Source organism: Mustelus asterias, unplaced genomic scaffold, assembly GCF_964213995.1.
Source record: "Mustelus asterias unplaced genomic scaffold, sMusAst1.hap1.1 HAP1_SCAFFOLD_244, whole genome shotgun sequence".
NCBI classification, from domain to species: Eukaryota; Metazoa; Chordata; class Chondrichthyes; order Carcharhiniformes; family Triakidae; genus Mustelus; species Mustelus asterias.
In genome coordinates this window covers 321734-464473 of record NW_027590215.1, presented here as the reverse complement: position 1 = coordinate 464473, position 142740 = coordinate 321734, and the positions used below count along the sequence as shown (strand labels likewise).

At 47.5% G+C, this 142740-nt stretch overlaps 8 protein-coding genes across 9 annotated transcripts; 4 read left to right on the top strand and 4 right to left on the bottom strand.

Moving 5' to 3' along the window:
• Positions 1-24276: 24276 nt before the first annotated feature.
• LOC144485915 (uncharacterized) lies at positions 24277-36275 on the bottom strand. The gene is made up of 3 exons (XM_078203983.1): positions 35026-36275; positions 25400-25531; positions 24277-24359 (listed from the first exon to the last, which is right to left on the bottom strand). Exons 1-3 carry the CDS (start codon positions 36113-36115, stop codon positions 24277-24279), a joined length of 1305 nt encoding a protein of 434 aa, XP_078060109.1. The 5' UTR covers positions 36116-36275.
• A 17332-nt stretch (positions 36276-53607) lies between these two features.
• LOC144485914 (uncharacterized) lies at positions 53608-54409 on the top strand. Its single transcript, XM_078203982.1, has one exon. The coding sequence runs from the start codon at positions 53708-53710 to the stop codon at positions 54407-54409; it is 702 nt and encodes a 233-aa protein (XP_078060108.1). The 5' UTR covers positions 53608-53707.
• A 2775-nt stretch (positions 54410-57184) lies between these two features.
• Positions 57185-57886, bottom strand: LOC144485913 (uncharacterized). Its single transcript, XM_078203981.1, has one exon. It carries the CDS (start codon positions 57884-57886, stop codon positions 57185-57187), a length of 702 nt encoding a protein of 233 aa, XP_078060107.1.
• Positions 57887-69178: 11292 nt separating this feature from the next.
• LOC144485912 (uncharacterized) lies at positions 69179-73132 on the bottom strand. The gene is made up of 2 exons (XM_078203980.1): positions 72900-73132; positions 69179-71087 (listed from the first exon to the last, which is right to left on the bottom strand). Exons 1-2 carry the CDS (start codon positions 73130-73132, stop codon positions 69776-69778), a joined length of 1545 nt encoding a protein of 514 aa, XP_078060106.1. The 3' UTR covers positions 69179-69775.
• Positions 73133-73420: 288 nt separating this feature from the next.
• LOC144485911 (uncharacterized) lies at positions 73421-121637 on the top strand. Its single transcript, XM_078203979.1, has 3 exons — positions 73421-73482; positions 75000-75224; positions 120977-121637. The coding sequence occupies exons 1-3, from the start codon at positions 73421-73423 to the stop codon at positions 121635-121637; spliced, it is 948 nt and encodes a 315-aa protein (XP_078060105.1).
• LOC144485900 (uncharacterized) lies at positions 81202-90140 on the bottom strand. The gene is made up of 2 exons (XM_078203966.1): positions 89226-90140; positions 81202-83266 (listed from the first exon to the last, which is right to left on the bottom strand). Exons 1-2 carry the CDS (start codon positions 89718-89720, stop codon positions 82448-82450), a joined length of 1314 nt encoding a protein of 437 aa, XP_078060092.1. The 5' UTR covers positions 89721-90140; the 3' UTR covers positions 81202-82447.
• Positions 91121-117750, top strand: LOC144485901 (dehydrogenase/reductase SDR family member 1-like). Of its 2 annotated transcripts, none has more exons than XM_078203969.1 (9): positions 91121-91179; positions 97404-97557; positions 101003-101146; positions 101805-101884; positions 104481-104613; positions 105596-105739; positions 107488-107557; positions 110548-110628; positions 112322-117750. In XM_078203969.1, the coding sequence occupies exons 2-9, from the start codon at positions 97408-97410 to the stop codon at positions 112456-112458; spliced, it is 939 nt and encodes a 312-aa protein (XP_078060095.1). In that variant the 5' UTR covers positions 91121-91179; positions 97404-97407; the 3' UTR covers positions 112459-117750. The 2 variants fall into 2 exon arrangements, with proteins under 2 accessions (XP_078060095.1, XP_078060093.1); XM_078203967.1 differs by having other exon boundaries at positions 91123-91278.
• A 4274-nt stretch (positions 121638-125911) lies between the features above and the next one.
• On the top strand, positions 125912-141905 carry LOC144485910 (uncharacterized; the record flags this gene model as incomplete). Its single annotated transcript, XM_078203978.1, has 2 exons — positions 125912-126372; positions 140305-141905. Coding segments are annotated over 2 exons (1125 nt in total), but the record flags the coding sequence as incomplete, so codon positions are not given.
• Positions 141906-142740: the final 835 nt, after the last annotated feature.

The window sequence follows — 142740 nt, the reverse complement described above, 5'->3', positions numbered from 1 at the left end:
TCGCTGCCTCTCTGCACGCACAGTGGGATAGAGGGGTTGTCGCTGCCTCTCTGCATGCACAGTAGTGTAGGGAGAGGGTCTTGCTGCTTCTCTGCATGCACAGTGGGTTAGGGAGGGGGTCTCACTGCCTCTCTGCATGCACAGTGGGATAGGGAGTGGGTCTCGCTGCCTCTCTGCATGTAATTGATGTGGGGGAAGGGGGGTGATTGGTCCAGATGGTGAGTTTGGGGCTATAAACGGTCGGCGGCTGCTCACAAATAGCTGGGCCCCCCCGGACTATCTGGGAGCAGCTGCTGTGTTGAAGCTCGCTGCAGCAGCAGAGAGCTGACAGATGTCTCTCTCAGACCAGGCGGGTCACTGCTGGCTGCAATTGCACATTTGCAGCCACATAGGTTTGGTACATGGTCGGTCTCCGAGCCAGCACTGTGAGAGCTGCAAGTGATGGGGCCACTGCTGAGGGTGGTCTAACAGCCATCGCGTTTTAACAGCACAAAATGAGGCCCTTCGGCCCATTATTTCTGAACTGGTCATCAAACACCTATCCAATCGAATTCCATTTTCCAGCCCTCGATCCACAGCCTTGAATGCTCTGGCGTTTGAATTGCTGATCTAAATGCCTCTTGTGGTTGTTCCCGCTTCTAACGTCCTTTCAGGCCGTGAGCTGCAGATCCCAGCACCCTGTGGATGGGAACATTTTTCCTCAAATCCACACAGAAATCTGCCCTTTGCCTTAAATCCACGCCCCTCTGGTTATTGACACCTCCACTGAAGGGAAAAAAGTTTCTTCCTATCTATGTGCAGCATAATTTTGTACATATCACTCAGTCCCCGCCTCCCACCTGAAAGCACTCCCGACCACCACCCACTACACCCACTCCCCCTCCAGCCGTCTCTGCTCTAAGGTAAAATAAACCCAGCCTCACCAGCCTCTCCTCATAGCTGAAACTCTCCAGCCCAGGCAGCATCCTGGTGAATCTCCTCTCCACCATCTCCAGCGTAATTACATCCTTCCTGTAGTGTGATGACCAGAGCTGTAAACAGTTCTCTTGCTCTGGTCTAACCAGCATTTTATACACTTCCATCATCACCTCCCAGCTCTTATATTCTATGCTGCGGCTGCTAAAGGCAAGTATCCTACATGTTGTCTTAACCACCTCATCTACCTGTCTTGCTGCTGTTAGGGATCCGCATATCTGCACCCCAAATTCATTCTGGTCCTCTCCACTTCCTCAGACTCGACCGGACATGGTGCATTTCCTTGCCCGGATAGTCGTCCCAAATGCATCGCCTCACATTCTTCAGGTGTAAATTACATTTGCCCATTTGACCAGCCTTTCAGTTTCCTCAGCACGGTGGCACAGTGGTTAGCACTGCTGCCCCACAGCGCCAGGGACGTGTGTTCGATTTCTGGCTTGGACCACATCTTTGTGGAGATTTCACATTCTCCCCGTGTCTGCATGGGTTTCCTCCGGGTGTTCCAGTTTCCTCCTACAGTCCAAAGACTTGTGGGTTAGATGGATGGGCGAGGACAGACTGGACTTAGTATCAGGGAGAATCACGAGGGTAAATGCATGGGGTTATTGGATATCGTCTGGGTTGGATTGTGCTCAGTGCAGACTCGATGGGCTGAATGGCCTCCTTCTGCACTGTAGGATTCTATGATTCCTGTTATCTAAGGCTTTCCTCCTCAATATTTACCATACTATCAATTTTTGTATCATCTGAGAACTTACTGATCATACCTCACACATACATGTCTAGACCGTCAATGTACACTACAAACAGCAACGGACCCAGCATCGATCCCTGTGGAACCCCACTGAATACAGGCTTGCTGTTACAAAAGCAACCTTCGACCGTCACACTCTGCCTCCTGCCACTCAGGCAATTTTGAATGTAATATACCAAATTGCCCTGGATCCCATCGGCTATTACTTTCTTGTTCAGTCTCCCACACGGGAATTTGTCAAAAGATTTTCTGAAGTCCATGTAGACTACATCGACTGCACTTCCCTCATCTCCTCATCCAGTCAACTCCTCGATATATTCCAGCGAATTGTTAGAAGTGATCTCCCCCTGTCAAAGCCATGCTGACTATTGTTCAGAAATCCTTACCTCTCGAAGTGGAGATTAATTCTGTCCCTCAGGTTGTTTTCCAATAATTTCCCCACCACGGATATGGTGATGATGGTGTCCTTGGGGTGCTCCTGGATGTCTCCAGGGCACCTTGCAGGATGGCAGTATGGCACAGTTGTTAGCACTGCTGCCTCACAGCATCAGGGACCCCGGTTCAATCCCCGGGATTCCATCATCACCAGTGAAGCTTTATTTTACTTTGAAAACCCTTTCTGCACTGCAGTGTTTCTATGATTCTGAGTCGATTGGTCCATGTCCTCACACATTTTTTATATTTTTCTCTGATGGAACAAGGGGGAAGAGTTTATGTCCATGGTGCGCTATTCCTTGTTTAGGCAGGTTGATTTTGCAAGGCAACGGGAAGTTTAGACAGTTTAGACAGAGTCTAAAACTTCACCAAGCTTTGAAGTTTTTGCAGTCTTGGACAGGGCAGGAGCCATACCAAGCTAGAATGTTGTTTATGGTGCATCTGTAAAAGTTGGTGCGAGTCGCAGCTAACATGCCAAATGTCCGTAAACCTCTGAGAAAATAGAGGCGTTCGTAGGCATTTTTAATTATAGGGTCGTCATGGAGGAGCCAGGAAAGAGTTTTCGTGATCTGGACCCTAAAATGTGAAGCTCCCGACCATTTCAACTTCATCCCATTGATGTAGATAGGGGCATGTACTCCACTATGCTTCCAAAAGTCGATTTGCTTTGTTGACATTGAGGAAGAGATTATTGTTGTCGCCCCAGATCACCAGATTGTCTGTCACTTCCTTGTTCTCGGTCTCATCGTTGTTTGTGATCCGACTCACTACAAGTGTCATCAGCAAACTTGGAAATCGAGTTGGAGGGGAATTTGGCCACACAGTCACCAGCGTATAAGGAGTATAGTAAGGGGCTGAGGACGCAGCCTTACAGGGCACCGCTGTTGAGGATGATTGTGAAGGAGATGTTGTTGATTGTCCTTAATTTTGCTGTCTATGGATTAGGAAGTTCAGGATCCAATTGCAGAGGCAAGAGCCAAGCCCAGGGCCACGGACTTTGGACATGAGTTTCGTCGGACTAATGGTGTTGCAGGCTGAGCTGTAGTCGATAAACACGAGTCTGTGTTCCAGGGTTCACTGTCGGGCCAGGGAGATGGCATTGTGGACCTGTTGTGTATGTCGGTGAACTGTCGTGGATCCAACCAATCTGGGAAGCCGGAAATGATTCATGTCATGACTAACCTTTTGATGGATTTCATAATATTGGATATCAGAGTCACCGGACGATAGTCATTAAGGCAGCCTGCTTGGCCTTTTCTTTGTTACTGGCCTTTGTTTGAGATTTTACCTGGTGCATAGAATGGCAACCTTCCTGCCCAGAGAGGACTCATGGAGCTGCACTGGTCCAGTAGACGATAGTGGGGCAGCAGCGATTGCACTGAGTATTATGGATGATAGTTATTCGCTGAAACCTGAAGCATTCTCCCACTGTTGAAAGCAAACCCTGGTACTTGCGTTCTGTGCCAATCGAGTTTGAGATTACTATTTATTCCTGTGTTGTGCTAACAGTGGCCACAATGCTGTAATCTCCTCTCCAGGGTACAGTTCTGTGAAAATATAATAGAGATTCCGTGCTGTCAAGACATCATGGTATCCCTCTGCCAACTGTTACTATTGTCCAGAGGCAAGGGTCAAACCAACACTATTTGGTACCAGCTCTGTTGCAGGGGTTGTCAGTAAGCTGTCTGAGAGACGACAGATTACCACCGACAGGACTCCAGTCTGGATTTTCTGTCAGGGTTTACTCACTCATCCTTCTTCCCCTCCAAATCACCCACAAGGGAGGGGGGCTATTTACTTGTAGCTGAGTGAGGGCCAATGTTGTGGACTCTCCGGAAATCTCGCTCCCAGATATATACCATTTTGTTGCTACCATGGAGCAGCACAGTTGGACAGTAGTTAGCACTGCTGACTCACAGCGTCCGGGACCTGGGTTCAATTCCAGGCTTGCGTCACTGTCTGTGTGGGGTTTGGACCTTCTCCCCGTGTCTGTGTGGGTTTCCTCCGGATGCTCCACTTTCCTCTCACACTGTAAAAGTCATGCTGGTTTTTAAAAAAAAGTGATTTTATGTGTGTGCATTCTTTTTTATTTCAACCCATCCTCAGTCTAAATGGTAACTTCTTCCCCTGAATCGTGTCTAATTTTATTCTTTATTTCCCTTCCTGACAGTGAACATAATCACAATTGTGACACTGACGAGCAGAAACTGTGGTCTGTCCAAATGTGTCACTCGTTACCTGGTGGCCATGTCAGTGGGGGATCTGCTGGTCATTATCCTCGACCTGATATTGAGACACATTCCCGTTGTTTATTGGGAACAGTTTGAATTTCTGCTGTCGGTCCCCCTGTGTAACATCCACGCCATCCTGCTTTATGCAGCCACTGACTGTTCTGTCTGGTTCACCGTCACTTTCACCTTTGATCGATTTGTGGCCATTTGCTGCCCCAAGCTGAAAAGTAAATATTGCAGTGAGAAATCGGCAGCTGTGGTTCTGGGAACAGTGACGGTGCTGAGCTGTTTAAAGAACATTTTCTGGTATTTTATGTTTTTAAATGTATATCAGCTGGTGAACGTCCCCTGGTTTTGTGATGTCACAGAGGATGTTACGAATTCTCCGGACTGGGTAACAATCGAGTTCCTCCACAACATTCTAACCCCGGCTGTCCCATTCGTCCTGATTCTGCTGCTCAATGCTTTCACCGTCAGACACATTTTCGTGAGCAGCAGAGCCCGCAGGAGACTTCGGGCTCAAAGCAGTGGGGAGAATCCCAGAGACCCAGAGATGGAGAGTCGCAGGAAATCCATCATTTTACTGTTTGTTATCTCAGCCAATTTCATCCTGTTATGGTCAACATTAATGGTTTATTCTATATGGCGTCGGATGCATGATTTGGGCTATCAGTTGGTACGGTTAGATGAATTTGTTCTGGAATTGGGCTTCATGCTGCAACTCACAAGCTGTTGTACAAACACTGCCATGTATGCTGTGACACAGACTCACTTCAGGCAGCAGCTAATAAATCTGCTGAAATATCCCCTTACTTCAATTCTTCAACTCATTAAACCCTGAGAGGAAACTAACGCTTCCTATTGGACATTCAAACTATAAATAACAAACAGCCTCACAGAGACAGAAAGAGTGACCGATAGAGAGAGAGAGAGAGGACAGTGAGAGCAACAGTGAGAGTGACAGAGAGACGGAGATTGAGGGAGAGGGGGAAGGGCATAAATACATGGAGCGTGACAGATTTTGAAAGAGTTTCTAACAGATACAGGGAAAGAAACAGAGAGAGAGAGAGAAAAAGAGCGAAAGGACAGAGGCAGATAGGGACTCTCACAGAGCGAGAAAAACAGGGATAGAGATTGGGGGAAATGGGGAGGGAGATAGACAGGGAATGAGAAAGGGAGACAGAGGGAGACAGATGGGAGGATGTAATGAGAGTGGGAGACTAAGACGGAAAGGGAGACAGAAAGGGAGGCAGAGAGAAACAGATACAGAGACAGAGAACGTCAGCGAATTTGAAACAGTGAGAAAGAATGAGTACAGCAAGAGCAAAAGACAGAGCGAGGCAGAGAGAGAGAAAGACAGAGAAATAAGAAAAGGGGGACAGAGAAGGAGAGGGAGAAGGAGAGTGAGACTGAGAGGGGGGAGGATACATAGTGGAAGAGTGTAGAGAGAAGGTGAAAGAGGGAGATGCAGAGAGACAGTAAGAGACACAGAAAAACAGGCACAGAGAGAGACACAGAGAGAGAGAGATACAGAGAGTGGGATGCACAGAAAGACAGAAAGAGACAGAGAGAGATATACTTAGTGACTTTAACGATACCCATCAGGTGGAGTTATTAGAATATGAGCTCCCTGATTGAGGCAGTTAATGCTGTCCAATCCGGGAGCCCTGCAGACGTATATAATATGGTGTGTCCAGGTTACTGGAACTCAGGGTGTGTACACTCAGGCTGTGGATGTGATGGACTGGTGGTTTTATCACGAGACTATTAATCCAGAAACTCAGCTAAAGTTCTGTGCACCCGGGTTCGAATCCCGTCACAGCAGATGGTGGAATTTAAATAAATATATCTGGAATTCAGAATCAGCTGGTGACCATAAAAACATTGTCGATTTTCGGAAAAACACATCTGGTTCACCAATGTCCCAGGGAAGGAAATCTGTCGTCCTTATGTGGTCAGGACTCAATGTGACTCAAAGTGGTTGACACTTAATTGTCCTCTGAACATGGGCAACAAGGGATGGGCGATAAATGCTGGCCGATCAGTGACACCCAAGTCCCAAGAGTGAATAAAAATACTTTGTACTGGGAAATTTGAAACAAACGGTAAACTGTTTCTCACAGCTGGATAAATACCCAATCCCTCTGATTGAGGACTTAAACTCAAAGCTGGCAGGATGATTCTTGTTTCCAATTATGAACTTATTCACGTGCACTTATATAGGATTCCCAGCGATATTCAACACTTCATACTCAGAGGAAGTTTAACATTTAGAAAGTGTCAAATATAGGCTTACATTAACACTGCAATGAAGTTACTGTGAAAATCGCTTAGTCCTCGCACTCTGGTGCCTGTTCGGGTAACACTGAGGGAGCATTTAACATGGCCAATGCACCACACCAGCATGTCTTTCAGACTGTGGGAGGAAACCGGAGAAACTAGAGGAAACCCACGCAGATACGGAGAGAATGTGCAGACTCGGCACAGTGACCCAATCCAGGAATTGAACCCAGGTCTCTGGCGTTATGAGGCAGCAGTGCTAACAAAGAACAAAGAACAATACAGCACAGGAACAGGCCCTTCGGCCCTCCAAGCCTCTGCCGCTCCCTGGTCCAAACTAGACCATTCTTTTGTATCCCTCCATTCCCACTCCGTTCACATGGCTGTCTAGATAAGTCTTAAATGCTCCCAGTGTGTCCGCCTCCACCACCTTGCCTGGCAGCGCATTACAGGCCCCCACCACCCTCTGTGTAAAATATGTCCTTCTGATATCTGTGTTAAACCTCCCCCCCTTCAGCTTGAACCTATGGCCCCTCGTGAACGTCACCACCGACCTGGGGAGAAGCTTCCCACCGTTCACCCTATCTATGCCTTTCATAATTTTATACGCCTCTATTAAGTCTCCCCTCATCCTCCGTCTTTCCAGGGAGAACAACCCCAGTTTACCCAATCTCTCCTCATAACTAAGCCCCTCCATACCAGGCAACATCCTGGTAAACCTCCTCTGTACTCTCTCCAAAGCCTCCACGTCCTTCTGGTAGTGTGGTGACCAGAACTGGACGCAGTATTCCAAATGCCAATATTCCAATAACAACTGTGACACCTCGTCGACGGTGATAGTTTGGGCAAAGAGGTTCCAGAAGTGCCTGCATGGCGGTGCAGCGCATAACATCGGCCCATATCCAGCTGTGGGCTTTATTACTGTCTGCCTAACATTATCGATTGGAACATCCTCCAGAAAGCCGAGTCGCTAAGGCAGATGCCTTGAGTTGGCTACGATTAAGCGACAGTTGTCGTACCCCCAATGGAAGAGACGGTAATCAGGAACTTTTTCAAAACTCTCCCAGTAGCTGACAATAATATTCGGCTGTGGAGGCAAAATTATCCAGTCCTGAATGAATTGAAGCAGCTAGTGCTGATGGGGGAATCCAAAAGGCCGTTACAGCCTGAATTACACCCATATTGGAGTGGCAGAAAGCAGCTGACTGTGGAAGAGGGCACACACCTATGGGGTTCAAGAGTGTCATCCTGAGCCAGATTCGCCATCCCATGGTGAACTTTACCATGGCCACCCAGGAATGGCAAACTGAAGATCCTCCAGGTTGCCCTGTCTGGTGGCAAGGTATGGATGCAGATATTTGTTCGTGGGTCAGTGTTGGCAATATCAACAAGGGCAGAACTATCACCAGCCACTACTCTTCACACTTAGGAATGGCCAGGACGGCCGTAGACGTGGCTGCACATGGACAGTGCCGGACCGTTCATGGGGTCTATATTCCTGATAATGGTAGATGCTGATTCAAAATGGATGGCCGTACACAGGGTGAGTTAATCAAACACAAGGACAAGAGTGGAGAAACTTCGCACCTCTTTCTTGACACCCGGAATCCCAGAAATGTTCGTGTCTGAAAATGGACCACCCTTCATCAGTCAGGAATTTGTGCATTAGATGAAGTTGAACAGAATTTGACACATTAGGACAGTGCGAAATTCCCCATCATCCAACGGCCTGGCAGAAAGAGCGGCCCAAACAGTAAAAGCAGGTTCAAAAAACCAGCCCACAGCCTCCTTGGACACCAAACCATCCAGATTCATCTTCAATTACAGGACGACAGCACCAACCCCCCTCCCACCTGCAATGACTGGAATAGCCGCAGCAGGGTTCAGGGGAAGTTGACTCCACTCAAGGTTGAGTCTAATTTTCCCGAGGGCGGGAGGTTGGCAAGGCATCAAGACACCCCGTGCCGATCCCACCAGCCGAGAGAGGCACTTAAAGGCACTTGATAGGTTATTAGTAAACAATCATGGCAATGGATCCGCGTGGTTATGAGGCATGAGGAACAGGGCCAGTTTCTTATCAAGTCCGCTTGGGAGATACCATCCTATGGGAATGCTTCAATCATCTACAAGCCATGAAGCCCCAAACCGTGCCTGAAAAGTCTATTTCCAGCACACCGGGAACTTTGGAAAGAACTCCAGGCACTCCGGCTCCTGTTCTCCATCTCCGCCAGTGGGAACCTCGGAGTCTGAAATGGACACAGTGGGTTTAGCCTCTCGATCACATTGTCACCTGATAAAGGGAACTCGGGCCACAAGGCTCATGGTGGAAGAGGCGAGCTCCGGTCTGCTGAACCCCAGTCACTTCCGAAGCTGAGCAGCAGGAACCGGACCCAGCATTGAAACTCCAAAAAAGGCTTCTAAGGCGGTCAGCCCTCGGCGGTTACACAGACCTGGAGGGGGAGGGGGTGCAGTGACTTCAATCAGGTTCATGAGTTGGACACGGGCAAATATAAACTACCGGACTGAGGCCTGTGAAATGTGCCCACTCAGGGAGCTCCACAGAGTGCAAGCTGCAGAGAGTGAAGCACTGAGAGTTGGGGTAAGTGTGGGAGTTTAGGGAACTGGATGGAGATGTATTGCTGTGTCTTGTGTCCCTTACTGCCCGGTCCCTTACGACCAGGTGTCACCCAGACATTACAGTTCAGAAAGTTCCATGGGACCAACGGAAGCAGCAGTAAGGTGAGTAAGGCCTTGGAAGGAACACTCAGGGAATTTTCTGAGCAGCTCCTGCTGACGTGATAGCTTCAGGAAGGGCTCCCAATATTGTTAGTGTTCTGGGGACCCGTGTTCGAATCCGGTCACAGCAGCTGGTCGAATTTGAATTCACAAAAAAATATCTGGAGTCAAAAATCTACTGATGACTATAAAACCATTCTCCATTGTCGGAAAACGCCATCTGGTTCACGAACGTCGTTTAGGAAAGGAAACCTGCCGTCCGTATCAGGTCTGGCCTACACGTGGCTCCAGAGCCACAGCAATGTGTTTAACTCTCAACTGCTCTCCAAGGTCAACTAGGGACAGGCAGTAAATGCTGGTCAGCCAGGGACGCCCATGTCCTTCGAATGATTAAACAAACAGGTTTGTGACACTGGCTCCCTGTGCGAACGTGGGCGGGAGCTACAAGGAGGCTGAGCAACTGAACAATAGCATGGGGGATCAGGGAGCCATTCAAGAGGGAGGAGAAAAGGGAAATGTAGTTGTAAATGGGGATAGTTCGTCAGGGGAATAGACACTTTTCTCTGTGGCCAGGATTGAGAGTCTCGAAGGCTGTGTTGCCTGACTGGTGCTCCGGTTCAGGACATCTCGTCTGGGCTGCTGGGAAACATGGAGCTGGAGGGGATAGATTCAGTTGCTGTGATTCACGTTTTTGAATTTACTGCAGATTTAATCTGAAATTGGAGTCACAATTATAGGACCTGAATGGATTCAGTGTATTTCCAGAGTTAAAGAGGGTAACTATATCCCAGGAGAGAGTGGAACAGCCCGGAGAGACACTCTAACATTTGGAATTGAATCATTGAAAGGTCACAGACAGGTGAAGGATAACGCTGATGCAACATGGGATCTGAGAGTTGTGTTTTAGATGGGAATACCTTTGGTGGGTAACATCGCCTCAAATGTTACAAATTAATTAATGTGATCAGCATTGTCCATTCTTTGATTGGCAGCAAATCAATCTCAGAAATAAATATATTTCACAACCTCAATCAATGTCGTCACGTGTTTGTTAATTTGAAGAATCTCAAAGATGAGCGATTTTGCAATGTCAGTATCCCACAGGGGATACCACAGGGTACATATGAATGTCTTTGGGAATGTATCATCACGGAGTTAACACAGAGATTACCTGCAGAGCGAAGGGACACATTACTTCACGCTGAAAATGTATCAGGAATTTCAAAAAGAACATAGAACAGTACAGCACAGAACAGGCCCTTCGGCCCACGATGTTGTGCCGAGCTTTATCTGAAACCAAGTTCAAGCTATTCCACTCCCTAGCATCCTGGTGTGCTCCATGTGCCTATCCAAAAACCGTTTAAATGTTCCTAAAGTTTCTGACGCGACTATCATTGCAGGCAGTCCATTCCACACCCCAATCACTCTCTGAGTAAAGAACCTACCTCGGACATCCTTCCTATATCTCCCACCATGAACCCTATAGTTATGCCCCCTTGTAATAGCTCCATCCATCCGAGGAAATAGTCTTTGAACGTTCACTCTATCTATCCCCTTCATCATTTTATAATCCTCTATTAAGTCTCCCCTCAACCTCCTCTGCTCCAGAGAGAACAGCCCGAGCTCCCTCAACCTTTCCTCATAAGACCGACCCTCCAAACCAGGCAGCTTCCTGGTAAATCTCCTTTGCACTCTTTCCGGCGCTTCCACATCCTTCTTATAGTGAGGTGACCAGAACTACACACAATATTCCAAATGTGGTCTCACCAAGGTCCTGTACAGTTGTAGCATAACCCCACGGCTCTTAAACTCCAACCCCCTGTTAATAAAAGCTAACACACTATAGGCGTTCTTCACAGCTCTATCCACTTGAGTGGCAACATTCAGCGATCTGTGGATATGGACCCCAAGATCTCTGTCCCTCCACAGTCTTCGGAACCCGACCTTTGACCCTGTAATCCACATTTAAATTTGTCCTACCAAAATGAATCACCTCACATTTATCAGGGTTAAACTCCATCTGCCATTTTTCAGCCCAGCTCTGCATCTCATCTATGTCTCTTTGCAGTCTACAACAGCCCTCCACCTCATCCACTACTCCACCAATCTTGGTGTCATCAGCAAATTTACTGATCCACCCTTCAGCCCCCTCCTCCAAGTCATTGATAAAAATCACAAATAGCAGAGGACCAAGCACTGATCCCTGTAGCACGCCGCTAGCAACCTGCCTCCAGTCCGAAATTTTCCATCCACCACCACCCTCTGTCTTCGATCAGATGGCCAGTTACCTATCCAATCGGCCAACTTTCCCTCTATCCCACACTTCCTTACTTTCATCATAAGCCGACCATGGGGGACCTTATCAACGCCTTACTAAAATCCATGTATATGACATCAACTGCCCTACCTTCATCAACACACTTAGTTACCTCCTCAAAAAATTCTATCAAGTTTGTGTGTCACGACTTGCCCTTCACGAATCCCTGCTGACTACCCCGGATTAATCCGCATCTTTCTAAATGGTTGTAAATCCCATCTCTAAGGACCTTTTCCATCAACGTACCATCCACCGAAGTAAGACTAACCGGCCTATAATTACCAGGGTCATTTCTGTTCCCTTTCTTAAACAGAGGAACAGCATTCGCCACTCTCCAGTCCTCTGGCACCATCCCTGTGGACAGTGAGGACCCAAAGATAAAAGCCAAAGGCTCTGCAATCTCAACCCTTGCCTCCCAAAGAAACCTAGGATATATTTCATCAGGCCCAGTGGACTTATCGACCTTCAGTTTATTCAAAACTGCTAGTACATCCTCCCTCCGAATATCTACTCCCTCCTGCCTATTAGCCTGTAACACCTTCTCTTCCTCAGAAATATGGTGAAGAAAATATCCCACCTGATCCATGGAGCTATTGATGTTCCTGGTAAGTGACTATTACTCTTGTAGTTGTTTAAATGTGTGTGTGAGCTGCTCTATGCTGTTACTCTGTGACTGATCTATATGTCAGCATTTTACAGACACATGATCAGTGATAAGCTATACTGATCCCAGTGAACCTATCGTCAGCACAGGGGAAGTTGGAGCTGGAGGATTTATCAATGATTTCATAACTCAGCACTTGGAAGGCAGTGGGAAAATCAGACAAAGTCAGCATGGATTTACAGAAGGGAAATCTTGTTTGAAGAATCTATTGGCATTTTTTGAGGATGCAATCAGTACAGTTCACTGAGCAGAACCAGTGCATGTGGTTTATTTAATCTTTCAGAAGGCTTTCGACAAGGTCTCACGTAACAGACTACCAAGTGAAGTGAAAGCACATGGGATTGCAGGCAATGTTTTGAGATGGATAGAAAGCTGGTTCACAGATAGAAAGCAAAGAGTTGGCAATAAATGGGCCTTTTTCTGATTCGCAGTCAGTGTCTAGTGGGGTACTGCACGAATCTGTGCACGGACCCCAACTGTTCACATTATATATTAATTATTCTGAAAATGGAACTAAATGTATCATCTCCAAATTTACAGATGATAAAAGTTGGGTGAGGGTGAGCTATGAGAAGCATGCAGACGTGCTTCAGTGTGATTTGAACAGGCTCAATGTGTGGGCATGTGCAAAGCAGTTGCAGTAAAATGTGGGTAAATGTGAGGTTATCCACTTTAGCAGCAATAATAGGAAGACAGATTATTATTTGAATGGGTGTAAATTGAGAGAGGTGGATGCTCAGCGAGACCTTGGTGTCCGTATGCATCAGTAACTGAAAGTAAGCGTGCATGTACAACAGGCAGTAAAGAAGACAACGTAATGCTGCCCTTCATAGGGATAAGATTTGCGTACAGGAATAGAGATGTGTTACTGCAGTTGTACAGGGCATTGCTGAGGCCACACTTCAAGTATTGTGTGCAGTTTTGGTGTCCTTATCTGAGGAAGGGTATCCTCGCTATAGAGGGAGTACAGCGAATGTTTACCAGGCTGATTCCTGGGATGGCAAGTCTGTGATATGAAGTGAGACTAAGTCGGTTAGGGCTTTATTCATTGGAGTTCATTAGAGTGAAACATAGAATATTGGAAGAGGTTTAGACAGGGTAGATTCAGAAAGAATGTTCCTGATGCTCCGGGAGTTGAGAACTGGGGTTCATGGTTTGAGGATAAGCATCAACCTTTTCGAACAGAGGTGAGGAGCAATTTCTCCACTCAGATGATCTATGGACTTCATGACCACAGAAAGTAGCTGAGGCCAAAACCTTGTGATTTCAGGAAGAAATTACATATCGCTCTTGGGGCTAAAGTGATCACGGGATATGGGAGCAAGGGATGATCAAGATATTGAAGTTGATGATGATCCATAATCAAACTGAATGTCGGAGCTGGCTCCAAGGGCCGAATAGCCTGCTCCTGCTGTTCCTATATTTCAATGTTTCTATGATTGTGAAACTGGGGTGAGTCTGAACCTGGCGTGGGCCTGAACCTCTCGAAGTGTTTGGACATGTTGATTGAGCGATGTTGGTGCGGATATGAACCTGATGTTCTGAACCAGATGAGGCTGCACACCTAATGATACCTTGAAGACAGGTATGGTGCAAACCCGTGTGATATGGTACAAACTAATAATGGCATGATGGGGAAAGTGGCTACTTGCTCGAGGTGATACTAACAAAAAACCACAGAACAAAGCAGCTGCTAAACCATTTGACCCTTGCCCAAACTAGTAAGGTCAAACTAAGGCTGACTCTGCTTATCTTAGGGAAGTGAAGTAATAAAACAATATAAGGCCAACTGGCCTGACCTCAGGGTGTTTTGACAAGTGCCCTAGAACTACGTACATAAACAAGGCCAACTGGCCTGATCTCAGGGTGTTTTGAGAAATACTTTAGAACTACGTACATAAACAAGATAAGGTCGGAGGTGAGGGAGTCACCGAACCATTTTGTTCCTTCAATGGACAAGATAATGTTATTATTGATAAGACCGAGGGGCCTCGGAAGTCACGGTGAGATGCCACTTGTATTGACGTTGTTACTAATTGTTTTATTGCTCATTTTCCCACGTAAGCCTTCATCACAATACCTGATACTGATTTTGTATAAATTGTGGACTGTTTCTGGGGCAAGGCGCGGACTTGGTGGAGGAATTAGCAGCTGTACCAACTGCTCTCTAACCTCAAATCTTAGCCATCTTCTGCATGCAGAGCTTCGTTATTAAATGCTTGTTATTTTGACTAGAACGAATTTGTAGAGTCTGTCTTTTAGAAGTAATTAGCAGGAAAAAAGTTACACTTCAACACCCGGGGTGGATTTGAAACAGGGGAGATTGCTCCCCCCCTCCCTCACACAAACAGCCTCAACCCCATTCCTCACCACCCCAACCCGCCCTCAAAACACCACCCCAAATCCTTACATTCGGAACATATTCCAAATGCTCCTTGTGTCCACCTGTATCCCTCATTCCCCATACCATAAGAGACCTTAAGACACAAGCAGAACTAGGCCACTCGGCCCATCGAATCTGCTCTGTCATTCAATCATGGCTGATATTTTTCTCATCCCCATTATTTTTCTTTTCCTCATAACCCCTGATCCCCTTATTAACCAAGAACCTATCTATCTCTCTCTTAAAGACATTGAATGACCTGGCCTCCACAGCCTTCTGCAGCAAAGAGTTCCACACATTCACCACTCTCTGGCTGCAGAAATTCCTCCTGATCTCTGTTTTAAAAGATCGTCCCTCTAGTCTGAGCTCTTTGCCCACTCTTCTAACCTGTCCAAGTCCTTCTGCAGCCAACCCCCCTCCTCCCCCACTTCCCTTCCTCAATACTCCCTGTCCATCTACATATCTTTGTATCATTTGCAAACTTAGCAACAGTGCCTTCAGTTCGTTCTTCCAAACCATCAATGTATATTGTGAAAAGTTGTGGTCCCAGCACCGACCCGAGGCACATGACTGGTCACTGGCTGCCGTCCTGAAAAAAGACACTTCATGCCCACTCTCTGACTTCTGCCAGTCAGCCAACCCTCTATCCATGCCAGGATCTTACCCTTAACACCATTGGCACTTAACTGATTTGTGCCCTCTGGTTCAAGTTTTTCCTGCTCGTGGAAACATCCTCTCCTTGTCCACTCTATCCAGTCCTCGCAGTATCCTGTAAGTTTCAATAAGATCCCACCCTCCCCCCCCCCCCCCCCCCGCGCCCCCTCATCTTTCTAAACTTGGGCCCAAAACTGTTCACAATACTCCAAATGGGGTCTGACCAGAGGCTTATGTAGCCTCAGAAGTCCATCCCTGCTCTTATATTCTAGCCCTCTCGACATGAATGCCAGCATTCCATTTGCCTTCTGAACTGCCGACTGAACCTGCACGTTAACCTTTAGAGAATCTTGAACAAGGAATCCCAAATTCCTTTGTGCATCTGATTTTCTAAGCATTTCCCCATTTAGAAAAACGTCCATGCCTCCATTCCTCCTTCCAAAGTGCTTAACTCACACTTTTCCTCATTGCATTCCATCTGCCACCTCTTTGCCCACTCTCCTAACCCGTCCAAGTCCTTTTGCAGCATTCCCCCCGCCCCGCTCCCCCTCCCTCAATACTACCTGTCCGTCTACATATCTTTGTATCAGCTGCCGTCCCAGCACCAACCCCTAGTCACTGGCTGCCATCCTGAAAAAAGACCTCTTCATCCCCGCTCTCTGCCTTCTGCCAGTCAGCCAATCATCTATCCATGCCAGGACTTTACCCTCAACACCATTGGCACCTTACTTATTTAACATTCTCCTATGTGGCATCTTGTCAAAGGCTTTCTGGAAATCTAAATAAATCAGGTTCTCCTTTATCTAACTTCCTTGTTACCTCCTCAAAGAACTGGAACAGATTTGTCAGATATGACCTCCCCTTGACAAAGCCGTGCTGACTCAGTCCTATTTTATCATGCACTTCCAAGTACTCTGAGATCTCATCTTTAATAGTGGACTCTAAAATCTTGCCAATTACCAAAGTCAGGCTAACCGAGCTAGAATTCCCCATCTGCTGCCTCCCTCCCTTCTTAAACAGTGATGTTACATTAGCTACTTTCCAGTCCTCTGGTACCGTCCCTGTCTCCAGTGATTCAGTAGAGGGGGCGGGGTTGCCTTGTTAATTAGAAATGAAATTAAATCAATAGCACTAAACGACATAGGGTCAGACGATGTGGAGTCTGTGTGGGTAGAGTTGAGGAACCACAAAGGCAAAAAAACCATAATGGGAGTTATGTACAGGCCTCCTGACAGTGGTCAGGACCAGGGGCACAAAATGTACCACGAAATAGAAAGGGCATGTCAGAAAGGCAAGGTCACAGTGATCATGGGGGATTTCAATATGCAGGTGGACTGGGTAAATAATGTTGCCAGTGGACCCAAAGAAAGGGAATTCATTGAATGTTTACAGGACGGCTTTTTGGAACAGCTTGTGATGGAGCCCACGAGGGAACAGGCTATTCTGGACTGAGTGTGATGTAATGAGCCAGACGTGATAAAAGATCTTAAAGTAAGGGAACACTTAGGAAGCAGTGATCATAATATGGTAGAATTCAGTCTGCAATTTGAAAGAAGGAAGGCAGAATCAGATGTGAAGGTTCTACAGTTAAATAAAGGTAATTACAGGCGCATGAGGGAGGAACTGACAAAAATCGACTGGAAGCAGAGCCTAGTGGGAAAGACAGTAGAACAGCAATGGCAGGAGTTTCTGGGAGTAATTGAGGACACAGTGCAGAGGTTCATCCCAAACAAAAGAAAGGTTATCAGAGGGGGGATTAGGCAGCCATGGCTGACAAAGGAAGTCAGGGAATGCATCAAGGCAAAAGAGAGAGCCTATAATGTGGCAAAGAGTAGTGGGAAGTCAGAAGATTGGGAAGGCTATAAAAACAAACAGAGGATAACAAAGAGAGAAATAAGGAAGGAGAGGATCAAATATGAAGGTAGGCTAGCCAGTAACATTAGGAATGATAGTAAAAGTTTCTTTAAATACATTAAAAACAAACGGGAGGCAAAAGTAGACATTGGGCCGCTCCAAAATGACGCTGGTAATCTAGTGATGGGAGACAAGGAAATAGCTGAGGAACTTAATAAGTACTTTGCGTCAGTCTTCACAGTAGAAGACATGAGTAATATCCCAACAATTCAGGAAAGTCAGGGGGCAGAGTTGAATATGGTTGCCATCACAAAGGAGAAAGTGCTAGAGAAACTAAAAGGTCTGAAAATTGATAAATCTCCGGGCCCAGATGGGCTACATCCTAGAGTTCTAAAGGAGATAGCTGAAGAAATAGTGGAGGCGTTAGTTATGATCTTTCAAAAGTCACTGGAGTCAGGGAAAGTCCCAGAGGATTGGAAAATCGCTGTTGTAACCCCACTGTTCAAGAAGGGAACAAGAAAAAAGATGGAAAATTATAGGCCAATTAGCCTAACCTCAGTTGTTGGCAAAATTCTAGAATCCATCGTTAAGGATGAGATTTCTAAATTCTTGGAAGTGCAGGGTCGGATTAAGACAAGTCAGCATGGATTTAGTAAGGGGAGGTCGTGCCTGACAAACCTGTTAGAGTTCTTTGAAGAGATAACAAATAGGTTAGACCAAGGAGAGCCAATGGATGTTATCTATCTTGACTTCCAAAAGGCCTTTGACAAGGTGCCTCACGGGAGACTGCTGAGTAAAATAAGGGCCCATGGTATTCGAGGCAAGGTACTAACATGGATTGACGATTGGCTGTCAGACAGAAGGCAGAGAGTTGGGATAAAAGGTTCTTTCTCAGAATGGCAACCGGTGACAAGTGGTGTCCCGCAGGGTTCAGTGTTGGGGCCACAGCTGTTCTCTTTATATATTAACGATCTAGATGACGGGACTGGGAGCATTCTGGCCAAGTTTGCCGATGATACAAAGATAGGTGGAGGGGCAGGTAGTATTGAGGAGGTGGGGAGGCTGCAGAAAGATTTAGACAGTTTAGGAGAGTGGTCCAAGAAGTGGCTGATGAAATTCAACGTGGGCAAGTGCGAGGTCGTACACTTTGGAAAAAAGAATAGAGGCATGGACTATTTTCTAAACGGTGACAAAATTCATAATGCTAAAGTGCAAAGGGACTTGGGAGTCCTAGTCCAGGATTCTCTAAAGGTAAACTTGCAGGTTGAGTCCGTAATTAGGAAAGCAAATGTAATGTTGTCATTTATCTCAAGAGGCTTGGAATACAAAAGCAGGGATGTACTTCTGAGGCTTTATAAAGCACTGGTTAGGCCCCATTTGGAGTACTGTGAGCAATTTTGGGCCCCACACCTCAGGAAGGACATACTGGCACTGGAGCGGGTCCAGCGGAGATTCACACGGATGATCCCAGGAATGGTAGGCCTGACATACGATGAACGTCTGAGGATCGTGGGATTATATTCATTGGAGTTTAGGAGGTTGAGGGGAGATCTGATAGAAACTTACAAGATAATGAACGGCTTAGATAGGATGGACGTAGGGAAGTTGTTTCCATTAACAGGGGAGACTAGGACGCGGGGGCACAGCCTTAGAATAAAAGGGAGTCACTTTAGAACAGAGATGAGGAGAAATTTCTTCAGCCAGAGAGTGGTGGGTCTGTGGAATTCATTGCCACAGAGGGCTGTGGAGGCCGAGACGTTGAGCGTCTTCAAGACAGAAATTGATAAATTCTTGATTTCTCGAGGAATTAAGGGCTATGGGGAGAGAGCGGGTAAATGGAGTTGAAATCAACCATGATTGAATGGTGGAGTGGACTCGATGGGCCGAATGGCCTTACTTCCGCTCCTATGTCTTATGGTCTTATGGTCTTATGGATTCCTGAAAGATCACCACCAATGTCTCCACAATTTCCTCAGCTATCTCTTTTAGAACCCTGGGGTGTAGTCCATCCGGTCCAGGTGATTTATCCACCTTCAGACCTTTCAGTTTCCCCAGAACCTTCTCCTTAGTAATGGCCAGTACACTCAGCTGTGCCCCCGGACACTCCTGGAGCTCTGGTATCCCACCGGTGTCTTCCAATGTGAAGACTGATGCAAAGTAACGATTCAGTTCCTCTGCCATTTCTTAGTTTCTTATTATTCACTTTGCAGCCTCATTATCCAGTGGTCCAATGGCTATTTTTGCCGCTTACCTTTTATATATTGGAAAAACTCTTCCGATCTTCCTTTATATTACTAGCTGGCTTACACTGATATTTCGTCTCCCCCTCCCCTTATTGCTTTTTTAGTTGTCCTCTGCTCGCTCTTAAAGGCTTCCCAATCCTCTGCCTTCCCACGAATCCTTGCCACTTTGTAGGTTTTTTATTTTGCGTTTATGCTGTCCTTGGCTTCCCCGTCAGACATGGATGCCTCGTCCTCCCTGTGGCATGTTTCCCCCTCCTTGGGATGGATTTCTGTTGTGCCTCCCAAATAACTCTCAAGAACTCCTGTCATTGCCGTTCCCCTGTCTCCCCTGCTCAGCTCCTTTTCCAATCAACTCCGGCCAGCTCCTCCCTCATGTCTTTGTAATTACCTTTATATTATGAGGGGCGTGGACAGAGTGGATAATCAGAAGCTTTTTCCCAGGGTGGAAGAGTCAATTACTCGGGGCATAGGTTCAAGGTGCGAGGGGCAAGGTTTAAAGGTGATGTACAAGGCAGGTGTTTTACACAGTGTGTGCCTGGAACTTGTTGCCGGGGAAGGTAGCGGAAGCAGATACGACAGTGACTTTTAAGATGTGTCTTGACAAATATATGAATAGCATTGGAATAGAGGGATATGGTCCCCGGAAAGGTAGGGGGTTTTAGTTCAGACGGGCAGCATGGTTGCTACGGCTTGGAGGGCCAAAGGGCTTGTTTCTGTGCTGTAATTTTCTTTGTTCTTCGTTCTGTTTGGAACATCCCAAATGCCCATCCAATTTCCTTTGTAATTGTTTATTGTCTCCACTTCTTCCACCCTTGTAGGCAGCGAGTTTCAGGTCATTATCATTCACTGCATCAGAATATTGTTCCTCACATCTCCCGCCCCCCCCCCCTCCCCCCCCCCCCCCCCCCCCGCGCCTTGCATCTCTGTCCCAAAACCATAAATCTGTGTTCCCCCTCGTCCTTGTTTCATCAGCTAATGGGAACAGCGTTTCTTTGCCCCCCTTATCTAAACCTGTCAGAATCTTGTCCACCTCTATCAAATCTCCCCTCAACCTCCTTTGCTCCAAGGAGAACAACCCCAGCCTGACATCGACAATAAAGGACAAACTAACAGAATATGTTACTGTGTGAAATCAAATGGGATTGTTGAATTTCTGTTTTAAAGATATTGTGAATATATTGTCCTGGACAATAAAGGAATTGGAATAACTCACCTTGGGTGTGGTTGAATTGAATATATCAATCTGGTATCCACCTACATACAGTCGAGTGAAAGTCTGGAATATGTAGCTGGAAGTCCCTTCCTAACAGCACTGTGGATGTACGTACACCTCAGGTATTGCAGCAGTTCAAGAAGGCACCCTTGGGCTTGGGGTTGACCATGGCCAAGGCAGCTACCTGCACTTGTTTGAGGTCATTAGGTTACGCTGCGGCTTCATATGTTTCAATTTTTAAAAGCGGCATCTCGGCCTTTTGGCTAAGATGCAAATGAGCTCAAGTCTTGGAGGAGGATCCTCCCCCTTCTCCAATCAGCTTGACTCATGTAGATCAAGCCCAGGACAGGGTGGTTTTGGTCTCCTGTCTTGTCAGCCTGGATCTGAAATGTCTCAACTTGTTGAGACTCTGAATTGGATTTGATTTGATTGAATTGGAAAAGTATTTTTTTTAAAAAAGGCAGCTACATACAGCCACATATTCTGTTATAATTGAAGGACTGCAGATTGAATGTGAGGCATTGTGGGACTGGACTATCTTGACCATATTCCTGTGACTGCCCAGAAACTCATGTCTATTTTAGTTTATAATTGAGGATTTCTGGGAATAAGTTAAATGCGGAAATATTAAGCATAGCCTGGTGGAATTTGGAATAACTGAGAATTTTATCCCCAGATAAAGAACAAAGATTTTGCCGGTGTTTGGGTGTAACGTGTTAGGGATTTTAAATCAACAAAGACAAGATGTTGCCTCTAAAATCAGTCCTTGGAAGTTGGCTTAAAAAAGGTTAAGTTATAATGAAGGATCTTGTATCTTATTTTAATCAAGGAGTTGTGAGCTTGTAGTGCTATGTCGCTTTAAGAAGCTATAGCTGCGAGAGAGAATGCTGAGAATTCATTGTTTGAAATTTACAAGCTGTGAGAATCTGTGTGTTTTGTTTGTTTTCTGTGGATGTTTGTAGATGTGTTTTATCATTGTTTTGGGCTACATTTGTTAAGGTTTATCTTTCTGGGGAATTAACCTTATCTTGAGTCTTTAATTAAATGCATTTTTGGAAGTTTAAAAACAGAACCACAAGAATGCTTAAGTAATGAATTTTGGTTATTGTTGTTGTAAAGCACATGTTAAGTTTCTCAGTTTGTGTATGGATGATATTTGTGGGTTGAACGCTTCAAGCTTTGAGGTTTTCTGTCTGATTTAAATCAAACAGATTTTTAAAGAAGGAAGTGTGATTCATAAAACTTTGTTTGTTCAGAAGTTATGAACCTGGAGCCATATTTACTGGCCAGAGACAGGATTCCAGGATATTTTACTAAACATGTGGGAATTTTAATCCGGATACAATTCACCCGTGTGAGAATGAGAGTTTTAATTTGTAATGGTTATTTAAAATTTGACACATGTGAAATGATTCTGACTAATCCTGTGTTGGATTAATCTTGGGTTAAACTTTCTGTCAGGTCCAAAGATTTGTTCCTGACGCAAGTAACACAAAGAAAAGGAAAATTCCGGAATTGGATACTGAACAAAAGAGTTTATAAAGAGAGAGTATTAAATAGAAATGTTCCCAGACCATGTGGTCGTTAGATTAAAACAAAGAAAGGGCGCTGACATCCATAGTGGCACAGTGACAGTGACGGCACGGTGGCACAGTTTTTAGCACTGCTGCCTCACAGCGCCAGGGACCCGGGTTCGATTCCTGGCTTGTCTGTGTGGAGTTTGCATATTCTCCCCGTGTCTGTTTGGGTTTCCTTCGGGTGCTCTGGTTTCCTCTGTCTGAAAGACGTGCTGGTTCCGTGCATTGACCTGACCAGGCACCGGAGTGTGGCAACTGGGGGAATTTCACAGTAACTTCATTGCAAAGTTAATGCAAGTCTTACTTGTGACAAATAAATAAACTTTTAAAAAACACTAATTTTGAGAACTTTTAATCCACCCCTTTTCAAACGAAGTGAATCTCAGTACAAAGAAAGCCCAAGGGTGGTAGATAAGGAGTTTTGGAAAGCATCATGATGGGGGCAACTATCTGTTCATGTGATGACCACAAAGCCCCAAATGCCCAGATACTAATTTCATTGGACCTATATATGTGTAATCTATCACCATTCTGATTGGATTGTGTCCAGCCGGGATGGGCTGAGTAACTGGATAAGAATTGATGATATTCTTTGTTGGGTGGAGTTGCACATGGTCAGCCCCTGTGGCTTCTCCCCACTGGCGTAACTCAATAAACTGTTTGTTGATTGAATCAGGTTTGAGTGTTGAATGATTCTTCTGAGTTCATTCCCCCCCAACACACTGGGTACATTACCGCTGGAGACCAGGTATCGCCAAAATCTTCAGACAATACAAAGACTCATGAAAGCCGGTGCCCCAGTTTAAAGACATATCTTTTATTTGACCAACGATTGAAAGGAGAAATTATTGGACGGTGTTAATCCCTCTCTAGAAGAGAAGCATCCTGATCTCTCCAATAACAGACATACAATGCTTAGGATAGATCAATAATACATTCTTCATATCAATTCTCCTGCCTTTCATCAAGTGTAAACCAATCATTTTCAACACGTCATATACTTCAGCCAATTCCATTTTACCATCTGACTCAATGGGATTTCATTGGTCCATAGAATCCGGACGCTTCCTCCCCCTATTGTTGACTCTGCTTCCCCTATTTCTGAGCCACCCTCGAAGCTTAGCTACAATAGTCAAAGTTAATGTTCCCATTGGATCTTATTCCATCACTGGCCAAACCAGACAAATGCATGTTCTCACGTCTGAGAAGACACTGTCTTATCTGGCCAGTGTGAATCATTAATATTCATGAAGCTGCCTTTAGAAACTTTGTTAGAAACTTCCTTAATAAAGATTGGCGCATTCTGTGGCTTCATTGTTCCGAAGAATGTAGCCTGTCTGTTAGTGTCCCTGTACCATCATGCCTTGCAGCAGCCTGCCTTTGGCTATAGTTTACAATTGTTTTTAAAAATACAGCTAACATACATTTTAAAATCAGAAAATTAATGTCTAAATCCGAGTCCCTTGTTTAAATCTCTTACTGCGTTCATGTGTGTAGACTGTTCCCTTGTTAGCTTCTAAGTCTGATTTAGTCATTTAACTCAATGCTGGTAGTTTTGTTCGTGACTGAAATGCCTCATGGTTTAAAATTTCTCCAACCTATCAGGAACCTTCTCCAACAGTTTGACATTGCGGAGCTCGGAGTACAGCACTTGTTTCAGGAGTCTTGTGTGGGACTTGTGGACAATGTGGCTCGCCCAACGCAGCTGGTCAAGTGTGACCAGTGCCTCGATATTGCGGATATTGGCCTGGGAGAGGACACTCACGGTGGTAAGCCTATCCTGCCAGTGGATTTGCAGAATTTTGCGGAGGCAACATTGGTGACATCTCTCCGGGGATTTGAGGTGTCTGCTGTACATTGTCCATGTTTCTGATGGATACAGGAGGGCAGGGACCACGGCTGCTCTGGAGACCATGAACTTGGTGCTGGATTTGAGGTCTCGGGCTTTGAACTCTGTTCCTCAGGTGTCCGAAGCCTGCACTGGTGCATTGGAGTCGATGTTGGATTTCATCGTCGATGTCTGCCCGTGCCGACAGGAGGCTCCTGAGGTGTGGGAAATGATCCACGTTATCCAGGGGCTCACTGTGGATCTTGATGGGTTGGGGAGGAGGGAGCAGGAGTGGGCTGGTAGAGAACCTTTGTTTCCCAGATGTTTAATCTGAGTCCCATTCTCTCATATGTCTCAGTGAATATGTCGACGAGTTTGTAGATAAATTTAAGCTTTTAGTTCAGTGTCACAAGTGGGCTGACATTAACACTGCAATGAAGTTACTGTAAAAATGCCCTCGATCAACCCCTGAGTGTGCGCACTGACACACTCAGGTCGTGAACGAAGATCAGTCCATCGTTCAAACCAGCCTCCCATCCATCTACACTTGCCAAAACCACAGAAAAGCAGCCAGCATAATTACGGACCCCACACACTCGGACATTCTCTCTTCCGCTTTCTTCCATTGGGAAAAAGAAACAAAAGTCTGAGGACACGAACCAACCGAGTCAAGAACAGCTTCTTCCCTGCTGCCATCAAACTTTTGAATGGACCTACCTCGCATTAAGTTGATGTTTCTCTGCACCCCAGCTATGACTGTAACATTCTGCACTCTCTCATTTCCTTCCTTATGTACGTTATGGTTTTTCTGTATCGCGTGCAAGAAATAATACTCTTCACTGTGTACTTATACGTGTCAATAATAAATCAAATCAAATAGGCATTTTCTTCATTCATTTATGGGACATTTATTGCCATCCTAGTTGCCCTTGGAGGGTATTCCAGAGACAACCACATTGCTGTGGCTCTGGAGTCACATGTAGGCCAGGCCAGGTAAGGGCAGCAGATTTCCTTCCCGAAAGGGCACTGGTGAACCAGATGGGTTTTTCCGACAATCGACAATGGTTTCATGATAATCAGTAGGTTCTTAACTTTTTTAAAAATTGAATTCAAATTCCACCATCTGCCGTGGTGGGATTCGAACCCGGACCCCCAGAACATTAGCTGAATTTCTGGATTAATAGTCTAGCAAGAATACCCACTCGGCCATCACCTCCCCCCCCCCCCCCCCCCACCCCCCTTAGAGTCTGCGTACTGCAGCTCGATGACTGAGGCTGGGCTGGTCTTGGTTCTGGCCTGGAGGGGTCGGACATTGTTAGTTTCCCACTGGTCCAGTCAGTCCGCTCGACTGCAGTGGGGAGCTTCATGGCGCTGGGGTGGAGTGTTGCTGCGGGGAAGGTGAGGATGAATGTTGGTGCGATGACGCAGCCCTGCTTGACCCCAGTTTGTACTCGTACCGATCGCCTCACCATAGGAAGGAAGTGATTGCACTGGAGGGGGTGCAGAGGAGATTCACCAGGATGTTGCCTGGGATGGAGCAGCTGAGCTATAAGGAGAGACTCGATAGGCTTGGATTGTTTTCTTGACAGCAGAGAAGGCTGAGGGGGGACATGATTGAGGTGTATAAGATTGTGAGGGGTTTGGACAGATTGGATAGGAAGCAGCTGTTCCCCTTAGTTGAAGGGTCAATAACGAGGGGGCATCATTTTAAGGTGAGGGGCAGGAGGTTTTGGGGGATTTGAGGAAAAATGTTTTCACCCAGAGGATGGTGGGAGTCTGGAATTCACTGTCTGGGAGGGCAGTAGAGGCGGGAAACCTCACACCTTTAAAAAGCGCATGGATGGGCACTTGAATGTTTTGACAGTTCAAACACCATCAGCCAAGTGCTGGAAAATGGATGAGTGTAAATTTACTATAGTTTTGTCAGTGCAGACTCGATGGGCTGAAAGGCCTCTTCTGTACTGTATGACTCTATGACTTGTGAACTCGCTGGTGTTTCTGCAGTCGGGATGACTGAGTGAATCCCTTCCCACACACGGTGCAGGTGAACGGCCTCTCCCCAGTGTGAACTCGCTGGTGTGTCCGCAGGGCAGATGATGATCTGAATCTCTTTGTGCAGTGAGAGCAGCTGAATGGTCTCTCCTCAGTGTGAATGCGCTGGTGGGACATCATTAGCTGAGAGCTTTTGAAATCCCTCCCACAGTCAGAGCATTTAAAGGGTCTCTCTTGGGTGTGAGTGACATTGTGCCTCAACAAGTAGGGCAACTGACTGAATCCTTTCCCACACACAGAGCATGTGAACGGCCTCTCCCCAGTGTGAACTAACTGGTGTCTCCGCAGGCCTGATGCCACACTGAATCCTTTCCCACACACAGAGCAAGTGAACGGCCTCTCCCCAGTGTGAACTCGCTGATGGCTCTGCAAATCAATTAACTGAGTGAATCCCTTCCCACACACAGAGCAGATGAAAGGTCTCTCCCCAGTGTGAAATCGATGGTGTCTCTGCAGACTGGACAACCGAGTGAATCCTTTCCCACACTCAGAGCAAGTAAATGGCCTCTCCCCAGTGTGAACTCGCTGGTGTCTCTGTAAATCAATTATCTGAGTGTATCCCTTCCCACACACAGAGCAGGTGAACGGCCTCTCCCCAGTGTGACCGCGTCGATGAATTTCCAGCTGAGATGGAAAACTGAATCCTTTCCCACAGTCCCCACATTTCCACGGTTTCTCCGTGGTGCGGGTGTCCTTGTGACTCTCCAGGTTAAACAATTAGTTAAATCTCAAACAGAACACGGGTACAGTCTCTCCCGCTGTGAATGCTGCGATGTATTTTCAGGCTGTGTAACTGGTTAAAGCTCTTTCCACACTCAGTGCACTGGAGCACTCTTACTCGGGTGTGTGTCTCGGTGCTTTTCCAGCCACACTGAAATTTAAAATCTCCTGAAGCAGACAGAACAGAGAAACATTTCCATTCTGGATTCAAAGGTCGATAATATTCAGGTCCCGACGAATTGAGGCCTCTGTCAGATGTTGATGTGACATTTGGTTTGAGATTTCTGTCTGTAAATCCTCACCTTCTGATATCCTGTAAAAGGAATTTACAAAAGTCATCACAGTCAGTACAGGATAGAAATTCAGAACAGACAGTTCTAGTTTCTATGGAACATTCTTTCCTCTCTCATTCCCCAAAAGCTGCAAATCTCCATCCCACACACTCTCCCTCAATTCTCACTCTGCTGTATCTAATATTCACCCTCCCAATTCTCCTGAAGGTGCTGATTGAGGCTGATTGACAGATCCATGCTCACTGCTTCCTGCCCTGGACACAGGGAGCTGAAAATCTCCATGCAGGCTGCCAGACAGATGTCTATAATACTGGATAAAAGTGTAATATACAGGACATTATTTGAATTGTGATAGAGCAGGTATTTGAGGAAGATTTATACTTGGGTAGGGAGAGCACATGATCTGGAACTCGCTGCCCATAAGGACGGTGGAACAGAAGATGAATGGGAAAGACATCCCATGATATAGTGGGATCTGGAAAGCAGAATTTATTTCCCTTTCCAAAAGAGAAAATGCTGGAAAATCTCAGCAGGTCTGGCAGCATCTGTAAGGAGAGAAAAGAGCTGACGTTGAGGCCAGATGACCGTTTGTCAAAGCTATTTCCCTTTCTTTCCTCCTCTGCCACCGCTCTGCCTCGTCAATAAGACATTGGGACTCAGAGGGTTGATGCAGTTTGATGGACAAGTTGTCTCCATTCTGAGCAATGGGGAACAAGCTCCTCCCAGTCATTGACAATATTACCCCCTAAAACCTAAAATTTAGAATCCTAAAATGTGTAGGTTAGAGGGATTAGTGGGTAAATGTGTGGGGGTAGGGCCTGGGTGGGATTGTGGTCGGTGCAGACTCGATGGGCCGAATGGCCTCCTTCTGCACTGTAGGGTTTCTATGTTCTACTAAAACGATGCCGGCCTGCGCATGCGCCTTGTTGCATATTGCCCCCAATAAAGATGGCGGCCATGAACACGGCCCGAACATGAGGAGCTGCGGTACCGCTCGGTGCAAACTGGGTCCGTGAAGCTCTTTACCGAGGTTCACCGCTTACACAACCTGCTTACGCAGCGTTTCCGTCCACCCGCGAGATCCCTCGCCCCCTCCGTACCGTCAATCACCGCTAACCTATCTCCGAGCCGAAAAAACAGCCCCGTCTCCGTCGCCATTACCCACACTGCGCATGCCCCAGTCAGAGCGGGCTCCGCCCCTCATTCAGTGTGATTGGTTGGAGGACCAGCCTCTCCCGCTCGGACCTCCAACCGCGCCCCTTCTCTTCCCATTGGTGCGCGCTGCCGTCAATCAGCCGGGCATTGTGACGGTAGCTTGCTGTTTGTCCAATAATAACAGTGACAGAGTCTCAGTGTAACAATGACCCACACAGACTCCAATACAATCAGAGTGGGGATGGAGCACAGAGACAACACAGCAAAGCACTGACTTACTCTGAGTGTAACAATGACACACACAGGCTCCAATACAATCAGAGTGGGGATGGAGCACAGAGACAACACAGCAAAGCACTGACTTACTCTGAGTGTAACAATGACACACACAGGCTCCAATACAATCAGAGTGGGGATGGAGCACAGAGACAACACAGCAAAGCACTGACTTACTCTGAGTGTAACAATGACACACACAGGCTCCAATACAATCAGAGTGGAGATGGAGCACAGAGACAACACAGCAAAGCACTGACTTACTCTGAGTGTAACAATGACACACACAGGCTCCAATACAATCAGAGTGGAGATGGAGCACAGAGACAACACAGCAAAGCACTGACTTACTCTGAGTGTAACAATGACACACACAGGCTCCAATACAATCAGAGTGGAGATGGAGCACAGAGACAACACAGCAAAGCACTGACTTCAAAACAGAAAATGCTGCAAAACCTCAGCAAGTCTGACAGCAACTGTGGAGAGAGATTCCATGATGTGGAGAGAGATTCCATGATGTGGAGATGCCGGCGTTCGACTGGGGTAAGCACAGTAAGAGGTCTCACAACACCAGGTTAAAGTCCAACAGGTTTATTTGGTAGCACAAGCCATAAGCTTTCGGAGCGCTGCTCCTTCATCAGATGAGTGGGAGTTCTGTTCACAAACAGGGCATATAAAGACACAAACTCAATTTACAAAATAATGGTTGGAATGCAAGTCTTTACAGGTAATCAAGTCTTAAAGGTACAGACAATGTGAGTGGAAGGAGCATTAAGCACAGGTTAAAGAGATGTGTATTGTCTCCAGCCAGGACAGTAAGTGAGATTTTGCAAGTCCAGGCAAGTCGTGGAGGTTACAGATAGTGTGACATGAACCCAAGATCCCGGTTGAGGCCGTCCTCATGTGTGCGGAACTTGGCTATCAGTCTCTGTTCAACGACTCTGCGTTGTCGTGTGTCGTGAAGGCCGCCTTGGAGAACGCTGACCCGAAGATCAGAGGCCGAATGCCTGTGACCGTTGAAGTGTTCCCCAACAGGAAGAGAACACTCTTGCCTGGTGATTGTCGAGCGCTGTTCATTCATCCGTGGTCGTAGCGTCTGCATAGTCTCCCCAATGTACCATGCCTCAGGACATTCCTTTCCTGCAACCTATCAGGTTGACAACATTGGCTGAGTTGCAAGTGTATGTACCATGTACCTGGTGGATGGTGTTCTCACGTGAGATGATGGCATCCGTGTTGATGATCCGGCACGTCTTGCAGAGGTTGCTGTGGCAGGGTTGTGTGGTGTCGTGGTCACTGTTCTCCTGAAGGGTGGGGAGTTTGTGAGACTTACAGAGAGATTCTAGCCAACATTTCGAGTCTGGATGACCCTTCGTCATGGATTGGCTTGATTTACTTACTCTGGATGTAACAAACACAGTGTTTATTCCAATAATAAGTCAGGCTGCAGTGTGTCAGTGAACACAGTATTGGTTCCAATGTAATGACAGGACAGACGGTAGAGAATCCCTACAGTGCAGAAGGAGGTCACTGAGCCTATACCAACAACGATCTCACCCCCAGCCCTATCCCTGTAACCCATGTAGTTATCCTGCTAATCCCCGACACTGAGGGCCAATTTAGCATGGCCAATCAATCTAATCTGCACATTTTTGGAGTGTGGGAGGAAACAAGAGCACCCGGAGGAAACCCACACAGATACAGGGAGAATGTGCAGACTCCACACAGTCAGCTGAGGCAGGAATTGAACCCGGGTTCCTGGCGCTGTGAGGCAGCAATGCTAACCACTGTGCTGCCAGGCTGCCTGTGTTTTAAGAAATCTCATTAAAATCTGGAACTCAGATGGGGATATGGGTTGGTGTTAGGTGGGAATCAGATTTACAGAATTTCAGAATGGATTCCTGCAATAGCAGCAATCCAATTGCTATATGTTGGTAAGACTGAGGGAAGTATTTAAAGTGGAGACCATCGGTGTGTTTAAAGGTCGTGATGGAATTTATGAACTGAGAAAATATGTGAGAGCAAAGAAATCAATCTAGAAAATTGTAGTCACTTCACGTTGTTCCAGGAGAAGTGGCGTCTGGTTGTGGAGATGTCAGGTTTTACACAGCACATGGTCATTCTGAATGGAGAATCTCTGAGTTGTACAATTCACATCATTCAGGAGCCAGATTGTCTGCTCAGAAAGAGGAAGGTTTCTGTGACACCAATGGAAAGCAACAGACACACTCACAGACACCCTCACACACAGTCTCACACCGTGCAAATTATCTCCTGTCACTTTATTGTTTTTAGTCGTTTTGAAATAAATCCTGAATGAACTATAAAATAATTCATAAGTACTTGTTGAGATTCCCCTGAAAGACATCTGTACTGTTCATTTCACTCCCTGTAGCTGTGATTTCCATATTCTCGCCACTCTCTGTGTAGAGAAATTTATCCTGGATTTCCTATTGGATTTCTTAGTGACTGTTTTATATTGATTGTCTCCAGTTTCCCAGTAACTTCATTGCAGTGTTAATCTAAGCCTACTTGTGACTAATAAATAAACTTTACTTTTTGCTCTTCCCCACAAGAGGAAACACTATTTCTGGATCTAAACCTTTTATAATTTTGAAGACCTCTGCTCAGGTTACCCCTCAGCCTTCATTTCTCAAGAAAGAAGAACTAGCCTGTCAATCAACTGCAAGAAACACAACTGCAAGAAACACAAAGTTGTGATAGTAGGGGATTTTAATTTTCCACATACAGATTGGGACTCGCATACTGTTAAAGGTTTAGACGGGGTAGAGTTTGTAAAATGTGTTCAGGAGAATTTTCTACATCAGTATATAGAGGTGCCAACTCGAGAGGATGCGATATTGGATCTCCTATTGGGAAATGAGTTAGGGCAGGTGATGGATGTGAGTGTGAGGGAGCACTTTGGATCCAGTGATCATCATGCCATTAGTTTCAACCTGATCATGGATAAGGATAGATCTGGTCCTCGGGTTGAAGTTCTGAACTGGAAAAAGGCCAAATTTGATGAAATGAGAAGGGATCTGGGAAGTGTGGATTGGCACAGGCTGTTCTCTGGTAAGGATGTAAATGGAAAGTGGGAGGCCTTCAAAGGAGAAATTTTGAGAGTGCAGAGTTTGTATGTTCCTGTCAGGATTAAAGGCAAAGTAAATAGGAATAAGGAACCTTGGTTGTCGAGGGAGATTGTAACACTGATTAAGAGGAAGAGAGAGTTGTATGAAATGTACAGGCAGCAAGGAACAGATCAGATGCTCGAGGAGTATAAAAAGTGCAAGAAGCTACTTAAGAGGGAAATCAGGAGGGCTAAAAGAAGACATGAGGTTGCTTTGGCAGACAGAGTGAAGGAAAATCCAAAGAGCTTCTATAGGTATGTTAGGAGCAAAAGGATAGTGAGGGATAAAATTGGTCCTCTTGAAGACCAGAGTGGTACACTGTGTATGGAACCAAAAGAGATGGGGGAGATACTAAATGGTTTTTTTGCATCCGTATTTACTGAGGAAACGGGCATGGAGTCTACGGAGATAGGGCAAACTGGTAGGGAGGCCATGGAACCTTTACAGATTAAAGGGGAGGAGGTGCTCGCTGTCTTGAGGCAAATCAGAGTGGATAAATCCCCAGGACCGGACAGGGTATTCCCACGGACCTTGAGGGAAGCTAGTGTTGAACTTGCAGGGGCCCTGGCAGACATATTTAAAATGTCAGTATTCACGGGGGAGGTGCCGGATGATTGGAGGGTGGCTCATGTTGTTCCGTTGTTTAAAAAAGGTTCCAAAAGAAATCCGGGAAGTTATCGGCCAGTAAGTTTGACGTCGGTGGTGGGCAAGTTATTGGAAGGTGTGATAAGGGATAGGATCTACAAATATTTGGATAGACAGGGACTTATTAGGGAGAGTCAACATGGCTTTGTGCGTGGTAGGTCATGTTTGACCAATCTATTAGAGTTTTTCGAGGAGGTTACCAGGAAAGTGGATGAAGGGAAGGCGGTGGATGTTGTCTACCTGGATTTCAGCAAGGCCTTTGACAAGGTCCCTCATGGGAGGTTAGTTAGGAAGGTTCAGTCGCTAGGTATACATGGGGAGGTAGTAAATTGGATAAGACACTGGCTCAATGGAAGAAGCCAGAGAGTGGTTGTGGAGGATTGCTTCTCTGAGTGGAGGCCTGTGACTAGTGGTGTGCCACAGGGATCGGTGTTGGGTCCATTGTTGTTTGTCATCTATATCAATGATCTGGATGATAATGTGGTAAATTGGATCAGCAAGTTTGCTGATGATACAAAGATTGGAGGTGTAGTGGACAGTGAGGAAGGTTTTCAAAGCTTGCAGAGGGATTTGGACCAACTAGAAAAATGGGCTCCGAAATGGCAAATGGAATTTAACGCAGACAAGTGTGAGATATTGGACTTTGGAAGGACAAACCAAAGTAGAACGTACAGGGTAAATGGTAGGACTCTGAAGAGTGCAGTTGAACAGAGGGATCTGGGAATACAGGTACAGAATTCCCTAAAAGTGACGTCACAGGTGGATAGGGTCGTAAAGAGTGCCTTTGGTACATTGGCCTTTATAAATCGGAGTATCGAGTATAAAAGTTGGAGTGTTATGGTAAGGTTGTATAAGGCATTGGTGAGGCCGAATTTGGAGTATTGTGTACAGTTTTGGTCACCTAGTTACAGGAAGGATGTAAATAAGATTGAAAGAGTGCAGAGAAGGTTCACAAGGATGTTGCCGGGACTTGAGAAGCTGAGTCAGAGAGAGATTGAATAGGTTGGGACTTTATTCCCTGGAGCGTAGAAGATTGAGGGGAGATTTGATAGAGGTGTATAAGATTTTGATGGGTATAGATAGAGTGAATGCAAGCAGGCTTTTTCCGCTGAGGCTAGGGGAGAAAAAAACCAGAGGGCATGGGTTAAGGGTGAAAGAAAAGTTTAAAGGGAATATTAGGGGGGGCTTCTTCACGCAGAGAGTGGTGGGAGTGTGGAATGAGCTGCTGGATAAAGTGGTAAATGCGGGGTCACTTTTAACATTTAAGAAAAACTTGGACGGTTCATGGATGAGAGGGGTGTGGAGGGATATGGTCCAAGCGCAGGTCAGTGGGACTAGGCATAAAATGGTTCGGCACAGACAAGAAGGGCCAAAAGGCCTGTTTCTGAGCTGTAATTTTCTATGGTTCTATGGTTCTAATCCTTTCCTGATAAAAAAACCACACACGTTTTGAAAATCATTTATGCGATGTGGGCATTACTGGCTTGGCCAGCATTTAGGGGCTAATCCCTGATTGCCCTCGAGAAGGTGGTGGTGAGCTGCCTTCTACATTAAAGTCTCATCATTAAAATCTTCTCTGCCCCCTCTCCAGTGCCTGGATATTTTTGTTAATAATACGGTGACCAGAATGGTGTGCAGTGGTCAGTAAGATTCTTGATCAGAGAGTCACAGATTTTCCAAAAGTGGTTTGAGTTTATCCATGGTTTTAAATTAGATTCTTAGGAAGCAACAATTTAAAAATGATGCATAATAAACAGGGGGAAAAAAACAAGACCCATGGCAGGTGAGTAACCGAGGCCCCAGCACTGATCCTGCGTTACCCAAATAGTCACTGCCTGCCAGTTGGAAAAAGACCCGTTTAATCCTACTCTTTGGTTCCTGTCTGCCAGTCAGTTTTCTCCCCATCTCAGTACAACAGCCCCAATCCCATGTGCTTTACTTTTTGTGAAGAAGTTGCCGAGTTGGCGGATGAGGGGAATCGGGTTCACGTTATCTATCTCAGGACATAATCATCAACAACTTGTATTTACACAGAGTGTTGTGGGACTGGAGCAGGTTACTGAGATACTGAGGAACTTTGTTTTATTCATTTTTACGGAATGTAGGCGTCACTTGCTGGGCCAGCATTTCTTGCCCATCTCTAACTGCCTCCATTTCAGAAGGCATTTGAGAGTCAACCACATTGCTGGTTTGGAGTCACATGTAGGCCTGACCAAGTAAGGACGGCAGGTTTCCTTTTCCAAAGGACGTTACTGAACCAAATGGGTTTTTACGACAATTGATTAAAGGTTGAGGTTTGTCATTAGACTTTTAATTGAAGATTTTAATTGAATACAAATTTCACCATTGCCTGTGGTGGGATTCGAACCTGGGTCCCCAGAGCCTTACCCTGAGTCCAGTGATAATTCCACTGTGCCGCTGCCTCCCCTATTCATCCAATTGTTATTGTTTATCTCAGGGCGCAGAAACAACAGAATCCAACTTTGCCGGTCACACATGACGTCGTCTATGTTTCAGCAGGCTGTAATACTGATTAAATCCCTTCCCACACATGGAGCAGTTGAACGGTTTTGCCCCAGTGTGAACTCGCTGGTGTCTCTGCAGACGGGATGGATCAGTGAATCCCTTCCCACACAGGGAGCAGGTGAACGGTTCTGTCCCAGTGTGAGCTCGCTGGTGTTTCAGCATATAGGATGAATCAGTGAATCCCTTCCCACACACAGAGCAGGTGAACGGCTTCTCCCCGGTGTGAATGCGTTGGTGTCTCAGCAGGCCAGACGACTGAGCGAATCCCTTTCCACACACAGAGCACAGGAACGGCCTCTCCCCGGTGTGAATGCGATTGTGTTTCAGCAGATCATCACTTCTTTTAAAGGTCTTATTGCATTCTGAGCATTGAAAAGGTCTCTTATCAGAGTGAATGTGTTGGTGTTGATTGCAGTAGGAAAACTGAGCAAATCTTTTGCCGCAAATGGAGCAGGAGAACGGCTTCTCCCCTGTGTGAATGCGGCGGTGTCTCCGGAGGCTGGATGACTCCGTGAAAGCCTTCCCACACACGGAGCAGATGAATGCCTTCTCCCCGGTGTGAATAGGCTGGTGACTCAGCAGATGCTGCAAACAAGTAAATGTTTTCCCACACACAGAGCAAACGTATGGCCTCTCCCCAGTGTGAGTGCCCTGGTGTCTCAGCAGACTAATCCTTCTTTTGAAGGTCTTCTCACATTTAAAGCATTTAAAATGTCTCTTCTGAAAATGAATCTGTTGGTGAACGGTGCAGTGGGAGGACTGAGTGAATCTCTTCCCACACTGGGAGCAGCTGAATGGCCTGTCCTTGGTGTGAACTTGTTGGTGCTCAGTGAGATGCACTGAGTCGCTGAACGACTCTCCACAGTGAGAGCAGCTGAACGGTCTCTCGTGTGTGTGAAGGAGCTGGTGCTCTGCAAGGCGGGAGGACTGGCTGAACCTCTTCCCGCAGTGGGAGCAGCTGAACGGTCTCTCGTCAGTGTGAAGGAGCTGGTGTTGGGCCTGTTCCTCAGAGATTTCAATGCTTTGCCCAGAGTCAGAGCTTTGAAGAGGCTTCTGAATAATGTGATCGAGTTGGTGAGCCAGCAGGTTGGACGAACACATGAATTTCTTCCCACACACGGAGCAGGTGAATGAACTCTCACTATTGCGAGCTCGCTGTCGTGTCAGCATGTTTTCCAGCTGTATCAATCCCTCCCCACAGGAGGAGCAAGGAAACAGATTCTCACCAGTTTCCAACTGAGATGGTCAATTAAATCCCTTCAGATGTACAAATCTTCAAATCCCAATGAATTGATTGACTCTGTCTGACGTGAGATTTGATTGTCCAGACTGCAAATCCTCCTCTTCTATTTCCTGCAAAATAAGTTTACAAAGAATTACGTGGCTGGCACGGTGGCACAGTGGTTAGTCCTCCTGCCTCACAGCACCAGGGACCTGGGTTCGATTCCGGCCGTGGTTACCTGTCTGTGTAGAGTTTACACAGTAAGGAGTTTAACAACACCAGGTTAAAGTCCAACAGGTTTATTTGGTAGCAAACGCCACTTGCTTTCGGAGCGCTGCTGTGTGGAGTTTGCATATTCTCCACTTGTTTGCGTGGGTTTCCTCCAGGTGCTCCGGTTTTCTCCCACAGTCCAAAGATATTCAGGTTAGGTGGACTGGCCATGCTAAATTATCCATTTTCCCCCCATGGTGTGTAGGTTAGGGAGATTAGTGGGGTAAATAAGTTGGGTTATGTTGTTGGGGCCTTGGTGGGATGCTCTGTCGGAGAGTTGACTTGATGGGCCAAATAGCCTCCTTCTGAACTGTGGAATTCTATGAATATATCTATCCTGGACTGACAGTGATGACTTTTGTAAATTCCCTTTGCAGGATATTGGAAAGGAGGATTTACAGCAAGAAAACACAAACCAAACATCACGTTGAGATCTGACAGTCACTCGGATCATTAGGAGCTGATTGTTATTGTCTTTGAACAGGGAAGGAGAATTGTTTGTTCTGTCTGTGACAATACACAAACAGGCCATTCGGTTTATCGAGTCTGTACTGGAGTTTATCCTCCACATGAGTCTCCTCTCATTCTGATCACCACATCTCAGCTTTTCAGTTGATTTTTCCAATCCCTTTTCTCTCATAGGCTCATATATTTTCCTTTTGAAAGCATCTAAAGTATTTGAGTCAACCACTTCCAGTCGCAGTGAGTTCCATATTCTAACAACGTCTGAAGAAAGAAACATCTCCTATTTTCCTGTTTGATTTATTTGTTGTCTGTTCATGGTTCCCAGTAATGGAAGAACCAACAAGTGGAAACATTCCATTCACATCCCCCTACTTATCCCATTCAGAAAGTCCGTATCAGAAGAGACAACATTTTTCTCTTGGTTTGAGCTTGTGTGTAAATCCTCAATTTCTAACCCCCTGTAACAAAAAATATCCAAAATCCATCACGATAGAAAATCCAGGTACAAGTAATTCAGAAAGCTATTGTTTGTTATGAGGGGAATGGAGTAAAAGCAGGGAAGTTATGTTTCAGTTGCACACGGTGAGTCTGTATCTGGAGCAATGTCTACATTATCGATTTCCTTATTTAAGGAAAAATATAAATGCATGAGAAGTTCATAGAAGGTTTAGTCGACTAACACCTGGAATAGGTGGATAGTCTGATGAGGAGCAGTGAGACAGTCTCTGCTCGAGTTTAAAAGAGTAAGAGGCAACTTAATTTAAACCTTTCAGATCCTGAAAGGTCTTGGATGTGGAGAGGAGTCATCGAGGTTTATAGCATGGAAACAGGCCTTCAGCCCAACTTGTCCATGCTGCCCCTTTTTTTAACCCCGAAACTAGTCCCAATTGCCCGCATTTGGCCCATATCCCTCTATACCCATCATACCCGTGTAACTATCTAAATGCTTTTCAAAAGAAAAAATTGTACCCGCCTCTACTACTACCTCTGGCAGTTTGCTCAAGACACTCTCCACCCTCTGTATGAAAATATTGCCCCTCTGGACCCTTTGTATCTCTCCCTTCTCACCTGAAATCTATGCCCTCTAGTTTTAGACTCCCCTACCTTTGCAAAAGGATATTGACTATCTAGCTGATCTATGGCCCTCATTATTTTATAGACCGCTATAAGATCACCCCTATGCCTCCTGCGCTCCAGAAAAAAAATTCCCAGTCTATCCAGTCTCTCCTTATAACCATCAAATCCCAGTAGCATCCTCGTAAATCTTTTCTGCACTCTTTCTCGTTTAATAACAACCTTTCTATAATAGGGTGACCAGAACTGCACGCAGTATTCCAAGTGTGGCCTTACACAAGTCTTGTACAACTTCAACAAGACGTCCCAACTCCTGTATTTAATGTTCTGACCAATGAAACCAAGCATGCCGAATGCCTTCTTCACCACTCTACCTATGAACCTGTACCCCTAGATCTCTTTGTTCTGTAACTCTCCCCAATTGCCCTACCATTAACTGAGTAAGTCCTGTCCTGGTTCAATCTACCAAAATGCATCACCTCGCATTTATCAAAATTAAACTCCATCTGCCATTCACCAGCCCACTGGATTCCCGATGCAATCCTAGGTAACCTTCTTCACTGTCCACTATGCCACCAATCCTGGTGTCATCTGCAAACTTACTAACCATACTGCAAACTTACTAACCATGCCTACTAAATTCTCATCCACATCATGAATATAAATGACAAATAACAGTGGACCCAACACCGATCCCTGAGGCACACGGCTGGTCACAGGCCTCCAGTTTGAAAAACAACCATCTACAACCACCCTCTGTCTTCTGTCATCAAGCCAATTTTGTACCTATTTGGCTACCTCACCCTGGATCCCGTGAGATTACCTTATGCAACAACTTACCATTTGATACCTTGTCAAAGGCCTTGCTAAAGTCCATGTAAAGAACATCAACTGCACTGCCCTCATCTACCTTCTTGGTTACCCATTCAAAAAACTCAATTGAATTTGTGAAACATTATTTTCCACTCACAAAGCCATGCTGAGTGTCCCTAATCAGTCCTTGCCTCTCTACATGCCTGTAGATCCTGTCTCTCAAAATACCTTCTAACAACTTGTTGGAACTGTTGTTTACTCTTATGGGAGAATCTCGGGGTCACTGTTTAAACAAGTGTTGCCCATAGAGACAGAGATTAGATATTTTTCTCTCAGTGGGTCGTGAATCTTTGGATCTCCATTCCTCTAAGGTGGGAGTAGAGATTGATTTCAATTAGATATATATCTCTTGGGGCTAAAGGGATATTATGGGGGGATGGGTGGGACAAGAGTATTGAATTTGAGGATCAGCCATGACCATAATGAATGGCAGGGCTGAATGGTCTCCTTCCGCTTCTATTTTCTATGCATGTTTCTATGTAAACATGAGGAGCTTGGGGCTGAAGGGTAACCAAAAGGCCATAAGACATAGGAGCAGAATTAGGCCACTCGGCCCATCGAGTCTGCTTCACCATTCAGTCATGGGCTGATATTTTTCTCATCCCCATTCTCCTACCTTTTCCCCATAACTCCTGATCCACTTATTAATCAAGAACCTATCTATCTCTGTCTTAAAGATACTCAATGACCTGGCCTCCACAGCCTTCTGCAGCAAAGAGTTCCACAGATTCACCACTCTCTGGTGGGCCAGTGGGCTGACAAATGGCAGATGGAGTTTAATTTAGACAAATGCGAGGTGATGCATTTTGGTAGATTGAACCAGGGCAGGACTTACTCAGTTAATGGTAGGGCATTGGGGAGAGTTACAGAACAAAGAGATCTAGGGGTACAGGTTCATAGCTCCTTGAAAGTGGAGTCACAGGTGGACAGAGTGGTGAAGAAGGCATTCGGCATGCTTGGTTTCATCGGTCAGAACATTGAATACAGGAGTTGGGATCTCTTGTTGAAGTTGTACAAGACATTGGTAAGGCCACACTTGGAATACTGTGTGCAGTTCTTGTCACCCTATTATAGAAATGATATTATTAAACTAGAAAGAGTGCAGAAAAGACTTACTAGGATGCTACCGGGACTTGATGGATTGAGTTATAAGGAGAGGCTGAACAGACTGGGACTTTTTTCTCTGGAGCGTAGGAGGCTGAGGGGTGATCTTATAGAGGTCTATAAAATAATGAGGGGCATAGACAAGGTAGATAGTCAATATCTTTTCCCAAAGGTAGGAGAGTCTAAAACTAGAGGGCATAGGTTAAAGGTGAGAGGGGAGAGATACAAAAGTGTCCAGAGGAGCAATTTTTTCACACAGAAGGTGGTGACTGTCTGGAACAAGCTGCCAGAGGTAGTAGTAGAGGCGGACACAATTGTATCTTTTAAAAAGCATTTAGATAGTTACATGGGTATGATGGGAATAGAGGGATATGGGCCAAATGCGGGCAATTGCGATTAGCTTAGGGGTTTTAAAAAAAAAGGGTTTTTTTAAAAAAGGGCGGCATAGACAAGTTGGGCCGAAGGGCCTGTTTCCATGCTGTAAACCTCAATGACTCTGGCTGAAGAAATTCCTCCTCATCTCTGTTTGAAAGGATCGTCCCTTTAGTCTGAGGTTGTGCCTCTGGTTCTAGTTTTTCCTACTCGTGGAAACATCCTCTCCATGTCCACTCTGTCCAGGCCTCGCCGTATCCTGTAAGATTCAATAAGTTCCTCTTCAACCTTCGAAACTCCAACGAGTACAAAAGCCGTGTAACCGCTTCAGGTAACTACACAGGGATTCAACCTCTCATACTGAATATGTACATGACCCATAAACTTCTCTCGGCTGCAAACGTGAGGTGCAGCCTGGGAGTGGGTGAAGCTGTTTGAAAATCTATTGCTCATTGTTGGTATGCAAAAGGCCACGATGGGTGCATTAGGACCCGGTGGGAGCAGAAACACAAAGACCCGCCCACTCACGGTTGCGTCACCAAGACACCAGGGCATGCGCTCTGCTCCCCGCTGAATCAAGATGGCGGCCGTTAACCTGAGCTTTGTCTCGGGAAAAAGACCTGAAGCTGCAAATCCGGGACCTACGGGCTCATATTCGATATTTGAGGCCTTCAAAAGATATTTAGAAACCTTCTACGTCCATCCGCCGGTTCCATTGCCCCCTCTATGTTTCTGCATCCTTACCGGCTGCTGATGAGACAGAGGAACTTCTCTCCAGTTGCTGTCACCCACACGGCGAACGTCGTTGCTTACTGCCCATGCGCACCTCCTCCCTGCAGTGGATAGGGAACTCTTCCTATTGGTCCGGAGCTGCCGTCAATCAGTCCCCGGGCAATGTGATGTGGAGCATGCGCAGTGTCATTGCTGTCCTTGGCGCTTGTTTGTCCCGGAGAAGCGGAGTCAGCGTTAGGCGGTGGCTGGGAGGATTTGGAAACACTTTGTGGATCCGCAAACCCTTCAGAATCATTGTCAGCTCCCTGGTTTCACAGTGCTTAGCACTGCTGCTTCACAGCTCCAGGGACCTGGGTTCGATTCCCGGATTGGGTCACTGTCTGTGTGGAGTTTGCACATTCTCCTCGTGTCTGCGTGGGTTTCCTCCAGGTGCTCCGGTTTCCTCCCACAGTCCAAAGATGTGCGGGTTAGGTTGATTGGCCAGGTTAAAAATTGCCCCTTAGAGTCCTGAGATGTGTAGGTTAGAGGGATTAGTGGGTAAATATGTGGGGGTAGGGCCTGGGTGGGATTGTGGTCGGTGCAGACTCGATGGGCCGAATGGCCTCCTTCTGCACTGTAGGGTTTCTATGATTTCATTTGATTTCTGCGGGGCTTTTCCCTCCCTCCCGGGAACAGGCCCAGGTTAACGGCCCCATCCTGGCTCAGCCACTGGAGGATGGTTCACATCAGAGGATGGGGGAGGGGGACAATAAATAAGAGGTTACACTTTGGCCTCAAATCAATGAGGACTCTGATCTCTGGGAAGGAAGGAAACCCTGGGAGGTGGGCGGGGAGGATTCACAAACACCCTCTGGAGGCCCCAACACCCCCAATAAGACCCATTGGTATTATTGTCAGTCTGCAGACAGGAGCTGGAGACCTGAACCCAGTAAGGAGTCTAACAAAACCAGGTTAAAGTCCAACAGGTTTATTTGGTAGCAAATACCATTAGCTTTCGGAGGGCTCTGTGCCCTGTTTGAGAGCAGATTTCCACTCCATCTGACGAAGGAGCAGCACTCCAAAAGCTAGTGGCATTTGCTACCAAATAAACCTGTTGTACTTTAACCTGGTGGTGTTAGACTCCTTACTGGGTTTACCCCAGTCCAATGCCGGCATTTCCACATCAGAACTGAACCCAGACAGAGGAAAGGGAGGGAGAAAACTGGGAGTGGAGGAAAAGAATGGTGGAGATGGTGAGATAGATTTGGACTTCAGCCCAGGGAGGAGGGAGAGTGTGTGGGACGAGGAGATGCAGATTTGGGGGAACAAGCGGAAAAAATGTTCCAGAGAAACTAGAATTGTTTGTTCATAAGAACATAAGAAATAGGAGCAGGAGTAGGCCATCTAGCCCCACGCTCCTGCCCCGCCATTCAATAAGATCATGGCTGATCTGAAGTGGATCAGTTCCACTTACCCGCCTGATCCCCATAACCCCTAATTCCCTTACCGATCAGGAATCCATCTATCCGTGATTTAAACATATTCAACGAGGTAACCTCCACCACTTCAGTGGGAAGAGAATTCCAGAGATTCGCCACCCTCTGAGAGAAGAAGTTCCTCCTCAACTCTGTCCTAAGCTGACCCCCCTTTATTTTGAGGCTGTGCCCTCCAGTTCTAGCTTCCTTTCTAAGTGGAAAGAATCTCTCCACCTCTCCCCTATCCAGCCCCTTCATTATCTTATAGGTCTCTATAAGATCCCCCCTCAGCCTTCTAAATTCCAACGAGTACAAACCCAATCTGTTCAGTCTCTCCTCATAATCAACACCCCTCATCTCTGGTATCAACCTGGTGAACCTTCTCTGCACTCCCTCCAAGGCCAATATAGCCTTCCGCAAATAAGGGGACCAATACTGCACACAGTATTCCAGCTGCGGCCTCACCAATGCCCTGCACAGATGCAGCAAGACATCTCTGCTTTTATATCCTATCCCCCTTGCGATATAGGCCAACATCCCATTTGCCTTCTTGATCACCTGTTGCACCTGCAGACTGGGTTGTTGCGTCTCATGCACAAGGACCCCCAGGTCCCTTTGCACAGCAGCATGTTGTAATTTTTTTCCATTTAGATAATAATCCAATTTGCTATTATTTCCTCCAAAGAGAATAACCTCACATCTGCCAGATCCTCGTCCACTCACTCAGCCTGTCCAAATCTCTCTGCAGCCCTTCTCCGCCCTCCACACGATTCACTTTTCCACTTAACTTTGTGTCGTCTGCAAACTTTGTTACCCTACACTCAGTCCCCTCCTCCAGATCGTCTATATAAATGGTAAATAGTTGAGGCCCCAGTACCGATCCCTGCGGCACGCCACTAGTTACCGTCTGCCAACCAGAAAAGCACCCATTTATTCCGACTCTCTGCTTCCTGTCTGATAGCCAATCTCCAATCCACGCTAACACCCTACCCCCCACTCCGTGTGACCCAATCTTCTTCAGCAACCTTTTGTGAGGCACCTTATCAAACACCTTTTGGAAATCCAAAAACACCGCATCCACCGGTTCCCCTCCGTCAACCGCACTAGTCACATCTTCATAAAAATCCAACAAGTTCGTCAAGCACGACTTTCCCCTCATGAATCCATGCTGCGTCTGCTTAATTGAACCATTCTTATCCAGATGGCCTGCTATTTCCTCTTTAATGATGGATTCCAGCATTTTCCCAACTACAGACGTTAAGCTAACCGGCCTGTAGTTACCCGCCTTTTGTCTATTTCCTTTTTTAAACAGCGGCGTAACATTAGCCGTTTTCCAATCCGCCGGCACTACCCCAGAATCCAACGAAATTTGATAAATAACCCCTAACGCATCCACTATTACCTCTGACATTTCTTTCAGTACCCTGGGATGCATTCCATCCGGGCCCAGGGACTTGTCCACCTTCAGTCCTGTTAGTCTACCAAGCACTGCCTCCCTGGTAACATTAATTTTATTGAGTACCTCTCCTCCTACCAACCCTCTATCGTTAATATTCGGTAAACTATTTGTGTCTTCCACCGTTAAGACCGACACAAAAAACTTATTTAAAGTTTCAGCCATTTCCTCATTTCCCACTATTAAATCCCCCCTCTCATCCTCCAAGCGTCTAACATTCACTCTTGCCACTCTATTCCTTTTTATATATTTGTAAAAGCTTTTACTATCATTTTTTATATTTAGAGCTAGCCTAGCTCCATAACCTATCTTTCCTTTCTTTATCACTTTCTTAGTCGTTCTTTGTTGTTTCTGAAAGTTTTCCCAATCTTCCAATTCTCCACTATTTTTGGCCACTCTGTACGCATCGGTCTTTAATTTAATACTCTCCTTAATTTCCTTCGTTATCCACGGCTGGTTATCCCTTTTTTTACAGCCCTTTTTTATCACCGGAATATATTGTTGCTGAGTACTGAAAAGGATCTCCTTAAAAATCCTCCACTGTTCCTCAGCTGTCCTACCTACCAGTCTGCTCTCCCAGTCCACCTTAGCCAATTCAGCCCTCATCCTATCGTACTTCCCTCTGTTCAAACAGAGGACAGTGGTGTGGGACCAAACTTTCTCCTCTTCCATTTATATCAGAAATTCGACCATATTGTGATCACTTGACCCAAGAGGATCCTTCACAAGAACATCCTTAGTTCTACCTACCTCGTTACACATTACCAGATCTAAGATAACTCGTTCCCTCGTCGGTTCTGTAACATACTGTTCAAGGTAACTATCCCGACAGCATTCGAAGAACTCTTCCTCCATCCCACCCCTTCCAACTTGAGTCAAATAAAATGAGACATGCTGCAGAAGCTTTTTCACTTTACATGACAGATACAAGAATAGCAAATTTCAAAGGGAACAACAATTTATTCTGTATGAAAAGAAGTTGCTGATGGGTTGGGAAGTTGACTTTGGCTGAGTCATTGCAATGTGGAATGCTCCAGAGAACAGTTTGTTCCTCCGTGCTTTTGTTTAATTGGAAAATTGAAAGGAGGGAGATGGCAAATAACTCACACCAATTGCTGGGAATTGTCGAAAGAATGAACCGCACATGAAGCTCGTTCTCAGAAAATAACTGGATGGAACAGCACAAAGTGGATTGAAGAACTTCCACTGGTTCTCATGAGTATCTGGAGTAGGTCCCTATTAGCCCCATCGAACCACATGAGTGTGGAGACCAAGTGAGGGTAAGAAATTGTGCAAAGGGAGATGTGTTTGGACCCCTGTATAAGGGACCATACACTACAGTGGATAAGGTCAGTTGTATTGAATATGCAAACGGGCGGCATGGTGGGGCACAGTGGTTAGCATTGCTGCTTCACAGCGCCAGGGACCCGGGTTCAATTCCTGGCTTGGGTACTATATGCGGAGTTTGCACTTTCACCGCGTGTCTGCGTGGGTTTCCTCCGGGTGCTCCAGTTTCCTCCCAAAGTCCGAAAGACGTGCTGGTTAGTTGAATTAGCCATACTAAATTCTCCCCCAGTGTACCTGAACAGGCACGGATTTTCACAGGAACTTCATTGCAGTGTTAATATAAGCCTATTTGTGGCACAAATAAAATAATAAACGTTTTTGCTAAAAAGTCAAATGGTTTTCTCATAACTCGGTGAAGCTCAGAGTCCCAGATAACGGAAGAAGCTGAGAAGGATCAGGACTGTTACGTACACGGTGAAGAATATGCTGCGGACCTGGGACAATGATGAAAAAGAAGTGAAAAGTGCACCTGTACCATGGCTATTGTATCAGGAGGACGTTAAGATGGAAGCTCAATCCCCCTCAGCATCTTCATCTGGATGTTATCCAAAACCACATTAGGAAGGGGAATGATATCCAAAATGTCAGACAGGTAACGGAGTATAATGAATGATGCTGCAACAGCTTTTAACACCAGGGTTGTTAATACCATTAACTTAGCCACTCTTAAGGTCGGAACTTAACCACACATTTACAACATATGGTCAGGCCCTAAAGTCTCACGTACAAATGATCAATCAAATTATTAAAGAAAGTAAAATTGTATTAAGTGAATCTACTGAATGTATAATGTATGGATCTTGGTTGGTGGAACAAGCCAGAGAGATGATATAGTATATTGCTAAAGGAAGATGCACTGCAGCAATTCACCAAGGCTCCTGAGGCAGCACCTTCCAAAGCCACAACCACTTCCATCTAAAAGGACAAGGACAGAAGATAAAAGCAAAATACTGCCGATGCAGGAATGTGAAACAAAAACAGAATATGGTGGAAAATCTCAGCAGGTCGGACAGCACCTGGGGGGAGTGAATAGACCCAATGCTTTGAGTCCAGATGACCCTTCATCGGAAGGGCAGAAAATACATGGGAATACCACCACCTGCAAGTTCCCTCCAAGCCATTCACCATCCTAAATTGGAAATGAATCACTGTTCCTTCACAGTCACCGGGTCATAATCCTGGAATTCCCTCCCTAACGGCATTGTGGGTGAACCCACAGCACATGGACTGCAGGGTTTCAAGAAGGCAGCTCACCGCCACCTTCTCAAGGGCAGCTGGGGATGGGCGATAAATGCTGGCCAGCCAGCGCTGCCCATGTCCATGAATCAATTAAAGAAAATGGTTCCCTTGTAGTTAACAGACCAACACCTAAAGGCTATGCCCACTTATCCATATAATATGACTATGTGTCAGGTTAGAGAGCTGGTACAGGTACAGTCAGTGATACATCAGTGTGAATGGTTCAATAGGAGGAATACTACTCCATTCAATCCAGAGACACTTTCTGATTTTGCTCATTTCTTTGTCATTCTTGTTGAGCCAGTGTGACGGCCTGAGCAATTCAAACCCGATGAGCTGAGTGGGTGTTCACTGCATCACAGATCTGATCTTGTCCCAAAGCCTTTCCACACTGTCTTCACTGGAGTCTGTGAGAGTGAGGTGGGAAGAAAGCTACACCTGCAATTGGTCTGAATCATAGAATCCCTACAGTGCAGAAGGAGGCCATTTGACCCATCGAGTGTGTACCGACCACAATCCCACCCAGGCCCTATTCCTGTAACGCCACATATTTACCCTGCTAATCCCCCTGACACTAAGGGGCAATTTAGCACAGCCAATCAACCTAGCCCACACATCTTTGGACTGTGGGAGGAAACCAGGGCACCTGGAGGAAACCCATGCAGACACGGGGAGAATGTGCAAACTCCACACAGACAGTGACCCGAGGCCAGAATTGAACCTGGGACCCCTGTGTGTGGAGTTTGCACATTCTCCTCGTGTCTGCGTGGGTTTCCTCCGGGTGTTCCGGTTTCCTCCCACAGTCCAAAAATGTGCGGGTTAGGTTGATTGGCCATGCTAAAATTGCCCCTTAGTGTCCTGAGATGCGTAGGTTAGAGGGATTAGCGGGTAAATATGTAGGGATAAGGGGGTAGGGGTGGGGTGGGATTGTGGTTGGTGCAGACTCGATGGGCCAAATGGCCTCTTTCTGTACTGTAGGGCTTCTATGATTTCCCTGGTGCTGTGAGGCAGTGGTGCTGAACACTGTGCCACTGTGCCGCCCGTTCTCTTGCCCCTCTATCCTGGAGAATGTGAATGTGAAATCTTCTCCTGAGTAGCACAGGAGTGAAGGGGACTTTTAAAGAAAACACTTCAAAACACTCGCAAGCTCTGTTTGAAATGCAGCGACCTTACCAGCGACTCATATATCCAATATTGAAATAAGAAACAGGGTTTTGAATTTTGTGTGTGTAAATCCTTCCCTTCTAACCCAGATAAAATTAATTTACAAAATCCATCCCAGTCAATCCAGGATAGGAATTCACAACATTCTCTCCTGTTGACAGGGAGCACCGTGCACATGCACTGCTCTGCATTAAACAATGAAAGGTGTGTTGGGTTTGCATGGACAGAATATCCTGCAGATGCTTCAAATCTGAAATAAAAATAGTCAAAGCCCCAAATAGTCAACAGGCCCGGCAGCTTCTGTGGAGGCAGAAACAGAGTGAAACATACAGTCAAACACCCACATGAATCCGGAGCAGCAGTGGCCCCTCTGCTCCAGCATTTGATAAGATCCTGGCTGATCTGATTGCGACCACAACTCCACTTTCCTGTCTACCTCCATCCTTTCCTTACCTTTTCTCCCCCTTTTATTTCCCTTCCCCCCTTTTCCCATTTTACCTCTCTTCTTCCCATTCCCTCTACCCCTCCCCCCACATCTTCATCTGTCACAGCTGATTTCAGCTTCTCTGCCGTTGGCCATTCACACCCTTTATTCTCTCGATGGACTGCCATTAGCAGCTCTTTACCCGAGTTTCTGTGGCTGTGACTCATTTTTCATTCCCTCACCCTGCAGTATAAATATCTCCCACTTTCTATGCCTTTTAGCTTTGACAAAGGGTCATCTGGAGTCGAAACGTCCACTCTTTTCTCACTTTATAGATGCTGCCAGATCTGCTGAGATTTTCCAGCATTTTCTCTTTTGGTTTCAGATTCCAGCATCCGCAGTAATTTGCTTTTATCCATTTACTCAGTCTTAAAAACATTCAATGACTCTGTCTTCACTGCTCTCTGGGGAAGAGAAACCAAAGACCCTCTGAGAGAAAAAAACATTTCAATCTCTCTGTCTCAAACATCTCAAGTCTAGTTCGCTCTCCAGTGCCACCCAGAGAAAGCCAGGCCTGTGAAGGAGGGAGAGAGGGAGATGGAGAAGAACAAAATGAAAGGTCTGCAAACTGACAAAATGATTCACGGCTCAATACCAAAGCGAGTGGTAATGGGACAAGTAAAGTCACAAAAGATGTTCTGGATGAGGTGTGAATAGCAGCAGTCTGAATACGAAGTAAAGAAAACAAGAGGTGAAAAAAGCAACAACGAAACACAGAACGCAAAGGGGGCAGAGAATGTGGTGTAAAATTGTTGAACTCAGTTTTGTTCCGAAGGTTGTAAGATACCTCTTTCAGTTGCGGGAAATATATTTCCCAGTTCGATGACAGGTCACAGTCAGTCTGTTTCTCTCTCCACAGAGGCTGCCTGACTTGTTGAGTGTTTCCAGCCAAAACAGAAAATGCTGGAAAATCTCAGCAGGTCTGGCAGCATCGGTAAATAGAGAAAAGAGCTGCCGTTTCGAGTCCAGATGACTCTCTTGACAAAAGCAACAATTTGCTTTCATTCATGAATATTCCCAGCGTTTTCTGTTTTATGTCACAGAGAATGTGTAAGAATTGTCACACCCGGAACAGATGTCGCTTCCTCGGGACACTCCAGCTCGGGTCTGGGTGGGGGGATAATGTTCACTGTTTTATATTTGTGTCTGGCGCGAATAATACCTTAGATTAAATGGAGAAGTTTTTTAAACTGAGGAGAGTAACTGCATTTGGGCGCTGACTTTAAACAACATTAACAAGCCCGGGCTGCTGGAGAAACATTTGGGGATTTGTGAGCAGTCAGTTCCGGCTGGTTTGAAGTGAAATCCTGTCGGTGCTGCGGCAAATCTGAACTCAAACCAGACAAACTGGAACCGCTGGGTTAGAGATTCCGGGTGTTGGGATGTGGAGGCTGGGGGAGGGGGAGATGGCGGGAAAACTCTGAGCCTGAGTTTAGACAGGGTGAGTGGGGTAAAGGGGAGGAATGACAGGGTTAATGTGGGATTCAGGGGCAATAGCAGAAGGTGGGAATCTCTGGAAAGGAGCAATGGGGGTAAAGGCCTTCACAGAATGTTTGTTTAAATGAAGATAAAAGCAAAACACTGCGGATGCTGGAATCTGAAACATAAACAGAAAATGCTGGAAAATCTCAGCAGGTTTGACAGCATCTGTGGAGAGAGAATAGAGTTAATGCTTCCAGTCTGGATGATCACAGATGTGATCAGACCTGCTGAGGTTTTCCAGCACTTTCTGTTTTTGATTAACTGAAGGTTCAGCAGGTAAACAAGCAGCGAGTTCACACACACTGAACCCAGGGGAAGGGGTTGACCCAGGATAAGGTACAGGCGCAGCTCAGTGAGGCTCTGCAATGTCCATCAACACATCCACATTGAGAGCTTAGAGCGCCAAGGGGGAGGGGAAGGAGAGACTATTTGGGACACAGCAGGAGGTCACCCCTCCCCCCACTCTGTGGTTCCACATCCCTCCCACACCTGGACAGGGTTGGCTCAAGGTGCAGGAAGCTGCAAGCTGAGAGGCTGAGCTGTGAACTGGACGGGGTTGGGGCTTTGAGTGACAGTCCTGGGGCTATATCAGGACAGGAACTGCCACAGATTCTCCCTTTTTTCCGTGGAGCTGTGTTGGTGAGTGTTGGTGCACTCTGGTTTCTCTTGATCCTATAAATATTTTAGTGTAACCTCTGTCTCGCTGTCTTGGTAATGGGGGTGGGTTGTACATTGCTGTGCGTGTTGACGAGATAACCTGTCCTCAGCTAGTTTCGGTCTGCAGATTCCATTTCTCAGCCCAGTCTGCTGCTCTGTCTCTCTCTGTACTTTGCTGCAGTGCTCCACGTTCTGAGCAACATCCAGCCCATTGTTATCGCCTGGAAAAAGCGGCAAACTGCCTTCACTGGTTAACATTTTTGCCTCACAGCGCCAGGGACCCGGGTTCAATGCCAGCCTCGGGTCACTGTCTGTGTGGAGTTTGTGCATTGTCCCCGTGTCTGCGTGGGTTTCCTCCGGGTGCTCCGGTTTCCTTCCACCGTCCAAAGATGTGCAGGTTAAGTGGATTGACCATGCTTACAATTGTCCCTTAGTGTCCCACCATGTATAGGTTCTAATCTGATTTATTATTGTCACATGTACTGGAATAGAGTGAGAAGTAATATTTCTTCCGTACTATGCAGGCAAAACGTACGTTGAGAAAGTACATGGGGGAAAGGAAAAACGTAGGGTGCAGAACATATTGTTGCAGTTACCGGTAGGGTGAAGAGAAAGGTCAGTCGGGGGATTAACAGGGAAAATGCGTGAGGTTACAGGGATAGGGGGCGTGCTTGGGAAAGGTGCTCAGCCGTAAGTTCAGTCCACACTCAATGGGTCCAATGGCCTCCTTCTGTGTTGTAAGGATTCTGTGATTAGTGAATTACGGTGAACAACCATTGAATAGAGGGGTTTCTGGGGCGCAGAGCATTGTGGGAATTGTGACCGCCATTAGTCAGTGCCTGACTCTAAATGTTTCATTGCAGTCTGAGGGCAAGTCAGCAACCTGAGCCCTCAATTCTGTTTGTCACTCCTCAGAGACTGCCTGGCCTGCTGAATATCATAAGAAGTCTCACAACACCAGATTAAAGTCCAACAGATTTATTTGGTAGCAAAATCCACTAGCTTTCGGAGCGCTGCTCCTTCGTCAGGTGAGTGGGAGTTCTTTTCATAAACTCAATTTACAAAATAATTATTGGAATGCGAGTCTTTACAGGTAATCAAGTCTTAAAGGTACAGACAATGTGAGTGGAGAGAGGGTTAAGCACAGGTTAAAGAGGTGTGTATTGTCTCCAGACAGGACAGTTCATGAGATTTTGTAAGTCCAGGCAAGTCGTGGGGATTACAGATAGTGTGACATGACCCCAAGATCCTGGGTGAGGCCGTCCTCATGTGTGCGGAACTTGGCTATCAGTCTCTGCTCAGCGACTCTGCGCTGTCATGTGTCATGAAGGCCACCTTGGAGAACGCTTACCCGAAGATCAGAGGCCGATGATCTTCAGGTAAGCATTCTCCAAGGCGGCCTTCACGACACACGACAGCGCAGAGTCACTGAGAAGAGACTGATAGCCAAGTTCCGCACACATGAGGACGGCCCCAACCGGGATCTTGGGGTCATGTCACACTATCTGTAATCCCCACGACTTGCCTGGACTTGCAAAATCTCATGAACTGTCCTGTCTGGAGACAATACACATCTCTTTAACCTGTGCTTAACCCTCTCTCCACTCACATTGTCTGTACCTTTAAGACTTGATCCCCTGTAAAGTCTCGCATTCCAATCATTATTTTGTAAATTGAGTTTGTGTCTTTATATGCCCTGTTTGTGAAAAACTCCCACTCACCTGATGAAGGAGCAGCACTCCGAAAGCTAATGGATTTTTTTACCAAATTAACCTGTTGGACTTTAACCTGGTGTTGTGAGACTTCTTACACTGTTTACCCCAGTCCAATGCCAGCATCTCCACATCACTGCTGAATATCTCCAAGATTTATTCTCTTTATTCCAGATACAATCTCTACAGAGTTTTGTTCCAGTACATGTAGGTTAGGGGGATTAGTGGGTAAATATGGAGGGATATGGGGTAGGGCCTGGGTGGGATTGTGGTCGGTGCAGACTTGATGGGCCAAATGGCCTCTTTCTGCACTGTAGGGTTTCTATGTTCTATTGTTTTATTGTATCGAGATTAGAAACACAGGCTGACTAGTTCGGAGCCAGTTTGAATCAGGCTGCGTGTTGGATGCAGAACTCAGTCCCTGGCCTCCTATGGCGACCAGAACTGGACGCAGTCGGCCGCATTTGGAAGACTGCGTCCAGTTCTGGTCGCCACACTACCAGAAGGACGTGGAGGCTTTGGAGAGAGTACAGAGGAGGTTTACCAGGATGTTGCCTGGTATGGAGGGGCTTGGTTATGAGGAGAGATTGGGGAAACTGGGGTTGTTCTCCTTGGAAAGACGGAGGATGAGGGGAGACTTAATAGAGGTGTATAAAATTATGAAAGGCATAGATAGGGTGAACGGTGGGAAGCTTTTCCCCGGGTCGGTGGTGACGTTCACGAGGGGTCATAGGTTCAAGGTGAAGGGGGGGAGGTTTAACACAGATATCAGAAGGACATATTTTACACAGAGGGTTGTGGGGGCCTGGAATGTGTTGCCGGGCAAGGTGGTGGAGGTGGACACACTGGGAACGTTTAAGACTTATCTAGACAGCTATATGAACGGAGTGGGAATGGAGGGATACAAAAGAGTGGTCTAGTTTGGACCAGGGAGCGGCGCGGGCTAATTGTTCTTTGTTTCTCATTTCAAGGCTTCATTCTATGATCATCTTGCTGGTGCCAGTACAGAGCGAGACTGCGGATAGTTGGGAACCTGTCTCGGGGGCAGGGAATTCATATGGTGTTCGTGGAAGTGGAAATGAATAGGGTTGGGAAGCATTTTCCGATCAGGGCCAGTGTGATCTCCTGGACTCGTTTCGATCACCTCAGGGGGTCGGAGAGGAATTTCCCAGATTTTTTTCCCCCATATTGGCCCTGGGGTTTTCACTCTGGGTTTTCGCCTCTCCCTGGAGATCACATGGTCTGGAATGGGGGGGTGGGGGTGAGTTAATAGGTTGTGATGAACAAAGCATCGTAGCTGTGAGGGACAGCTCGGTGGATAGGATATTAGGATGTAGATAGGCTGGAAAATTGGGCGGGGATCCTGGATTCAGGATTCAATCCTGGACCGGGGAGCGGCGCGGGCTTGGAGGGCCGAAGGGCCTGTTCCTGTGCTGTATTGTTCTTTGAGTGTTTTTGTTATTGTTGCTTCAGTCTGAACTCTATTTATAACCTGTCTCTGTGGGCTCTCTCTCAATCCACTTTTTCTCTGTTTCAAATCAATTTCACAGGAACTAGGATGAGACGATTTGCAGTGAGGAAACAAGAAATAAATATCATATCAGAATCTGACAGTCATCTCATTTATCGTAACTGAATATCAGTGGATTTTGAACATGGAAGGAAAACGCACCGTTCACAGTGGAGAGAAACCATACATGTGTTCTGTGTGTGGACGAGACTTCAGCCGATCATCTGGCCTATCGAGACACAAGTGCAGTCACTCCATGGAAAAACTGTGGAAATGTGTGGACTGTGGAAAGGAATTCAATTACCCATTCCAGCTGAAAATTCATTGGCGCATTCACACTGGGGAGAGGCCATTCACCTGCTCTGAGTGTGGCAAAGGATTTACTGAGTCAGGAAATCTGGTGTCACACCAGCGCATTCACACTGGGGAAAGGCCATTCATCTGCTCAGAGTGTGGGAAGGGCTTCACTCGGTCATCCAACCTGCTGACACATCAGCGGGTTCACACTGATGAGAGGCCTTTTAAATGCTCAGACTGTGGGAAGTGCTACAAAAGTTCTGATGCACTCATGTCCCATCAACGTATTCACACTGACGAGAGACCATTCAGGTGCTCTCACTGTGGGACTAGGTTCAGGCATTCATGTAACCTCATTGTACACCAGCGCACCCACACTGGGGAAAGGCCATTCACCTGCTCTCAGTGTGGGAAGGGATTCAGTCAGTCCTCCAATCTGCTGACACACCAGCGAGTTCACACTGGGGAGAGGCCATTCATCTGCTCTGAATGTGGGAAGGGATTCACTCAGGCATTCCACCTGCTTAGACACCAAATAATTCACAAGTAACCACAGTGATTGGAATCTGCTGTTAATCCTATCCATGACTGTAATGTGTTAATTGGATTTTTGCTGATAATGAACTCCAGCCAGTTGTGTGGTTTAATATTCTGAATAGAAGTCAAAATAAACCAGCTTTGTGTTTAATACTGTGTTGAATCTTTTTCACATCATCAACATATCTGAATTCCTTTTTGAAGTGCTCTCTCATGTCGGAATACTTTTAAACTTTAGGTTGAAATTGCGATTGGGAAATTAGATTAAATGTGTTTATTCCACAATTGCTTCTCTGAAATTCCCCAGAACACCCAACTTCTGCCTTCCCGCATTGTTGCTGTACGTTCTGTAAAAGGGAAGATGAAACAGAGGAGTCTCAATCTAATCCGCACTCTCATTAATCTGTTCTAGTGTCATTGCATTCTCTCACGTCATTTACATGTTTCCCAATGTTGGAGACCTGCCTTTCAGTGAACAGAAATATCCCAATCTGGGATTTAATCAATGTGCCCATTAGGAAAATCACTTTATTGTTAAGGGCACGGGTGGGAATGAATTCCCTGGTCTTGTTATTGTCAGGCGGAAGCCCTGGCTTACGAATTGTGTCAGAAAACATTTCACAGATATACAAAATGAGAATGAACATTGATGGTAACTTGTTCCCAGGGATTGTTTTAAATAGCACAATGGCAACCTTGCGAAATGCATATGTTCTATAGACTGTCCGTTAGGCAGCAAAATACTCTGACCAAACAGACCCTTTGAGCAAAGCGACCTCGAAACGGACAGTCAAGATGGGGAAAGTGCTACACAGTAATTACACGAGCAAGGAAATATCATCAAAGGACTGAGCATGAGTGAACGAAGCATAACTGTATTTTTAGTATAGTTGCAAGTTAAAAACCCAACTGCGGCACAGCTGTTCAGGTTGAGTGTTCTGTTTTGATTTGATATTTCATTTATGATCTTGTGACTCTTTCTGTGGACACGATATAATTGTTTCTGTTTATCGGTGCGGGAGCGCCCTCTGCTGATCTCTAACCGGAACCCCCAGTCTGGGGTTTTTGGGCGGAGTTCGCTGTATTTCTGCACCAGTGTGAACTCCATGGCACAGAAATACACGGCGCTGTCAGGCAGAAGAGCCCTGGCGATTTTTAAAGGAACAGTGTTGTTTCCTTTGTGCAAAGCAGCCGAGAACCTATCTGACAAATCCGGAGACGTATCGGTATTGCCCGAGCTATATATCTTCATCAAATATCTCAGAGCTTGCCCGGGATAGTGGATGCACCAGAACACAGTTTGAAAAGCAGCTGTCGAGTATTTACAGTCCAACAATATGCTCTGTCCTTCCAGAACACTTCATTTAGATCGATCTTGAAACACTGAAGCTTCAACATTTATCCCTGTAACAAAACACAGAAGATATTAAATATCTCAGAGCGAAGAGAGCCCATGAAACAGACACTGATCATTCAAACATCGGCTTAATGCTGGAAATTTTCAGTCACATCAACACTTCAATGAAGTTAATGTGAAAATCCCCTAGTCGCCATACTCTGGCGCCTGTTCGGATACACTTAGGGAAACTTTAGCATGGCCAATGCACATTACCAGCACATCTTTCGGACCGCGGGAGGAAACCGGAGCACCCGGAGGAAACTCACACAGACACAGGGAGAATTTTCAGACTCCACACAGACAGTGACTGAACCCAGGTCCCCAGCGCTGTAACGCAGCACGGCTAACCACTGTGCCACGATGTCGGATTATTCTTGCAGTACTTTTACTATTGCAATGTAATTTGATGCAGTTGAACGTATGCATGAGAGATAATCCCAACTTTATTTTGTTGCTGGCGATTCGCTTTATTCAATTAATAGTGGTTATAAACGCCCATTTTAAACAAGAAGGAGCCACCAAGATTCCGATAAGATGCCTAGTCTAAAATAACAACACAAGATGCAAACATGACCCTGGATTCACATTCATTTCCTATATTCTTTAGTTATTTGCATTTAAATCTTTCCATCGTAATGTTACCCCTTAAGTTCTGGTTATTAACGTTATCAATTATTGCTGCGATAATATAATGAGTAATTGAGTGGACTCGTTGAAATGAGAGAGTGGAAGAAATCGGATTGTCTCAACCCTGAACTTTAGGGAAAAGGGGAGAAACAGAAGAACATAGAGCCAGTGTGAAGACAGAGACGGTCAGAAGCAGGACAAAGGGAGATAGAGAAACCAAGGCGGAATGACAGAACGAGATACATCGGTCCCAAACAAAAAGAGAACCGGAGAACCCGACAAATACAATCCTTTTAGTACTGGATATCAGACAAGTCAGGATTGTGTGCGAGTTGGGGGAGAGAAACTCGGAGGTGATGGCGTTCACATCTACCTGCTACCTTGGTCCTTCTAGGTGGTGGAGGTTGAGGATTTGGGAGATGCTGTCAAAGTTCTCATTGAGTTCTAGATGTATAAAATCCCTCTCCTTCACCCCGGCCCCTTCTACTTCTCGCTGTCTCCACTCTAGACCAGGTGTCAGATTTCCTTTCTTGACAGACATCAGCATACCACTTAGGTTTTTATGACAATTCAGCAGCTTTCCTCCATGTCTGTGTGGGTATCAAAGACAAATCAAATCAAATCAAAGACAAATTATTTGATTTTTGTCCAGAATATTAGCCTCTATAACTGACCTGAAGTTTATTAACATCAGCAGAATCAGATCCTAATGGATATAGCTCAGTTCTCAATCTGATTGACAACACAATCCAATCTCTGGAGTTAATTGTGAATTTGCTGGTGTCTCAGCAGGTTGGATGTCTGAGTAAATCCCATCCCACACTCAGAACACGTGAATGGTTTCTTCCCAGTGTGAACTCGCTGGTGTGTCAGCAGGTTGGATGACTGAGTGAATCTCTTCCCACAATCATTGCAGATGAACAGTCTCTCCCCAGTGTGAACTCGCTGGTGTCTGAGCAGTGCTGATGATTGAGTGAATCTCTTCCCACACCTAGAGCAAGTGAATGGTCTCTGTCCAGTGTGAACTCGCTGGTGTGTCAGCAGGGTGGATTGGTGAGTGAATCCCTGCCCACAGTCAGAGCAGGTGAATGGCCTCTCCCCAGTGTGAATTTGCTGGTGTGTTAGCAGCGTGGGTGACTGAGTGAATCCCATCCCACACATAGAGCAGGTGAATGGCCTCTGCCCAGTGTGTGTGCGCTGGTGTGTCAGCAGGGTGGATGACTTAATGAATCCTTTCCCGCAGTCCGAGCAGGTGAACGGCCTCTCCCTGGTGTGACCACGCTGATGAGTTTCCAGCTGGGATGGGTAATTGAATCCCTTCCCACAGTCCTCACATTTCCACAGCTTGTCCCCATCATAACTGCATTTATGTTTTGACAGGTCAGATGATCGATTGAATCCCTGACCACACACAGAACACGAGTAGGGTTTCTCTCCGCTGTGAACGGTGCTTTTTTCTTCCATGTTTAAAATATGACAATATTCAGGTTACGATAAATTAGCCGACTGTATCATTCCCTGATGTGATGTTTGGTTTCAGTTTCCCAACTGCAAATCGTCCCCTTCTAAAATCCTGTGAAATTGATTTAAAACAGAAAAAAGGGAGTGAGAGAGAACCCACAAAAGCACAAAGACAGGTTGTGAAATTGAGCTGAATGAATCTGGTCATTTGTGGGGCCGGCACCAGGAAAAAGTGACCATGAAAACTGCTGGATTCAATTGATTCACTCATGGTCCTTCAGGGAAAGAAACCTGCCAACTTATCTGGACTCTGCACCCAGGTCCTATCCCCGGAGCCCCACATATCCTGTTACTTCCCCGAACCTACACATCTTGGGGCACTAAGGGGCAATTTATCATGGCCAATCCACCAAGCCTGTACGTCATTGGACTGTGAGAGGAAACAGGAGCACCCAGATGAAAACCCTCACAGACACGGGGAGACACAGTCACCCGAGGCTCGAGTTGAACCTGGGTCACTGGAACTGTGAGGCAGCAGTGCTAACCACTGTGCTACCCTTTTTCAAAGAACTGGAACAATTTTGTGAAATGTCTGGGACTATTTTATTTTGTTAAAGACACAGTATGAATACAAATTATCTTCGCTGCCCTGATTTTGTTGTTCTGCTCATCAGTAAGAAATTGGAAGTGAAAGAGTGAAGCAGTTTGATGGACAAGATGTTCAAATTCTGTCACTGGGAAGAATTTCAAAACATTGCCCCTCACAAACATGGCGGCTACGCATGCGCCCTACTGTTCCACCTCTTTCTCCAATTCCTCTCCGATCTCCCATCCGCCAAGGAACAGCGGCCGGGCCGGAGCGGGCAAGAGGTGACACCAGCGAGAGCAGCAGCCGAGAGGGTTACAGCGAACCCTGGTGGACTGGAGGGGAAACAGCAGCAGCACAGTCTCTGCACGAAGGCTTCCGCAGTTCAGCTGCTCAAAGACTCTGAGAACCTCTTCAAATGTAAACTTCAGCTTCTCACATTTACCTATCCATCCCTTCCTCCATCCATCTCACCATCCCTCCCTCTCTCCATCCATCCCTCTCCCTCCATCCACCCCTCCTTCCATCCATCTCACCATCCCTCCCTCTCTCCATCCATCCTTCCCGACACCAAGAACCATTCACTCTGCACAGCAGTTTCACCCTCATTCCCCCAGTCTGTATTCCAGCCTTCATCACATCCACGCTGCTCCCAGATATTTTAGACCAATAGATATTACAATTCAAACTTCACAGTCTCTACAATTTAATATTTGTTCAGTAACCTTATAGACAGCAGAGAAATCATCAATTCCAAACCAACCCGAGCGAGAGGATATATTTATACATTTTCTCATTTCACAATAAAACCCACGCACTGAGTTTCAAATTTGCTTCTGTCATTATTTTAGTGATGATGTGGAGATGCCGGTGTTGGACTGGGGTAAACACAGTAAGAAGTCTCACAACACCAGGTTAAAGTCCAACAGGTTTATTTGGTAGCAAAAGCCATTTGCTTTCGGAGCACTGCCCCTTCATCAGGTGAGTGGGAGTTCTGTTCACAAAGAGGGCATATAAAGACACAAACTCAATTTACAAAATAATGGTTGGAATGCGAGTCTTTACAGGTAATCAAGTCTTAAAGGTACAGACAATGTGAGTGGAGAGAGGGTTAAGCACAGGTTAAAGAGATGTGTATTGTCTCCAGCCAGGACAGTTAGCGAGATTTTACAAGCCCAGGCAAGTCGTGGGGGTCACGGATAGTGTGACATGAACCCAAGATCCCAGTTGAGGCCATCCTCATGTGTGCGGAACTTGGCTATCAGTCTCTGCTCAGCGACTCTGCACTGCCGTGTGTCTTGAAGGCCACCTTGGAGAACGCTTACCCAAAGATCAGAGGCCGAATGCCCGTGACCGCTGAAGTGCTCCCCAACAGGAACAGAAAACTCTTGCCTGGTGATTGTCAAGCGGTGTTCATTCATCCATTGTTGTAGCGTCTGCATGGTTTCCCCAATGTACCATGCCTCGGGACATCCTTCCCTGCAGCGTATCAGGTAGACAACATTGGCCGAGTTGCAAGTGTATGTATCGTGCACCTGGTGGATGGTGTTCTCACGTGAGATGATGGCATCCGTGTCGATGATCCGGCACGTTGTGCAGAGGTTGCTGTGGCAGGGTTGTGTGGTGTCGTGGTCACTGTTCTCCTGAAGGCTGGGTAGTTTGCTGCGGACAATGGTCTGTTTGAGATTGTGCGGTTGTTTGAAGGCAAGAAATGAGGGTGTGCGGATGGCCTTGGCGAGATGTTCGTCTTCATCAATGACATGTTGAAGGCTCCGGATACGATGTCGTAGCTTCTCTGCTCCAGAGAAGTACTGGACGATGAAGGGTACTCTTTCCACAATGTCCCGTGTTTGTCTTCTGAGGAGGTGGGTGCGGTTTTTCGCTGTGGCGCGTCAGAACTGTCGATCGTTGAGTCGAGCACCATATCCTGCTCTTATGAACAGGATTATGTAAATTATGTAAATTATTTTGTAAATTGAGTTTGTGTCTTTATATGCCCTGTTTGTGAACAGAACTCCCAGTCACCTGATGAAGGAGCAGCGCTCCGAAAGCTAGTAGCTTGTGCTACCAAATAAACCTGTTGGAATTTAACCTGGTGTTGTGAGACTTCTCACATTATTTTAGTGCCCAGCAGATTATTTGGACTGAAATTGGTCTCAGCCTGTCTCTGTGTTGTGAGTGTGTGTGTATTTGTGAAGTCAGAGTGTTTTTTTGTCTGCATGTCTGTGTGTGCGAGTTTGCCTGTGTCTGTCTGAGAGTGCATTTCTGTGAATGTGTTTGTCTTCGAGTTCGCCTGTTGCTATTTCTGAGGCAAGTTTCAATTCTCTAAATAGATTCGTCTGCGTTAATATGAAAAAAATAGGAACAAGAAAAATCCAGCAGCACAATCCTCCAACGTTTCTATGTTTGAAAATTACCCTTCAGTAGCCTGAGGATTCAGTGATCTCCCAGGCAGAGGCCATTTACCTCACTTCGCCACTGTGATTGTGTGGAATGAAGGAATCTTGTGTTATTGTCAGTATTTTCATGTCCGCCCTCTCTGCTCCATCCGGGAAGATGGCCAAACGCACCAAGAAGGTGGGGATCGTGGGGAAAGTTACGGTCAATTGAGCCAGGGTTTTATTCTGGGACCTTCCTGCCCAGAAGTAACATCAGCTGAGATTGTAACTTAGCAGCAGAAACCCATCTTCTGTTCTATTCCCCCAATTCCCACAAAATAGTTTTTAGATTTGGGTGAGTTTGTATAAAATTGACAAAGGTGGAGATTCAAACACTTAACAAGTGAATAAAGGCAAAAGATTCCACAGATTCTGCACAAACAAATTAAACTTTACTACACACAGTGAGAAAGGGAAAACAAGTTACAATATGTGGAAGGTAAAACATTCAAGGACTTTAGAGAGGAAAGGGAGATGGGATGGTAGTTTACAAGGGCATGTGTCAAAGATATTTTATTGAGAAGTGGGTGATGATATCGGATTTGAAGGAGAGGAAGATATTGACAATATCAGCTGATATGGAGAAGTTGTGCTGTCAGTAGTACAGTGGGAAAAGGATTGAGGGATCAAGAGATGGGTCTCATGGGCAAGATGAGCGCTAAGAGGACATGAGGGGAGGCAGGAGAGAAACTGCAGAAAGATGAGAGTTCAGAGCTCAGATAAAGGGCAGCGTTAGAGGAGGTTTGTTCCAGTGGGTTAGGGGAAGGAGGGAAGCAGTAGAGGCAGCTGATTGGATTGTCTCAAACTTAGTGACAAAGAAGATTGTGAGTTTTATTCCCAATGAGCACTTGCGGGGGAGGTAAAGATGGGAGAGGGACAAAGGGAGAGCAACTCAGAAGGAATTCAGTTGTGCTGATGATATTAAAAAGATTCACAGTACTGAACACAAAGATAATTGATTTGACTTTTATTCAGAATATTAAACCGTATAACTGGCTGGAGTTCATTAACATCAACAAAAACAAACGCAATGAACATATTACAGTCCTGGATAGGATTAACAGCAGATTCCAATCACTGTGGTTACTGGTGAATTCTTTGGTGTCTAAGCAGGTAGGATGACTGAGTGAATCTCTTCCCACTCTCAGAGCAGCTGAATGGTCTCTCCCCAGCATGAGCTCGCTTGTGTCTCAGCAGACTGGAGGACTGAATGAATCCCTTCCCATATTCAGAGCAGGTGAATGGCCTTTCCCCAGTGTGGGTGCGCTGGTGTAGAATGAGATCATATGATCGCCTGAACCCAGTCCCACAGTGAGAGCACCTGAACGGTCTCTCATCAGTGTGAACACGTTGATGGGACATCAGTTCACCAGAACTTTTATAGCACTTCACACAGTCAGAGCATTTAAAAGGTCTCTCCCCATTGTGAATACGCTGGTGTATCAATAGTTGGGATGACCGAGTGAATCCTTTTCCACACTCGGAGCAGGTGAATGGCCTCTCCCCAGTGTGAATTCGCTGGTGTACAGTAAGGTTATGTGAATGCTGGAACCCAATTCCACAGTGAGAGCACCTGAACGGTCTCTCATCAGTGTGAACACGTTGATGGGACATCAGTCCCCAAGAACTTTTGAAGCACTTCCCACAGTCTGAGCATTTAAAAGGTCTCTCATCAGTGTGAACACGTTGATGGGACATCAGTTCCCAAGAACTTTTGAAGCACTTCCCACAGTCTGAGCATTTAAAAGGTCTCTCATCAGTGTGAACTCGCTGATGAGTAAGTAGGTTGGATGACTGAGTGAATCTCTTCCCACACTCAGAGCAGGTGAACGGTCTCTCCCCAGTGTGACTGCGCCGATGAGTTTCCAGCTGGGATGGGTAATTAAATTCCTTCCCACAGTCCACACATTTCCACAGTTTTTCCATGGAGTGGCTGCACTTATGTTTTGCCAGACCAGAGGATCGGCTGAAGCCTCGTCCACACACAGAACCCGTGTACGGTTTCTCTCCACTGTGAACGGTGCTTTTTCCTTCCATGTTCAAAATCCACTGATATTCAGTTATGATGGCAGTTCCTGATATGATATTTACTTTCAGTTTCCTGACTGCAAATCGTCCCCTTCTAGTCCCTGTGAAACTGATTTAAAACAGAAAAAAGGGGATTGAGAGAGAACCTATAGAGACAGATGATGAACAGAGTCCAGACCGAAGCAACAGTAAAAAAAAACACGCAGGAGGCCAGGAACTGAGTTCTGCATCCAAAACGCAGCCTGATTCAAACCGGCTCCTAACTGTGTTTCCAAATTCGAAGCTATAAAACAATAACACAGGAAACTCTGTAGAGACTGTATCTGGGACAAAAAGAACAAATCCTCGAGATATTCAACAGGCCAGGCAACCTGTCAGAGTCACAAACAGAATTGAGGGCTCAGTTTGCTGACTTGCCCTCAGTCTATAATGAAACATCTAGAGTCAGGGATTGACTAATGGCGGTCACATTTCCCACAATGCTCTGCGCCTCAGAAATCCCTCCATTCAAAAGTTGTTCACCGTAATTCACTAATCATAGAATCCTTCCAGTGCAGAAAGAGGCCATTTTACCCATCGAGTCTCTGCTGACTCTGAGTGCATCTTTCCCAGGCTCACCTCCTATCCCAGTAACCCCACGCACTTACTCTGCTAATCCCCATCCTGACCTTTTTCTTCATCCTGCCTGCAACCGCAACAATATATTCTGTACCCTTACTGTGCAAACTCCACACAGACAGTCACACACCCACGGCTGGAGTCGAACCCTGACTCAGTGAGGCAGCAGTGTGAACCACTGTGCCACAGTGAAGAGAGTTTGCCGCAAATTTGGGGTGATAACAATGGGCTGGATGTTGCTCAGAATGTGGAGCACTGCAGCAAAGTACACAGAGACAGAGCAGCAGACTGGACTGAGAAATGGAATCTGCAGACTGGAACTGGCAGCATGAGGAGAGGTTATTTAGTCTAACACTCACAGCAATCTACAACCCACCCCCATTACCGAGACAGTGAGACAGAGATTACAAACACTCACCAACACAGCTCCACTGAAACGTCCCAGGAAAAAGAGGGAATCTGTGGCAGTTCCTGTCCTGAAATAGCCCCAGGACTGTCACTCAAACCCCCAACCCGGCCCAGTTCACAGCTCAGCCTCTCAGCTTGCAGCTTCCTGCACCTTGAGCCAACCTTGCCCAGGTGTGGGAGGGATGTGGAACCCCAGAGTGGGGGGAGGGGTGACCTCCTGCTGTGTCCCAAATAGTTTCTTCTTCCCCTCCCCCTTGGCGCTCTAAGGTCTGAATGTGGATGTGTTGATGGACGTTGCAGAGCCTCACTGAGCTGCGCCTGTCCCTTATCCTCGGTCACCCCCTCTCCCTGGGTTCAGTGTGTTCAGTTCGGTGCTTCTTTCCCTGCTGAGCTGAACCTTCAGTTAATCAAAAACAGAAAGTGCTGGAAAACCTCAGCAGGTCTGACAGCATCTGTGATCATCCAGACTGGAAGCATTAACTCTATTCTCTCCACAGACGCTGAGATTTCCAGCATTTTCTGTTTCTGTTTCAGATTCCAGCGTCTGCAGTATTTTGCTTTTATCTTCATTTAAACAAGCATTCTTTGGTGGCCTTTATCCTCAATGCTCCTTTCCAGAGCTTCCCACCTTCTGCTATTGTCCCTGACTCCCACATTAACTCTGTCATTCCTCCCCTGTACCCCGCTCACCCTGTCTGAAGTCAGGCTCAGAGTTTTACCGCCATCTCCCCCTCCCCCAGCCTCCACATCCCAACACCCGGAATCTCTAACCCAGCGGTTCCAGTTTGTCTGGTTTGAGTTCAGATTTGCCGCAGCACCGACAGGATTTCACTTCAAACCAGCCGGAACTGACTGCTCACAAATCCCCAAATGTTTCTCCAGCAGCCCGGGCTTGTTAATGTTGTTTAAAGTCAGCGCCCAAATGCAGTTACTCTCCTCAGTTTAAAAAGCTTCTCCGGTTAATCCCCCAAGACCCGAGCTGGGGTGTCCTGTGTAAGAGACATCTGTTCCAGATGTGACAATTCTTACACATTCTCTGCTTGACATAAAACGGAAAACGCTGGAAATACTCATGAATGAAAGCAAGTTGTTGCTTTCGTCAAAAGGGTCACCTGGACTCGAAACGTCAGCTCTTTTTGTCTCCTTACAGATGCTGCCAGACCTGCTGAGATTTTCCAGCGTTTTCTCTTTTGGCTGGAAATACTCAACAAGTCAGGCAGCCTCTGTGGAGAGAGAAACAGACTGAATGTGACCTGTCATCGGAACTGGGAAATATAATATTATTTCTCGCAACTGAAAGAGACACTTTACAGCCTTCAGAACAAAACTGAGCTCAACAATTTTACACCACAATCTCTGCCCGCATTGTGATCTGTGTTTCGTTGTTGCTTTTTTCACCTCATTTCCTTCTTGTTTACTTTACATTCAGACTATTGCTCACCAGCTATTCACACCTCATCCAGAACATCTTTTGTGTCTTTACTTGTCCCATTACCACTCGCTTTGGTCTTGGGCCGTGAATCATTTTGTCAGTTTGCGGATCTTACATTTTGTTCTTCTCCACCTCCCTCTCTCAATTCTTCAGAGGTCAGTCTTTGACAAAGGGTCATCTGGACTCGAAACGTCAGCACTTTTCTCTCCTGACAGATGCTGCCAGACCTGCTGAGATTTTCCAGCATTTTCTCTTTTGGTTTCAGATTCCAGCATTCACTGTAATTTGCTTTTATCCTGATTTTCCCTGTGTGGCTCTGGGGAGCGCTTGAGACGTTAGGGACAGAGAGAACGAGATTTTTCTCTCTCTCTCAGGGGGTCTTTGGTCTGTGGAATTCTCTTCGCCAGAGAGCAGTGTAGACAGAGTCATTGAATATTTTTAAGACTGAATAAATGGATTCCTGATTGACAAGAGAGTCAGAGGATTTGGGGGTGGGGGGAGGGGAGAGGGGACGGGGGGGGAGGGCGGAGACAGAAAAATGGAGTTCTGGCCACAATCAGATCAGTCGGGATCTTGTCAAATGCTGCAGCAGAGGGGCCCAATGGTCCACTGCTGCTCCTCATTCATATGGATGTTTGGCTGTATGTTTCACTCTGTTTCTGCCTTCATAGAAGCTGCTGGGCCTGTTGACTATTTGTGGCATTGACTGTTTTATTTCAGATTTTAAGACTCTGTAACGTATCACTGTGTAATCCAACAATTAATCCAGTTCTCCTGGATTTCTACTCTGTAACATATCACTGTGTAATCCAACAATTAATCCAGTTCTCCTGGATTTCTACTCTGTAACATATCACTGTGTAATCCAACAATTAATCCAGTTCCCCTGGATTTCTGCTCTGTAACATATCACTGTGTAATCCAACAATTAATCCAGTTCTCCTGGATTACTGCACTGTGGCATAGTGGTTAGCACTGCTGCCTCACAGCGCCAGGGACCCGGGTTCGATTCAAGTTTTGGGTCACTGTCTGTGTTGAGTTTGCACATTCTCCCCGTGTCTGCATGTGTTTCCTCTGGGTGCTCCAGTTTCCTCCCACAGTCCAAAGATGGGCGGGTTATGTGGATTGGCCATACTAAATTGCCCCTTAGTTTCAGGGGGAATTAGCTAGGGTAAATGCATGGCATTAAGGGGGTGGGGCCTGGATAGGATTGTGGTCGGTGCAGACTCAATGGGCCGAATGGCCTCCTTCTGCACTGTTGGATTCTATGATTCTAGTTAGAAGTCTCACAACACCAGGTTAAAATCCAACAGGTTTATTTGGTATCACGGGCTTTCGGGACGCACGCGCATGCGCGCACGCACGCACCCGCACACACGGGTTGATGTCAGTCTCAGTCTAATCCAACTGCTGGGCACCAAAATAATAACAGAAGCCAATCTGAAACTCAGTGTGTGTGTTTTATTGTGAAATGAGATAATGTATAAATATATCCCCATCGCTCCGGGTGGGAGTGGAATTGATGATTTCTTGACTGTCTGTCTGCACTGCTGCCTCATAGTGCCAGGGACCTGATTTAATTCCCGGCTTGGGTCACTGTCTGTGCAGAGTCTGCATGTTCTCCCCGTGTCTGTGTGGGTTCCCTCCAGGTGCTCTGGTTTCCTCCCATGGTCTGAAAAATGCACTGTTTAGGTGCATTGACCCGAACAGTTGCCAGACTGTGGTGACAAGGGGAATTTCACAGTGTTAATTGCAGTGTTAATGTAAGCCTTACTTGTGACTAATAAATAAACTTTAACTTTTAACTTGAATTTTGTGATCTCATAGAAACGTAGAATCTTACAGTGCAGAAGAAGGACATTCAGCCCATCGAGTCTGCACCAACCACAATCCCACCCAGGCCCTATCCCCGTAACTCCACATATTTAACCTGCTAATCCTCCTGACACTAAGGTCAATTTTGCATGGCCAGTCAACCTAAGCAGCACATCTTTGGACTGTGGAAGGAAACCGGAGCACCCGGAGGAAACCCACACAGACACGGGGAGAATGTGCAGACTCTGCACAGACAGTGACCCAAGCCGGGAATTGAACTCAGGTCCCTGGCGCTGTGAGGCAGTAGTGCTAACCACTGTGCCACCATGCTGCCCTCATCTTCTAGAACAAATAGTAAATTGTTGAGATTATAAAGTTTGAATTGTAATATCTAATGGTGTAAAGTATCTGGGAGCAGAGTGGATGTGATAAAGGCTGGAATACAGACTGTGGGAATGAGGCTGAAACTGCTGTGCTCAGTGAATGGTTCTTATTGGAGGGAGGGATGGGAGGAGGGAGAGAGGGATGGATGGTGAGAGGGAGGGATGGAGAAAGGGAGGGAGTGTGAGGTGGATGGAGGGTGAGAGGGATGAATGGGGGTGAATGTGAAAAGCTGAAGTTTACATTTGAGGAGGTTCCCAGTCTCTCTGATCTCCAGTCTCCAGCTGAACTGGGGAAGCTTTTGCACAGACTGTGCTGCTGCTGTTTCGCCTCCTGTCCACCAGGGGTCGCTATATGCCTCCCAGCTGCTGCTCCTCCCAGTGTCACCTCTTGCCCACTCCAGCCCCTCCAGTACACCTCACTGGAGCCCCGGGCCATTCTTGCCATCCTGCCAGGTCTCGGGTACTGAGGCCAATAGTAAAGTTTATTTATGTGTCACAACTAGGTTTACATTCACACTGTAATGAAGTCACTGTGAAAATCACTTTGTTGCCACACTCCGGCACCTGTTCGGGTACACTGAGGGAGAATTCAGCATGGCCAATGCACCTAACCAGCCTGTCTTTTGAACTGTGGGAGGAAACTGGAGCAAATCCACACAGACACGTGGAAAATGTGCAAACTCCACACAGTGACCCAGCCGGGAATCGAATCCAAACCCCTGGTGCTGTGAGGCAGCAGTGCTAACCACTGGGCCACTGTACCACCCAGTGCTCTAAGGTTAAGTTTCTTCTTCAAATCAAAGAAGATTCAGTGTCACATCAGGACGGGGAAAAAGGAGTCCATTGGCTTCAGATGGATAATGGTAAAAGTGAATATCCCAATTTATTCACTTTATTCCTTCAAGCTGAGGTTTACAAAGTGAAAATTCCGCTGTTTATAGCAGTGACTAAATAAGCACTGACCCACCACATAGCTAGTAATGCAGAATTTATCCCATAGGCAGCTCCTTGGCTCATTGTCTGCTGATGTGTCATCCAGAGCTGTTTCCCTGGCAGTTTGTGTCAGTAGTAGGCTGCCGTTACCATCCACTCTTGGGCAGGGTGAGGAGACAGCTCCGACACCGACCTCAGCTGGAATGGGGATTGAACCAGACATTAGTCCGCACGGCCAGCAATGCTGCAAGAATTGCAAAGGGGCTCCACAGAGGCCCAGAATTAGAAGAGTGGGTTGTGAAGATGGAGGAAGTGTCTGCAAGACATGAGGACATTTTGGATTATCTCAAAATTACAGAATATGGGAGACCAGTCAGAAATGTGTTGAAATTGTCAAGTCTGGCAGTAATGTGTGGATGTGGGATTCAGCAGCAGATGAAGGGCTGCACGGTGGAACAGTGGTTAGCACTGCTGCCTAACAGCACCGGGTTTGAATCCAGCCTTTGGTTTCTGTGTGGAGTTTGCACCTTCTCCCTGCGTCTGAGTTTCCTCTGGGTGCTTCAGTTTCCTCCTACAATCCAAAGATGTGCAGGTTAGGTGGATTGGCCATGTTAAATTATCTGTTTGCGTCCAAAGATGTGTAGGTTGGGGGGGTTAGCAGGGTAAATGCACAAGGGTACAGGGCCCATCGAGTCTGCACCGACTCTCCAACAGAGCATCTTACCCAGGCCCTATCCCCGTAGCCCCACATATTTATCCCGCTATTCCACTGTGTTACTTATTCATTACAATAGGGACCAGAGTCTGAGGTTATAAATGGGTGAGTTTACTCCAATAGTAATTCTTTCGACATCTGACAAGTTTACAGCTATTAACATCCTGCCTATCAAATAGCTCCAGCCTACGTATGAGAGGACCAACATTCAGAGCTTTCAAATCCTTATCCTGAAGTTACAAAACAGACTTTAGTCATCGGCCTGCTGATACATCGGCACATTCACACAGGGGTGGATTGGACTGTGATCTGTTTATTGTTCATCTTTAGTTCAATACAGTTTCTGAGTGATTTAAATTTAAAACAAGGTCTGCAGGCGTGAAGATTTATTGACACATGAATGAGAGATGCTGTGGGGCATTCTACGAGTCTAACAGGGCTGATTTACATCAGAAAAACTCCAACTATCAGAATAAACATAATTCAGTCTGGATGTAATTAACAGCAGCAATAACAGCAGAATCACACCCCTGTGATCACTGGTGAACTCGCTGGTGTCTCACCAGGTTGTGTGACTGGGTGAATCTCTTTCCACACTTTGAACAAGTGAACGGCTTCTCCTCACTGTGAACTTGTTGGTGCCTCAGCAGAATGGATGACCGGGTGAATCCTTTCCCACACTCAGTACAGGTGAACGATCTCTCCTCAGAGTGATTTCGCTGGTGTGCGAGCAGAAGTTTTCTGCTTTTAAAGCTCTTCTCACAGTCAGAACATCTGAACGGTCTCTCATTTGTGTGAACAAGTTGGTGTGAAGTGAGAGAGGATAAACAAGTGAATCCCTTCCCACACACAGGGCAGGTGAACGGCCTCTCCCCAGTGTGAATTCGCTGGTGTACAGTGAGGTCGCCTGATCGCCTGAAGCCAGTCCCGCAGTGAGAGCACATGAATGGTCTGTCGTCAGAGTGAACACGTTGATGGTGACGCAGTTCCTCAGAACTTTTATAGCCCTTCCCGCAGTCTGGACATTTAAACCGTCTCTCTTCACTGTGAACTCGTTGGTGTTTCTGCAGGTTGGATGATCGGTTAAATCCCTTCCCACATTCAGAGCAGGTGAATGGCCTCTCTCCAGTGTGAATGCGCTCATGTGCCACAAGGTGGAATGATGTCCTGAACCCTTTCTGGCAGTGGGAGCAGCTGAACGGTGTGGAACCAGTGTGAATGTACTGGTGCTCCCGCAGTGTGCGTGGAGTTTTAAAACTCTTTCCACACTCAGTGCATTTAAACTCTCTCCTGTCGGTGTGAACTTGCTGGTGTCTCTGCAGGGCAGAGAAATCTGTGAATCCCTTCCCACACACGGAGCAGGTGAATGTCCTCTCCCCTGTGTGAATGTGCCAATGCATCAGCAGGGCCGATGACTGAGTAAATCCTTTTCCACATTCGGAGCAGGTGAACTGCCTGTCCCTGCTGTGAATGCGCTGGTGTATCAACAGGCCAGCTGACTGAGTGAATCCCTTCCCACACACAGGGCAGCTAAAAGGTCTCTCTCCACTGTGAGTGCGTCGGTGATTTTCCAGGTCAACTGGGTAATTGAATCCTTTCCCACAGCCTCCACATTTACACGGTCTCTCCCTGATGTGACTGCGCTTGTGTCTTGACAGGCCAGACGATCGTTTGAAGCCTTGTCCACACACAGAACATGTGTATGGTTTCTCCCCACTGTGAATGGTGCTTTTTTCTTCCATGTTTAATGGCCGATGATATTTAGATCCTGATGAATCGAGGCACTCTGTCAGATCTTGATGTGATCCTTGATATTCAATTGTCTGTAATTCCTCACCTTCTAATCCCCTGAAAAATGAATTGAAAACAGAAAGAGGGAAACATAAGAGACAAGCCATTATAACACAAAGGCAAGATGTGAAATTGAGCTGAATGAATCTGGTAAATTGTGGGATTGGGAATAGGAAAAAGGATATGAAAGCTGCTGGATTGTCATAAAGCTTCAAACTGTTCACCAATGCACTGAGGGACAGGAACCCTTCACCCTTCAGAGCCCACAACAAAAATCCAGCCTTTATGTGTGAAGAGGGAGAGGTCAGGGAGGAGGGTGATGGAAAGAGATTTTATACATCAGCAACTCAACCAGCATTTTGGCAGAATCTCCCAAACCCACAATCTTTCCCACCTGGAAGTACCAGAGCAGCTGGGACATGGGAAAACCACACAACTCCCTGACTTAGACAAATATCACTATCCCTTCAGTGTGACTGGGTTAAAATCCTAATACTGTTGCATTGTGGGAGCACCTTTACTATATGGACTGCAGAGGTTTAAGAAAAAGGCCAACTATCACCATCACAAAGGATAACTGGTGATTGGTAACATATCACTGTCAGTGCAGGATAGTAATTCAGGACAGATACCTGAGCCTTGTCAGTAATGTCCACATAGAATCATAGAAACCCTACAGTACAGAAAGAGGCCATTCGGCCCATCGAGTCTACACCGACCACAATCCCACCCAGGCCCTACCCTCATATTCCTACATATTTTACCCGCTAATCTACGCATCCCAGGACACTAAAGGGCAAATTTAGCATGGCCAATCAACCTAACCCGCGCATCTTTGGACTGTGGGAGGAAACCGGAGCACCCGGAGGAAACCCACGCAGACACGAGGAGAATATGCAAACTCCACACAGACAGTGACCCAAGCTGGGAATCGAACCCATGTCCCTGGAGCTGTGAAGCAGCAGTGCTAACCACTGTGCTACCGTGCCGCCGCACATCCTAAGAAGTTTTTTTTTGCAAATCTATATGAAACTTGCAATGAAACAAAACCCACGACCACTACAATCTACAAGGACAGTGGACAGATGGGAAACCACCATTTGGAATTCCCCCTCCAAGCCACTCACCATCTTGATTTGGAAATATGTCACTTTCCTTCACTGTCATTGGATCAAAATCTTGGAATTCCCTCCCTAACGTCACTGTGGGTGTACCTACCACATGGATTGCAGCGATTCAAGAAGGCAGCTTACCAACAACTTTTCAAGGGCAATTAGGGATGGGAAATAAGTGCTGGTCTAATCAATGACACCCACCACCATTGAATGGTTTTGAGAAATGACCTGGAATATCCATGAGAATACAATTCTGACAATTACTTAGTGAAATACTTCACTCAGTCACACCATTTTCTGAGTTTACATTTGACTGGAGCTCTTGGATTCCGCTGTAATTGCTGCTGCTTGTGGAAAACTTTGGGACATTTACAATTCTCCACCTATTACCACTCCCTTTCTTTCTGATGGATAATGAAAGATCTATGCATAGATTTCAGTATAACTTGGTTCCTCTTTTAATTAATTTATCGAACCCGCCCCCGTCCCCCAATCTACACACAATAGTAAAAACATCACGAGCTACTAATAATGACTTTCAATGGCAGAGTCCTGACCCAGCATTCCCCGCGGTGCTGAATGTCCCCTATTCACACCAGAGGCAGGCACCGCACAGGCGCATTAACCCCCCATATTGGAGCGTGCGCACTGTCAGTAATGGCGATGGGGTTGGGCTGTTTTTGCCTCTTTGCAGCGGGGAAGGAAGAGAAAACTCTGATGGAGCGGGCTCTGGATAGGGAGAGTTTCTAAACACCTGGTGAATGCCTCAAACCGCGATTGAGACTCTGCCGCTCCCGTGTTTGCAGCTCTGGGTCTTTTCCCCTCCGAGGCCCAAGTCCAGGCTGACGGCCGCCATCTTGGTTCAACGAGGAGCGCATGCGGCTGGGTATTCTTGACGCAACAGTATGGGGGCGGGGCTAAGGTTATTCTCTTCCCACCGGGTCCTAGTGTCCGATACAGCCACAAGGAACTAAGATTTTTCAACATTTTCACCCAGTCTCAAGCTGCAGCTGATGTTTTGCAGCCGGGAGGAGTCCATGAGCCATGTTTATATTCAGTGTGAGAGGTTGCAGACCTTGAAGGAGTTGCTTCTCCACTTTTAATTACACTTCTGGTTTGCCCCACACTCCAATTCTGCTCAGTGTGGAGTAGGCTGGGGAGGTCAGAGGATCTTTTCCTGGACCTGCTCTTGGGGCTGGTTAAAACAGTAATTTGTAGATCGGCAGGGGGTAACTTGGCTGTCGGCTGCTCTTCCGTGGTCTTGTCCATGCTCGAATGGTCCTGGAGAGGGAGTGTGTGGTGTCGACTGGAACACTCGATACCTTCCACAACTCAGGGTACAATGTCTCATAGACACTGGAAACAAAGTTCTGGTTCAGTTGAAATGGAAGTTTGATTGGACCACAAGATTGGGGAAACAAAAGAGAAAAGAATATTCCATGGAAACTAGAAATGCTTGTTCTGAATTTTTATCCTGTACTGACAGTGATACTGACCCTGCCAATGTCTTTTACAAGGCACACAGATGGGAAACTGAAACCAAACATCACATCAAAATCTGAAAAAGTCACTCCATTCATCAGAACCTGAATATCATCGACTTTTAAATTGGAAGAAGAAATGTTTGTTTGTTCTGATGGTGGGGAAAGATTTCAAACATCAGTGTGACTGGAAAAGCACCGAGACGAACATACACCCAAGTTCCAGTGAGCTGACTGTGGAAACAGCTTTAACCAGTTACACAGCCTGAAAAAACATCACACTATTCACAGCAGAGAGCCAAAGGATGGGAAGACCTAGGATCAGAATTAAGCCATTGGGCCCATTGAGTCTGCTCCACTATTCAATGAGATCATGGTTGATCTGATATAATCCTCAACTCCACTTTCCTGCCTCATCCCCATGACCCTTGATTCCCTTACTGAGAAAGAATACACAAGTTCTTTGTGTGGACAAGGCTTGAACAGATCATTTAACCAAGAGAGACACAAGGGTACTGGCACCATGGAGAAACCATGGAACAAAGAACAAAGAAAACTACAGCACAGGAACAGGCCCTTCGGCCCTCCAAGCCTGCATCGACCATGCTGCCCAACTAAACTAAAACCCCCTACCCTTCCGGGGACCATATCCCTCTATTCCCATCCTATTCATGTATTTGTCCAGATGCCCCTTAAAACTCACTATCATATCTGCTTTCACTACCTCCCCTGGCATCGAGTTCCAGGCATCCACCACCCTCTGTGTAAAAAAACTTTAAAATGTGGTGACTGTGGGAAGGGATTCAATTATCCATCTCTGCTGGAAATGCATCGCCGCGGTCACATTGGGGAGAGACCATTCACCTGCTCCGTGTGCAGGAAGGGATTCATTCAATCATCCCACCTGCTGACCCACCAGCAAGTTCACATTGAAGAGAGGCGTTGACAGTGATAACAATTCTAAAAGCTCTGAGGACCTGTGAAGCACCAGGTCATTCACATTGTGAGACAGTTCAGTTGCTCGCATTGTGGGAAGCTATTTAAACAATCACAGAACCTCACTGAACACGAACACACTCACACTGGGGAGAGGCCATTCACCTGCTCTGTGTGAGGGAACGGATTCACATGATCATCCCACCTCACTACACACCGACTGGTTCACATTGATAACAGACCTTTCAAATGTACGGAATTTGAGAAGCGTTATAAAACCACAAGTGATCTGCTGATACACCAGTGAGTTTACAATGAGGAGAGGCCATTCAGATGTACAGTGTGTGGGAAGGAATTCACTCTGTTATCCAGCCTCCAGAAACACCGCGCGTTCACATTGGGGAGAGGTCGTTCACCTGTTCCTTGTGTGGAAAAAGATTCATTTATTTAACCAGCCTCAGATCACACCAACTTGTTCACTTGGATAAGAAACCTTTCAGATGTTCTGAATGTGGGAAGAGATTTAAGACCTCAAGTATTCTGCTGAGACACCAGCAAGTTCACTCCGGGGAGAGACCGTTCACCTGCTCTGACTGTGGAAAGGGATTCACTCGCTCATCCAACCTGCAAACACACCAGCACATTCACACCAGGGAGAAACTGTTCACTTGCTCTGAATACGGGAAGGGATTTTCTCACTCATCCCACCTGCTGAGACACCAACACACTCACAATGTAGAGAGACCATTCACCTTCTCTGAGTGTGAAATGGATTCACTCAGTCAACCCATCATCTTACCCGCCAGAAAGTTGACAAGTGTCTGCAGGGATTAGATTCTGCTGTTATTGCTGCTGTTAATCACATCCAGGACTGAACCTGAACATCGCTATAACTGGGCTGGAGATTAATACTCTGGATAAATGTCAGATGAACTAATATTGTTTCAGACACAAAGCGGGGACCTTCATTTCTTCAGGATCATATCATAGAAATCCTACAGTGCAGAAGGAGGCCATTCGGCCCATCGAGTCTGCACCGACCACAATCCCACCCAGGCCTTACCCCCGCATATTTACCTGCTAATCCCTCTAACCTACGCATCTCAGGACTCTAAGGGGCAATTTTTAACCTGGCCAATCAACCTAACCCGCACATCTTTGGACTGTGGGAGGAAACCGGAGCACCCGGAGGAAACCCACGCAGACAAGAGGAGAATGTGCAAACTCCACACAGACAGTGACCCGAGCCGGGAATCGAACCCGGGACACTGGAGCTGTGAAGCAGCAGTGCTAACCACTGTGCTACCGTGCCGGATAAGAACAGATTAATCAGTGTCTTGTTACCAATTGCTGCTTTTTTGTGGCCTTTGTCTTTTCTAACTCTCAATTATTTCAGTTCTCATACCTTCAGTTACTCTCATGGACAAGTCCCAGCTCCCATCCCTTCCAGAGTGTCTTTCCTGGTCTCGGAATCCAAAGAACATATCAATAACATATCTGTGATCACGAAAGACAAAACAGTTAAATGCACTGATCCGCTTGTTTCCCCAGTCATTGAAGATGCGGATATCTGTGGAGCTTTCTCTCTCTCTGATTTGTTTAATTGTCCCCCACCATTCACGGGTGGATGTGGGGGGACTGCAGCTCTGATCTGATCCGTTGTTTGTAGATTGTTTGGTCCTTGCCTAGAACATGCTGCTTCTGTTGTTTAATGTGCTTATAGTAAAGTGTTACCAGTCACTGGATTGGAATCTCAGCTTTAGGGTGCCTGGTGCTGCTCCTGACATGTCGTCCTATACTCCATGTTGAACCAGGATGGTCCCTTGGCTTGATGGTAATGGTAGAGTGAGGGATGTGCCGGGCCATGAGTTTACAGATTGTGGTTGAATATTGTGATGCTGATGACCCACAGCACCTCATGGATGTGCAATTTTGATCTTTGTCTATTCTGAATCTATCCCGTGCCACACGAGATGATGGAGGGTATCAGATCACAAGAATTAGGAGCAGGTGTCGGCCATTTGGCCCCTCAAACTTTCTCCACAATTCAATAAGAATCATGGCTGACCTGACTGTGGCCTTCACTCCACTTTCCTGCTGCTCCATAATCCTTGACTCCTTGTTGATTAATACTCTGTCTAACTCAGCCTTGAATATGTTCAATGAACCACAGTCTCCATTGCTCTCTGGGGAAGAAAATGCCACAGACTAATGACCCCCAGAGAAGAAATTTCCCCTGATATCTGCCTGAAATGGGAGAGCCCTTATCTTTAAAGTGTGACTCCTGCTTCGAGATTCCTCACAAAAACAAAACATTCTCTCGGCATCCACCCTGACAAGATCCCTCAGAATCTCATGTTTCAGTCAGGTCACCTCTCATTCTTCTAAATTCCATTGAGTATAGACCCAACTTGCTCAACTTTCCCCAGAAGACAAACTCCTTCATCCAAGCAATCAGTCTAGTGAATCTCCCCTGAACTGTCTCCAATGCACCCGTATCACTGTTCAAGCAAGGAGACCAAATCTGTACACAGTACTCTCGGTGCAGTTTCACCAATTCTTTCTATGATTGTAGCAAGACTTTATTACTTTTATATTCCATCTCCCTTACAGAAAACCTTCCTAATTACTTGCTGTTCCTGCTTGTTACTTTTCTGTGATTCTTTTAGAAGTTCACTCAGATCCCTCAGTCCTGCAGCATTCTACACTCTATTTAGATTATATTGTTTTTTCCTATTCTTCCTGCTAAAGTCAAAATCCTTATATTTTCCCATATCATACTCCGTCTGCTAAGATTTTTCCTACTCACTTACCTATTTATATACCTTTGCAGATTCTTTGTATCCTCCTCACAACGTACTTTCCTATCTATCTCCGTGTCAACCTGTTGCTTGACTGGACTGTGAGACTGTAGGAAAGGTCAGTTTGTAGTTTAGTTATGTGTAATGATCAAATAATGGAATTATATTAATCATTTAACCTGATGTGATATTCAGCTTAATTGTAATCAGTGTAAGATATGAGAATCTTGTGACTGGCTCTTTGTCTGTAGCTGCATCCTTATTTGACAAGTGAAATACATCACATACCCTTGGATAATTATAGAGCAAGTACTGTGAAACCCATCAAGTCTTGGTGAGTTAAGGTCTGGAGCCATTAGCTTCCCAGCCATTGACAACTGACAGTTATATTTGAGTTAGAGGCCTTGTTACATTGAAACATACATCGAAACTAGAAGCAGGAGTAGGCCATTCAGCCCTTCGAGCCTGCTCCGCCATTTATTATGATCATGGCTGATCATCACATTCAATATCCCGATCCCCCCTCCCCCGCCCCCTCCCCCCCAATATTCCTTTAGGCGCAAGAGCTATATCTAATTCCTTCTTCAAATCACAAAACATTTTAGCCTCAATTATTTTCTGTGGTAGTGAATTCTACAGATGCACCACCCTCTGGGTGAAGAAATTTCTCAACTCAGTCCTAAAAGGTTTACCCCTTATCCTCAAACTATGACCCCGAGTTCTGGACTCCCCCCACCATTGGGAACATTCTTTCTGAATCTACCCTGTTTAACCCTGTTAGATTTTTATAAGTTTCTATGAGATCCCCTGTCAATAAACCATCACATCTGCAATACTTTGTTTTAAATTTATATCATTTAGAAACACTGCTGAAATAAAGATGAACAATAAACAGATCACAGTCCAATGCTGCAGCTCTACATTGACAGGAGAAAGTCTGTTCTGTAAATCCAGGATCAGACAGTGTCAGCTCTGAATGTTGGGAATCACAAGCAGGCTTGAGCTGTTTGATAGATGAGTTGTTCATAGCTGTTAACTTGCAGATATTGAAGGAATTACTCTGAAAGTAAACTCGATAATTTATAAGCTCAGACTCTGCTCCTTGCTGTAATGAATTCTCAGCATCCATTAGTGCTAATTTACAGTGAATCACTGCGTATCCTGGGATCTTTGTTACTTGTTTTGTGAAATATCTCTCCCCATTAGTGTTGAACTGCTGGATAACTCTGATTGCATTTAGACATGTCTAGAAAGAGACAATTTGCCCAGATTTAACTGCAATTTGTAACCAATAAACAATGTTTATATTCTGACTTGTAGATTGGTGTCTTGGTGATTTGTGAAGAAAGATTTAATTCACTCACTCAGCAGTTTGAGGGGAACCAGACTGAGGTTTAATGTAATAAGAAATAGGAGCAGGAAGAGGCCATTCAGCCCTTTGAGTTTGTTCAGCTATTCACTGAGATCAAGGTTGATAATCTGCCTCAACCCCACCTCCCCGCACTGTCCCCATATCGCTTAACTTCTCTTTGTACCCAAATATTTATCAATCTTTGTCTTAATTACACCCAATGCCGAGCATCCACTGCTCCCTGGGGTAGAGAGTTCTAGGAATTCACAACTGAGTAAAGAATTTTCTCCTCAATTCAATCCCAATGATTGACCCCTTATTCTGAGACTGTGACCCAGTGTTCCAGGTTCCGCAGTCAGGGGAAACATTTTCACACCATCGAACCTCTCAGGCCCATGAAGAATCATATACTCTGATTAGATCACCTCTCATTTTTCTCACCACCATTAATTTGATCCTAGTCTCATTTTATCGGTAAAAGCAAAATACTGTGGATGCTGGAATCCGAAACAAAAACAGAAAATGCTGGAAAATCTCAGATCTGACAGCATCTGTGGGGAGAGAATAGAGCCAACATGTCGAGTCTGGATGACTGTCTGTCAGAGCTGACAAAGGGTCATCCAGACTTGAAACGTTGGCTCTATTCTCTCTCCACAGATGCTATCAGACCTGCTCAGATTTTCCAGCATTTTCTGTTTTTGATTTTATAAGTACCCTGTTACCAAGTCCCTAACAATAAGATTTCTAATATTTCACCTACAACCGATGTGAACTGGTCTATATTCCCCATTTTCTTTCCTACTTTCTGGACTAGTTAATGTTTGCTGACTTCCGATCCTTGGGAACCTGTTCGAGGGTTTAAGGAATTCTGGAAGATCAAACTAATGCATCCACTATTTCTGCAGCTCCCTCTTTTAAATCCCCAAGATGCAGGTTGTCTGGTCCTAGGAATTTGTCACCATTTAGTCCCATTAATTTCTCCAGTCTCTATAAGACCCTCATTCTTATTGGACAAGGGAGTGTGTAACCTGTGTCTCCAAAGCCACCACAGCTTTGGACTTGTGCAGCTCCCAATCTTGATCAATCAAACCCATTTTTAAAAACTTTTATTCACATTTCACTTGTCAGAAAGGATCATTTAATTAACAACATGACACAAAGATAAGTGGAAAAGTGAATTGTGTGGAGGGCGTAGAAGGTCTGCAGAGAGATTTGGACAGGCTGAGTGAGTGGGCGAGGATCTGGCAGATGGAGTATAACGTTAACAAATGCGAGATTATTCACTTTGGAAGGAATATTAGCAAATTGGATTATCTAAATGGAAAGAAATTACAACATGCTGCTGTGCAGAGGGACCTGGGGGTCCTTGTGCATGAGACGCAAAAACCCAGTCTGCAGGTGCAACAGGTGATCAAGAAGGCAAATGGGTTGTTGGCCTATATCGCAAGGGGGATAGAATATAAAAGCAGAGATGTCTTGCTGCATCTGTACAGGGCATTGGTGAGGCCGCAGCTGGAATACTGTGTGCAGTATAGGTCCCCTTATTTGCGGAAGGATATATTGGCCTTGGAGGGAGTGCAGAGAAGGTTCACCAGGTTGATACCAGAGATGAGGGGTGTTGATTATGAGGAGAGACTGAGCAGATTGGGTTTGTATTCGTTGGAATTTAGAAGGCTGAGGGGGGATCTTATAGAGACCTATAAGATAATGAAGGGGCTGGATAGGGTAGAGATGGAGAGATTCTTTCCACTTAGAAAGGAAACTAGAACTAGAGGGCACAGCCTCAAAATAAAGGGGGGTCGGTTTAGGACAGAGTTGAGGAGGAACTTCTTCTCTCAGAGGGTGGTGAATCTCTGGAATTCTCTGTCCACTGAAGTGGTGGAGGCTACCTCGTTGAATATGTTTAAATCACGGATAGATGGATTCCTGATCGCTAAGGGAATTAGGGGTTATAGGGATCAGGCGGGTAAGTGGAACTGATCCACTTCAGATCAGCCATGATCTTATTGAATGGCGGGGCAGGCTCGAGGGACTCGATGGCCTACTCCTGCTCCTATTTCTTATGTTCTTATCTTTTCTGTAAAGTTCCATAAAATGATGTCAGAACATGTCTGTCTGGTTTTTCATTATTATTGACATTTACTGAACAGCATTACAACTCGAACGATATTGTATTGATGACTAATGTTTAAAAATGGCTCTTCCTTGTATTAAAGTTCCCGCCCCTTGCACTAACCCCTTGGTTCCCCATTATTAGAATTTCTCTTTTGTCTTCTACCATGAAGACAGATAGATACAAAGTATTTGTTGCATTTCTCTGCCATTTCCTTGTTCCCCATTATATTTTGACTTTTATCTGCCTCTCATAGAGAATGTTTACTTTCACTCACTTCTTCCTATCCACATACCGACAGAAACATTTAAAAATCTACTTTCTAAACTCTTACTGGTCTGCACCCAAAGAGGGAATTGAGCTCAGAAGCGATTTTAAAACAGTTTATTGAGAAGCAACAGTTAAAACAAGATGTGTGAGTTAAATAGATAGGAAAAGCACCTGACCTGTGACAGGTGAGAGAGATTTACAGATCCCAGAGGACAAGCAGACGGATGAAGCCAAGTGAATGTTGATGTCCATAACTGGTGCCTATGGAAGGTTCACTTCAATGAGCCTGATTGTGGGTGTTGGGGAGAAGCCAGTCAATTTGAAATCTCCTTGCTCTTGAGGGCCTGTTTTAACCTTTACATGTAGTTAGTTACCATAAGAGCCAATGGTATCAGGATTAAAAATGTCTTGCTTCAGGGCCTGTGCGAGAGACAGGTCCTTGGCAGGGAGAAAGGCTTGTCCTGTGTTTGTCAGCCAGCAAGCTTTCTTCAGAAGACAAAGGGAAGGCTCTTTGTATAATATTCCATCAGTATCCAAAGATTTTATAAGGCTATTAGATGGTGATTTCTTAGAACCTGTTACTTGGATTTGACTTTTCTCCATTCCTGTGCTGAGGGAATTTCTGTTCCAGACGGGAACATTTGGGAACTCTCGATTCTCCACCAATTCCCATTCCCCTTCTTTCTGGGGGATACTGGAGGTGTCACTGTGTGTAGGTCAGTAAGAATTCTCAGCAAGGATTAATCAGCACTTTCTAATTGGAGATGTTCATCAGTGGAACCTCTCAGACACTGAATTGTAGAATTCGGGCCAAAGATCAATAGGACGGCACAGTGGTTCGCACTGCTGCCTCACAGCGCCAGGACCCGGGTTCGATTCCTGATTTAGGTCACTATCTGTGCGGACTCTGCACATTCTCCCCGTGTCTGCATGGGTTTCCTCCAGGTGCTCTGGTTTCCTCACAGTCCGAAAGATGTGCTGGTTAGGTGCATTGGCCATGCTGAATTCTCCCTCAGTGTAACCCGGACAGGCGACTAGTGTGGCGACTGGGGGATTTTCACAGTAACTTCATTGCAGTGTTAATGTAAGCCTACTTGTGACACTAATAAATAAACTTCACTGAAACAATTTGAGATTGAAGTAAAAGTTCTGAATCTTGTTGTAAACTAATTTCAGATGGACCGCGGTAACTGCAGCCCCAGGAGCACAATCACCTCTAGATCCAGAATATTAAACTCCAGCCCAGTTACCGGCTGTATTAACATCAGCAGAAACAAACTCCAGCTGTCAGAATGAAAGGGCCCGGTTGTCATTAACAGCAGCAATAACAGCAGAATCCAATCCCTGCCCTCACTTGTGAACTCGCTGGTGTTTCAGCAGCTGAGATGAATCAATGAATCCCTTCCCACACTCGGAGCAGGTGAACGGCCTCTCCCCGGTGTGAACTCGTTCATGTCTCAGCAATTGGCATGAATCAGTGAATCCCTTCCCACACTCGGAGCAGGTGAATGGCCTCTCCCCAGTGTGAGCTCGCTGGTGTACAGTGAGACTGCCTGAGTGTCTGAAACTCTTTCCACAGTCAGTGCAGCTGAATGGCCTCTCCCCAGTGTGAACTCGCTGGTGTTTCAGCAGGGTGGATGAAAGCCTAAAGCTCATTCCACAGTCAGTGCAGCTGAATGGTTTCTCCCCGGAGTGAACTCGCTGGTGTGCCACTAGGTTAGAGGAATTAATGAATCCCTTCCCACACACGGAGCAGGTGAATGGCCTCTCCCCAGTGTGAACCCGCCGGTGTAACGCTAGATTGTATGACTGAATGAACCTTTTCCCACACACACAGCAGCTGAACGGCCTCTCCCCAGTGTGAACACGCTGATGTAATGCTAGGTTGGATGACTGAGTGAAATCCTTCCCACATGTGGAGCAGGTGAAGGGTCTCTCCCCAGTGTGGGTGCGTCGATGAGTTTCCAGTTTGGATGGGCAAGTGAATGCTTTCCCACAGTCGCCACATATCCACGGTTTCTCTGTGGTGTCAGTGTCAGTGTCATCATGTCTCTCCATGTTGATGATCAGTTGAAGCCTCGTCCACACACACAACACGTGTACAGTTTCTCCTCGCTGTGAATGGTGATGTATTTTCAGGCTGTGTAACTGGTTAAAGCTCTTTTCACAGTCAGTTCACTGGAACACTCTCACTGTGTGTCTCGGTGCTTTTCCAGTCACACCGATGTTTGAAATCTTTTCCCATAGACAGAACAAACAAACATTTCTCCTTCCACTTTCCAACTATGATGATATCCAGGTCCTATGAATCGAGTGATTCTGTCAGATCTTGATGTGAGGTCTGGATTGAGATTCCCATCTGCAATCCTCAACTTCTAACACCTGTAAAAACCATCAATAAAAGTCATCACGAACAGTCCAGGATAGAAATTCTGAACAGACAATTCTAGTTTCTCTGGAATTCTTTCCTCTCGAACCCCCACAGTTGCAGATCCCCATCCCACACACTCTCCCTCCTCCCTGAACTGAAATCCAAATAAATTGACAGATAATTATTTCAGTTTCCTCTTAAAAATGTGTACAACTCGAGATGGTATTTTCGATGATTCACTTCATTCATTACACATGAGAAAACATTAATCTGAATCACCCTGACCCGATCAGTCAGAATAGCAGATGTTAACTTTGTGTCCAGAACTGACTGTTTAGAGATTTGATGAGAAATTGTGAAGAGGGTTTCTCTAAACCTCCCTCTCTAACTAAGTTAAACCTGGTTTCAGTCTCATGGCCCATTCTGCTTTCTGGTTCTCTTCCTGCTGACTAATTAACCTCAATTAAATATCAAGAATACTGAAGCCACTGTTTTTGGTCCCCCTTCCAAGTCTTGTTCCTTTGCAATCCACTCAATCCCTCTTCCTGGCAAATGTCTGAAATTAAGCTAGTTTGTTCATAACCTCGGTGTCCCATTTGATCCCAAGTTTCTGGGACCACCTATTTCCACCTCGGTAACATCACATGACCTCAGCTCTACCTCAGTGCATCTGCTGCTCAAACCCTCATTCAGGCCATTGTTACCTCCAAACTCAACTGTTCCATCGCACTCTTGCAGGTCTCCCACATTTTACCCATGGAAACGTGAAGTCATCCAAAAGTCTGCCAACCCTTTCCTAATTAACAGCAAGTCCCTGATCACCCCTGTCCTCCCTGACTTGCCTTGGCTCCCAGTCATGAAACACCTTGATTGTTTTGTTTTCAAATCGTTCCATGGCTTCAGCCCTCCTGATCTCTGTAATCTTCCCACAAACATCCGAGATATCAGTGCTGCTCTTGTACATTCCCTACTGTAATTGCTCCACTACTGGTGGTCGTGTCTTCAGGTCTTCAGCCCCAGGATCTGAATTCCCTTCCTACACCTCTCTGTCTCTCCCTCACTTTCCTCCTTTAAGCCTCTTTTAAACTCACCTCTTTGTCCAAGTTTTTGGTTATCTGTCCTAATATCTCCTGATGTATCTGGGAATCTCACTTTGTTTTATAATGTTCCTTAAAGTTTATTTATCAGTCACCAGTAAGACTTACATTAACACTGCAATGAAGTTACTGTGAAATTCCCCTAGTCGTCACACTCCAGCACCTGTTTGGGTCAATGCACCTAACCAGCACAACTTTCCGACTGTGGGAGGAAACCATAGTACCCGAAGGAAACCCACGCACACACGGTGGAGAATGTGCAAACTCCACACAGTGACCCAAGCCGGGAATTGAATCCTGGCGCTGTGAGGCAGCAGTGCTAACCACTGTGCCACTTGTGTGAAGTGCACTGGGATGATTTATGATATTATAAATAGAAGTTGTTGTTGGCTATAATTCTGACCTCCTGTTTTACAACAACCCACTGATTTCACAGCAAACTCTATCTCTGATGTTTTGTTTGCTGAGGATTATCCATTTGGTTTTGCCCTTAATAAAGATGGCCGATGTTAACATCTGAGGATTTTGCCTCACAAATTGAGGGATTAAAGTTTAATTATTAGTGTCACAAGTAGGTTTACATTAACACTGCAATGAAGTTACTGTGGAAATCCCCTAGTCGCCACACTCCGGCACCTGTTCGGGTCAATGCACCCTAACCAGCATGTCTTTCAGACTGTGGGAGGAAACCGGAGCACCCGGAGGAAACCCGTGCAGACACGAGGAGAATGTGCAGACTCCACACAGACACTGACCGAGGCTGGGAATTGAACCCGGGTCCCTGGCGCTGTGAAGCAGCAGTGTTAACCACTGTGTCACCCTGACCCGAGATCCGGCATCTGACCGACACCGGGTGTTTATGAAGCCTCACCGCCCGGATCCATTTATGTTTCCGGTTTTCTTTCGGGCTCTGGATCCGCGCCATTTAAAATTTCCATTGAAAACCCGCCGGCTCGAGCTCCTTCCCGCCTCCGGATCCACAAAGTGTTTCCAAATCCTCCCAGCCACCGCCTAACGCTGACTCCGCTTCTCCGGGACAAACAAGCGCCAAGGACAGCAATGACACTGCGCATGCTCCACATCACAATGCCCGGGGGTTGATTGACGGCAGCTCCGGGCCAATAGGAAGAGGGGGCGGGGCTGGGGGACCGAGTGGGAGCAGCTGGTCCTCCAACCAATCGGAGTGAATGAGGGGCGGGGCTGGAGGACCCAGCGGGAGCGGCTGGTCCTCCAGCCAATGAGAGTAAATGAGGGGCGGGTCCAGGCTGGGAGTGGAGCATGCGGAAAGATGATCAGGCGCTGGGGAGCCTGGGAACGCACTGCGCAGGTGTGGTGTGCACAGTAAGAAATCACACCAGGTGAAAGTCCAACAGGTTTATTTGGAATCAGGAGCTTTCGGAGCTCCGCCCCTTTATCAGGTGACTCACCCAGTCCAACACCGGCACCTCCACATCAGGTGGTGTGGGTGCACGCTCTGAGCATGCTCAGTGTCAGTCATGGTGTTGGTGAGGGTTCTGGAGGAGATTGTGAGCACAGGGTGGGAATGGAAACCACGGCTGCACTGGAAACAGCACCAACTTCTGGCCCAGGCCTCAGCTTTACCGCAGGGACAGCGCTGAAGCGGTTGGACATTAGGGAGGATTTGGAAACACTTTGTGGATCCGCAAACCCTTCAGAATCATTGTCAGCTCCCTGGTTTGCAGCTGCGGGGCTTCTCCCTCCCGGGAACAGGCCCAGGTTAACGGCCCCATCCTGGCTCAGCCACTGGAGGATGGTTCACGATGTGGAGATGCCGGCGTTGGACTGGGGTAAACACAGTAAGAAGTTTAACAACACCAGGTTAAAGTCCAACAGGTTTATTTGGTAGCAAAAGCCACACAAGCTTTCGAGGCTCTGAGCCCCTTCTTCAGGTGAGTGGGAATTCTGTTCACAAACAGAACTTATAAGACACAGACTCAATTTACATGAATAATGGTTGGAATGCGAATGGTTCACATCAGAGGATGGGGGAGGGGGACAATAAATAAGAGGTTACACTTTGGCCTCAAATCAATGAGGACTCTGATCTCTGGAAAGGAAGGAAACCCTGGGAGGTGGGCGGGGAGGATTCACAAACACCCGCTGGAGGCCCCAACACCCCCAATAAGACCCATTGGCTGTAAGCCTGTTTCTTGAATGAAATATCATTCGATTTAAAAAGTTACCCAGTCTGGAGAACAGAGATAATACAGTGGATTCAGAGCTCTCTCCTCCCCAGCTCTGATCGAACAAGCTGCAGCTATACTGGAGATATTTATATTTAAATTGCTCACTACAGTTGTGATCTGACCCTGTTCAAACCATAACCAGAATGATATCTGTGCATTGTTCTGAGTGTGAGCACAAGGTTGTGTCACTCACAAACAGATACCATTTCCTTGGTTCACATCTCCACACAAAGACCAGCTCTTTACACATCCCCCTTTCTACACAATCACAGCAACATGAGCAAGGATATGAGTCTCATTACTTTTCACCCACATTTCATAACAGCAAAGGCTCCACAGTACAGGAGCACACTGACCGTATAAGTCTAATCAGCCTGCAGGTTCCTGTTAAATACAAAGCTGTACAGGAACACACTGACAGTGTTACACTGTCTCATCAGCCTGCAGGCTCCTGTTAAATACAGAGCAGTACAGGAGCACAGACAGTGTAAGAGTCATAAGAACATAAGAAATAGGAGCAGGAGTAGGCCATCTAGCCCCTCGAGCCTGCCCCGCCATTCAATAAAATCATGACTGATCTGAAGTGGATCAGTTCCACTTCCCCGCCTGATCCCTATAACCCCTAATTCCCTTACCGATCAGAAATCCATCTATCCGTGATTTAAACATATTCAACGAGGAAGCCTCCACCACTTCAGTGGACAGAGAATTCCAGAGATTCACCACCCTCTGAGAGAAGTTCCTCCTCAACTCTGTCCTAAACTGACCCCCCTTTATTTTGAGGCTGTGCCCTCTAGTTCTAGTTTCCTTTCTCAGTGGAAAGAATCTCTCCACCTCTTCCCTATCCAGCCCCTTCATTATCTTATAGGTCTCTATAAGATCCCCCCTCAGCCTTCTAAATTCCAACGAGTACAAACCCAATCTGCTCAGTCTCTCCTCATAATCAACACCCCTCATCTCTGGTATCAACCTGGTGAACCTTCTCTGCACTCCCTCCAAGGCCAATATATCCTTCCGCAAATAAGGGGACCAATACTGCACACAGTATTCCAGCTGCGGCCTCACCAATGCCCTGTACAGATGCAGCAAGACATCTCTGCTTTTATATTCTATCCCCCTTGCGATATAGGCCAACATCCCATTTGCCTTCTTGATCACCTGTTGCACCTGCAGACTGGGTTTTTGCATCTCATGCACAAGGACCCCCAGGTCCCTTTGCACAGTAGCATGTTGTAATTTTTTCCATTTAGATAATAATCCAATTTGCTATTATTTCTTCCAAAGTGAATAATCTCGCATTTGTTAACGTTATACTCCATCTGCCAGATCCTCGCCCACTCACTCAGCCTGTCCAAATCTCTGCAGACCTTCTACGCCCTCCACACGATTCACTTTTCCACTTATCTTTGTGTCGTCTGCAAACTTTGTTACCCTGCACTCAGTCCCCTCCTCCAGATCGTCTATATAAATGGTAAATAGTTGAGGCCCCAGTACCGATCCCTGCGGCACGCCACTAGTTACCATCCGCCAACCAGAAAAGCACCCATTTATTCCGACTCTCTGCTTCCCGTCGGATAGCCAATCCCCAATCCACGCTAACACCCTACCCCCAACTCCGTGTGACCCAATCTTCTTCAGCAACCTTTTGTGAGGCACCTTATCAAACGCCTTTTGGAAATCCAAAAACACTGCATCCACCGGTTCCCCTCTGTCAACCGCACTAGTCACATCTTCATAAAGTCTCATGAGCCTGCAGGCTCCTGTTAAATACAGAGCTGTACAGGAACACACTGACAGTGTTACACTGTCTCATCAGCCTGCAGGCTCCTGTTAAATTTGCTGAGACGATTTCAATTTAAACCAGGTTTGCAGGCATCATGTTCCATTCACATGTCAAAGAAGAGAGAGATGTTTTGGGACAGGGGTGAAGTCCAAGAGTCAAAAACAACAAGCAAACTTGCTTTTAGCTTTATTGATCACAGGACTGTGACCGATAACTTCCCTGGATCCCAGCGCCAGGAGAGACACTCTGGAAAATATGGGGAGCTGAGAATTGTCCACGAGACTAACCGAAGGCGTGAGAACTGAAATAATCTAGAGTTCGAAATGAGCAAAGGCCCCAAATGAAGCTGGTAGCAGGACATCAATTCGTCTCCTCTTACATTGGAGAAATATTAACACAGCACTGAGCATTTCCATAAAAACTGACTTAGTGACATTTATCTAGAATATCAATAACTCCTATAACAGGGTTGGAGTTTAACATGAGCAGAAACACACAATGGAAGTGACTGATAGAATCCCACCCTTGCACAAAAACTTACTGATGTCTCAATAGGTGTTGTGACTGAATAAGTCCCTTCCCACTGACAGAGCAGATGAATGCATTGGTGTGTCTGCAACTCACTCTTCTCTCATTCGTAATGTTTAAAAAGTAATTTTTCAGTGTGAACATGCTGATGCAAACTGAGCGTGTCTAACCGAGTGAATTCCTTCCCACACTTGGAGCAAGGGAACGGCCTCTCCCCAGTGTGAACTCGCAGATGCCTCAGCAGGGTGGATGACTGAATGAATCCTTTCCCACACACTGAGCAGGTGAACGGCCTTTTTCCTGTGTGAGTCTGCTGGTGTCTCATCAGTGTGGCTGACTGAGTGAATCCCTTCCCACACACAGAACAGATGAACGGCCTCTCTCCAGTGTGAGTGTGTTGGTGTTGTTTCAAGTGCTTTTTGCTCTTAAAGCTCTTCTCACAGTTGGAACATTTTAAATGTCTCTTATTGGAATGAGAGCGTTGGTGTGACTGCAGGTGTTGTGACTGAAGAAAACCTTTTCCACACACACAGCAGATGAACGGTCTCTCTCCTGTGTGACTGCGACGATGAGTTTCGAGATGGGAAGGATAATTGAATCCCTTCCCACAGTCCTCGCATTTCCACGGTTTCTCCATCGTGCCAGTGTCCTTGTGTCTCTCCACGTTGAATGATCAGTTGAAGCCTCAGAACACATGTACAGTTTCTCCCAGATGTGAATGGTGTGATGTTTTTTCAGGCTGTGTAACTGGTTTAAGCTCTTTCCACAGTCAGTTCACTGGAACACTCTCACTTGGGTGTGTGTGTCTCAGTGCTTTTCCAGTCACACTGATGTTTGAAATCTTCTCCTCCAGGCAGAACAGACAAACATTTCTCCTTCCACATTCAAAGTCTCAGGATATTCAGGTCCTAATAAATCGATACTCAGTCTGATTTTTATGTGATGTTTCCTCACCTCACCTGTAAAAGGAGTTTACAAAAATTGTCACGGTCAATCAGATAGAAACTCTGAACAGACAATTCTAATTTCTCTAAAACATTTTTTCCTCTCTTGTTCCCCCAAATCTGTAAATCCCCGTCCCACACACTCTCCCTCCTCCCTGGGCTGAAATCCAAACCCATCTCACCATTTCTTTCCTCCACTCCCAGTTTTCTCCCTCCCTCCTCTGTCTGGGTTCAGTTCTGATGTGGAGATGCCGGCGTTGGACTGGGGTAAACACAGTAAGAAGTTTAACAACACCAGGTTAAAGTCCAACAGGTTTATTTGGTAGCAAAAGCCACACAAGCTTTCGAAGCTCTAAGCCCCTTCTTCAGGTGAGTGGGAATTCTGTTCACAAACAGAGCTTATAAAGACACAGACTCAATTTACATGAATAATGGTTGGAATGCGAATACTTACAACTAATCAAGTCTTTAAGAAACAAAACAATGGGAGTGGAGAGAGCACCAAGACAGGTTCAGTTCTCCAGCTCCTGTCTGCAGACTGACAATAAAACCAATGGGTCTTATTGGGGGTGTTGGGGCCTCCAGCGGGTGTTTGTGAATCCTCCCCGCCCACCTCCCAGGGTTTCCTCCCTTCCCAGAGATCAGAGTCCTCATTGATTTGAGGCCAAAGTGTAACCTCTTATTTATTGTCCCCCTCCCCCATCCTCTGATGTGAACCATCCTCCAGTGGCTGAGCCAGGATGGGGCCGTTAACCTGGGCCTGTTCCCGGGAGGGAGAAGCCCCGCAGCTGCAAACCAGGGAGCTGACAATGATTCTGAAGGGTTTGCGGATCCACAAAGTGTTTCCAAATCCTCCCAGCCACCGCCTAACGCTGACTCCGCTTCTCCGGGACAAACAAGCGCCAAGGACAGCAATGACACTGCGCATGCTCCAGATCACAATGCCCGGGGGCTGATTGACGGCAGCTCCGGACCAATAGGAAGAGGGGACGGGGCTGGAGGACCGAGCGGCAGCGGCTGGTCCTCCAACCAATCGGAGTGAATGGGGGCGGGGCTACGAGTTCCGGATCCACTGCATGCCCATGAAGCAACGGCGTTCGCCGTGTGGGTGAAAGCAACTGGAGAGAAGTTCCTCTGTCTCATCAGCAGCCGGTAAGGATTCAGAAACATGGAGGGAGCAATGGAACCGGCGGATGGACGTAGAGGGTTTCTAAATATCTGTTGAAGGCCTCAAACATCGAATATGAGCCCGTAGGTCCCGTGTTTGCAGCTTCAGGTCTTTTTCCAGAGATGAAGCTCAGGTTAACGGCCGCCATCTTGATTGAGCAGGGAGCAGAGCGCATGCGCTGTTTTATTGGTGACGCAACCGTGAGTGGGCGGGTCTTTGTGTTTCTGCTCCCACCTGGTTATAAAGCATACCAACAATGAGCATCAGATTTTCAAACAGCTTCACGGGGCGGCACGGTGGCACAGTGGTTAGCACTGCTGCTTCACAGCTCCAGGGACCTGGGTTCGAATCCCGGCTCGGGTCACTGTCTGTGTGGAGTTTGCACATTCTCCTCGTGTCTGCGTGGGTTTTCCCCTCTAACCTATGCATCCCGGGACACTAAGGGGCAATTTAGAATGGCCAATCCACCTAGCCTACACATCTTTGGACTGTGGAGGAAACCGGAGCACCCGGAGAAAACCCACGCAGACACGAGGAGAATGTGCAAACTCCACACAGAGATTGGAGAATAGCCAATGTTGCTCCTTTGTTTAAGAAGGGTAGCAAGAATAATCCAGGTAATTACAGGCCGGTGAGCCTTACATCAGTGGTAGGGAAATTATGGGAGAGGATTCTCCGGACAGGATTTACTCCCACTTGGAAATAAGTGAACCTATTAGCGAGAGGCAACATGGTTTTGTGAAGGGGAGGTCGTATCTCACTAACTTGATCGAGTTTTTCGAGGAAGTGACAAAGATGATTGATGAGGGTAGGGCAGTGGATGTTGTCTACATGGACTTCAGTAAGGCCTTTGACAAGATCCCTCATGGCAGACTGGTGCAGAAGGTGAAGTCGCATGGGATCAGAGGTGAGCTGGCAAGGTGGCTACAGAACTGGCTCGGTCATAGAAGACAGAGGGTAGCAGTGGAAGGGTGCGTTTTTGAATTGAGAGCTGTGACAAGTGGTGTTCCTCAGGGATCAGTGCTGGGACCTTTGCTGTTTCTAATATATATAAATGATTTGGAGGAAAGCGTAACTGGTTTGATTAGTAAGTTTGCGGATGACACAAAGGTTTGTGGATTTGCTGATAGCGATGAGGACCATCAGAGGATACAGCAGGATATAGATTGGTTGGAGACTTAGATGGAGAAATGGCAGATGGAGTTTAATCCGGACAAATGTGAGGTCATGCATTTTGGAAGGTCTAATACAGATAGAAAATATATAGTAAATGGCAGAACCCTTAAGAGTATTGATAGATGGAGGGATCTCAGTGTACAGGTACACAGGTCACTGAAAGTGGCAATGCAGGTGGAGAAGGTAGTCAAGAAGGCATACGGCATGCTTGCCTTCATCAGCTGGGGCATTGAGTTTAAAAATTGGCAAGTCATGTTGTAGTTTTATAGAACCTTAGTTAGGCCGCACTTGGAATATAGTGTTCAATTCTGGTTGCCATACTACCAGAAGGATGTGGAGGCTTTGGAGAGGGTACAGAAAAGATTTACCAGGATGTTGCTTGGCATGGAGGGCATTAGCTATGAGGAGAGGTTGGAGAAACTTGGTTTGTTCTCACTGGAACGACGGAGGTTGAGGGGGGGGCGACCTAATAAAAGTTTACAAGATTATGAGGGGCATGGACAGAGTGGATAGTCAGAAGCTTTTTCTCAGGGTGGAAGAGTCAATTCTAGGGGGCACAGGTTTAAGGTGCAAGAGGCAATGTTTAAAGGAGATGCACTTGGCACGTTTTTGACACAGAGGGTGGTGGGTGCCTGGAACTCGCTGTCGGGGGAGGTCGTGGAAGCAGATATGATCGTGACTTTCAAGGGGCGTCTGGACAAAGACATGAAAGGGATGGGAATAGAGGGATACGGTCCCCGGAAGGATAGGAGGTTTTAGTTCAGTCGGGCAGCATGGTCGGTGCAGCCTTGGAGGGCCGAAGGGCCTGTTCCTGTGCTGTAATTTTCTTTGTCCTTTGTATCGGGGTGCACTGGGTCACTGTCAGGTCGGGGTCTTCTTTGGGAGGATCTCGAGTCCTGCAAGTAAATTTAAAAGAGCAGTGTGAGTGATTGTTCGGCTGTGAGAGTGTATTTTTCGGAGTGAGGCGACTGTGGAAGGTTGTGCTTGGAGCCTGCAGGAGGTTGCAGCTCTCCGGCTCAGAGGAGTTGGGAGGAGAGAGGCTTCCAGCCACAGGGATGTCGGTCTGGTCGTTGGGGACCAACAGAGTGAAGGTCCCAGCTCCCGCGGCATTTCCCTGGGCTCTAGGAGTCCTCTGAATGTAGGCCCAGGCGTCTGGGGCATTTTCCTGGTCTCTGGAAGCCGCTGTGGAGGAATCCCCGGATCTGGGGCTGCAGCGCCGGCTGCTGCTGCTGCTGCTGCTCACATGGGCAGCTGCTCCGGGGCAATTCCACGTCCGTCAAATCGGGTGTCTCCAGGGTCCGAAGAATCACCAAATCTGTAAGAATTTGAATGAAAGCATTGTTAGAGACTTTAAAAGAGTCAGAATGAAGTTTCAGAAGCATAGAACAAGAGTAAAAGAATTAGAAGGTATGCTGGGCACAGCTTGCAAGAAGTCGCCTCACTCTGGCGCCATCTTGGAACCGAGGGTACAATTTAGCATGGCCAATCCACCTGACCAGCACATCTTAAATATAGGAGGGAACCAGAGCACCCGGAGGAAACCCATACAGACACAGGAGAACGTACAAACTCCGCACAGACAGTGACCCGAGCCGGGAAGCAAATCCGGGTCCCTGGCGCTGTGAGGCAGTAATGCCAACCACTGTGCCACCGCGTCGCCCATTCGTGGGACAACAATCAGGAACAACACCTTTCACTTTATACCAATACATGTGACAATAATAAATCTTAGCACAGCACGGTGGCACAGAGGTAGAGGTCTCGGGTCATGTCTTTCTAGGCGCCCTGCAGACACAGTTGATGGGGAACACTTGAGGGTGAGTCAGGTGGACTTGAAATGTGCACCCATGTCCCCCCCCCCCTCTTGTTTCCTTCCCCCACTCCTCCTGTTTCCCCCACCCCTCCAAAGCTGTTGCCAGGGCTTTTCCAGCACTTTTCTGCTTGTGTTACGTTGGGGTGTGGGCAGAGAGTGCAGAGAGAGAGAGGGCAGACGTGCAGAGAGAGAGGGCAGAGGGCTGGCGTGCAGAGAGAGAGAGCAGTGGGCAGAGACTGCAGAGAGAGAGGGCAGAGGGCTGGCGTGCAGAGAGAGAGGGCAGAGGGCTGGCGTGCAGAGAGAGAGAGCAGTGGGCAGAGAGTGCAGAGAGAGAGGGCAGAGGGCTGGCGTGCAGAGAGAGAGAGCAGTGGGCAGAGAGTGCAGAGAGAGAGGGCAGAGGGCTGGCGTGCAGAGAGAGAGGGCAGTGGGCAGAGAGTGCAGAGAGAGAGAGAGGACAGACATGCAGAAAGAGAGAGGGCAGAGAGTGCAAACTCCGCAATAAGGGACTCAATCTCCCAGATTGCTCAATGAGAGAGTCTTATCAGGGTGTGCAAAGGTCGCAGACTGAGAGAGAGACAGGACGAGCCAGGCACTGTTAACTGCGGACACTGACTGTCAGAGGTGAGAGCCGTCCTAAAGTTTATTTATTAGTCACAAGTAAGACTTACATTAACACTGCAATGAAGTTACTGTGAAAATCCCCTAGTCACTACACTCGGGCGCCCGTTCCAGTAACACTGAGGGAGAATTTAGCATTGCCGTTTAGCAGTACCAAACCGGTCTGTGGGGGTGGGGGGAGTGGGGAATGATGGGCAGTACCAAACCGGTTTGGGGGGGAAGCGGGAAATGATAGGCAGTACCAAACCAGTCGGGGGGGTGGGGTGGGAGGGGGAAAAGATTAGACACTGGCTCAATGGAAGAAGCCAGAGAGTGGTTGTGGAGGATTGCTTCTCTGAGTGGAGGCCTGTGACTAGTGGTGTGCACAGTAAGAAGTTTAACAACACCAGGTTAAAGTCCAACAGGTTTATTTGGTAGCAAAAGCCACACAGGTGTGGCTTTTGCTACCAAATAAACCTGTTGGACTTTAACCTGGTGTTGTTAAACTTCTTACTGTGTTTACCCCAGTCCAACGCCGGCATCTCCACATCATGACTAGTGGTGTGCCACAGGGATCGGTGTTGGGTCCATTGTTGTTTGTCATCTATATCAATGATCTGGATTATAATTTGCTAAATTGGATCAGCAAGTTTGCTGATGATACAAAGATTGGAGGTGTAGTGGACAGTGAGGAAGGTTTTCAAAGTTTGCAGAGGTATTTGGACCAACTAGAAAAATTGTCTGAAAAATGGCAAATGGAATTTAACGCAGACAAGTGTGAGATATTGCACTTTGGAAGGACAAACCAAAGAAGAACGTACAGGGTAAATGGTAGGACTCTGAAGAGTGCAGTTGAACAGAGGGATCTGTGAATACAGGTACAGAATTCCTTAAAAGTGACGTCACAGGTGGATAGGGTCGTAAAGAGTGCCTTTGGTACATTGGCCTTTATAAATCGGAGTATCGAGTATAAAAGTTGGAGAGTTATGGTAAGGTTATATAAGGCACTGGTGAGGCCGAATTTAGAGTATTGTGTGCAGTTTTCAGAGAATCACAGAAACCCGACAGTACAGAAAGAGGCCATTCAGCCCATCGAGTCTGCACCGACCACAATCCCACCCAGGGCCCACCCCCATATCCCTACATATTTACCCGCTAATGCCTCTAACCTACGCATCTCAGGACACTAAGGGCAATTTTTAGCATGGCCAATCAACCTGACCCGCACATCTTTGGACTGTGGGAGGAAACCGGAGCACCCGGAGGAAACCCACGCAGACACGAGGAGAATGTGCAAACTCCACACAGACAGTGACCCGAGCCGGGAATCGAACCCAGTTCCCTGGAGCTGTGAAGCAGCAGTGCTAACCACTGTGCTACCGTGCCGCCAAGTTACAGGAAGGATGTAAATAAGGTTGAAAGAGTGCAGAGAAGGTTCACAAGGATGTTGCCGGGACTTGAGAAGCTGAGTTACAGAGAGAGATTGAATAGGTTAGGACTTTATTCCCTGGAGCGTAGATGAGGGGAGATTTGATAGAGGTGTATAAGATTTTGATGGGTATGGATAGAGTGAATGCAAGCAGGCTTTTTCCACTGAGGCTACGGGAGAAAAAAACCAGAGGGCATGGGTTAAGGGTGAAAGGAGAAAAGTTGAAAGGGAATATTAGGGGGGGCTTCTTCATGCAGAGAGTGGTGGGAGTGTGGAATGCGCTGCCGGATAAAGTGGTAAATGCGGGGTCACTTTTAACATTTAAGAAAAACTTGGACGGGTTCATGGATGAGAGGGGTGTGGAGGGATATGGTCCAAGTGCAGGTCAGTGGGACTAGGCAAAAAATGGTTCGGCACAGACAAGAATGGCCAAAAGGCCTGTTTCTGAGCTGTAATTTTCTATGGTTCCATGGTTCTAAGATGGGCAGTACCAAACCAGTCTAGGAGGGGGGGAGGTGGGAAAGATGGGCAGTACCAAATCGGTCTGCGGGGGAGCGGGGAATGATAGGCAGTACCAAACTGGTTTTGGGGGAGGGGGGGAGCGGGAAATGATGGGCAGTACCAAACCGGTCGGTGGGCGAGTGGGGAAAGATGGCCAGTACCAAACCAGTCTGGGGGGTGGGGAGCGGGGAAGGATGGGCAGTACCAAACTGGTCGGTGGGGGGCGGGGGGAGCGGGGAATGATGGGCAGTACCAAACCGATTGGGGGGGGGAGCGGGGAACGATGGGCAGTACCAAACCGGTCGGTGGGGGGGAGCGGAGAATGATGGACAGAACCAAACCGGTCTTGGTTGGGAGAGAGCTGGTGGGTGGAATGGGCAGTACCAAACCATTCGAATTGTGAGGGGGGTAATGATGGACAATACCATATTGGCCGAAGAGCCGGGGGAGATGGCAGGTGGTGGAATTGACGGGCTGGTCAAAATGTGAGGTGAGGTGGGAGGGAATGCTGGACTGTGCCAAACCAGTTTGAGTGGGGGAGGGGGGAATGTTGATCTGTACCCAACTGGTCAAAGTGTGGCCTGAGGGTTCTTGATGGTTTACACTCTGGGGGGGACATTAATGAGCTGCGACTCAGCCGCTGAGTGAGGATCTGGTTCTAACCCCCGAACCCCTTCCTCCTCCTCCTGTAGGAAGATGGCCGGGGCGCTGCTGGGCCGCGTGTGCATTGTGACTGGAGCTTCCCGGGGCATCGGGAAAGGCATCGCCCTGCAGCTGGGAGAGGCCGGGGCCACCGTCTACATCACCGGCCGTAGCATGGACACGCTGCAGACGGCGGCCAAGGAGGTGAGGCTGGGGTGGGGGGGGAGGGGGAGGGGGAGGGGGTGGTGGGGTGGGGGGGGGGGGAGGGGGTGGTGGTGGGGGGAGGCGGTGGGTGGGGGGGCAGGGGGGCGGTAGGTGGTGGGTGGGAGGCGGTGGGTGGGGGGCGCCGGGGGACAGATGCGGGACTCGAGCGGCGGCTGAAGAGGAACTATTTTTTGAAAACAGGTGCCTTCCCGACCTCAAAGCTTTCGGTGGCCAGGGGGATGCAGTCTGGGGCAGGCGGCACCCATTTTGTGCACGGCAGGATTCCACGAGGAGCGGGGCCGCCGCCGCGTGACGGTGATGGTGCGGGAGGAGGCCACTTGGCCCGTCGTGTTCCATGCTGGCTCTGCATAGGCGCAATTTAGCACGTCCAATCCCCCTAACCTGCACATCTTTGGACACAGGGGCAATTTAAGATGGCAAATCCACCTAACCTACTCATCTTTTGGACTGTGGGAGTTAGAGGTCGTGCCTTACAAATTTGGTGGAGTTTTTTGAGGAAGTGACAAAAACGGTTGACGAAGGAAGGGCCGTGGATGTCGTCTATATGGATTTCAGTAAGGCATTTGACAAAGTCCCACATGGCAGGTTCGTTAAGAAGGTTAAGGCTCATGGGATACAAGGAGAAGTGGCTAGATGGGTGGAGAACTGGCTTGGCCACAGGAGACAGAGGGTAGCGGTCGAAGGGTCTTTTTCCGGCTGGAGGTCTGTGACCAGTGGTGTTCCGCAGGGCTCTGTACTGGGACCTCTGCTATTTGTGATATATATAAATGATTTGGAAGAACTGGTGTTATCAGCAAGTTTGCGGATGACACGAAGATGGCTGGACTTGCGGATAGCGATGAGCATTGTCGGGCAATACAGCAGGATATAGATAGGCTGGAAAATTGGGCGGAGAGGTGGCAGATGGAATTTAATCCGGATAAATGCGAAGTGATGCATTTTGGAAGAAATAATGTAGGGAGGAGTTATACAATAAATGGCAGAGTCATCAGGAGTATAGAAACACAGAGGGACCTAGGTGTGCAAGTCCACAAATCCTTGAAGGTGGCAACACAGGTGGAGAAGGTGGTGAAGAAGGCATATGGTATGCTTGCCTTTATAGGACGGGGTATGGAGTATAAAAGCTGGAGTATGATTTTGCAGCTGTATAGAACGCTGGTTAGGCCACATTTGGAATACTGTGTCCAGTTCTGGTCGCCGCACTACCAGAAGGACGTGGAGGCATTAGAGAGAGTGCAGAGAAGGTTTACCAGGATGTTGCCTGGTACAGAGGGTCTTAGCTATGAGGAGAGATTGGGTAAACTGGGGTTGTTCTCCCTGGAAAGACAGAGAATGAGGGGAGATCTAATAGAGGTGTACAGGATTATGAAGGGGATAGAAATCATCATAGAAACCCTACAGTGCAGAAGGAGGCCATTCGGCCCATCAAGTCTGCACTGACCACAATCCCACCCAGGCCCTACCCCCACATATTTTACCTGCTAATCCCTCTAACCTACGCATCTCTGGACTCTAAGGGGCAATTTTTAACCTGGCCAATCAACCTAACCCGCACATCTTTGGACTAGATCGGGTGAACGGTGAGAGGGGTCACAGGCTCAAGGTGAGAGGGGCGAAGTATAACTCAGATATCAGAGGGACGTTTTTTTACACAGAGGGTGGTGGGGGCCTGGAATGCGCTGCCAAGTGGGGTGGTGGAGGCAGACACGCTGACATCGTTTAAAACTTACCTGGATAGTCACATGAGCAGCCTGGGCATGGAGGGATACAAGCGATTGGTCTAGTTGGACCAAGGAGCGGCACAGGCTTGGAGGGCCGAAGGGCCTGTTTCCTGTGCTCTACTGTTCTTTGTTCTTTTGTTCTTTCTTTAAGCAGAGCACCCAGAGGAAACCCACGCAGACACTGGGAGAACGTGCAGACTCTGCACAGACTGACCCGAATGTAGGCCAAGGAATGTAGGCATAGGACCATCACCTGCATCCCAGGAAGCAGTCCAGTGAACCTCAGTTGCACTCCTATGTCCTTCCTCTGGTAAGGAGAGCGAGACTGCGCACTCTGCTCCAGATGTGGCCACGGCAGTGTCCTGTTTAACAGGAAGGTGTTTGACTCTGAAGGCAGCAGCTTACATTCCCTCGCCGATGGGTCTGTGGCTGTAAACCTTTTGGACAACCGACCCACCGAGTCCTCACCCTGTCTGCAATTTTATACTGTTGTCAAATGCATTGGCCATTTTGTAGAGCGGGAAATGTCACGGTGTCAAATGCGACGGCCGTTGGTGCGGCAACAATAATCTCTCCCTCAATATCAACAAAACGAAGGAGATTGTCATCGGCTTCAAGAAGCGTAAAGGAGAACATGTCCCTGTCTACATCAATGGGAATGAAGTAGAAAGGATCGAGAGCTTCAAGCTTTTAGGTGTCCAGATCACCAACAACCTGTCCTGGTCCCCCCCATGCCGACACTACAGTTAAGAAAGTCCACCAACGCCTCTACTTTCTCAGAAGACAAAGGAAATTTGGCATGTCAGCGACAATTCTCACCAATTTTTACAGATGTACCATAGAAAGTATTCTTTCTGGTTGTATCACAGCTTGGTATGGGGCTCCTGCGCTGCCCAAGACCACAAGGAACTACAAAAGGTCATGGATGTAGCCCAATCCATCATGCAAACCAGTGACTCCCATCCATTGACTCTGTCTACACTTCCCGCTGCCTCGGCAAAGCAGCCGGCATAATTAAGGACCCCACGCACCCCGGACATTCTCTCTTCCACCTCCTTCAGTCGGGAAAAGATACAAAAGTCTGAGGTCACGTACCAACCGACTCAAGAACAGCTTCTCCCCTGCTGCTGTCAGACTTTTGAATGGACTTACCTTGCATTAAGTTGATCTTTCTCTCAACCCTCGCTATGACTGTAACACGACATTGTGCACTCTCTCCTTTCCTTCTCTATGAATGGTATGCTTTGTCTATATAGCGCACAAGAAACAATACTTTTTACTGTATACTAATACACGTGACAATAAATTGAATCAAATCATTTTGTAGAGCAGGAAATGTCCTGCTGTCGAATGTGGCGGCCATTTTGCAAATTCCTTGGAGACGAAGTGCATCGTGGGATTTTTGCAGTGCGGTCCCCGTCACTTTGCAGAGAAAAAAAGAGAAGCCGGGCGGAAAGGCCATGACCGCCGCTGGCGGGGAACCTCGGCGGCCAAGGGGCGAAGAAAAACAGTTTTACGCTGCTGTCAGTAGTGGGGGAGGGGAGGGTGGGGGGAAGGGGAAAGATAGATGTCTCGGGAACGTCACCGTAAGGTCAGTAGGTGGGGGTTAGTGTGTGACCGGGCTGCTGAGATGCTCCCCCTCCCCCCCCCCCCCCCCCCCCCCCCCATCGCAGAGTCCCTCACTCTGTCCTTTCCCCCGGCAGGTGGAGGCGCGGGGAGGCCGCTGCGTGCCGGTGGTGTGCGACTCTACCAGCGAGGAGCAGATCCGCTCGCTCTTTGGCCGGGTCGAGCAGGAACAGGGAGGCCGGCTGGACATTCTGGTCAACAACGCCTACGCGGCGGTGGAGGTAGGGCTGAAATTCCGGGCTGGGGACCCGCATGGTGCTGGCGACTCAACGATTCGATTGACCCGGGTGCTGAGTATATACTCAAGGGAATCGAGGGGTGAGCGAACCGAGGGGGAAGGCAAGCGGGGGACTTAAAGATTTCACTGGGGCCGAGAGGGAGGGGGAGAGAGAAAGAGAAACTTTTTCTTCTGGCTGGAGTTTGGGGGGGGGTCAGATAGAATCCATCGAATCCCTACAAAGCAGAAGGAGACCATTCGGCCCATTAAGGCTGCACTGACCACAATCCCGCCCAGGCCCTATCCCCGTAACCCCACATATTTACTGTGCTAATCCCCCTGATAGTAAGGGGCAATTTAGCATGGCCAATCCACCTAACCTGCACATCTTTGTACTGTGGGAGGAAACCGGAGCACCCGGAGGAAACCCACGCAGACACGGGGAGAATGTGCAACTCCACACACACACACTGACCCAAGCCGGGAATAAAAGTTGGGTCCCTAGAGCTGTGAGGTCGCAGTGCTAACCACTGTCGATAGGATCCGGAACAAGCCAGGACAGGACGTGGCAAATGAAGCCTGGCCCATTGCAGAAGGGGGTAGGTGGGATGCCTGTCTGCGCCCTCGTTTGAGGGGTTTTAATCTTCCCTTTTCCTCCCTAGTCAATTATTTCTGACCATGAGAAGAAATTCTGGGAGATGCCACCTTCGTTCTGGGATGTGGTCAATGATGCAGGTCTGCGGTGAGTACGGCAGCTGAGGTCCAGCTGTCTCTCTCTCTCGCTGTCTCTCTCTCTCTCCCCCACCCCCTCCCCCCCATCTACATGAGGAACATCTGCTGTCTTACCCCTGCCCTCCCACCAACCTGAGCTTCCAGGTTGAGCTTCCCCGATCCGATTAGGGAACTTCAGACCAGAAGACACTGGAGCAGAATTAGGCCTTTTGGCCCATTGAGTTTGCTCCGCTATTCGATCGTGGCTGATAAGTTTCTCTACACCCATTCTCCCGCCTATTCCCCTGTAACCTTTGACACCCCTCCACTCCTTACCACCTTCCCTGTATACTTCCCGCTGCCTCGGCAAAGCAGCCGGCATAATGAAGGACCCCACGCACCCCGGACATTCTCTCTTCCACCTTCCGTCAGGAAAAAGATACAAAAGTCTGAGGTCACGGACCAACCGACTGAAGAACAGCTTCTTCCCTGCTGCTGTCAGACTTTGAATGGACTTCCCTTGTATTAAGTTGCTCTTTCTCTACACCGTAGCTATGACTGTAACACTACATTCTGCACTCTCTCCTATCCTTCTCTATGAACGGTATGCTTTGCCTATATAGCGCGCAAGAAACAATACTTTTCACTGTATGTTAATACACGTGACAATAATAAATCGAATCAAATCAAAAACCGATCAAGAACCTATCTATCTCTGTCTTAAATACACTCAGCGACCTGGCCTCCTCTGTGGCAATGAATTCCACAGGTTCACCACTCTCTCCAGCTGAAGAAATCTGTCTTCCAAAGGGTTGTCCCTTTCATCTGAGGCTGTTCCTCTTATCTGAGTCTCTCCGACCAATGGGAACATCTTCCCCACGTCCGCTTTAACCAGGTCTCTCAGTATTCTGTAAGTTTCAATGAGAACCCTCCGCGCCCTCCCCATCCTTCTAAATTCCATCGAGTACAGACCCAGAGTCCTTGAATGCTCCTCGTACGACAATCCTTCCACTCCCAGGATCGTTCGCGTGAAGCTCCACTAGGTGAGGGGGCCACTTCGACACCTGTTCACTCCCCCTCCCCTGACCTTGTCCACCCCTCCCCCTCCCCTGCTCGTTGATGTACATAGAGTCATCGCGTTTCATCTGCACAGAAAGGCCTACGGTGCAGAAGGAGGCCATTCGGCCCTTCGAGTCTACACCGACCACAATCCCACCCAGGCCCTATCCCCATAACTCCACATACTTACCCAGCTAATCCCTCTAACCTACACATCTTTGGACACTAAGGGATAATTTAGCATGGCCAATCCACCTAACCCGCACATCTTTCGGACTGTGGGAAGAAACTGGAGCACGCGGAGAAAACCCACGCAGATACGGGCTGAGAACGTGTAAACTCCGCACAGACAGTGACCCGAGCAGGGAATCAAACCCAGGTCCCTGGAGCTGTGAGGCAGCAGTGCTAACCACTGTGCCACCGTGCTGCCCAGGGAAGAGTAGAACAAGAGTAAAAGATAGTATTAGAGGTGAATGGTAGGACCTTAGGGAGTATCGTGGAACAGAGGGACCTTGGAGTTCAGGTGCATGGTTCTCTAAGGGTGAAGTTACAGATAGATAGGGCAGTGAAGAAGACCTTTGGCATGCTGGCCTTCATCAGTCAGGGCATTGAGTGTAGAAGTTAGGAAGTTGTGTTGCAGTTGTACAGGACGTTGGTGAGGCCGCACCTGGAGTATTGTGTTCAGTTTTGGTCATCTTGCTATAGAAAAGATGTTGTTAAACTGGAGAGAGTGCAGAAGAGGTTTACAAGGATGTTGCCAGGACTCGAGGGACTGAGTTATAGACAGAGATTGGACAGGCCTGGACTTTTTTTCTTTGGAACATAGTAGACTGAGGGATGATTTTAGAGAGGTGCAGAGGATCATGAGAGGCATGGATAGGGTGAACGCACTCAGTCCTTTTCCCAGAGTTGGGGAATTGAGAACTAGAGAGTTTAAGTTTAAGTTAAGAGGGGAAAGAATTAATGGGAACCTGAGGAGCAGCTTTTTTACACAGAGGGTGGTACGTATGTGGAATGAGCTGCTGGAGGAAGTGGTTGAGGCAGGGACATTGTCAACATTTAAAAGGCATTTGGACAGATACATGGATAGGAAAGGTTTAGAGGGATATGGGCCAAATGCAGGCAAATGGGGTTAGCTTACATGGGCTTTTTGGTCAACACGGACCAGTTTGGGCCGAAGGGCCTGTCTCCGTGCTGTAGATTCTATGACTCTAGAGGGCATGCTGGGTACAGCTCACAAGAAGTTGCCATCTTGGATCGAGTCTGGCGTGTCCTCGTACCCACGCCATGGATTTCCTTTTCCAAGGGGAAGAAACTGCAATGACATCCTCCCCTCCCGGTGGTGGCGCTGTGGAGTACTGGACCCAGGGCTCCGAGTGGGAGCGGAGGCAGTCACTGACCTTTCTCACCCTCTGGACACCAGGGGTGAGATCCTGGCCCCACGTGCGGAGATGGGGGGGGTGGAGATTGGGATGCGATGAGGGGAGTGCGGTAGTGGAAGAGGTCTCACTGCCGTAGTGTGTCCCAACACCTCCCCCCTCCCCAACCACACTTGCTTTGTTGTGCAGGGGCCACTATATCTGCTCGGTGTACGCAGCCCGGATGATGGTGGAGGCGAAGCAGGGCCTGATTGTCATCGTGTCGTCCATGGGCGGCCTGCGCTACATCTTCAACGTGGCTTACGGAGTCGGCAAGGCAGCGGTGAGTGGCAGGGCAGTGCGGGTAAACGGGCCGAAGGGCAAAGGTCACTCATTCACTTTGAGTTGCTGTATCTCACACTCTCTTTGCCTGGCTCTCTGGCTCTCTCTCTCTGCCTCTCTCGCTCTCGCTCTGGCTCTCTCTCTGGCTCTCTCGCTCTCTCTCTCTGGCTCTCTCGCTCTCGCTCTGGCTCTCTCTCTGGCTCTCTCGCTCTCTCTCTCTCGCTCTCGCTCTGGCTCTCTCTCTGGCTCTCTCTCTGGCTCTCTCGCTCTCTCTCTCTCTGGCTCTCTGGCTCTCTCACTTTCTCTCTCTGGCTCTTTCTCTCTGGCTCTCTGGCTCTTGCTCTCTGGCTCTCTGGCTCTTTCTCTCTGGCTCTTTCTCTCTGGCTCTTTCTCTCTGGCTCTTTCTCTCTGGCTCTTTCTCTCTGGCTCTTTCTCTCTGGCTCTTTCTCTCTGGCTCTTTCTCTCTGGCTCTTTCTCTCTGGCTCTTTCTCTCTGGCTCTGGCTCTCTGGCTCTTTCTCTCTGGCTCTTTCTCTCTGGCTCTCTGGCTCTTTCTCTCTGGCTCTTTCTCTCTGGCTCTTTCTCTCTGGCTCTCTCTCTCTCTGGCTCTCTCTCTCTGGCTCTCTCTCTCTGGCTCTCTCTCTCTCTGGCTCTCTCTCTCTCTGGCTCTCTCTCTCTCTGGCTCTCTCTCTCTGGCTCCCTCTCTCTGGCTCTCTTGCTCTCACTCTCTCTCTCAGGTTCGCTCTTGCTCTCTCTCCCTCTGGCTCTCTGGCTCTGGCTCTCTGGCTCTGGCTCTCTTGCTCTGGCTCTCTCTCTCAGGTTCGCTCTCGCTCTCTCTCCCTCTGGCTCTCTGGCTCTGGCTCTCTGGCTCTGGCTCTCTCGCTCTGGCTGGCTCTGTCTGCCTGCCCCCTGCCCCCCCACCCCCTCCTCCTCTGCCCCTCCCCCCCCCTCTCTCTCTCACACAGTTCTCTCTCTCTCTCTGCAGTGTGATCGAATGGCAGCAGACTGTGCGTTGGAGTTGCAGAAACACGGAGTGTCATACGTGTCCCTCTGGCCGGGAGCCGTGCGCACCGAGACCATGACTGACTTGGTTATTAACACGGAGAACAAATCCAAAGGACAGCAACGGGTGAGTGAGACAGCGAGGAGGAGGCCATTCAGCCCCTTCTCCAGCCTGTTACACAGGAACACAGAACGGGAAGAAGGAAATTGAGAGAAAGGACATTGGGAGAGTGTAACCTGAAGAGGGAATGGAGGGAGAGTGAGTGGGATGGGAAGGAGGGAGCCAGTGGGTGAGGGAAGGATGGTGAGGGAGAGCGAGAGTGTGAACAGGTGGATGAGGGAGAGGGAGGTTCAAGTCCATAGCTTCCTGAAAGCGGCCACACCAGTCAATAGGGGGTAAAGAAGGCGTACGGCATGCTTGCCTTTATAAGTCGGGGCATTGAATACAAGAGTTAGGATGTCATGTTGCAGCTTTATAAAACTTTGGTTCGGAACCACTTATAGGATATTGCGTTCAATTCTGGTCGCCACATTACAGGAAGGATGCAGAGGATTTGGAGAGGGTGCAGAAGAGGTTTAACATGACGCTGCCTGGATTAGAGGGTACGAGATATAAGGAGCGGCTGGACAAACTAAGAACTAATGTTTATTTATTAGTGTCACAAGTAAGGCTTACATTAACAGCGCAATGAAGTTACTGTGAAAATCCCCCAGTCGCCATACTCCAGCGTCTGTTCGGGAACACTGAGGGAGAATTTAGCACGGCCAATGCACCTAATCAGCACATCTTTCGGATGGTGGGAGGAAACCGGAGCACCCGGAGGAAACCCATGCAGACACGGAGGGTGGGAGCGGCGAGAACATGAAGGCTCAGCACAGACAGTGACCCAAACCTGGGTCCCTGGCGCTGTGAGGCAGCAGTGTGAACCACTGTGCCCTCCCTCGCGTTGTGTGGGATTCTAGGGCTGGGTGGGATTGTTGTTGGTACAGGTTCGATGGGCTGAATGGCCTCCTCCTGCACTGTAGGATTCTATGAACATAAGAACTAGGAGCAGGAGTAGGCCATCTGGCCCCTCGAGCCTGCTCCGCCATTCAATAAGATCAGGCTGATCTTTTCGTGGACTCAGCTCCACTTACCCGCCCGCTCACCATAACCCTTAATCTCTTTAATGTTCAAAAATTTATCTATCCTTGCCTTAAAAACATTCAATGAGGTAGCCCCAACTGCTTCACTGGGCAGGGAATTCCACAGATTCACAACCTTTGTGTGAAGAAGTTCCTCCTCAACTCAGTCCAAAATTTGCTTCCCCTTATTTTGAGGCTGTGTCTCCTAGTTCTAGTTTCACCCGCCAGTGGAAACAACTAGGGTTGTTTTCTCTGGAGCGGCAGAGGCTGAGGGGAGACCTGATGGAAGTCTATAAAATAATGAGAGACATAGATAGGGTTGACAGTCAGAATGTTTTTCCCACAGTTGAAATGTGTAATACTCGGGGACATGCACTTCAGGAGAGAGGGGGAATGTTCAAAGGGGATGTGAGGGGCAAATATTTTTAAACAGAGAGTGGTAGGTGTCTGGAACACGCTGCCAGGGATGGTGGTGGAGGCAGATACGATAGGGGCGTTTAAGGGGCTTTTAAATAAGCGCATGAATATGCAAAGAATAGAGGGATATGGACCAAGGGCAGGCAGAAAGGAATAGTTTAATTTGGTGTCATGTTCGACACAACATCGTGAGCTGAAGGGCCTGTTCCTGTGCTGTACTGTTCTACGTTCTACGAGAGAGAGGTGGGTGAGGGAGAGAAGGTCGGACAGAGTAACACGATTTAGTTGTGACAGCGGGGGAGTCCCTGAACTCTCCATGTTGTCCGTTTGCAGGTGGCGGACATGTTCACCGCTGGTGAGACCCCGGAGATGAGCGGGAAATGTATCGTCGCCCTCGCTACAGGTGGGTAAACGCTTCTCCCCACCCCCCTCAGCACTCCACGGCGAACGGCCTTCTCCTTTCCTGACGGGACCCCCACATCGATACTCTGGCCATGGGGGCGGGGGGGGGGGGGGGGGGGGAGAGGCCCGGTCTCGGAACGAGAGGAGGCAGCCATTTTGTGTCTGAGCTGAGGAGAAATGCCTTTGCTCGGAGGCCGGTGAATCTTTGGAATTCTCAACTCCCCGGGGCTGGCCGTGGACGGTCCTCCATCGTCCGGACACGTCTGAGGCCGGGGCGGACAGATTCCCGGTCTCTCGGGGGGTGGGGGGCGTGGGCGGGGAAAGGGGTGGGAGGCCTCGTGGCATAAGAACATAGGCGGCACAATGGTTAGCACTGCTGCCTCACAGCGCCAGGGACCTGGGTTCAATTCCCGGCTTGGGTCACTGTCTGTGCAGAGTCTGCACGTTCTCTCCGTGTCTGCGTGCATTTGCTCCGGGTGCTCCGGCTTCCTCCCACAGTCCAAAGATGTGCGGCTTAAGTGGATTGGCCAACCTAACCTGTCCCTTAGTGTCACAGAGATTAGTACGGTAAATATGTGGGGTTATGGGGATAGGGCCTTGGTGGGATTGTTGTCAGTACAGGCTCGATGGGCCGAATGGCCTCCTCCTGCACTGTAGGGATTCCATGAACATAAGAACTAGGAGCAGGAGTCGGCCATCTGGCCCCTCGAGTCTGCTCCGCCATTCAACAAGATCATGGCTGATCTTTTCGTGGACTCAGCTCCACTTACCCACCCGCTCACCATAACCCTTAATTCCTTCACTGTTCAAAAATTTATCTATCCTTGCCTTAAAAACATTCAATGAGGTCGCCTCAACTGCTTCACTGGGCAGGGAATTCCACAGATTCACAACCCTTTGTGTGAAGAAGTTCCTCCTCAACTCAGTCCTAAATCTGCCCACCCTTATTTTGAGGCTATGCCCCCTAATTCTAGTTTCACCCGCCAGTGGAATCAACTTCCCTGCTTCTATCTTATCTATTCCCTTCATAATCTTATATGTTTCTGTAAGATCTCCCCTCGTTCTTCTGAATTCCAATGAGTACAGTCCCAGTCTATTTGGTCTCTCCTCAAAAGCCAACCCTCTCAACTCCGGAATCAATCTAGATTCAACCTAAGGATGTGATTGCACTGGAGAGGGTGCAGAGGAGATTCACTTGGTTGATTCTGGAGTTGAAATGGTTGGGCCTCTCTCGCTCGGTCTAAGGCTGCAGGATCCAGTCCCACTTCGACACTCGATAGTCACTGAAGGCCTGTTCGTGGCACGTTTGATTTGATTTATTATTGTCACAGGTATTGGGATACAGTGCAAAGTATTGTTTCTTGCGCGCTATACAGACAAAGCATACTGTTCATAGAGAAGGAAAGGACAGGGTGCAGAATGTAGTGTTACAGTCATAGCTAGGGTGTAGAGAAAGATCAACTTAATGCAAGGTCGGTCCATTCAAAAGTCTGATGGCAGCAGGGAAGAAGCTGTTCTCGGGTCGGTTGGTACGTGATCTCAGACTTTTGTATCTTTTTCCTGACAGAAGAAGGTGGAAGAGAGAATGTCCGGGCTGCGTGGGGTCCTTAATAATGCTGGCTGCTTTTCCGAGGCAATGGAAAGTGTAGACAGAGTCAATGGATGGGAGGCTGGTTTGCGTGATTCACAACGTTTTGTAGTTCCTTATGGTTTTGGGCAGAGCAGGAACCCATACCAAGCTGTGATACATCCGGAAAGGATGCTTCCTATGGTGCATCTGTAAAAGTTGGTGAGAGTCGTAGCTGACATGCCAAATTTCCATAAAGTAGAGAAAGTAGAGGTGTTGGTGGGGCTTTCTTAACTATAGTGTCAGCATGGGGGGGGGGAACCAGGACAGGTTGTTTGTGATCTGGACACCTAAAAACTTGAAGCTCTCGACCCTTTCTACTTCGTCACCATTGATGTAGACAGGGGCATGTTCTCCTTTATGCTTCCTGAAGGCGATGACAATCTCCTTCATTTTGTTGACATTGAGGGAGAGATTATTGTTGCCGCAACAATTCACCAGATTCTCGATCTCATTCCTGTACTCTGTCTCATCATTGTTTGAGATCCGACCCACTACGGTGGTGTTGTCAGCATATCTGAAAATTGAGTTGGAGGGTAGTTTGGCCGCACAGTCACAGGTGTATAAGGAGTATAGTAGGGGGCTGAGAACACAGCCTTGTGGGGCACCAGTGTTGAGGATGATCATGGAGGAGTTGTAAGGTCAGCCAGTAAATCCTTTCCGACACGCGTCAGGGCAGCCAGTATGAGGAGTGGGAGTGTTTCCTGCTCAGCGACCGCGCAGAGAACAACAGCCGATCGCTGAGGTAGCTCACCCCGCGCCATCACAGACTGATGGACACCCACCATCGCCGATCCCCACTTAGGGCCCAGTAACTGGAGGCGAAAGGGAAGGCGATAGCCGAGTGGTATTATCGCTGGACTATTCATCCAGAAACTCAGCTGGTGTTCTGGGGACCCGGGTTCGAATCCCACCACGACAGATGGTGGAATTTGAATTCAATAAAAAAAATATCTGGAATTAAGAATCTATTGATGACGGTGAAACCATTGTCGAAAAAACCCCATCTGATTCACTAATGTCCTTTAGGAAAGGAAGTCTGCCGTCATCTGACCCCTTAGTGTACAAAGATGTGCAAGTTAGGTGGATTGTCCATGCTAATTGTCCCTGAGTGTCAGGGGGATTAGCAGGGTAAATGTGTGGTGTTGTGGGGATAGGGCCTGGGTGGGATTGTGGTCGGTGCAGACTCGATGGGCCGAACGGCCTCTTTCTGTACTGTTGGATTCTATGAAGTCGTCCAGACGGAGGGAGTGGGCGGATGGCATTTCTGACCCCGCACTCACCTGGGGTGACCTCTCCCATTGGGACCCCCCCTCCTCACGTCTCTCACTCTGCCTCCCCCTCCCCTCCCGTCCCCTCCCCAGATAAGGACCTGATGAAGAAATCTGGCAAGGTGCTCATGACCTGTGACCTCGCTGCGCAGTACGGGATCAGGGACGTGAATGGTGAGTACGTTCCCGCCAACTTGCTCTCTCTGACACCTTTGTGGCTTTGCCGGGGGTAAAGGGCAGGGAATCCCTGCCAGGGATGAGGTAGGGAGCATCCTGAGGCAGACTGAGGGACGGCAGGGTGAGGCCGTGGGGGGATTGAGGAAAGAGAGGCGGGGGATGGAGAGGCGGGGGGTTGGAGGGGAGAGCTTCCAATTGTTGTTGGTCTGGCCGAAGAACAGGGCCGGGGGGTCATGGGTGGTGATCTCGGGGGTCAGGATTGGTGATCTCGGGGGTTGGGCTTGGCGAGCCTGGGGTCAGGAGTCGGGAGGTGGTCAGCTCGGGGTCAGGAGTCAGGGGGTGGTCAGCTCGGGGTCAGGGGTTGGTAAGCTCGGGGTCAGGGGTTGGTAAGCTCGGGGTCAGGGGTTGGTAAGCTCGGGGTCAGGGGTTGGTAAGCTCGGGGTCAGGGGTTGGTAAGCTCGGGGTCAGGGGTTGGTAAGCTCGGGGTCAGGGGTTGGTAAGCTCGGGGTCAGGGGTTGGTAAGCTCGGGGTCAGGGGTTGGTAAGCTCGGGGTCAGGGGTTGGTAAGCTCGGGGTCAGGGGTTGGTAAGCTCGGGGTCAGGGGTTGGTAAGCTCGGGGTCGGGGATTGGTAAGCTCGGGGTCGGGGGATTGGTCAGCTCGGGGTCGGGGGGTGGTCAGCTCGGGGTCAGGGGTGGTCAGCTCGGGGTCAGGGGTTGGTAAGCTCGGGGTCAGGGGTTGGTAAGCTCGGGGTTGGGGATTGGTAAGCTCGGGGTCGGGGGGTGGTCAGCTCGGGGTCAGGGGTCGGGGGTGGTCAGCTCGGGGTCGGGGGGTGGTCAGCTCGGGGTCAGGGGTCGGGGGGTGGTCAGCTCCGTGTCATGGTCGGGGTTGGTGATCTCGGGTCGGGGTTGGTGATCTCGGGGGTCGGGGTGCGGTGGTCTTCGGGGGTCGGGGTGTGGTGGTCTCCGGGGGTCGGGGTGGTGGTGATCTCCGGGGGGTCAGGGGTGGTGACCCCAGGAGTCGGGGGTGGAGATCTTGGGGGTCGGATCTCAGGGGGAGTTTCCTGATGGGGTCAGCACGATTATCTTGTGGGGGAGGGTGTCTTTCCGGTAGATTTGCATTGGGGACACCAGGGTTCAGGTAATCCTGGCATTAACCAGTCCATCTCTCTCTCTCTCCCTCTCTCTCTCCGCCTCTGTCTCTCTCTCTCTCTCCGCCTCTGTCTCTCTCTCTCTCTCTCCGCCTCTGTCTCTCTCTCTCTCTCTCCGCCTCTGTCTCTCTCTCTCTCTCCGCCTCTCTCTCTCTCTCCGCCTCTGTCTCTCTCTCTCTCTCTCCGCCTCTGTCTCTCTCTCTCTCTCCGCCTCTCTCTCTCTCTCCGCCTCTGTCTCTCTCTCTCTCTCTCTCCGCCTCTGTCTCTCTCTCTCTCTCCGCCTCTGTCTCTCTCTCTCTCTCCGCCTGTCTCTCTCTCTCTCTCCGCCTCTGTCTCTCTCTCTCCGCCTCTGCCTCTCTCTCTCTCTGTCTCTCTCTCTCTCTCCGTTTCTGTCTGTCTCTCTCTCTCCGCCTCTGTGTCTCTCTCTCTCTCCGCCTCTGTGTGTCTCTCTCTCTCTCTCTCCGCCTCTGTCTCTCCCTCTCTCCGCCTCTGTCTCTCCCCCTCTCCGCCTCTGCCTCTCCCCCTCTCTCTCTCCCTCCGCAGGCCGTGCTCTGGTGGACTATTGCTCCCTCAAGTTCATTCTGCAGCAGCTGCCGAGCCTTTCCTGGCTCTCCACCTTCATCCCGGGATTCATCAGGATTCCCAAGTGGGTCCTTACCCTGACCTCCAGTAAATTTTAAACCTCCCCATGACCCTCCACCTCTTCCCTTCCTCTCCCTTGCCCCCCCCCCACCCCCCACCCAGGAGCGCTGGGCATTTCCCCGGGGAACCAGTCTCCTCACCCAATCTGGCTTTGGCCACTAACCCGCCCACAGCCTCAGGCCTCCTGGTGCTTTCAGCCCCCACCCCGATTCCCGGGTGTCACCCTCGGGAGCCTTGGGTGACACAGAACAGGACAGGCCCTTCGGCCCATCACATTGTGCTGGACGTGATGTCAATTTAAACCAGTCCATTCTACCTCCCTCAATCCCTATCCCGCTATTCCGTGCATATTCCTAGAATTATACAGCGCGCTCTGGCACAAGGGACCAAGAAAGTTACAACACAGGAACAGGCCCTTCGGCCCTCCAAGCCTGCGCCGATCATGATGTCTGCTTAACCTAAAACTGTATGCACTGAGGGAATCCGTATCCTTCCATTCCCATCCTATTCATGTATTCGTCTAGTTGCTCCTTAAATGCCGCTATTGTACCTGCTCCCACCCCCTCCCCGGGCAGCGCCTTCCAGACATTCACCACCCTCTGTGTAAAAAACATGCCTCGCACATCTCCTCTAAACTTTTCCCCACGCACCTTAAACCTATGTCCCCTAGTCTTAGAATCCCTACTGCACAGAAGGAGGCCATTCAACCCATCGAGTCTGAATTGACAACAATCCCACCCAGGCCCTATCCCCGTAACCCCACATATTTACCCCGCTAATCCCCTGAGACTAAGGGGCAATTTAGCATGGCCAATCCTCCTAACCTGCACATCTTTGGATACTCGGGGACAATTTAGCATGGCCAATCCACTTAACCTGCACATCTTTGGAGTGTGGGAGTACTTGACTTTTCTGCCCTAGGAAAGAGCATCTGACTATCCACTCTGTCCATGCCCCTCATAATCCTCTATCAGGTTGCCCTCTCAGGTTCTGTCGTCCCAGTGAGAACAAACCAAGTTAATCCAACCTCTCTTCATAGCTAACAGTGGTTAGCTCTGCTGTCTCACAGCGCCAGGGACCCAGGTTCGATTCCTGGCTTGGGTCACTGTCTGTGCGGAGTCTGCACATTCTCCCCACTTCTGCGTGAGTTTCCTCTGGGTGCTCTGGTTTCCTCCCACAGTCCAAAGATGTGCAGGTTAGGTGGATTGGCCATGCTACATTGCCCCTTAGTGTCAGGGGGATTAGCAGAGTAAATACGTGGGGTTACGGGAATAGGGCCCAGGTGGGATTGTGGTCAGTACAGACTCAATGGGCTGAATGGTCTCCTTCTGCACTGTAGGGATTCAGTGATTGAGAAGAGGCCCTTTGGCCCATCGAGTCCGCACCAACACATTAGAAACACCTGAACTCCCACCTAATCCCATCTGCCAGCACTTGGCCCATAGCCCTGAATGTTATGAATGTTAAAGGGTGTGAGGCACCCAGTCTCCACCACCCTCCCAGGCAGCACATTCCAGACCCTCACCACCCTCTGAGTAAAAATGTTTTTCCTCACATCCGCTCGAAACCTCCTGCCTCTCACCTTGAACCTTTCTCCCCTCGTGACTGACCCTTCAACTCAGGGGAACAGCTGCTCCTTATCCTCTCTGTCCATTCCCCTCCTAATCTTGAATACCTCAATCAGGTCGTCCCTCAGTCTTCTCTGCTCCAATGAAAGCAACTCAAGCCTATCCAACCTCTCTTCATAACTTAATTATTCCATCCCAGGCAGCATCCTGGTGAATCTCCTCTGCACCCCCTCCAGTGCATTCACATCCTATAATGTGGTGACCAGAACTGCACTCAATACTCCAGCTGTGGCCTCCTACAACGATACAACTCCATCATTACCTCACTGCTTTTGTAATCCATGCCTTGATTGATAAAGGTAAGTGTCCCATGTCTTTTTCACCACCCTACCAACATGCCCTTCCGGCTTCAGAGATCTGTGGACAAACACGACAAGGTCTCTTTGCTCCTCAGAACTGCCTGGTGTCCTACCATTCATTGAGTACTTTCTTGCCAACTTACTCCTTCCAAAGTGCATCACCTCACACTTTTCAGGGTTAAATTCCATCTGCCACTTATCTGCCCGTTTGACCATTCCGTCTATATCATTTTGTAGCCCAAGACACTCAACCTCACTGTTAACCAATCTTAACCAAACTGTTAGCCAATCTTTGTGTCATTCGTAAACTTACTAATCCTACCCCCCCCCCTCCCGTCCATAGTCATCAATGTCATTTATATAAATGACGAATAATAGGGGGCCCAACACAGATCCCTGTGATACACCACTGGATACTGGCTTCCAGTCACTAAAAGAAGTTTAACAACACCAGGTTAAAGTCCAACAGGTTTATTTGGTAGCAAAAGCCACACAAGCTTTCGGAGCTCCAAGCCCCTTCTTCAGGTGAGTGGGAATTCTGTTCACAAACAGAGCTTATAAAGACACAAACTCAATTTACATGAATAATGGTTGGAATGCGAATACTTACAACTAATCAAGTCTTTAAGAAACAAAACAATGTGAGTGGAGAGAGCATCAAGACAGGCTAAAAAGATGTGTATTGTCTCCAGACAAGACAGCCAGTGAAACTCTGCAGGTCCACGCAACTGTGGGAGTTACAAATAGTGTGACATGAACCCAATATCCCGGTTCAGGCCGTCCTCGTGTGTGTGGAACTTGTCTTTATAAGCTCTGTTTGTGAACAGAATTCCCACTCACCTGAAGAAGGGACTTGGAGCTCCGAAAGCTTGTGTGGCTTTTGCTACCAAATAAACCTGTTGGACTTTAACCTGGTGTTGTTAAACTTCTTACTGTGTTTACCCCAGTCCAACGCCGGCATCTCCACATCATTCCAGTCACTAAAGCAGCCTTCAGTCATCACCCTCTGTCTCCTACAACTGAGTCACTTTTGAATCCACTTTATCAGATTACCCTGTATCCCATGTGCAGTTACCTTCTTTACAAGCCTCCCATGTGGGACCTTGTCAAAGGATTTGCTGAAATCCACATAAACTACATCAACTGCATTACCGTCATCTACACACCTGGTCGTCACCTCAAAAATTTCAATCGCATTTGTTAGGCATGACCTCCCTCTGACCAAGCCATGCTGACTATCCCTGATCAAGCTTTGCCTCTCCAAATGGATGCTCTCCTTCAGAATTTCCTCCAATAATTTCCCTACCATTGACGTGAGACTCACTGGTCTATACAAAACAACAAAGAAAATTACAGCACAGGAACAGGCCCTCCAAGCCTGCACCAACCATACTACCTGTCTGAACTAACACCCCGTACCCTACTGGGGACCATATCCCTCTATTCCCATCCTGTTCATGTATTTGTCAAGACGCCCCTTAAAAGTCACTACCTCCCCTGGCAGCGGGTTCCAGGCACCCACTACTCTGTGTAAAAAAAACTGCCTCATACATCTCCTTTAAACCTTGCCCCTCGCACCTTAAACCTGTTCCCCCTAGTAATTGACTCTTCCACCCTGGGAAAAAGCTTCTGACTACCCACTCTGTCCATGCCCCTCATAATCTTGTAGACTTCTATCAGGTCCCCCCTCAACCTCCGTCGTTCCAGTGAGAACAAAGCAAGTTTCTCCAACCTCTCCTCATAGCCAATGCCCTCCATACCAGGCAACATCCTGGTAAATCTTTTTTGTACTCTGTCTAAAGCCTCCACATCCTTCTGATAGTGTGGCGACCAGAATTGAACGTTATATTCCAAATGCGGCCTAACTAAGGTGCTATAAGGTTATAGTTCCCTGGTTTATCCTCCAACCCTTCCTAAATAGCAGAACCACATTAACTGTTCGTGTTCATATTCATGTGCTTATCTAAAAACCCCTTAAACGCCCCTATTGTATCTGCCTCCACTACCACCCCTGGCAGCGCGTTCCAGACACCTACCACTGTGTAAAAAAAAAAACTTGTGCCTCACATCTCCTTTAACTTTCTCCCACTCTCACCTTCAGTGATTGGACATGATACTAGGCGGAGAAATTTTGATTGGGTAACTAAACCCCCCCCACTGCCCAACTCCGGTAGAGTCGAATCCCATCCACTCCCCCCGCCCCTAACTTCACCCGATCCACACTGGCGATGGTGTTGGGGAAAGTGGCGGGGGGGGACATAAGAACATAACTAGGAGCAGGAGTAGGCAATCTGGCCCCTCGAGCCTGCTCCACCATTCAATAAGATCATGGCTGATCTTTTTCTGGACTCAGTTCCACTTACCTGCCCGCTCACCATAACCCTTAATTCTTTTACTGTTCAACACTTTATCCTTGCCTTAAAAACATTCAATGAGGTAGCCTCAACTGCTTCACTGGGCAGGGAATTCCACAGATTCACAACGCTTTGTGTGAAGACGTTCCTCCACAACTCAGTCCTAAATCTGCTTCCCCTTATTTTGAGGCCATGCCCCCTAGTTCTAGTTTCACCCGCCAGTGGAAACAACTTCCCTGCTTCTATCTTATCTATTCCCTTCATAATCTTATATGTTTCTATAAGATCTCCCCTCATTCTTCTGAAGTCCAATGAGTATAGCCCCAGTCTACTCAGTCTCTCCTCATAAGCCAACCCTCTCAACTCTGGAATCAACCGAGTGAATCTCCTCTGCACCCCCTCCAGTGCCAGTATATCCTTTCTCAAGTAAGGAGACCAAACCTGTACACAGTGCTCCAGGTGTGGCCTCACCGGTACCTTGTACAGCTGCAACGGCAGGTGGAACAATCATTGCAGCAGTCTACTATGCGTGTTTGCTTGCTCGCTTTCTCTGTCCGATCGACCTCCTGTGTTTGCCCTCCACCTGGTGGTGTCAACTCCTCAGGGCGTCTTGGAGATGGGCGTACCCACTCGGTGGATAGCTCCAGTCAAGCCCTTGCCCACCCCGCCCCCAACCCGTCCCCCCCTCCCCGCCCCCAACCCATCCCTCCCTCCCCTGACGTGACCCTCACAAAGCAGCCACCGCAGTCTTGACTGGACCTGGAGGGTCACCCGACGCTGGCTTCCCATGGAGGAGTACCCCCGGGCTGGGGAGTGGGATGCAGAAACCAACGCAGGGATAGAACGTGAATGGCCTTCCCTGGTTGCCCCCGCCAGACTCTTTCTTTCCTCTCCCCCAGCCCAACTCTCTCTCCACAACTGCTATCCTTCACCCCCCCACATCTGCACCGGTCGCGCTCTGTGTGTGGGCACTGACACTCGAGACTGCCTGGCTTAGCTGAGAATGATGACGGGTTTTTTGGCAATAAAAGGATCTTTTGTAAACCTTTGCGATTGCCTCAGTGTGTGTCTGTGTGTGTGAGAGAGAGAGCGAGTGTGAAAGAGTGATTTTTGTGAGTGTGTGTGTGTGCACACAAACATCTCTGCCTCTCCTGGCTCCATGGGTCTCTCACACATGCCTTGAAGTTGGAAGGTGGCCTCCTCAAGTTGACCGTTCGATCCAGTGCCAAGGAAGCGTTTGTACTGTTGGAGGGGGAGCGAGTCTTGCAAGGGACGGTGATCCCACGGCTGCGATTGGAAAAAGAGTCTGTGAGGGGAAGAGATTGCCGCAATGTCCTGGAGTCAACACCTTCCAAACCTGCCACCATGACTGTCTAGAAGGACAAGAGGTAGCAGACACATGGAGAACACCACCCACCTGCAAGTTCCCCCTCTGAGCCCCACTCACTGTCCCGACTTGGAAATATATCAGCCGTTCCTTCAATGTGGCTGGGGTTCAAATCCTGGCACTCCCTCCCTCATGGCACTGTGGGTGTTACCCACACCACACGGGGACTGCAGTGGGTTCGAGAAGGGTGGCTCTCCCACCACCATCTCGAGGGGCAGTTAGGGATGGGCTATAAACACTGGGCCTGGCCACTGATGCCCGCATCCGCAAACACATTGTTAAAAATATCACCAAAATGTTAAATTGGCATTTTATTGGATGGTGCTGTTCGCAAATTGGCTGCTGCCATTTTCCCCACATGGTCAGATTATTTTTTAAAAATGAGCATTTTCCTGACAATGGTTCTGAATCTACACCGGGCAAGAAATATACTCCATGGTAAATTGCCCCTTAGTCCCCAAGATGTGTAGCTTATGGGGATTGGCCATGCTAAATTGCCCCTTAGTGTCCAAAGATATGCAGGTTAGGTAGATTGGCCATGCTAAATTGTCCCTTACTGTCTAAAGATGTGTGGGTTAGGGGATTGGCCATGATAAATTGTCCCTTCGTGTCCAAAGATGTGTGGGTTAGGGGATTGGCCATAATAAATTGTCCCTTCGTGTCCAAAGATGTGTAGTTTAGGTGGATTGGCGATGCTAAACTGCCCCTTAGTGTCCAAAGATGTGTGGGTTAGGGGGATTGGCCATGCTAAATTGTCCCTTAATTGGTCGGGGGAATTCAAGGTTGCGGCGAGAAGGCAGGAAAGTAGAGTTAGCGAGCATTCAGATGGGCCACGAGCTAATTCGAGGGGGCAGCAGGCTGGAAGGGCTGAATGGCCTCTGCTCCTATTTCTTACGGGCAAAGGAGAGATTGCAGAAACTGGGGTTGTATTCGCTGGAATGGAGAAGGGTAAGTGTTGATTAAAGTTTACAAGCTTCAGGGGAACTGATTAGGGTTAGATAGAGGGTGTTATCTCTGCTATTTGGTGACCGAAGGTTGGACAGGCGTGGACAGAGCCTAAGTGTTCGAACTAGACCTAACGGGAGAAAAATTGGGAAATGCTTGGACGCACAAGAGCAACTGATGCTGGGTCAATTATTAATCTTAAGTCTTGCAACGGAGAGATTGGTATCCATGGACGTGGGGCGAAGGTGGCGTATGGAATTAGTTACAATCAACTCCAAGCTCACCGAATGCAGGAAACAGGCCGGAGAAGGGACTGAATGGCCTCCTCCTGTTCCTGTGTAACAGGCTGGAGAAGGGGCTGAATGGCCTCCTCCTGTTCCTGTGTAACAGGCTGGAGAAGGGGCTGAAGGGCCTCCTCCTGTTCCTGTGTAACAGGCTGGAGAAGGGGCTGAATGGCCTCCTCCTGTTCCTGTGTAACAGGCTGGAGAAGGGGCTGAAGGGCCTCCTCCTGTTCCTGTGTAACAGGCTGGAGAAGGGGCTGAATGGGGCCTCCTCCTGTTCCTGTGTAACAGGCTGGAGAAGGGGCTGAATGGCCTCCTCCTGTTCCTGTGTAACAGGCTGGAGAAGGGGCTGAATGGGGCCTCCTCCTGTTCCTGTGTAACAGGCTGGAGAAGGGGCTGAATGGGGCCTCCTCCTGTTCCTGTGTAACAGGCTGGAGAAGGGGCTGAATGGGGCCTCCTCCTGTTCCTGTGTAACAGACTGGAGAAGGGGCTGAATGTGGCCTCCCCCTATTACTGTGTAACAGGCTGGAGAAGGGGCTGAATGTGGCCTCCCCCTATTACTGTGTAACGGGCTGGAGAAGGGGCTGAATGTGGCCTCCCCCTATTACTGTGTAACAGGCTGGAGAAGGGGCTGAATGTACCCCCCCCCCCTCCCCTATTACTGTGTAACAGGCTGAAGAAGGGGCTGATTGGGACCTACTCCTGTTCCTGATACTAAAGGGCAATTTAGCATCGCCAATCCACCTAACCTGCATACCTTTAGACAATAAAGGAGCAATTTAACATGGCCAATCCCCCTAACCTACACTCCACCACCATTGGGAACATTCTTTCTGAATCTAACCTGTTAGAATTTTATAAGTTTCTATGAGATTTCCCTCTCATTCTTTTAAACTTCAGTGAATACAATCCTAACTGACTTAGTCTCTCCTCATATGACAGACCTGCCATTCCCAGGAATCAGCTGGTAAACCTTCGCTGCACTCCCTCTATAGCAAGGACATTCTTCCTCAGATAAGGACACCAGAACTGCACACAATACTCCAGGCATGGCCTCAACAACGCCCTGTACAATTGCAGCAAAACATCCCTATCCCTATACTCAAATCCTCTCGCTATGAAGGCCTACATACCATTTGCCTTCTTTACTGTCTGCTGAACCTGCGGGCTTTCAGCGACTGATGCACGAGGATTCCATGGTCTCGCTGAGTATCCACCTCTCCAAATTTACACCCATTCAGGTGATAAACTGTCTTCCTATTATTGCTATCAAAGTAGATAACATCACATTTATCCACATTATACTGCAGATGCTATGAGGAGAAATTTCTTCACCCAGAGGGTGGTGAATGTGTGGAATTCACTCCCACAGAAAGTAGTTGAGGCCAAAACATTGTGTGATTCCAAGAAGAAATTAGATATAGCTCTTGGGGCTAAAGGGATCGGGAAAGGGAGCTTTAACCAGTATCACAGCCTGAAACAAATCACCCCATTCACAGCGAGGAGAAACTGTACACGTGTTCTGTACTTGGATGTGGAATCAACTGATTATCAAAAGGACACTGGCACCATGGAGAGACCATGGAAGTGTGGGGACTGTGGGAAGGGATTCCAGTGCTCATCTGCACTGGACACACATCGACGAGTTCGTACTGGGGAGAGGCCGTTCATCTGCTCAGTGTGTAGGAAGGGATTCAGTATATCAACCACCCTGCTGAGACACCAGCGAGTTCACTCTGGGGAGAGGCCGTTCACCTGCTCTGTGTGTGAGAAAGGATTCACTCAGTTATCCAGCCTGCTGACACATCAGCGAGTTCACACCAGGGAGAGGCCTTTCACCTGCTCAGACAGTGGGAAAGGATTCAGTGATCGTTCCACCCTGTGGAGGCACCAGCGAGTTCACCCTGGAGAGAGGCCGTTCCCTTGCTGTGTGTGTGGGAAGGGATTCAGTCATTCATCCACCCTGCAGACACACCGTGTCACTCACACGAATGAGAGACCGTTTAAATGCTCAGACTGTGGGCGTAGCTTCAAAAGCTCTCAGACTCTGATGGGCCACCAGCGCATTCACACTGAGGACAGACCGTTCAGCTGCTCTCACTGTGTGAAGAGATTTAGAACATCATCCCAACTGCTAATACACCAGCGAGTTCACACTGGGGAGACACCCTTCACCTGCTCTGTGTGCGGGAAGGGTTTCAGTCATTCATCCACCCTGTTGGCACACCAGCGAGTTCACACTGGGGAGAGACCATTCACCTGCTCTCAGTGTGGGAAGGAATTCACTGAGTTATCCAATCTGCTCACAAACCAGCTGCTCTGAGTGTTGGAATAGATTTAAACGGTCGTCCCACTTGCTGAGACACCAGCAAGTTCACAAGTGATTACAGGAGTTGGATTCTGCTGTTAATCACATCCAGGACTGAACCATGTTCACACTGACAGTTGGTAAAGTGGGAGCTTCAGAGGGCTTCTGTCTGCTGACTGTCTGGTCTCACAGCTTTCCTTCAAGTGGGCTGATGTTATTTGAGCCAGGGAGAGCACATTTCCACCAGGGTGGCGTGATGGCAGAGTGGTTAGCGCTGCTACCTCACAGAGGCAGGAAACCCGGGTTCCATTCTGGCCTTGGGTCACTGTCTGTATGGAGTTGCACATTCTCCCCGTATCTGTGTGGGTTTCCTCTGGGTGCCTAGATTTTCTCCCACAGTCCGAAGATGGTTGGGTGGATTAACCATGCTAAATTGTCCCTTAGTCACCAAAGATATTGAGGTTGTGTGGGTTACAGGGAGAAATGGGTGAGAGGGCTTGGGTAGGATACTCTTTTTAGAGAGTCGGTGCAAACCCGATGGACCAAATGGCCTCCTTCTGCACTGTCGGAGTTCTTTTATGATTCTAAATGATCCACATCTCTAGGTAGATCTAAAATACATTTGGTTGACGTTCCATTGAGTCTACAGCACAGGGCCAGGCCGATCGGCTCAATAGGTCTGTGTCAGTATTGATGTTCCACCTCTTCATCTCCCCCCATCAGCATATCCTTCTATTCCTCTCTCCCTCATGTCTGTATCTAGCTTCCCCTTCAATGTATTCATGCTGTTCACCTCAACCACTCGCTGTGGTAGTGAGTTCCACATTCTTGTCATCTTCCTTATTCCTGGAACCATTCTGATAAATCTCTTCTCCACCTTCACAAGGACCCTCACATCCTTCCTAAAGTGTAATGATCAGAACTGGGCTCCGTATCCTGTTGTGGCCTCACCAGAGCTTTAGAAACTATCAGTGTAACTTCCTTGCTTTTGTTCTCAATTCCTCGATTTCTGAAACCCAAGGTCCCAGATGATCGAAACAGGAACATCAGACTGTTTTGCTAGAACATAAAATGCGTTTTAACAACATTCTTAAAATGGCTAAAGAAAATTTTGACCAATGAAGGAATGAGTTGTTGACACAAACAGAAACCATTTTGATCTTGCTCTCTCCAAAAGAGAATCCAGAATGTTTGGGTCTGGGAAATGAAATTAAAAATGAAGCTCCAGCTATAACAGAGCTAGAAGAAGACAGTTTAAATGTGGAATTGAGTGGAATATTCTCTCTGGATTTAAACAATGGAGGAACTGCAAACATGGAAGAAAATAAATTTCAAAATGTGAACTCTGTACAGACCGTTTTCAAAATAGAACTTGAAAATTCACAAATGAACAGCAATGAAGACTCTCCTTTTGCAGGAGGAACTTTGGACTATAATTATTGTAAAAAGAAAACTTTCAGAAAAGACTGCAAGCAGTAATTTCCATCTTCAGTGGACTGAATTCCTGGACATGGAACCCAGCAGTGTGCTGTTACCAAGCTGGACTTGTGAATGTGAAGTGGACAATGGGGGGATTATTATGTCTGTTGCAGGTTATAAGATAGATCAACACAGGAAAACAGTGGATTTAGGAACAGGAGGAGGCCATTTGGCCCTTCGAGCCTGCTCCGCCATTCAATAAGATCATGGCTGTTGTTAAGATATGCAGCATGTTGTATATTGTAATATTCTCAACGGGATATTATGAAGGTGATACACTTCCATTTTTTCCTGTTTTTGTTCCAAAAATCTAATTTCATAATTCCTATGTTTTAGAAATAAGAATTAGTTGCAAGAATTGCTTTTAAAAAATGGAAAACCTGGATTGAGAATCTGATGAAAACACCCTCAGGGAATTCGCAGTCACAAAGCATGGCCCATGTTGGTTTAAGAAGTCAAAACTCGAGAGGTAAGAACTGTAAAAGGTCAGCTGGATCTTTTAGCTGGAGACATTGGGTCTGACAATTATTGTACTGTTTTTGTCAGGTGAATTCTTCATGCAGACCTCAGGAAAAAAGGTTTAGTTTTGAAGCTAAATATCTGTCAGATATTCCACCTGGTCTCTGTTACCATGGGGATATGTGATTCAGGGTGGAGCCTTGGTTAGAATTAGACCATAAGATACAGGAGCAGAATTAGGCTATTCGGCCCATCGAATCTGCTGTGCCATTCGATCATGGCTGATAAATCTCAATCCCATTCTCCTGCCTTTTCCCCGGAACCTTTTGAGTCCTTTCCAATCAATGACCTGGTTCCAGCGGACAGTCTGCAGTTAGCTTGGAAGCCACCAGTTGTGGGACCAGGAGCTGTGAACCAGCTGTGGAACAAGAAGCCTAGAGGACCATTAAAAACCAGGGGTGTTTCCAACATTTAAATCCCTCAGCAAGAATGCAGTGAAGCCCATGTTTGGACTGAGGAGTCCACAGTTTGAGAGCTTAAAGGAAAATTGGAAGCTTGATCCCGCCTGAGCGTTCCCCTGTTCGATCGGAATTCCACATTGGCCCAAAACCTCAACCCCCCTCCCTGGGTGAGGTGCCCCACAGCCTGAGCCGCCTCGCGGAAATGTCCTCCGTGCCTTTTTCTACCGCGCGGAGGCGTTTCCTGTGCGGGCTGCTGCTGCACACCTTCCACTACCGCCTCCTCGCCTGTTGCCCGGATACACCTTGGCGGGCCTTGTTGCCGCCGGGCGGCGGAGGTCCCCGCTGGAGGTCCCTCTATGGAGGGATCTCCCCCAATTACGTCGGGGACCTGGGGTGGAGGGTGATGCATGCAGCAGTGCCGCACAACCGTAGGATTCACTGGTTCACGGGCTCCGAAGACTGCCCTTTCTGCGGCCTTGTGGAGTCCGTGGACCATGTCTATGTTGTGTGTCTTAGGCTGCACTCCCTTTATGTTTTCCTGAAGAACCTTTTGTTGATGTTCTGTTTGCACTTCAGTCCCATGCTCCTGATCTACGGACACCCGGTGCGGAGAGGGGAGGGTCGGGATGGCGACCTCCTCGTGAACCTGCTCCTGGGCCTGGCGAAACGCGCCATTTACCGGTCCAGGCAGCGGGCGATCGAGTGGGCCGTCCATCCTGACTGTCTTCCCCTCTACCGCGGCTACGTTCGCGGCCAGGTGTCCCTGGAGAGGGAGCATGCGGTGTCCACGGGCGCGGTTGACGCCTTCCGCGCCCGCTGGGCACCGCAGGGGTTGGGGTGCATTATTGACCCTGACAATCAAATTTTAATTTGATGTTTTTAAGTTTCCTTTGTACTTGGATTTCTGTTCGGGCTGTTCCCCCTCCTTTTTGGGGAGCTCCCCTTTTACTTTGTCCTGACTTAATCTGAGTTTGTTTATTTGGTTTGACCTAAAAAGAGGGCAACATCTGGGAGGAAATCAATGTTTCCCCCTTTCCATTTCTTTTCTCATTCTGGGGGGAAACTGGGGACTTGCAGCAACTGAAGGGAAAGGAAGTGAATCCAGTCTGTATATTCCACACATTTTTAGTCCAGTTATATGGGCATATATCTGTCTGGCCGCCTGCATTGAGATTTCCAGCTGTGTGTGTCCAGGACAGGAAGCCGTGAGCATGGATCTGTCAATCAGCCTCAATCAGCACCTTCAGGAGAATTGGGAGGGTGAATATTAGATACAGCAGAGTGAGAATGGAGGGAGAGTGTGTGGGATGGAGATTTACAGCTTTTGGGGATTGAGAGAGAAAGAATATTCCATAGAAACTGGAATTGTCTGTTCTGAATTTCTATCCTGTACTGACACTGATGACTTGTGTCAACTTGTTTACAGGATATTGAAAGAGGAATCACAGGCTGAAATCTCAAACGTCACGTCTAGATCTGGCAGAGTCATATTCCTTGGGACCTGAATATCATCGGCCATTGAATCTGGAAGATTTGAAAAGATTTCAAACATTACTGTGACTGGAAAAGCACCAACACACTTCCACATTCGAGTGAGTGTGTTCCAGTGCACTGACTGAAGAGCTTTAACGAGTTACACAGCCTGAATAATTATCACACCATTCACAGTGGGGAGAGACTGTACCCGTGTTGTGTGTGTGGACAAGGCTTCAACTGATTGGCCACCCAAGGGAGAGGCAAGGACACCTGCACCATGGAGAAACCATGGAAATGTGCAGACTGTGGAAAGAGATACAGATACCCCTCTCTGCTGGATGCTCATCGGCGCAACCACACTGGGGAGAGGCCATTCATCTGCTCCGAGTGTGGGGAGGGATTCATTCGGTTCCCCACCTGCAGACACACAAGCGAGTTCACACTGGAGAGAGACCATTCACCTGCTCTCAGTGTGGAAAGGGATTCACTGTGTCATCCACTTTGCAGAGACACCAGCGAATTCACACTGGGGAGAGGCCGTTCACCTGCCCTCAGTGTGGGAAGGGATTCAACCAGTTATCCAATCTATGGACACACCAGCGAATTCACACTGGGGAGAGGCCATTCATCTGCTCTCAGTGTGGGAAAGGATTCACTCGGTTATCCGACCTGCAGACACATCAGCGCGTTCACACTGGGGAGAGGCCGTACACCTGCTCTCAGTGTGGAAAAGGATTCAGTGTGTCATCCACTTTGCATAGACACCAGCGAATTCACACTGGGGAGAGACCATTCACCTGCTCTCAGTGTGGGAAGGGATTCACTCAGTTATCCCACCTGCTGAGACATCAGAGAGGTTACACTGGGGAGAAACCGTTCACCTGCTCAGTGTATAAAAAGGGTTCAGAATTTCATCCCACCTGCTGAGACATCAGAGAGGTTACACTGGGGAGAAACCGTTCACCTGCTCAGTGTATAAAAAGGGTTCAGAATTTCATCCCACCTGCTGAGACACCAACAAGTTCACAGGGGTTGGATTCTGCTGTTATTGTTTCTGCTCTCAATTACATCCAGGACTGCATTTTGTTCATTCTCACAGTTGGTCAATGGGGAGGGTCAGAGGGTTTCTTTCTGCTGGACTGGCCGGTCTCACAACTTGGCCTCCAGTGGGCTGATGCTCTTTGAGTCTTGTTGCGAATACCTGGTTTCAAATTTCACACGGATCACAGAGTGACAGGGTGTGAGGAAGTTCAGAGATATTTAGTCAGCATTTCTGTTTGAAACCCCACCAATGCCCATCCAATTTCCTTTATAATTGTTTATTGTCTCCACTTCCTCCACCCTCGTAGGCAGCGAGTTCCAGGTCATTACCATTCGCTGCATCAAAATATTCTTCCTCACATCCCCCCTGCATCTCTGACCCAAGACCATAAATCTGTGTCCCCCTCACCCTTGTCCCATCAGCGAATGGGAACAGCTTTTCTTTGTCCACCTTATCTAAACCTGTCAGAATCTTGTCCACCTCTATCAAATCTCCCCTCAACCTCATTTGCTCCAAGGGGAACAACCCCAGCCTGACATTGACAATAAAGAACAAACTAACAGAATATGTTAATACCTAAAATCAAATGGGAATGTTTAATTTCTGTTTTAAAGATATTGTGAATATATTGTCCTGGACAATAAAGGAATTGGAATAACTCACCTTGGGTGTGGTTGAATGGAATATATCAATCTGATATCCACCTGCAGTCGAGTGAATGTCTGGAATGTGTAGCTGGAAATCCCTCCTTATGGGCTTACTTACACCTGAGGCATTGTAGCAGTTCAGGAAGGCAGTGTTGGGGTTGACCACGGCCGAGGCAGCTACATACAGCCACATATTCTGTTATAATTGAAGGACAGCAGATTGAATGTGAGGCATTGTGGGACTGGACTATTTTGACCACATTCCTGTGACTGCTCAGTTTCTGCAATCACAGACCATTAAAGCTGCTTAGCAGGGCCCCAACAGAGGACCTGGTGAGAATATTTACTCAGAATGAGTTAGAATTAAACTCATCCCAGGACCGGCTGGTGTTCAGCGGCTGAGATTCCTGAATCTGTAAAAAGGGGGTCCGACCAGTCAACAAACTGGTAGGTAGTTGGTTAAGAAGTTAAAAAGCGTTCTCAGGCATTGTTTAAATTATTTTATCCCAAATTTGTGTTAAGAACTATGAGGGACATGTGACCCGTTAGTCGGTGCAGTAACGGTACACTCCAAATAGCACTGGACTGAAAAGCAGACCTCTGAGAGTAGATTCTAATGGTTATAAACTGACCCAAGCATGGCCAGTGAAAATGTCAGAGCTCGAGTGAGGACTGGACAGGTATCTTACCTGCTATTTGGAAACTAAGAGCAAGAAACTTATTGATAAAATTATTAGAGAATACAGCCAACGTTTCGAGACTGGAAGACATTTCATAACAGCTCTTATGAAGGGTCATCCATACCTGAAACATTGGCTCCACTCTGTCTCCACAGATGCTGTAAGAAGTCTCACAACACCAGGTTAAAGTCCAACAAGTTTATTTGGTAGCAAATACCATAAGCTTTCAGAGCGCTGCCCCTTCGTCAGATGGAGTGGAAACATTTCCACTCCATCTGACAAAGGAGCAGTGCTCCGAAAGCTTATGGTATTTGCTACCAAATAAACTTGTTGGACTTTAACCTGGTGTTGTGAGACTTCTTACTGTGTTCACCCCAGTCCAACGCCGGCATCTCTACATCATGTCCACAGATGCTGCCAGACCTGCTGAGCTTTTCCAGCATTTTCTGTTGTTGTTTCAGATTCCAGCATCCGCAGTGTTTAACTTTTATGATAAAATGATTCGGTCTGATTGGAATCCCCACGACCTTCCTGCAAAACAGAGGGAGTGGTGGCAAAAGGGGAAAAAGGATAAGGATGATAAAGTCTGGGTTCTGATTCTCCGAGTTCATGGAGAATAAACAAAATGAGTGAAGCAATTTATAAAGAACAGAAGTTACCCATCCCTAACAAAAACTGATCAAATTAAAATAATTAGGTTATGGAATATAACAAAAAAATTAAGAGATGAAGTTTACAATCGAGTTTGTTTTGATTTTTATACTTGTGTAAAGTGATGTAATTATGTGCCAATTTTTTTCTGCTCACTCTCCCCATCCCTTTAGGTTCTGTAGGAAAGTTAACCCTTTCAGCAGACAGTTCATTTCTTTTCAAATCATCTGAAAACTCATGTCTATTTTAGTTTATAATTGAAGATTTCTGGGAATTGGCTAAGATGGGCTTTTGACATTTTTAAAGTAAAACAAAGTGGTCTTGAGAAGGCAATTTGGTAGAGAGAGGTGGAGGGAGAGATGTTTACAGAGAGGTTTTGAGAGCTGTTGGTTTTACAAGTTATCCATGTTTTTGGAGCGGTCACTTCATGTCCTGGTCTGAGAGGGATGGAGAGAAGTCTGTTCAATTGTTAATGTTAAACTTTCTCTATGAACTGTTAATCGACACTCTGTTTTAACCTTTCTGACTTGTTTCATTTTTAATGATTAATAAACTTTTGAATTCGCGATTTAAATTGTTCTTTCTTGCCAGATGGTTAAGTCACTGGAACCTGTTGTGATTTACGATTAGGGAGGTTATTGTAAACAAAAGAACCCCCATAAATCTTAGTTCAAATAAATCAAAGTTCTTACAAATGGAATGCTATCCTTTATTACAAGAGAAATTGAACATTGGAGTAAAAATGTTCTGCTTCAGTTATGATGTGGAGATGCCGGCGTTGGACTGGGGTAAACACAGTAAGAAGTTTAACAACACCAGATTAAAGTCCAACAGGTTTATTTGGTAACAATTGCATTTGATTCATTGATTAACTATAACTCAATTAAGGCTCATGACTTTCTCATCTGTTAATGACTGGTAGCTAATAAATAGCTACCAGGTGGGGCAGATGTTTGAGGGCAAATCAACATCTGGCATGTGGGAGGCTTTCAAGTGTAAGTTGATAGGGATTCAGGACCGGCACATTCCTGTAAGGATGAAGGATAAGTATGGCAAGTTTTGGGAACCTTGGATAACGAGAGATATTGTGGGTCTAGTCAAAGAGAAAAAGGAAGCATTTGTCAAAGCTATGAGGCTGGGAACACACGAAGCAAGTGTGGAATGCAAGGAAAGTAGAAAGAAACTTAAGCAAGGAGTAAGAAGGGCTAAAAGGGGTCACGAAAAAGCATTGGCCAGCAGGATTAAGGAAAATCCCAAGGCTTTTTATACATATATAAAGAGCAAGAGGGTAGCCAGGGAGAGGGTTGGCCCACTCAAGGACAAGGGAGGGAATCTATGCGCGGAGCCAGAGGAAATGGGCGAGGTATTAAATGAGTACTTTGCGTCAGTATTCACCAAAGAGAAGGACTTGGTGGATGAGGAGTCTGGGAAAGGGTGTATAGATAGTTTGAGTCATGTTAAGATCAAAAAGGAAGAGGTATTGGGGTTCTTGAGAAACATTAAGGTAGACAAGTCTCCAGGGCTTCATGGGATATGCCCCAGAATACTGAGAGAGGCAAGGGAGGAAATTGCTGGGGTCTTGAGAGAAATCTTTCTATCCTTACTGGCGACAGGGGAGGTCCCAGAGGATTGGAGAATAGCCAATGTTGTTTCTTTGTTTAAGAAGGGTAGCAAGAATAATCCAGGTAATTACAGGCCGGTGAGCCTTACATCAGTGATAGGGAAATTATTGGAGAGGATTCTTCGACACAGGATTGATTCCCACTTGGAAAGAAGTGGACGTATTAGTGAGAGGCAACATCGTTTTGTGAAGGGGAGGTCGTGTCTCACGAACTTGGTCGAGTTTTTCGAGGAAGTGACAAAGATGATTGATGAGGGTAGGGCAGTGGATGTTGTCTACATGGACTTCAGTAAGGCCTTTGACAAGGTCCCTCATGGCAGACTGGTGCAGAAGAAGTCGCATGGGATCAGAGTTGAGCTGGCAAGGTGGATACAAAACTGGCTCAGTCAAAGAAGACAGAGGGTGGTGCGTTTCTGAATGGAGGGCTGTGACAAGTGACATTCCTCAGGGATCAGCGCTGGGATCTTTGCTATTTGTAATATATATAAATGATTTGGAGGATAATGTAACTGGTTTGATTAGTAAGTTTGCAGACGACACAGAGGTTGGTGGATTTGCGGGTAGCGATGAGGACCATCAGAGGATACAGCAGGATATAGATCAGTTGGAGACTTGGGCAGAGAGATGGCAGATGAAGTTTAATCCGGATAAATGTGAGGTAATGCATTTTGGAAGATCTAATACAGATAGGAAATATACAGTAAATGGCAGAACCCTTAAGAGTATTGATAGGCAGAGGGATCTGGGTGTACAGGTACACAGGTCATTGAAAGTGGCAATGCAGGTGGAGAAGGTAGTCCAGAAGGCATATGGCATGCTTGCCTTCATCGGCCGGGGCATTGAGTTTAAAAATTGGCAAGTCATGTTGCAGCTTTATAGAACCTTAGTTCGGCCACACTTGGAATATAGTGTTCAATTCTGGTCGCCACACTATCAGAAGAATATGGAGGCTTTAGAGAGGGTACAGAAAAGATTTACCAGGATGTTGCCTAGTATGAAGGACATTAGCTATGAGGAGAGGTTGGAGAAACTTGGTTTGTTCTCACTGGAACGACAGAGGATGAGGGGCGACCTGATAGAAGTCTACAAGATTGTGAGAGACATGGACAGAGTGGATAGTCAGAAGCTTTTTCCCAGGGTGGAAGAGTCAATTACTCGGGGGCACAGGTGTAAGGTGTGAGCGGCAAGGTTTAAAGGAGATATACGAGGCAGATTTTTTACACAGAGGGTGGTGGGTGCCTGGATCATGTTGCCGGGGCAGGTAGTGGAAGCGGATATGATCGTGACTTTAAGGGGCATCTTGACAAATACATGAATAGGATGGGAATCGAGGGATATGGTCCCCGGAAGGGTAGGGGTTTTAGTTCAGACAGGCAGCATGGTTGGTGCAGGCTTGGAGGGCCGAAGGGCCTGTTCCTGTGCTGTAATTTTCTTTTGACTATTGGCATTATTTTATAATGACGACTGCATTTGCTTTTTTCTTTGTATCTTGGAGCCTGCAAGCTCACTTTCCGTTGTATTTGTGCACTATACAATGACAACATTGAAGTGATTTGGACCCGCCAAATGCTATCCATCAAAAAGCAGGTCATGAAGAAAGTCCAATTTTGGGTTGGCATCAATTTGAAGCTCACAAACGGTCCACCTTAAATTACCAAGGAATTGGCATTTCCTACTTCCTCGACCTGGTTTCTAATCACTGGCTGAACTTTAACTTTTTTAAAAGCACAACCTCAGAATTAAGGGACGATCCTTTAAAACAGAGATGAGGAGGAATTTCTTCAGCCAGAGAGTGGTCAATCTGAGGAACTCTTTGCTGCAGAAGGCTGTGGAGGCCGGGTCATTGAGTATCTTTAAGACAGAGATATATAGGTTCTTGATTAACAAGGGGATCTGGGGTTATGGGGAAAAGGCAGGAGAATGGGGATGAGAAAAAAATCAGCCATGATTGAAAGGCGGAGCAGACTCGATGGGCCGAGTGGCCTCGTTCTGCTCCTATGTCTTATGGTCTTAAGGAGTCAAATTTTATTAATACTCTGATTAGAAGTAATGCATACCCGACAAGAATTTTTTTAGCATTTGGAAAATCCAGAGATAGTGAATTATGCTGAAGTTGCAACTCCGTGAACGAAACGATTGGACATATTTGAGACTCTTGTCCTTTTGTCAAAAATGCCAGAATCCTCAGACACAATAAGATCTTGCATCAATTGGAGGAGTATGCACACACACATCATTTTAAAGTTATTTCAGGACCCCCAATAAGAACGGCCGATAAAACAACTGTATAAACCCGACATGCTGATCAGCAATGGGAAAGAAGTTGCGGCTGTTGATATCACAACAAGATTGAAGATAACATTAATTCTCTGGAAAAAGCATGGGATGAAAAGGTTAAGAAGTATCAACATCCAACTAAAGAGATGAAACAACTGACAGGTGGCTCTACTGTGAAGTTTTTTGGGTTTATTATAGGTGCCAGGGAAAATGATGTACACAAAATAACCTGATGTTGAAATTCCTCAATATCCAGAAATTTAAATTGTTTGTGGAACAAATCTGCCGACTGGCATTGTTACAGACGGTAAAAATGTTACAGATTTTTACAGACAAATGATGTTGCCTTATTGTTAACCACTTTTAATTCTTTTTTTCTTTTTGTATGTTTTGACATTTTATATGCTGATTTGTATATCTTGATCTTGTTTCTTTTCTTTAATTCATATTTTATTTAATAAAGTTTACTCTGTAATTTTATAATATATGCAACATCAAAACACACATGAAATGATGAGGGATTTATACCATTGTCAAGAGGCGTGTCTCATTAGCTCTGCATTACCCCGATTGGTTTTATTCTGCAGTTACAAAGGCATTAATTTAATATTTACAATTTTATTTTTTTAGCCCTCGATGGGTCGCCGGCATCGGAGCATCGGGACCCTCCCGATGCATCCTCTGTCAGAACACCGACATGCCCTGCCCCTGAACGACCCTCCCCCGCACCCCCTTGGCAGAGATTCCCCCCCCCCAAGCCAATCACAACCCCCCCCCATGCAGAGCTCCCCTCTTGACAAGCACCCCCCCTTGCAAAAGCCCCCCCATCATGTTAAATACCTCTCCAGGTCCCACCACCACACGCCCCACCCCCTTGGCACCGTCCATGGTGCACTTAGGGCACGCAACCAGGCACTGCTACGATGCCAGGTGGGCATGCCAGTGTGGCATTGCCCAATTTGCACTGCCCAGATATTCCCCCAAATCACCTGGTGGTTTCTTTGGCCTCTGATTCCACCGCCCCCCCCCCCCCTCCCCTCCCCTCCACCCCCCCCCCTCCCCCCTCCCCATCAGCGTGGTCCAAGCACCTGGTCCCCGCTGGTGAAGACCAGCAGTGATTCTCGTTGGTGTGATGTCTCAACCGTACCGAACCGAATCCAACAATCATATTGCAATGTAAGCAACTCTATGCAATTAGCCTTCACCCTCTTTCTGGTCACAAAACCATTCACGCCGGCAAAACAGGGCCAGGAAGATAGCAATACTTTCGTCTCGCAAGCCTATCTTCCCAGCTCACCGCGCTGATCGAGCGGCAAGTCAAGCCGGTAAGATCACCCCCTGTATCTTTCTTTCACACTCAGACTGAACCAATCAGCCTTATTCTTGAGGCAGATTTCACAGAATATAACGTCTTCTGGCTGATCAAAAGGAAAGAAGAAATTCTTAGTTTAAACAGTTGCTGCTAGCTACACAGATTCCACAAGCGTTTAGGTGAATACAGTATTCATTTTGAAATAAAGGTCCAGTCACGATAGAGTTGTGGAACACCTCCGCTCAGTCCACAAGCATGACCCTGACCTTCCACTTGCTTGCCATTAGAATTCACCACCTTGCTCTCACACTCACATTTCTGTCCTCGGCCTGCTGCAATGTTCCGGAGAAGCCCAACACAAGCTGGACAAACAGCCCCTCATCTTCCGATGAGGCACTTTACAGCCTTCTGGACTCAACATTGAGTTCAACAACTTCACACCCTGAACTCTCTCCTCCATTTTGATTTGTTGTTTTTTGCCGAGTGCCAGTCTGCATCTTGTTTTTGTTTTTTTGCTTCCAGACAGAGCTGTCCTTTATCCTGCCATTAACACTTACTCTGGACCAATGCTTTGTTTCTTTACTGTAACCATTCCCTCTCCCTTTGCCTTTTGTTCCGGGATATTTTTGTCATTTAATCTCACCCGCCCTCTCACCAATCCCTGACTTTCCCTTTTGTTCTACCTGCCCCTCCCCCCTTTCTCAGCAGCATCAAACCCATCACATTTCTCCCTCTCTTTCGTTTTGAAGTAGAGCTGCATTGGACATAAAAAGTTATCTTTGTTTCTCTCTCCACAGATACTGCCAGAGCTGCTGCGATTTTCCAGTTCTTTCTGTGTTTATTTCAGAGCTAACTGTAGCAGTGGGAAAAACACTATTTATTATGCAGATAAAATAAATGTCCTTCATCAGCTTTTGTGGATCATTTCAGTGGAAATGTGCTCTCCCAGGCACAAAGAGCATCAGCCCACTGGAAGCAAAGTCATGAGACTGTCCAGTCCAGCAGAAAGAAACCCCCCGACCCTCCCACTTCACCAACTGTCAGAATGAACATGGTTCAGTCCTGGATGTGATCAACAGCAGCAATAACAGCAGAATCCAACCCCTGTCATCACTTGTGAACTCGCTGGTGTTTCAGCAGGTGAGATGACTGAATGAATCCCTTCCCACACACAGCAGGTGAATGGTCTCTCCCCAGTGTGAACTCGCTGGTGTGAGAGCAGATAGTATGAATCACTGAATCCCTTCCCACACAGAGAGCAGCTGAACGGTCGCTCCTCAGTGTGAATGCGTTGGTGGGACATCAGTGCCCAAGAACTTTTGAAACCACTTCCACAGTCAGAACATTTAAAAGGTCTCTCCTGGGTGTGGGTGACTTTGTGTTTCAGCAGGCTGGATGACTGAGTGAATCCCTTCCCACACACAGAGCAGGTGAATGGCCTCTCCCCGGTGTGAACTCGCTGGTGTTCCCGCAGGCTGTCTGACCATTTAAACTTCTTTGAGCAGTGAGAGCAGCTGAACAGTCTCTCCTCAGTGTGAATGCGCTGGTGGGCCTTCAGATTCTCAGCACGTTTGAAGCCACTCCCACAGTCAGGGCATTTAAAGGGTTTCTCATTGCTGTGAGTGAGATTGTGTTTCATCAGGCTGTGTGACCGAGTGAATCCCTTCCCACACACAGAGCAGGTGAATGGCTTCTCCCCAGTGTGAGCTCGCTGTGTAGCTGCAGTGCGGATAACTGAGTGAATCCCTTTCCACACTGAGCGCAGGTGAACGGTCTGTCCTCAGTGTGAATGCGCTGGTGGACCATCAGTTCTCTAGACCTTTTGAAGTCGCTCCCACAGTCAGAGCATTTAAAGGGTCTGTCCCGGGTGTGAGTGACTTTGTGTCTTAGCAGGTAGGATGAAGCAGTGAATCCCATCCCACACTCAGAGCAGGTAAACGGTCTCTCCCTGGAGTGAACTCGCTGGTGTACTCACAGGTTGGATGATGTTTTAAATCTCTTTGTGCAGTGAGAGCAGCTGAATGGTCTCTCCTCAGTGTGAATGCGCTGGTGGGACACCAGTTTTCCAGAGCTTTTGAATTCACTCCCACAGTCAGAGCATTTAAAGGGTCTCTCAGGGTGTGAGTGACTTTGTGCCTCAGCAGGTGGGATGAATGAATGAATCCCTTCCCCACACAGAGCAGGTGAATGGCTTCTCCCCAGTGTGACTGCGTCGATGAATTTCCAGCTCAGATGGGAACATGAATCCCTTTCCACAATCCCCACATTTCCATGGTTTCTCCATGGTGTGGGTCTCCTTGTATCTTTCCTCATGTATTGATACAACACGGGTACAATCTCTCCCCGCTGTAAATGCTGAAATGTTTTTTTCAGGCTGTGTAACCGGATAAAGTTGGTTCCACACTCAGTGCACTGGAACACTCTCACTCGGGTATGTTTATGTGTGTCGATGCTTTTCCAGCCACACTGATGTTTAAAATCTTCTGCGCAGACAGAACAGAGAAACATTTCTCCTTCTAGATTCAAAGGCTGATGGTATTCAGGTCCGGATGAATTGAGTGACTCTGTCAGATATTGATGTGAAGTTTGATTTAAGATTTCTGTCTGTAAACCCTCATCTTCTGATATCCTGTAAAAGAAGTTTACAAAATTCACCACTGTCAGTGCAGGACAGAAATTCAGAACAGACAATTCTAGTTTCTATGGAACATTCTTTCCTCCCTCATTCCCCAAAAGCTGTGAATCTCCATCCCACACACTCTCCCTCCATTCTCACTCTGCTGTATCTAATATTCACCCTCCCAATTCTCCTGAAGGTCCTGATTGAAGCTGATTGACAGATCCATGCTCACGGCTTCCTGTCCTAGATTGAGCGAAAAACCGCACCGACCTCCTCAGAAGACAAACACGGGACACGGTGGACAGAGTACCCTTCGTCGTTCAGTACTTCCCCGGAGCGGAGAAGCTACGGCATCTCCTCCGGAGCCTTCAAATGTCATTGATGAAGACGAACATCTCGCCAAGGCCATCCCCACACCCCCACTTCTTGCCTTCAAACAACCGCACAACCTCAAACAGACCATTGTCCGCTGCAAACTACCCAGCCTTCAGGAGAACAGTGACCACGACACCACATAACCCTGCCACAGCAACCTCTGCAAGACGTGCCGGATCATCGACACAGATGCCATCATCTCACGTGAGAACATCATCCACCAGGTACACGGTACATACTCTTGCAACTCGGCCAACGTTGTTTACCTGATACGCTGCAGGAAAGGATGTCTCGAGGCATGGTACATTGGGGAAACTATGCAGACGCTCCGACAACGGATGAATGAACACCGCTCGACAATCACCAGGCAAGACTGTTCTCTTCCTGTTGGGGAGCACTTCAGCGGTCACGGGCATTCGGCCTCTGATATTCGGGTAAGTGTTCTCCAAGGCAGCCTTCACGACACACGACGGCGCAGAGTCGCTGAGCAGAAACTGATAGCCAAGTTCCGCACACACGAGGACGGCCTCAACCAGGATATTGGGTTCATGTCACACTATCTGTTAACCCCCACAGTTGCCTGGACCTGCCGAGTTTCACTGGCTGTCTTGTCTGGAGACAATACACATCTTTTTAGCCTGTCTTGATGCTCTCTCCACTCACATTGTTTTGTTTCTTAAAGACTTGATTCGCTGTAAGTATTCGCATTCCAACCATTATTCATGTAAATTGAGTCTGTGTCTTTATAAACTCTGTTTGTGAACAGAATTCCCACTCACCTGAAGAAGGGGCTTGGAGCTCCGAAAGCTTGTGTGGCTTTTGCTATCAAATAAACCTGTTGGACTTTAACCTGGTGGTGTTAAACTTCTAACTGTCCTGTCCTGGACACAGAGAGCTGGAAATCTCCATGCAGGCTGCCAGACAGATATATGTCTATCTGACTGGACTAACAATGTGTGGAATGTACAGACTGGGGGAACAATGGGTGGGGGCGGGGCTCCCGGGTCCGCGCGCCTGAACCTGGAGACGTCGCCGCGGAGCAGAGCGATTGCTATTGGCTGATTCAGGCAGGGCTCCATTGTGCCGTCACAATGACTCAGGGGGGCGTTCCCAGCCCATAGTGTCCCATTGGCAGCAATGTCACTGGTTCCAGAAACAAAACACTGCGGATTGGACACCAGCTCAGCGCGGCTGGCGGTCAAAGCCCCGCCCACCCCCACGTGGGCTCGGGTTCGTCCACATGCGGCAGATTGACCAATGACAACGCGTGGAGGACCGGATGGGCATTGGTCCTCCAGCCAATCAGAGTCCGGGTCTTGTGTCAATTCCTGCACGGAGCTTCCTCCATTGTTGCCCAGCAAAGCTGCTACTGTTCTCTCTCTGAGTGAAGATTGAGCTTCAGACAGACTAAAATTTCTTCTATCATCAACATCTGTGAGTTAAACGCTTTCTTCCCCCCGCCCCTTTCCATTTCTTTTCTCATTCTGGGGAAAAATTGGGGCCTTGGAGCAACTGAAGGGAAAAGAAGTGAATCCAGGGAGGCTGCAGACTCTGGAAAGGTTGGCCCAGGTTTCTCTCTCTCTTAAAGACATTGACATCCTTTGCTCCCTCAGCTTGACACATTTATTTGTCTGGTTAAAAGGATGGTCTGTTTCCTAATGTTGACAATTAAAGGGCTGTTTTCCCCAGGTGATGTCTGACTTTTAAGGGAAGAGTAAATTAATATTGTACACATTAATCATAGAATCCCTACAGTGCAGAAGGAGGCCATTCGGCCCATCAAGTCTGCACTGACTACAATCCCAGGCTCTCTTCCCGGAACCCCTCAGATCACCCTGATAATCCCCCTGACACGAGAGTCAATTTAGCACGGCCAATCAACCTAACCCACACATCTTTGGACTGTGGGAGGAAACCGGAGCACCCGGAGGAAACTCACGCAGACACGGGGAGAATGTGCAAACTCCACACAGACAGTGAACCGAGGCCGGAATTGAACCCAAGTCCCTGGCACTGTGATGCAGCAATGCTGTATCTAATATTGTAAGAAGTCTCACAACACCAGGTTAAAGTCCAACAGGTTTATTTGGTAGCAAATACCATAAGCTTTCGGAGCACAGCTCCTTCGTCAGATGGAGTGGATATCTGCTCTCAAACAGTGCAAACAGACACAAAAATCAAGTTACAGAATACTGATTAGAATGCAAATCTCTACAGCCAGCCAGGTCTTAAATGTACAGACAATGTGGGTGGAGGGAGCATTCAACACAGGTTAAAGAGATGTGTATTGTCTCCAGACAGAACAGCTAGTGAGATTCTGCAAGTCCAGGAGGCAAGCTGTGGGGGTTTCACAGATGTGATAAATAATGAGGAGCAAAGCCTCAGATTACAACAAGATGCAGATGGGCTGGTTAGATGAACAGAGCAATGGCAAATTCAATTTAACCCTGGAAAGTATGAGGTAATTCATTTTGGGAGAACTAACAAGACAAGGGAACATACAATGAATGGTTGGTCCCCAGGAAGTACAGAGGACCGGAAGAATCTTGGGGTGCATTTCCATCAGACCCTGAAGACAGCAGGATAGATTAATGAAATGGTTAAGAAGGGATTTGGGATACTTCCCTTTGTTAGCCGAGGCAGAGAATATAAGAGAAGGAGGTTATGATGGAGTTATGCACAATGCACACAGCTAGAGTACTGCGTGCAAATCTGGTCACCACACAAGAACAAGGACATGATTGGGTCCTGGCGACTTGTCCACCCTGAGCCACTGAATGGGAAAGAAGTGAATCCACTCTGTACATTCCACACATTGTTAGTCCAGTCATATAGACATAGATCTGTCTGGCAGCCTGCATGGCGATTTCCAGCTCTCTGTGTCTGGGACAGGAAGCAGTTCGCATAAATCTGTCAATCAGTCTGAATCAGAATGTTCAGGAGAATTAGGGGGGGGGGGGGAGGTGAGTATTAGATACAGCAGTGTGAGAATGGAGGGAGAGTGTGTGGGATGGAGATTTATAGCTTTTGGGGAATGAGTGAGGAAAGAATGTTCCATAGAAACTAGAATTGTCTGTTCTGAATTTCTATCCTGTACTTACAATAATTACTTTTGTAAATTCCTTTTACAGGATATCAGAAGGTGAGGATTTACAGACAAATACCCAGAACAAACATCACACCAACATCTAACAGAGTCACTCAATTTATCGGGACCTGAATATTATCGACCTTTGATTCGAGAAGGAGAAATGTTTCACTGTTCTTTCTGCTTCAAAAGATTTTAAAGATCAGTGTGACTGGAAAAGCACCGAGACACACACACACCCCCAAGTGAGAGTGTTCCAGAACACTGAGTGTGGAAAGAGCTTTAACCAGTTACACAACCTGAAAATACATCGCAGCATTCACAGCGGGAGAGACTGTACCTGTGGTCTGTGTGAGATTTAACTGATTGTTTAACCTGGAGAGTCACAAGGACACCCGCACCATGGAGAAACCGTGGAAATGTGGGGACTGTGGGAAGGGATTCAAAGCTCCATCTGATCTGGAAACTCATCGACGCAGTCACACTGGGGAGAGACCGTTCACCTGCTATGTGTGTGGGAAGGGATTCAGTCACTCATCCAGTCTGCAGAGACACCAGCGAGTTCACACCGGGGAGAGACCGTTCACCTGCTCTGTGTGTGAGAAGGAATTCACTCACTCATCCGACCTGCAGACACACCACCGAGTTCACACTGGGGAGAAACCGTTCACCTGCTCGCAATGTGGGGAGGGATTCACTCGGTTATCCAATCTGCGGACACACCAGCGAGTTCACACTGGGGAGAGACCGTTCATCTGCTCTCAATGTGGGGAGGGATTCACTCAGTTATCCCACTTGCAGACACACCAGCGAGTTCACACTGGGGAGAGGCCATACAGCTGCCCTCAGTGTGGGAAGGGATTCAGTCATTCATCCACCCTGCGGACACACGAGCGACTTCACACTGGGGAGAGACCGTTCACCTGCTCTCAGTGTGGGAAAAGATTCGCTCAGTTATCCACCCAGCGAGCACACCAGCGCATTCACACTGGGGAGAGGCCCTTTACCTGCTCTCAGTGTGGGAAGGGATTCAGAGTTTCATCCCACCTGCTGAGACACCAGCGAGTTCACATTGGAGAGAGGCTGTTCACCTCTCAGTGTGGGAAGGGATTCAGAGCTTCATTTGCCCTGCTGAGACACCAACACGTTCATGAATGATATTCGGGGTTGAATTTTGCTGTTGTTGTCTCTGCTCTCAATTACATCCAGGACTGCATTTTGTTCATTCTCACAGTTAGTCAATGGGGAGGGTCAGAGGGTTTCTTTCTGCTGGACTGGCCAGTCTCACGACTTTGCCTGCAGTGGGCTGATGCTCTCTGAGTCTTGTTGCGAATACCTGGTTTTAAATTTCACAAGGGTAACAGAGTTCAAAGAATCAAAGAAACCCGACGGTGCAGAAGGAGGCCATTCGGCCCATTGACTCTGCACCGACCACAATCCCACCCAGGCCCTATCCCCATAACCCCATGCATTTAGCTTAGCTGGCCCCCCTGATACTAAGAGGCAATTTAGCATGGCCAATCCACCTAACCTGCACATCTTTGGACTGTGGGAGGAAACCGGAGCACCCGGAGGAAACCCATGCAGACACGATGGGAATGTGCAAACTCCACAAAGAAGTGACCCAAGCCAGGAATCGAACCCAGGCTGGAAGTTGAGAGATATTTAGTCAGCATTTCTGTTTGAAAGCCCCCAAATGCTCATCCAATTTCCTTTGTAATTGTTTATTGTCTCCACTTCCTCCACCCTCGTAGGCAGCGAGTTCCAGGTCATTACCATTCGCTGCATCAAAATATTCTTCCTCACATCCCCCTCCTGCATCTCTGAGCCAAAATCTGCGTCCCCCTCATCCTTGTCCCATCAGCGAATGGGAACAGCTTTTCTTTGTCCACCTTATCTAAACCTGTCAGAATCTCGTCCACCTCTATCAAATCTCCCCTCAACCTCCTTTGCTCCAAGAGGAACAATCCCAGCCTGACATCGACAATAAAGAACAAACTAACAGAATATGTTAATACCTGAAATTACCTCAATGTTTAATTTCTGTTTTAAAGATATTGTGAAGATATTGTCCTGGACAATAAAGGAATTGGAATAACTCACCTTGGGTGTGGTTGAATGGAATATATCAATCTGGAATCCACCTACAGTCTAGTGAAAGTCTGGAATGTGTAGCTGGAAATCCCTCCCTAACAGCACTGTGGGTGTACTTACACCTCAGGCATTATAACAGTTCAAGAAGGCAGTGTTGGCGCTGATCGTGGCCGAAGCAGCTACTTACAGCCACATATTCTGTTATAATTGAAGGACAGCAGATTGAATGTGAGGCATTATGGGACTGGACTATCTTGACCACATTCCTGTGACTGCTCAGTTTCTGCAATCACGGACCATTAAAGCTGCTTAGCAGGGCCCCGACAGAGGACCTGGTGAGAATATTTACTCAGAATGAGTTAGAGTTAAACTTATTCCAGGATCGGCTGGTGTCCAGCGGCTGAGATACCTGAATCTGTAAAAAGGGGGTCTGACCAATCAACAAACGATGATAGGTAGTTGGTTCTCAGGCATTATTTAAATTATTTTATCATAAATTTGTGACCCGGTAGTCGGTGAAGTGACGGTATTCTCCAAGTAGCACTGGAGTGAAAAGCAGATCTCTGAGCGTACATTCTAATGGTTATAATCGTATCCAAGCATGGATAGGATTATAACCAGAGCTCGAGTGGGGACTGGACAGGTCTCTTACCTGCTATTTGGAAACTAAGAACAAGAAACTTATCGATACAATGAGAAGAGAAAAGAGCCAACGTTTTGAGTCTGGATTACACTTCAGAAGAGCTCTTATGAAGGGTGATCCAGACTCGAAACATTGGCTCTATTCTCTTTCCACAGATACTGTCAGACCTGCTGAGACTTTCCAGCAATTTCTG

Bases quoted from the DNA above. Each gene is read 5' to 3' on its own strand.
- LOC144485915 (XM_078203983.1), bottom strand. From the start codon at position 36,115: ATGCTGACACGACAGCGAGCTCGCAATAGTGAGAGTTCATTCACCTGC. The intron at 25,532-35,025 runs GTCTGCAGAGAC...CCTTCCCCGCAG, and splicing joins GGGATTCACTGATCCATCCC to CAACACTCCACCCCAGCGCC. The intron at 24,360-25,399 runs GTACGCAGACTC...CCCACACCTCAG, and splicing joins GCCTCAGTCATCGAGCTGCA to GAGCCTCCTGTCGGCACGGG.
- LOC144485914 (XM_078203982.1), top strand. From the start codon at position 53,708: ATGGAAGGAAAACGCACCGTTCACAGTGGAGAGAAACCATACATGTGT.
- LOC144485913 (XM_078203981.1), bottom strand. From the start codon at position 57,886: ATGGAAGAAAAAAGCACCGTTCACAGCGGAGAGAAACCCTACTCGTGT.
- LOC144485912 (XM_078203980.1), bottom strand. From the start codon at position 73,132: ATGTTGAAAAATCTTAGTTCCTTGTGGCTGTATCGGACACTAGGACCC. The intron at 71,088-72,899 runs GTGTTTAGAAAC...TTCATTTTTCAG, and splicing joins CGGTTTGAGGCATTCACCAG to GGGATTAGAAGGTGAGGAAT.
- LOC144485911 (XM_078203979.1), top strand. From the start codon at position 73,421: ATGGTCCTGGAGAGGGAGTGTGTGGTGTCGACTGGAACACTCGATACC. The intron at 73,483-74,999 runs GTACAATGTCTC...GTGTGGAAAAAG, and splicing joins GATACCTTCCACAACTCAGG to ATTCATTTATTTAACCAGCC. The intron at 75,225-120,976 runs GTTCACTTGCTC...TACTGGGGAGAG, and splicing joins ATTCACACCAGGGAGAAACT to GCCGTTCATCTGCTCAGTGT.
- LOC144485900 (XM_078203966.1), bottom strand. From the start codon at position 89,720: ATGGAGAAACCGTGGAAATGCGAGGACTGTGGGAAGGGATTCAATTAT. The intron at 83,267-89,225 runs GTTCACACTGAA...CAGTGAACTGAC, and splicing joins CGCTCAGTTTGCATCAGCAT to TGTGAAAAGAGCTTTAACCA.
- LOC144485901 (XM_078203967.1), top strand. The intron at 101,147-101,804 runs GTAGGGCTGAAA...TTTCCTCCCTAG, and splicing joins ACGCCTACGCGGCGGTGGAG to TCAATTATTTCTGACCATGA. The intron at 107,558-110,547 runs GTGGGTAAACGC...TCCCCTCCCCAG, and splicing joins TATCGTCGCCCTCGCTACAG to ATAAGGACCTGATGAAGAAA.